The 144,179-nt window shown below is 44.3% G+C and overlaps 2 protein-coding genes across 2 annotated transcripts; one reads left to right on the top strand and one right to left on the bottom strand.

Annotated features, from left to right (window-relative positions):
- Positions 1-3,579: 3,579 nt before the first annotated feature.
- Positions 3,580-54,970, bottom strand: LOC145389889 (mediator of RNA polymerase II transcription subunit 24-like). Its single transcript, XM_080265013.1, has 18 exons — positions 54,850-54,970; positions 54,481-54,606; positions 53,840-53,941; positions 51,650-51,733; positions 49,961-50,111; positions 47,442-47,544; positions 47,056-47,230; positions 40,931-41,093; positions 31,473-31,665; positions 29,893-29,957; positions 29,587-29,636; positions 29,099-29,224; positions 22,792-22,896; positions 20,694-20,863; positions 12,268-12,445; positions 6,688-6,728; positions 5,451-5,548; positions 3,580-3,650 (listed from the first exon to the last, which is right to left on the bottom strand). Exons 1-18 carry the CDS (start codon positions 54,958-54,960, stop codon positions 3,580-3,582), a joined length of 2,112 nt encoding a protein of 703 aa, XP_080121139.1. The 5' UTR covers positions 54,961-54,970.
- Positions 54,971-98,839: 43,869 nt separating this feature from the next.
- Positions 98,840-100,111, top strand: LOC145389890 (Y-box-binding protein 2-like). The gene is made up of 2 exons (XM_080265014.1): positions 98,840-99,301; positions 99,947-100,111. Exons 1-2 carry the CDS (start codon positions 98,840-98,842, stop codon positions 100,109-100,111), a joined length of 627 nt encoding a protein of 208 aa, XP_080121140.1.
- The last annotated feature ends 44,068 nt before the right edge of the window (positions 100,112-144,179 follow it).

A 144,179-nucleotide genomic window follows, 5' to 3' on the forward strand; every position in this document is an offset into this window, starting at 1 on the left:
GTAATAAAAGAGGTACAAGGTAGGGTAGTGGATGTTGGAGTGGCCCTGGTGAGAGAGGATAGTGTTTGGAAACTCCCTGTACTGTTGTTTGCAGATGATACTGTGTTGTTGAGTGAAGATGAAGGGGAGCTGCAAGGCTTGGTGGATGAGTTTGAGAGAGTGTGTAAGAAACGGAACCTAAAGGTGAATGTAGGGAAGAGTAAAGTGATGGTCTTTGAGAGAGGTGAAGTCAGTGAATGTATAGCGAGGTTGGATGGTGAGGAATTGGAAAATGTGAGTACGTTTAAGTATTTGGGTAGTGTGATGAGTAAGGATGGAGGTTTGGAGGGTGAAGTGCTTGAAAGGGTACAGCAGGGAAGAAAGGTTGCTGGTTCCTTGAAAGCAGTGATAAGAAACAGGGAAGTGAGCATGGAAGTAAAAAAGTTACTACATGACAGTATTGTGATACCAACTCTAACGTACGGAAGTGAAGCTTGGACGTTGTTGGAAGGACACAAGTCAAGAGTGAGAGCAGTGGAAATGAGTTATTTAAGAGGAGCTTGTGGAGTCACGTGGAGAGACAGGCTGACGAATGAGGATATAAAGGAGCGTTGTGGTGTTGATGTGGATGTGATAGGAAGCGTTGTGAGGAACACACTGAGGTGGTTTGGCCATGTGGAGAGGATGGAGGGTGAAAGACTGACGAAGAGAGTGTATGTGAGCGAGGTGGAGGGTGGAAGAGGGAGGGGGAGACCGAGGATGAGATGGAGGGATGGGGTGGAGAGGTATATGAGAGAGGGGGGTGTGAGTTGGGAGCAGGGTAGTGAAATGGCGGGGGACAGGGCGACTTGGAGGCGATTTATTTGTGGCCACCCCAAACGGGATTGAGGCGTCTGGCGATAGATAGATAGATAGAATGATTTCAGTGCTAATCAGATGTACTGAGAGAGGAGATTATACTAGTTTTTCTATAACATAATGCTCAACCACGCTAGTATGCCCTTTTTTTGTCCAGAAGTTCAAATATACTAGCTCTTCCAGAATCAACAAGCATGCAAATAGAACCATATGGCAATACGAGTTGAGCGGTCCATTCAAAACACACATTCTCAAAGTCCTTATTTTAACATATTTCCGCTTGATTACTGTACCTTAATGCTTCTGCAGTGTGTAATGATGTGGTAGGACATATATAAACGCTTCTGAGATGAGTTAAACGTGAGACTGAAATGATTAGGCTACAAATGAAGAGATTTTCTTGTTCATTCATGTTTTCTCACCCTTTGTTTACGTTGTTCCATTCATAATTATACTCGTTACGGCAATGTTTACGTTGCAGACCTTTAAATTCATTCATACAAAAGTTTGTACTTCATTCAAGAAAGAAGAAATGAGAGATAAAGAAGAAAGGGGAAAGAAAGAAGAGAGGAGGAAGAAGAAATGACAAAGAAAGAAGAAACAAGAAAATAAAAGAAAGATGAAAGGAGAAAGAAAGAAATGGAAGAAATGAAGAAAATAATGAGAAAGAAAGTAGGAGAAGAAGTCATGGAAGAAAGGAGAAAAAGGAAATGGAAGAAAGAATTGGAAGAAAGGAGAAAGAACGAAGAAATGAGACAAAGAAGAGAAAAGAAAGACGAAGGGGGAAAGAAGAAAAATGAGAAAATAGAAGAAAGGAGAAAGAGGAAATGGAAGAAAGGAGAAAGAATAAAACAGAAGAAAGTAGAAAGACGAAAATAGAAAATGAAAAAAGAAAGAAAGAAGAGGAAGGAGGAAGAAGAGGAAGAGGAGAAAGAAGAAGAGGAGGAGGAGAAGGAGGCAGAGGAGGAAGGATGGGTAAGGACAAGAGAAAGAGGAAGAGGAGAAAGAATGAGGAAGAAGAGGAAGAGGTATAGGAAGAAGGGGAAGAGGAAGACGAAGGAGGGAAAGAGAAAAGGCAGATGAAGAAGAGGGAATAGAGGAAGAGGAAGAGGAAGAATGAGAAGAAGAAAAATGGGAAGAGGAAGAGGAAGAAGAGGGAAAAGAGGATGAGAAGGAACAGGAAGAACAAGAGAAGAGGAGGAGGAAAAGTGGAAAAGGATGAACTGAAAAAGGAGGAAGAGGAGAAGAAAGAAGAGGGGAAAGGGAAAGAGGAACAAGAAGAGGAAGAAGAAATGAAAGGACAAGAGGAAGAACATGATGACAAGAGCGAAGAGGAAAGGGAGGTACAGAAAGAGGAAGAGGAAAAAGGAGATATGAAAGAAAAGAAGAAGAAAATGAGGAAGAGGAAAGAGAAGAGGAACTGGAAGAAGAAGAACAGGAAGAGGAAGACTTGGAAGAGAAAGAGGAGGAAGAGAAAAATTGAAATGCTTGGGAAGAGGTGTTAGGGAGCTGCCTTAACTGACTAGAGTGTATGCCATGATTTAAAACTCTGGCTAAGCACTGAGTCAAGAGAAGAACATAACTGAGGATAACTGAAGAAGGCTGGCAGACAAAAACACAAACACATAAAGAACACAACAGTATAAGATAGGCAGAAAAATGCACATAAACACACAATATGACACTGACAGAACACAGCACATAAAGAACATGAAAGTGTAGTGACAAAAACCTGGAAGAACAAAGAACGTAACCATGAACATGCAAGTTTAACTGCAGAAGACTGGCTGAACAAAACATAAACAAAAAACATGAAAGGATAACTGCAAGAAATTGACTATTGCACGAGTGGATGGCACAACCTACATGAGGCCACATTATAAGTTGTATGGTAGGCACGAAGCTCCTTTTTGTTAGTGATTTGGCTTCCTTTTTGCTACTCAGTATTCTCCTACATCACTGTATTCATTATTAGGTGCATACAAAAGGATGCTGAGATGCAATGAGAATGAATCAAAGAGATGTGTTGAGTCTAAAAAAGCCTTAACTAAAACGTACATTTCACATGATGGACAATTTATTTTTCACTGTGGGATAAAAAATTACAAGAGACACACATAATTAAACATTCCCCACTATTCTTACACAACTGCAGTCAACTGACATTCTCACACAACTGCTCAGGCATCTAACATTCTCACAGTTGCAGTTATCTAGCTCTTAAGGGGGAATTAAAAACAGTTTAATGGGGGTTAAAAATTAAACATCCCGACATTTATTTATGCCTTGATGGCATACCTTCAGGGTAGAAAATTCACCTCTTTGATATCTTAGGTGTGTGGTGGGTGGTGACGACCATTATCCACACACTTGATGTAGTGCTGCCTACTTCTTCCTTAGCCTGTATTATTCTTTTTCTGTGCCTGCCCTCTTCTCTTCCTATTTCTCCCATCTTTCGTGTCATTTCTTATTGCTTTTCTTTCCTTTACAGGTGGTTTTACATTGAGTGACAAGCCAAATGGTTTCCTGTAAGCCAAGAAACCATTTACAATGCTGGGTGGTAACCATATAACCAAACCATACATGCTCCCTATGTGTCAGCGAGTGGGTTGGTGGAGGATTAGTGCCCCTCCCCGTAAAACAAATAACTCAAAGTCAAATGGCCATCCCTTACGGGATTGTGGCGTCTGGCAATAGATAGATAGATAGATAGATAGACAGATATCTTAGGTGTGAGGCGCTTCATCTGCCACTGTCAAGCTGCATCAGATGGCACAGGTCTTCTTGGGCAGGAGATCCAGGGGCCTGAACTTCTGTGGGTGGAAAATTCTGAGTTAATACCACATAGATTTCAGTCAATGGAACAGAGCCATTCCTACAACATAGAGAGTCATTGGCCTCTGGTTTCTGCTTCCCCCCCCCACACACACACACACAATGGAGCAATAAATGGCAAATGGAATTTAATGTGGACAAGTGTCATATAATTAAGTGTGGCAAAAGTGAGAAAAGATTAGATTGGGATTATAAGTTATGAAGGTCAACCCTACACATATCAGAAAGGGAGAAGGACCTAAGAGTGATTATCAGTAACAAACTATCTCCAGATGATCACATCAGTGAGAAGCTACATAACATGTATACACTGCTTACTAATATGAGAATAGCATTCACATATATAAATGAAGACACACTGAGAAAGATAATAACATCATTCATCAGACCAACCCTGAAATATGCATCAGTAGTCTGGAGTCCTCATCTCAAAAAACACATAGATAAGACTGGAAAAGTAAAAAGGGCAACTACAAGATGGGTACCAAGCTTAAGGGACCTAAGCTACGAAGAAAGACTAGAAAAACTGAATCTACCAACACTACAGGAGAGAAGGTAAAGACGAGATGTGATCATGCCATATAAATGCATCTCAGGCAAAGAGAAAATAGACATAAATGAATATATAACCTATGGGGAAGCATCAACAAGAGAACACTGCAAAAAACTACATGTATGTAAAAAGAGAGGTGATAAAGATGCAAGGAAATTTAGTTTCCCAAATAGGGCAATTGATCAGTGGAATGCACTACTAAATGAAATAGTGTGTGCCAAAAATATTCACAAATTTATGGATATGTATGATAAAACTGGTTTAATACACAGAACAGCATGAGCCTGACTCATTCCTGTAAAGATACAATTAGGTAAGAACACACACACATACACACACTTTAAAGAAAAACGTGCAGGCAGACTGGAAGACCCACATCCAGCTGAAAGTACCAGCATCCAGGGCAGCCACTGTGCTTGTGTTATGCAACAGACTGTGCGGCTTCTCATTACTGTTCTTTCATTCATTCATTCATTCATTCTCATCCAATTATTACTGTTCTATAGGAATAAAAACTCATTTACAATACAGTACACATTACCAAACCCAAACAGCCAATTTCCATTATATTTTTTCATGCTGTAAGTAAATAAATAAATAAAATAACACATGACTTATAATTCAGGGGTTTAAAAGATTTCCCCTTTTAGCTTATTTTCTTTTTACTCTAACTTGCCCAGTTATACATACTTCCCTCAACTCCCTCCCTCTCCTCTAAAAGGAGAATGGTGAGCTACAAGAAGATGGCATCTCTGGCCTGTAATCCACTGGGTTCACATTCAGATAAGCCTAGGGTTGTGGTTACTACTACATTACTGTTTATAACACTACTTACAGTACCTGTACTGTACTGTACCATACTGTACAACATTCTCACGCATTCACTCTTAACCCAAAATTTATTGGACCAAACAATGACATGAAATAACAAATAATCAATCACCGCTTACTTCACTCAATTAAGCACATAGAAAAGGGATACAGTAATATAATAACAGCTGACACACTATTGTTGGTTAATTTTCAGCTGACAAAGCTGGGCCACTTCCACACCTTGAATACCAAGTCAAGGGCATATGAAATTCTGTAAGCCTTCATTATGAGGTAGGAATCTCCTTGGTTGCTTGTCAAACTGACTCTCATCCAACTACATTTGGCCATCAACTGAGCTGAAAGAGGTTAGGATCTGAGCCAGGTTAAAACAAACATGCCAATATGTTGTTACCTGGTTCATAGCACTTCTGTATATTTGGTGCCATAATGATGCATGACATCTTGCCCATTAACTTGGTTGTCTGCTTCAGCCCACACACAAACCTCTGCCTGTCAAAAAAAAGGGAGTTACAATTTGGCCTAAATTAATAGCATGAATCCAACGATGTATTAATCAACTGTATTTTCATAACTACCAGATTATTTCATTTTCCTTTGGAAGACTTTCTATGGTGATGGGGTTGATGGAGGGTATTTCTAACCTCTCTACTTCAAAGTCTCTCTTATGCTGAATAAAACTGTATCATGAGAGAATAAAATAGAAAATATCACTCTAATAGGTTAGAGCTGTTTCACTTTAAAAGCTGTTTCATTATTCTGCTGCTGATGAATTAACATCTATTAGTGGTAGGTGGGGGCGCTCACCATCCACTCACTCGACGTAGTGCTGCTCTCAGGTGACTGTCCTCTCCTCTCTTCCTTTCTTCTTTCCTTCCTTCCTCTTCTTTCTTTCTTTCTTTCCTTCTTTCTTTCTTCTTCCTTCTGTCTACAGGTGACTCTCCACTGACTGACATGGCAAATGGTCTCCTGTACTTCAGGAAACCATTTACTACGCTGGGTGATAACCACATAACCAAACTATGGCACCTGGTGGTTTAGTGGGTAACTAAGGCACTCCTGCCAGATTAAGCCAATGTAGGTTTATATCCAAGGGATGGTTGGGGTTTATTGCTCATGTAATGCCACTCAGGGATGAGTGAGGCTGGTCACTTTCATCTTAAATGTCTGGACCAACTTGCCTAGCCCTGGGTTCCTACACTCCTCATGGGGCAACACAGGATTAGATAATGATGATGATGATGATGACGATATTCACTTAAAGTTACTTATGATTCATTATAAAGTTGCTCGCAAGTTAGAAATGAATGTTTTTAAGCTTTAACCACTCAGTCACAAACCAGAAATATGTCTCACTTAGGGCGGTTTCACTTGAAGCAGGTGCTGGCAGAGAACGCCTTCATGTGCCAGTAGTCCGGTACCTATATAACTCGGTGGTTCCACTGCCTGGTTTTACAAACAACCATCAATTTCCTTCCCATTCCCTAATTGAAAAATGGTGGACTGCAGAAAAATGTCAGCTTCAGCCTATAGTCCACTGGCTTCTTGTTTACATAGGCCTGGGGTCACAGTTACTACTACTACTACTACTACCTGTGCTACAACAGCAACAACAAAAATTATCAACTGACTTGATGGCACCCTTGGCAGGATCCCGTGCATACAGTTGCCTCTGGAACAGAACCACAGCTTTGAGCAATTCTGCTGCCACTTCATTAATTTCATGTCACAACATGGGTGCAGTACCTGGGGAGAGGCATCAGATTAGAGGGTTTTCCCATCAATTCACCCCGAAGGTTAATCCATCCTAAGTCATTTCATTCTTACTAACCTAACCTAACTTGACCTAACCTTCACTAACTGAACATTACTACCGGTAAATCTAAGGTAATCTAACTTAACATGCTGGTAATATAATCTTACCTAACCCAAGCTAACCTAACCTAACAACATAACATAACCATATCTAACCTAACCCAACCTAGCCATATCTATGCTAACCTAATCTACTTACATAAAAGCCATAAAAAATAGACCAAAAAAAAAAAACTGTAAAAAGTTTACTAACATGCAGTAAAAAGTTTACTGTATAACAGTGTCATCAACACCGGCCACAGGCACCCACATCCAGTCATGTGGCTATATGTGTTTTTGTCTTAATTTGGGCTTTTCATACTGTACTTTACAGGTAATATACAGTACAGTATATATCACATACCTGTATATATAGTACAATATACAGTACAGTATTCAGTGCATAAGTTATGGTAGTCGCTTAATGTCCAGATCACTTAACATCCTATTTTTCGGAACGTACTGTGGACACCGAGTGGCAAATACCTGTATAGCATATGACCACACCAACTAAGCACACTCCCTTCTACCCTATTACCAGTAACAACATACTACCTAACCAATATTCAATACATCAGTGCACCTAAACCCCACTATACGATCTTCCATTGTGCAATTGTTTGCTTATATGATCTTAATATTTCGGCATCTTTTTCGACAAATAATCACCAATTTCCCATATAAGATTGCTATGATCCCTACATCTGATATACAACTGACTGTTTTTTTTTCCACAAACGTAACTTAATCACACAGAGGGATTCAAGTGGCTCACAATTAAAAAAAACACCTACTCTCTAAAATTACGGTGATGGACGGGATCTGCCAGCATCTTCAGTTCCTGAAATATTATCCACCGGGCTCTCTCTGCATTCATGCGCGTCTCACCCTTGGAATTCTCATTGTTCTCTTCTTTCTTATCTATTTCACCATTATTTCCACTGTCTAGGTTTTTCTCAGCCTTAGATTTTTCCCCTTTCTCTCATTTCTTATCTACTTCACACTTAGTTCCACTGTCTAATATTTTCTCAACCCTCAATCTTCTTCCTTTCTCTTCTTTTTCATCTATTTCACCCTTGTTATCACTGTCTAATCTTTCCTCATCACTGGATTTTTCTCCTTTCTCTTGCTTTTCTACTTCATCATTAATTAAACTATCCATCTTCTTCCCATCACTATATTTCTCTCCTATCTCCTGTTTCCTCTCCTTTTCACCCTTCATTTCACTGTCCAGTTTATCATCGTGTTCAGTTTCCCCCACATGGCTCGTCTCCTCAGTCAGTGTCGACTCCTTCCTAACGGTCTCTTCATCCCGTTTCACCCCCTCCTTCTTTTCTTTCTCCTCCTCCTCGACAGGTAACAGGTCCGCTGGTGTTGATGAACTTGTAGGAGGTTGTGTCTTCTGTCTCTCTATGGCTCTCTTTGCTTCTGTTGAGTTGAGAAGGAAAAAACTGTAATTACATTATCATCATCGTCAACACATGGAAAATAACCCATTCTGCCCATGGTTGTCATTTCTATTTATTCTCGCTACCACCAGATGATATCCAGGTAATTTAGTTATGGGGTATGTCTATCCCCCTTTCTTAATACTGACTATGACAAAACACAAGAATAAGTTTCAAAGCAAGCCTGAGGACAGTAAATCAACCAGGGGGATGAGGGTGGGTTCATGGAATGTGGGAAGTTTGAGGGGAAGAGCAGGGGAAGTCGTTGAGGCATTCAGTAGGACGTGAGTGGATGTGGCGTGTTTGCAGGAAGTCTGGTACTGGGTGGATCAGCCAGAAAGATTGTTGGGAAGGACTGTTACTATACGTTGTTTTGGCAGGGGGGGACAGACGGATATGGGTGTGTTGGTGTGATGGTTGCGGAGAAATCTATCTATATACCTGGGCTGCTTCCCTCAAGGAAAGGGAGGTAGCCGAGACAGGACGACACACTCCCCATTTACTCATTCATTGCTGTCGGGCCCTGCTGCGGATGTCACTGATTGCGGAGAAATAGGTGGAATATATTATAAATGTTATGAGAGTAAGCAATAGGATATTGGTAGTGAAAATTCTATCCAGTAGAAAGATAGCTGCAATTATATCGGCATCTGCTCCACAGGCAGGATTGGATGAAGAAGAGAAAGACAGATTTTGGGATGATTTAATACGTGTAGTAGGTGGTATGCCGAATCAAGAGATAGTGGTTTTGGGAGGGAATTTCAATGGTCATGTAGGTGAAGCAGCACAAGGTTATGCAGGAGTACATGGGGGATGTGCGTATGGTATAAGGAATGCGGAAGGGGAAAGGATACTCAAGTTTGGGGAGGCAACAGACATGATTGTGTGCAACACATATTTTAGGAATAGAGACAGTAGGTTAATTATGTATGAGTCTGGGGGAAAAAGCAGTCAGATAGATTATTTTCTGGTTAGGTGGGCTGATAGGAGGTTAGTGAGGGATGTTAAAGTTATAGGAAGTGAGGAGTGTGTCCAGCAGCAGAAACTATTGATTTGTGATATGGTGCTTAAAGAACGAGTGATGAAAAAGAGGACTTATGTACCTATGAGGAAAATATGGAAGCTGAAAAACCAAGTACAGTAGTAAGGGATGCCTTCTACAGCAAGATGAGGAGAGTGGTGGCTGAACAGGGAGCTGTAGACAGAGGCATTAATGAACAGTACAGAGCCCTCAAGAACAATCTCTTGACAGTTACTAAGGTAACATGCGGTTGGACAAGAGGACCATCAAAATATAAAGTAACCTGGTGGTGGGATGAGGGTGTAGAAGCTGCAGTTAAGGAGAAAAGAAGGTTTTTCCTGGAATGGAAGAAGGGTGGTAGCAAGGAGGAATACTTGACTGCCAAGTGTAGGGCTAGAAGAGAGGTATACAGGGCGAAGTCAGTCACAGATACTTTACTTGATAACCTAAATCATTAGGAAAGGAAAAATATGACATTTAAGGTGGCAAATCAGATGGAGAGGGATAATCGGGATATTATAGGTGAGCAGTGTGTGAAGAATGATGAAGGAAGGGTAGTGGTGAACAGTGAGGATATTAAAGATGCATGGAGAGAGCATTATAGCCGGTTCTTGAATGGGGAGTTTGACTGGGACAGGGAAGGTTTGAGCCAGCAGATCCAGTGTTTGACCCTTGGCCTATGAATAATGCTGCTACTGTGAGTGAGGAAATAGCAGGATGATGGTGGGGAAGGCAGCAGGTGTGTCTGGGTTGACTGCCGAAATGTTGAAGCCCTTAGGAGATATAGGGGTGAGGTTAGTCACTGACCTGATAAATATGATTATTTGTGAGTGTGTTGTCCCATATGATTGGCTGGAGTATAACTGTAAATGTGTATAAAGGGAAGGGTGATGCCCTGGAAAGAGGAAATTAAAGAGGTACACTCAACCCCCTGCTATCGCGCCTAATTGGTCACAGGAAACGCGCGTGATAGCTGAACTGAACAATCAATGGGAAAATTTCTAATTGGTTTTTCGGTGGCCCATTTTTCTAACTTTTAACCACTTTATGCCTACGATTTCCTGCCAATCTCTCCTCTAACATGAAATAAAGCATTATTACATTAATAATAACAGTATAATGAATAAATAAACAACATAAAAGGCCATCAAACTTTTATAAGGATTACGGCTTGGGTGGTTTGATGGGTTCCGAGGCTTGGGAGTGGCTTAGTTGCCGCCAGATCTCTTTAGCTGTCTCCATGATTTCTTAGTGTCCACAGCTAAAGGGGGTATCACACGGTGCATCGTATCAGGAACGGCCGATGAAGATTTAAGTGGAACAAAACATGGACGCTATCACACACATTCCTCACACTGTTGCCAGAGCCCCGTCTCGGCTGTAAACACGTGATTACTTTATCAACATCACAGTTTTCTCTGCATAGGAAATATTACCTCTTTATAAGGGTTTCAAAATTATTGATATTTATTCTAAAATACAGTATTAATAAGTATTCAGTGCTAGGCTAAATTTCAATGCTGTAGTACAATATATTCTGTCGAGTCGCCTGGATTTTGGTCACACTGTTTTGCCCGTCGTATCCTCGGCAGGAATCCATTCAGATGCATTCCAAATGCCTGTGGTATCGTCAGCAATTTTACCACGTTACCGTTCCGATTAACCATCGTATCCTCGGCAAACCTCGTATGAAGGGCCGTGTGAATAAGTTTCGCTTAGCCTGTCTTCAAACTCGACGCGTGATAGCTGTCTTGGGGTGCATGATAGCATGTATGGTTGCGCATTTGATGTGAGCGCGATAGCAGATAACCGCGATAGCTGAACGCGTGATAGCAGGGGGTTGAGTGTGTGTGTGTGTGTGTGTGTGTGTGTGTGTGTGTATTCTTTCACAAAAGAACAGGGAGAAAGTGGACTTGGAGAAGCCCAAATGGAGAAATCAAGAATGAAATCGACTTCACTATACCAAATAAGAATAACACAATCACAAAAGTCACAGTTGTCAACAAAGTAAATATTGGAAGTGACCATAGAATGGTGGGTTGCACAGCAAGATTTAATTTCAAAAGTGAAAGAAAGAAGATGATTAAAGACAAAAAGATATGCCCAATAAAAGTCAGCGAAAACAAAGCAGCTTTTCAGTTGGAAATAAGGAACAGATTTCAGGCTTTCAGTAATGCTGAATGTGACACTGATGAGCTGAATGACAAACTAACAAAAGTGCTAAAAGAATCAGCGGAGGTAGTAGGAAAACCTAATACAACCAAAGCCTGTGGACGTAAACAAGCATGCTGGTTTTGTGGGCCTTAGTAGCCCACTAAACCACCAGGCACCATAATTTGGTTATACAGTTACCACCCAGCATAGTAAATGGTTTCCTGCTGTACAGGAAACCATTTGGCTTGTCACTCAGTGTACAGTCACCTATAGGCAGAAAGAGGAGGAATTTAGCAAGACAGAGGAGGAAGTGTAAAGTCACCCATAGGCAGAAGGAGGAGGATAGAATGAAGGAAATAAAGACAGAAGGGGAAGGAAGGAAGGAAGGAAGAGAGGAAAGGGCAGTCACCCGAGAGCAGCACTACATCGAGTAAGTGGATGATGAGTGCCCCCACCTATCATGTTATTAATAACAAGAAATAAATTAATTGTCAATAGCATGCAAAGTGAAATAGGGAAATGTGTCACATCATTAATCCTTTGTAATTCTCAGATCCTCCTACAATTGTTATTTGTGGAACTTTTGATAATGCCACAAATATTTAAATCTTCAAATGGAACACTTCATGAAAGCTGATGTCTGACTACAGTAAACTGTATCTGAAACTTGTAATAGCTCTTGCATGTCATGCAAAAATCAATTCAATAAGACTATCATCCCAGACCAGACCGACCTGGACATGAGAGCAGAGCCAAGTGGCAACACATATGGGGAGGCAGCAGAGGTGGTATCGGAGGCGGTCTAAGAGTTCTCGCACATGCTGCAGTGGAAGTGCTCCTTGCTGTGCTGCTGTCACTACCTCAGGCAATGCCACACCTGCCACCTGGCACACTTCACTCCATCGCATCATGCTGAAAAATGATAAACACAAATTTTTATTCAGGTACAGTATAACTCTGAAATTATTTTACACTAAGGCTGCAACTGTTCTTTCCTTCAATACCTCTGTCATCAGAAGGAGCATATGTGACAGCTTCAATTATAATCATTAATCATCTTCTTAATTCATCATTCAACAAACTCCTCTACTGTCCAACTCATCCATGAGTACACGAACCTGACACTGTGCATATCATAGCTTTCCCATCATTCACTTACTGACAATTTCTTCCTTTCATGAATACTTCCTCTTATTTATTCTCTTATAATTTTCATTCACACTGCTCATTACACACAGCCATACAAGCTTGCCCAGTTTAATTAGGCTCCCAAGTAGGCATGGAGCCCAGCTGTGAAACTTCTGCATCATTTTTTTTCTTTTTTTTCCCCCCAGATCATTCCTGGGTAGTAGGATTCCTAAGGATTCCTAGTCCATCAACCCCATTCCTTTTTAAGGCATTTTATATAACACAGAATAAGTTAATCTATTTTTTAAAATCCAATTGTCAAATATACTTACAATACACACACGTATACAAAAATTATGTTTCTTAATACAGAATCCACGTATAGGGTTGCCATAGTACACATCAGGCACGGGGCTAAGGACTGGTCTCTGCGTCATGGCCTTGACCTCGGCCTCCAAAACTTGCTCTGTCCTCCACCTCGACTTCAAGGCCACGCAAAAAGTGTAAACGCATTAAGAAATTTAAATTTTTAAGGTCAAATTCTCTCTCTCACTATATATATACTGTATATATATACCGTATATAGTAATATCGCGATATACAAAACCCCTAGATGCAATACCCCGGCTTAACCCCTAACACCCTAAACAGCCCTATGGGGGTTTGCATTACTCTGACACCCTGGCCTAAAAAGCACGATAGATCAATTGCAATACAAAACTGCATTCAAAGTTTCCCGCTTCTTACTTGATGTAACCTGCTCCAAGACCACACCAGCTACGAGTTGAGAGGGAGGGAGGAGGGCTCCAGCCCGCCAACAGAGTGGGGGGGTTAGCCCCCCCTCTGCCATCTCTCTCCCTCTACCTACCCCCTCAGTTGATGCCTTATGTGACATATCCCAATCTTTCTACCCTTCCTGCTGCCACTACAGCATAGAGGTGAGGTTTGGCTGTAGCAGTGACTCCCCTCCTGCCCCCCCCTCCACTCACCTGACTCCCCTGACATGGCTGCCAAGAGACGTATCCCTCACCACTTCTCTTTCCTACTTGAATGAGTGATGTTTCCACACTCTTCACTTCCTCCCTCTGGAAATTCCCCACCCTCCCTCCACCTTCCTTCTCTGCTACAACCCTACACTCTCGCGTGATGCATCAAATAAGGAGTCTTTTCTCAGCTTTATTACACTTTATAACCTAAAATAAGACTATGCTTTTTTATTGTAGCAATACCTAGTGTATGTATGGTAATATGTGTGTATGTTATTAGCCCAAAGTAATGTATGTTATTGGAAATTTACCATGCATTACCACATATTTCTGTGGGTTACATCTCTATGCCAAAGCTTTTTACTCCTTTAATGTTGTAATTATTTGTTTTCCTATGGTAAGTGAAACATTTTTGCACACATAAAGCCATGTTATACCTTTATGTAGTGGCAGGTGGCAGCGACCATCACCCACTCACTTGATGTAGTGCTGCCTACTTCTTCCTTACCCTTTATTATTCTTTTTCTGTGCCTGCCCTCCTCTCTTCCTATTTCTCCCATCTTTCCTGTCACTTCTTTTTGCTTTTCTTTCTTTTGCAGGTGGCTTTATATTGAGTGACATGCAAATGGTTTCCTGTATGCCAAGAAACCATTTACACCACTGGGTGGTAACCATATGACCAAACCATACGTGCTCCCTACGTGTCAACAAGCGGAATGGTGGAGGGTTAGTGCCCCTCCCCGTAAAACAAATAACTCGAAGTCAAATGGCCACCCCTTACGGGACTGTGGCGTCTGGCAATAGATAAATAGATAGATACCTTTATGTTACAGATATATAGTCATATTACAGTTTCCATAACAGGTGAATCACTGTAATGAGGTCACTTTCTGCGAGGTACCTCCTCTCGCCAGACTGGGAAGGGTAACTATTATTTTCTTTGCTGCGCTGCTGTGTGTGAACTACTCGGTCAACCTGGACGAGACTTACATCATCGGGTGTGTAAACTCTTGCTCTTGAAATATACAGTAATCCCTCCACTATCCGACGTGACAGAGCCATAGGCATGTCGAGAAAGTGGTCCCATCCAGATAGTGGGCCCCAGCCTGCTGGACTAGTACTTGAGGACTCTGACCCAGCCTAACTTTAAAAGCCACCTAAATAACTCCCTACCAGACATGCAAAGCACCTATTTAAACCTATTTCAGACCCTATTTAAACGAATAATGGACATAAAGCATGAAATAAATGAAAAGGAACCAGAGAATGAAGAATTAGAAGTGGTTATGGAAAACAGCAGTGTACAGGGTACTTATAGCATGTCTGTGGCCACCTTCTCTAAGGTTTTGGCAGTGGTGAAAATGCTCTCGAAGTACGTACAGTAATCCAGTGTTGTGCTGCACTTACAGTAATTCTTTGCACTGTGAGTTATAATTGTTTAACACTGCACATTCTGCCCTTAAATGCACCACGCCAGTTTGAACCACCAGTTTGCACTCCACAGCTGATCCTTTGCACTCTAAATTCTAAAATTTTAACACTGGACACCACTGTAAATTCCCATGTGGTCTAGTGGCGAGGTATTGCAGTTTATTCACTGTTTATTTACAAAAACGAGCATGTGTGGCATCCATTGTGATAAGCATCCACTTGTGATGACAGTTAGGCGGTAACTGGTGGTGAGGGAGGAGCAGGGTTGCAAGGTTGAAACTCAGCCACATTACCAAACTCCTCAATTTTCATTACCAAATTTAGCTTTTCATTACCAAATTCATAAAGCAAGCATTTATTCTTCACTAATTATATATAAAAGTGTTGTGGTAGGTGGGGGCGCTCACCATCCACTCACTCAACGTAGTGTTGCTCTCGGGTGTCTGCCCTGTCTTCTCCTCCATCCTTCTTTCCTTCCATCTTCTTCTATCTTTCTTTCCTTCATTCTTTCCTCGTCCTTCTGCCTACGGATGACTTTACACTCCCACTTCTGTCTTTCATTCCTTCATTCTTTCCTCTTCCTTCTGCCTGTGGGTGACTCTACACTGAGTGACAAGCCAAATGATTTCTTGTACACCGGGAAACAATTTACTTTGCTGGGTGGTAACCATATAACCAAATTTTGGCACCTGGTGGTTTAGTGGGTAATTACGGCACTCCAATCGGATTGAGCCGGTGAAGGTTTATATCCAAGGGATGATTGGGGTTTATTGCTTACGTAATGCCACTCAGGGATGAGAGGTTGGTCACTCTCATCTTAAATGTCAGGACCACCTGCCTAACCCCGGGCTCCTACGCTCCTCATGGGGCAATGTAGGAATGAATGATGGATGGATGGATGGATAGATGGAATATTAATCACTCTCCTTATAAGTAACAGCATGTTGATTATTTTCATGCTATGAAGGCTAGCAGATTAATCAGAGAGAGCAGACAATCCACCATCTCCATCCTGTGTATCCTCATACGTGTGAAAAATCCATTTGGTAATGCATTATTCTGATTCATTACCAAACAAATTCTTCAATACCAAATTGGCCCACATTTGGTAGCGAAAAATACCAAATGGCAACCCTGAGAGGGGAGGGGGGAGAGGGGAGGAAGGAAGGGGTGAAGGAGCCATGGTGCAAACAGCTGTTCAGCGCCAAGCGGCAATTTCAAATTACGGGTGGGAAAAAATTTGGATTTTGGGGGGATGTTTTTTTTTTGGTCATTTTTGGATTCCGAAGGTCCAGGCCCATAATGTCCGGTAAGTGGGGTGTCTGGAAAGTGGGCGTCCGGATAGTACAGGGATTACTGTATCCCATATGTGGCAGTTTGTATTTAGCAAAAACCACCGTACACAGCAAAATTGCCCAATTTTACCCTACAGAAGTCATCATCTAAAGATACCCATTCCCTGACTCCCAAACACTGCTCCGTTCTGTCACGGAAAGTGATCACCACTAATTAACCATATGTACACTCTAATTAAGTCTTCTTTATGCACAGTGATGTTCCGAGAGGTTGTATGTGTACTGCAATTAATGTCACATATGATCAGGTGGGGATACAAATTTTTCATGAGAACCAAAGGAGGTACTCTACAAAAATTGGGGGATTTCACCATTACAATATATCATGAGCTTCAATGATGTGATCTCCACATTTCAAGTTGTGCAGTAAAATTTGCAGACACAATAGCGGTGCAAATTAACAGTCTGTTGTACTAAACTGTATTTTTCTTTTCAACAAAAAGATGTAATACTGTGCATGAAACATAAAACAAGTTAGTAATTCACAAGTCTGCATAATAGTACAGGTCAACCTGGGTTTAACAATGTAATGCATTAAGAAAAACCCCAACGCTAAGTGGGGTATCACATATCGGGGCTGATTTAACATGTAAAGTATAGGGATGCATTTTTGAGCCTTGGGATTCCCCGCAACCAAGTCCTAAACCCACCAAAATGAGTCCAAAAATAAGGTATATAGGCAATCTAAATGGCCTAACGCTGTAAAGCAAGCTAACCTAAGTCTAAAACCTGTTAGTAACTCACTAAAACCAACAAATAAAATCTGAAAATCATAAAAAATAAAAAAATATCATATACCTATCATCACTTACGTCTTGTGAGTCCATGTCTGGTCCTGGTCGTCATCCTTGCTATCTCCCCCAAGGCTAGGGTACATGTGGTGCTCCTTAGCACTCACTCCTCCTCCTCAAAGCCTTCAAACCCCATCTCCAGGGGAGGGTCAGAGGGGAAGGAAGCCTGGCGAGGTGGGATGATGGTAGTGGGAGACTGATGCAATGGCTCTGGGGGTGGCAATGGGGTGCGATGCGAAGACTCACTAGGTGGCGATGGGATGCAATGCGATGGCAGACAAGGTGGCAAGGGAGACAGCTGCGATGACTGTTTGAGGTGGTGAGGCAAAGAGATAGATGCAGTGGCTCACATGGTGGCGAGGGAAACAGACAGTGGCCGAAGTGGTGCCAGAGATCGAGGCTAAGGCGAGGAAGATAGTGATGGAGTGGCTGAGTTCAGCAGTGGAAACTCAGGTGACGCGGAAGATGGGGATCGGCTTGAGGTGAGGTCCAGAACCAGGGCCCGTACTTATAAAACACTAAGACTGAGTCATAAGGCGAAAGTCTGTCCTAAATTCATAGGAGCAAGTCATAAGTCCTTATGTTCGACTTAAACTGAGTCATAGCTTAAGACCCCTCCCGAGTGGTTATAGCGCTTCGGACGCGGCTTACGACTCGATCATAACAGTAAAGATGGCCGCCGCACCACAACAACAACAAATTCGCCAGCGCCAACCAAGACGTTTTCGTGAAAGGAAAGATGTGCTTAACGAGCTAAGTGATGCAGAACTGGTCAAGAGATATTGTTTGGACCGTGCAGGCATAATTTTTGTGACCGATTTGGTGCGGGAGACCTTAACAAGACCAACAGCAAGAAACAAGGCTTTAACCCCCTTCAGCATGTGTATGTTTTCAAGATACAACTGTGCCAGCTTATATGTGGCATCGGGGTCCAATTTTGCTTTCTGGAACGTTTGCTTGTTACACTGTTGGAGTTCTCCATGCTTGGATGGCGGTGGTGGTGTTTGTTTACAGAGTGGTGTGGAGAGGCAACATGTCCTCGTCCACAACACAAAGTGGTAAATTAATAATTCCTCAAAAATGACATTCTTTTTTTTTTTTTTTTTTTTTTATAATGCGAGGAAGAAGGAACCAAAGGCCATGAGCCCGCAGTAACAGTTCCCTCCAAGAGAAAAACAAAATACAATAGAAAGCCAAATTCAAGAACTGATCATTTTGAGATGCCTGGAAAACACTGCGTTTGAAAGACTGGTGATCATAGGCAGCAGGAAATACAGACAGAGGGAGACAGTTCCAGAGCTGACCTGTTGCATAAATAAAAGACTGGGAGTAACGGTTAACTCTTGTATTAGAGAGTTGGACAGAAAAGGGATGAGAGTTTGCTGCCAGACGGGTGCTACGCGCCCGTCGTAGAGGTGGAGGAATGCAAGCAGACAGTTCAGAGGAGCAGTGACCATTAAAGTAGCGATAGAAAAGAGATAAAGATGCAACAGTGCGGCGAAGAGACAGAGGTTGAAGGGAGTCAGTAAGAGGAGGAGAGTTAATGAGACGAAAAGCCTTTGACTGTTTACTTTACCCTGAAAACATTTAAGAAAATATTGTAGTAATTTCTGATTTTTTGTTGCATCTTTTCTCTGTTGCTTTCTTAGATTTTTCTTCATTTTTCGAAACTCTCAAGTGCTACGCAGCGCCAACTGCTAACTCAGCAGCTTGTGACTTTGACCTAACAAAGTCTCAACTTAGTTATGATGAGGTGCTCCTTAAGTCTCACATTTATGACTTTCACCTAACTATAATGTAGTTTTTATAAGTACGGGCCCAGGGGCTGAGCACAATGTCCTCGGCGGGAGAAAGCCCTCAGTGTTCCTCTGCTGAATGATGACTGGGGAGATTCATCCGCTGGTCAAGGGCTGGAGAGATCCTCTACAGGTCACTGGCATGGTGGGGGCCTGTTTGAAGAAGGCAGTGATGGTAGTCTGCCTGGCTGCCCTCTTCGTTTCCTCCAGCATCATCCAGTATACCTTCATCCCCTCCACCAGCTGATCTGATGTGTCTTTGCTTTGTCCTGAGACAGAGTCGTGAGTATGCACAAGTGCGATGGCCTTGTCAACCTTGGCCATCATCACCTTCAGAATTTTCATACTAAGTGCTCACACTTCAGGAGTGACTTCTCCTCTGCCGCCTGGTGTCCCTGCTGAATCCCCACAATGAGGAGCTCCTCGTTGTTGAGCTTCTCCCTGTGGTTGTTCAGGACCTCCTCCATCTCCTCCTTGTCGACCTCCCCGAAGCCCACCTTGTCCGACAGCTGCACAATGTCCTACAGCACCCATTCTACCAGCGGTGCTTGCATGCCCTCGGGGAAGCCGGTGAAGGAATGTATGCACTCCAGCTATAGCTTGTGCCACACACCACTCATGGTGGGCTGGCCTGCTTCCCTCCATGCAGCTGCGATGTTTTTGATGGCGTGGCATATGTTATAACCCTTCCAGAATGACTGGACCATCGTCCTGTCATCACTGGCACACACCCTCACCAACTGCTGCAAAGTGCGGCAGCACATGCACCCTCGCCTTTGTCGTGGTGCTCTAGAATGTCTAACTTCACTTCAACCGACAGAGCTTTACGAGGGCGCTTCATGGGAACATCACCAGCTCCAACACTAGCAGGCTGCTTACCACCCCAACTAGGGTTACCACTACCACCACTAGCCCCACCACATGCAATGCCCTTACCAGACATGATCACAATCAATTAGGTCAAAATTAACAAAAAATCACACTCCACACACGGTTAGTATCACTGTCCTACTCACAGTACTCCTGGGACACAATTACGAGGCACTACGACAGCGGCTTGCATAATATTGGTGATACAACACGATGTGGGGAAGGCAAGCGTAAGAGAGATCCTCACTCCGTGACGGGCGGTGTAAGAAGAGCAATATGGGTTCATGCGGGGGTCAGCAATGGGTGCACGGCTGCGCGAGTGTTTCCGCACATCCTGGCAAGTGGGCGGGCTAAGTCTGCTGCGGAAAAGTGTGTGATTTAAACTTTGAGCCCATCGCTCCCGGACGATACAAAGCAGGACACACTGCAAAACCGGATCTCAGCCATTGTTAGGTGGGGTACGGTGGTATTTCTACCCACATCATTAAGCTTGGGTATCACTTATTGCGGGATCACATATCGGGGTTTGACTACTGCAAACACCGAAGTAAGAGACAAAAGCACAGAAAACACACACATACACACGCTTAACCATATATAAAATACATCAGATGAATTATAAACATACACAGAAAACTGTGTTTGTGATGATATAGGTTTTACCCAACTTGGATCCTCTTCTGATAGGATCAGACTTGGTTGTACCTTCACAATAACCACAGTTTTAGTATGAGTGTGCCTCCTTTGTGGACAATTCAAAGGACTGTGAAATCAGAAAACTTAAGACATATGAATCGACTAACTTGTACTTATGCTCCAAATCTGTTGTTACACTGACCTCCCTGATGAACTCTTCAACGGCACTCTGGTCAGTGCGTGTGGCCACAAGAGGTGCCTTGACTCTGCCAGGCTCTGGCATGTTCTCCTTCATCCACTGCTCCACAAAAGTTTCACACTTTTCTAAAACCGCCACCTGAAGTAGGAATGAGAAAGGAAGATCATTCTACTTGTTATTTCCATCAAGAAAAGCATAGGAAGAAAATAATCTTCTGTCTTAACAAATGTATTCCAATGTTCTTAGATTTTCTCTACAGCATGAACTTATCATTTTAAAGTGGGCTTTACTTAATTTAATATTACACATGTCAGAATGATCCCACACTGCTGAGTGAGGGAGGGAGCACAGCCTATGACAAACTCTGGCCGAGTCACCCACATAATTTATTGTAGTTTCACACTTCTCTGAAACCAGCACCTAAAGGAGGAATGAGAAAGGAAGATCATTCTACTTATTATTTCCATCAAGCAAAGCATAAGAAGAAAATAATCTTCTGCCGTAACAAATGTATTCCAATGTTCTTAGATTTTCTCTACAGCATGTACTTATTATTTTAAAGTGGGCTTCACTAAAGTTAATATTACACATATCAGAATGATCCCACACTGCTGAGTGAGGGAGGGAGCACAGCCTATGACAAACTCTGGCTGATTGACCCACATGATTTATTGTCCTAGTTTTTATGGCCATGCAGAATGCTGTCCATAACCCCACATGGCAGGTGGAGATGTCATTATGGCCAAGACTTCATTGTTTCTTATCCTATGCAATCTACAATACTCCACATACCATCCATCCATCCATCATCTAAACCTGTGCTGCCCCATGAGGATTGTAGGAGCCCGGGAAAGGTAAGTTGGGACATTTAAGATGAGAGTGACAAGCCTCACTCTTCCCTGCATGCCATTACGTGAGCAATAAACTCCAACCACCCCTTGGATATGAACTGACACAGGCTCAATCAGGCTGGAGTGCCTTAATTACCCACTACACCACCAGGTGCCATAGTCTAGATATATGGTTACCACCCAGCATAGTAAATGGTTTCCTGGTGTACGGGAAACCATTTGGCTTGTCACTCATAGACAGAAGGAAGAGGAAAGAATGACATAAGAGGAAACAACGAAGGAAGAGAGGAAAGGGTAGCCACCCAAGAGCAGCACTACATCGAGTGAGTGGATGTTGAGTGCCCCCACCTACCACCCCAATGCTCCTATTCCTGACTGTTAGTTCTTATGCCGCTAACACATTTTAATGTACTAATAATCCTATTGCAGCCTCCAAATGCAGAATTTTCTTTCAAGTATAACAAATTACAGAACTGTATTGTTATAAAAGATGCTTTTTATGCCAAAAAGGACAAATGAGACCTGGGACATTTAATAATTTTATGCTAGTTGTTACCAATTTCACTCTGCTGATGGAAACATCCCATCTCCAAAGGGTTAAAGCTTATGAACAGATACTACTGTACTACATTATCTCAACCCATTCATCACAATGGGTTTTCCTTAGCAAACTATTATAGTCTAACAGTAACATGAATTAAGTACAAATTGTGTTATTGCATGGAGAAGGTTAATTGGGATTTTTTTTACTCCTTCATGGTAAGGAATCTTTCTTAAGCTGTATAACAATGACTGGTAGTAGCAAAAAATACAAAATAAATATCATTCATTCATTCATCATCCAATCCTACATTGCCCCATGAGAAGCATATGAACCCGGGGCTAGGCAAATTGGTCCTGACATTTAAGATGGGAGTGACCGGCCTCACTCATCACTAAGTGGCATTACATGAGTAATAAACCCCAACCATCCCTTGGATATAAACCTTCGCCAGCTCAATCCGATTGGAGCACCGTAATTTCCCACTAAATCACCAGGTGCCAAAAGAAAAAATAAATTGAAAAAATAAATATCATAATAATAATAATAATAATAATAAAAATAAAGTCTTCTTAGTTAATCATCAGACTGCTGTACAAGTTATGCTTTTGTATTATCAAACAACAAAGATATATAAGACGACCTCTACAGAATAGAGAAGAGAGCTTACTTACATCAATTCCATACAGCTGGACAATGTGACACAACAGCAGGAAGGAGATGTCAAACATAAGAGCACGGTTTGCAGCCATCTTTGAAGTTTCACCAGGCTGTGGATCCTGTGCAGAAGACAGTATTCAATCCTCTATATTTCTACCCAGCTTACAGATACATACAGCAAGAAAAGCTGAGAGGCAGCATCATGATTAAAGGGGCTAATAAATGAAAATTACTGATACAAATGTATGTCTGTTACGACATTACAGAACTACAGTACAGTAAAACCTCGATACGTTGACCCTGCAGAAGGCAGAGTTTCCAGCTAGTCGAACTCTGGCTGAGGCATGACTTAGTGTTTATTCAAAAGGTTACATTTTACTTTCTTATATTCCAAGTGCTACATTTTAGTTTATTATATCCCAAGTGTTACATTTTAGTTCAACTGATTGTAAAGTGAAGTATATAAGTGCAGAACTTTACGTAATTAAGTGATTACTGCATCCCTCCACCTATGCAACCTCCTATCCTGGCCTAGCCTATAACATGTGCCGAAATGTTTATTTCTATTGCTTTAGAATGCTTCCTTAGTTTAGCGTTAATAAACAAGTAATTGTACATAACTGGTGATTACTGAGGGGGAGGGGGCTAATATAGTTTTTTACAATTATTTCCAGTTAGTCAAAAAATTTGTAAGTTGAACTACCCTAGATCCACATATAGTTCAATTTATGAAGGGTTTACTGTATTGTGAATATGTAGTGCTGCCTACTTCTTCCTTAGCCTTTATCATTCTTTTTCTGTGCCTGCCCTCCTCTCTTCCTATTTCTCCCATCTTTCCTGTCACTTCTTATTGCTTTTCTTTCCTTTACAGGTGGCTTTACATTGAGTGACAAGCCTAATGGTTTCCTGTAAGCCAAGAAACCATTTACAACGCTGGGTGGTAACCATATAACCAAACAATTACGTGCTCCCTACGTGTCATCAAGTGGGTTGGTGGAGGGTTAGTGCCCCTTCCTGTAAAACAAATAACTCAGAGTCAAATGGCCACCCCTAATGGGATTATGGCATCAGGCAATAGATAGATAGATAGATAGATAGAATTTTAGCATTCTGTGTAACACAGCATGAAGTAACATAAAACTTATCATTATCATTTAGAATCATTTTCCCACTTAAAGATGGGGTCAGATAGGAACCTGAAATGGTGAAAGAAAGTATAGTGAGTCCTTGATATACGAAAGGGATAGGGACCAAAAAAAACTTTCGTAATTCGAAATTTCATATATCGGAACGATTTTCCCCATTGAAATATACATATAAATGAGGGGATGTGTTCCAGGACCCCCTCGGGCCCCCACCTAAACTTCACTCCCCTCTGTTAAGAAGTAAGCAATACCTGTATACAACTGTAGAGAAAGAGGTGGCCATATTCTTGTACATCTCCTTTTTCTTCGTCACAGTCCCAATGGTGGAAACAGCAACGCCTAAAGCACGCCCAATCTCCGAGACTTCCTGCCCCTCCTTATGGGGTCTTATAATTTCCAATTTCCTTTCCAGAATTAGAGTACAGTGCTGCTCCCCCAATGCTGGAGATGATGCAGGGCGCTTGGGAGGCATGGCAGAACAATATGAAAAGGTGAAGGGCTGCGAAAATATCCTCTCGTACAGTAAGGCTGTGAAGAGATGAGGGACGTGGACTCAACTGAGAAGCACGCGAAAATTTGTTTACCAGAGAGGGGTTAGTTCGTTTTCTCTCGGCAAGCGAGTGCGGCGCTATGCACCGCGCCCATTTTGAATTTTCATACAGTATTCCATTAACCCCTTCATAGCTGCCGGCCCTGAACAACACTTCACTGTTTCGGTGTCAATGACGTTGAGTTAGGGCATTATAAAAAACTGTGAACAATTACGGGAAGGGAACGAAGGTCACTGGTGTGTGTACATGACCCTACTCTACCATACCATCAGTCAGGCGTTCTCTTCACTCCAGATGTATTCGCCAATGTTTAACATGCTTATGTTACATGTGTCCTAATTTTGAGTAAGTTTCTTTCTGCAAGGGAACATAATTTACCACCCTCAAAATAGAAAAGTATAGAAGACAAACTAGAGGAATATGAACTGAATTGGTAAGGTCTTTAGGCTGTATGCTTACACGAAAGATTATGGGTTTTACAATTTTAAGAGACGATATGGAACAAAAGTATTTGCTAATCAGAAAAAAATTACTTTTTCATCCCACATGTTCTCGTAGGTTAGCATTCAGTTCCACATTCTTCGTTCGGTATCACTCTTCCCAATATATTTCGGACCGACTGAGCACAGTTATTTCTGCTCCTTTGAGTTAGTGTAGATTTACTGCTCATTCTATTGTTTGTTCTTAAGTGTATGTGTGAAAGAGAGAGGACTGATACAAACAATAATGTATTCCATTATCGCTTTCATAGCTGCTGGCCCTGAACAACGCCTTACTGTACTGGTGTCAGTGACGTTGAGTTAGGGTGAGCTAAAAAAAAAAACTGCGAGCAATTATGGGAGGGGAATGAGGGTCACTGGTGTGTTTACACGACCCTACTCTACCACCTCAAGCAGTCTGGCGTTCACAGTTCACTTCGTCCCAGATGTTTTCGGTCGATGTATACATGCTGATGTAACACGCATCCTAATTTTATTAATTCTTACACGAATCATAGCAAATCACAGGATGGGTTAAGGGGAAAAAAAAAAAAAAAAAGCCAGGTGTGCCAGAGGTGTCTTTTCACATATGTAAGAAAAATAAATTGATTTTAGAACTTTGAAAAAATGGTCCCAAGGCCGACCACGGGAGCACGCAAATATCTGAACCCACAGCCATTGAGGGGGCTAAACATATGTGTTACTTTAAGCAGTAAGAGCACCTTACCAAATCAGTTCTTCCTGATAGTCGGTTGTATTTTTCAGATTATTTCTGGGTTGGTAAATACAGTAAACGTTTCTTATTAAATCTGTTTCCCCGTCATTTTTAGCTGTTCTGGTGTGACAACTCTTGTTTATTTCGTTAACATAATGGCGGAAAGGACTGTTCTTCCCTAAGTGTTTAACTAAACCTGGCCTAACCGAGCTTATCTGTACCTAATAATTTTAACCTAACCTAACCTCCAGTTGGGAAATTGGGAAACGATATCCACCTTTGAGCACGCTGAGTTTCTTCCACTGTGCTGGAAACAATTGTAGGGGAAAGTGACGATAATAACGGGGAGGAAATTTTTCAGCAAGAAAAAGTAATTTGCCAAACTGAAAGTTGTCAGAAAATTACAGAAACAAGCTGGAGGATTATGAATTGAATTGGTAAGGTCTTTCTGCTGCTTCAAGTGTACAATGAAAGACACAAGTATCTTCCCAAAGTCTGACGAATACAGCGTGGAAAAATCGAACCATTTGAAACACGCACTAGTAGAAACAGGGTTTTCATTGTATTTCACCTGGTGTAAATTTTCTTCAGACTCAACTGGGAAGATAGTTGTGTCTATCATTGTACATTTACCGGTATATAATCAATCTAACAGTAGTTGTGTTTTGTTTTCGCCAGATTAATCGTTATTTCAGACTATTCAGGCACTTCTTCACATCATATAGTCTGAATAATCGGGCTATCTCTGCATTTCCTTTCATATCGAGTATCGATTTTCGTATCATCGAGACAGATATTTTCGTACAGTGGAATTTGTCCTATATTAATCGATTTTGTACCATCGAAAATTCGTACTTCGGGTTTTTGTATTTCGAGGGCTTACTGTACAGGACTCTTCACATCCAAGGGGAGACCCCAAATTTCCTGGAATTGTAAACATAAACCTTCATTACAAAACTTACAGCAAATCCATTTTAGTTCCATTCATAGTAGTCCCCATGGGACTCTGTACACTTGTCCTGGCACTTTTCCCATTCCTGGAAACACTTCCTGTAGTTTTTTGTCACCTTGTCCAGAGACTCCTGGATTTTTTTCCTGGATGTCTTGTAAGTTGTAAAATCTTCCACCTTTTCTTTATAACTTAATTTCAGGGAACAAGAAAGAATCACAGGGAAAGAGATCCAGTGAGCATGACGGGAGGTGCAGAGCAACAATGACTGTTTGTGGCCAAAAACTGCAGAATTGACATTGCAGTGTGTGTGATGGAGTTTTGTTGTGATGCAATGCAAGAACCATTTCTGGGTGCATCACTCTCTCGATGTTTGTGCCTGATGCTCTCCCACAGATGCTTCAGCACTGTAATGTAAAAATTATGGTTCTGAGTCTGTCCACAGGGAACAAATTCTTTGTAATAACTACCTCAATGTCAAAAAACAAGACTAACAGTCTTGATGTTGGACTTGACCTGACATGCTTATTTTGGCCTTGGAGATGTTAGCGTCTTCCACCGACTGGACTGTTGCTTTGTTACAGGGTCACACCCATAAACCCAGGTCTCATCACCTGTGATAACACTTGAAAGAAATTATGGGTCATTACTCAACTGTTCTTTCAAGATCAGACACACATTCACACGATTTGTTTTTTGATCTTCCATTAGATGACGGGAGATGAATTCTGCCAAGACTTGGTGCATGCAAGGATATTGTGTCAAAATCCGTTGAAATGAACTCCAAGAAATGCCTGTGGCCTCCAGTAGTTCATCAATAGTGATCTTCCAGGCTTGCCTGTCAAATTTTCTCAATGCTTTCATCTGTCTGAGAGGTCAAAAGGTGGCCAGGACAAGGAGAGTCTTGGACTGACATGTTGCCTTTCTTAAAACATGCCTACCATTCATAAACTTGTGTTTTTTTATAGCCTACTCCTGGAAAGCTTGTTCAAGTTTGCAGATGCTACAAAGATCACGAGGAGAGTAGAAGTTGAAGAGGAATGTAAAATGCTACAGGAAAATCAGGACAGGATTTACGATTAGAGCCAGGTATGGGAAATGAAACTCAATGCAAAAAAGTGCAAAATATTGGAAATGGGTAAAAGTACTAGGAGGCCATCACTAAATTACTCGAAGAGAAAGGACCCAATCACAAAAGCAAGAGAAGAGAAGACCTGGGAGTGTTGGTCCAGGATAATCTGTCTCCCAAAAAACACATTAATAAGACTGTCAGACGGACATATGAGCTCCTAACAAACAAGAGTGGCATTTCAATACATAGATGAGGAGATTATGAAAAAACTGGTAGTGGCTATGATCTACCCAAGGCTGGAATATGAGGAAATGTTGTGGTCCCCACATATAAAGAAAGATATAAACAATATCAAGAGAATACAAAGAAGAGCAACAAAGGTGGTCACCAGTCTGGCAGATCTATCATACCAGGAAAGACTAGAAAAGCTGGGTCTGCCTTACTTAGAAGGAAGAAGAGAGAAGGGTGACAAGACTGAAGGGTTCAGGGCCATATTGGGAGTAGACACAAATGACAGGGATGATCTGTTTGTATGGGATGGGGGAGGAACACGAAGACATGGAAAGAAATTGAAAAAGGCAAGTTGCTTGAAGGGTATCAAAACATACAATTTTACATACAGATGCACTGACCTGTGGAATAGCTAGGACAAAGAGATCATCCACTCCAAAAACTTACACGAGGTTACAGCAAAGATTAACTGGTTGAGAAATGGAGATGTGACCATACGAGCATAGCTCATTTCCTGTATATCACAACTAGATAAATCTATCTATCTATCCATTGCCAGATGCTACAATCCTATAAGGGGTGGCTATTTGACTTTGAGTTATTTGTATTATAAGAAGGGGCACTAACCATCCACCAACCCACTTGTTGACATGTAGGGGGCATGTATGGTTTGGTTATATGGTTACCACCCAGCGCTGCTAATGGTTTCTTGACTTACAGGAAACCATTTGGCTTGTCACTCAATGTAAAGCCACCTGTAAAGGAAAAAAAGTAATAAGAAGTGACAGGAAAGATGGGAGAAATAGGAAAAGAGGAGAGCAGGCACAGAAAAAGAATGACAAAGGCTAAGGAAGAAGTAGGTAGTACTATATCAAGTGAGTGGATGATGATCACCACCATCTACCACTAACTACAACTAGATAAATATATACACACTCACACACACACACACACACACACACACACATACATGCACACAAGCGCACACGGATGCACGCATGCATGCACACACACACACACACACACACACACACACACACACACAAAATAAAATAAAATTACACAGGGTCGGATATCCAGCTTTGATCTGATTTCAGATCATGAAAAGAGCTCACTTACTTTTTCAAATTTTCAAGTTCAAAAGAATCTGTGCAAAGAATCTTTAAAATCTTACCATACTAGCTTCATTGATTTAACAAATTTCTGTGCAAATATGTGTAAGCTTCCTGGTGCAGCTGCAGCAGCCAACAGAAGGTCCCGACTCTTGCCACTGATGAGCAGGTTCATCACTGGTAACACTGACTCCTGAAAAAAAAAAAAAAAAAGTCACATACATATATAGATAACATATTTGAAGCACCACATTAAGATAGGAACAAACCCCTCCTCTCCCCATCCCCTCAAAAAAACAAAAAAATGGCAGTTATGGTTTGGTAATACATAATTTACTATATCTTGTGAACCAGACTAATGTGGAGCCTACTATAGTGCCTCTATTAACTGGATGGAGAGATGCAAATATGGCATCCATCCATGAACCAAACCTCCATTCTTCCCTATGCCTCGCTATAGTGAGGCACTGTCTGCCAACATGGAACACTGGTTCACCGGTAATACAAACTCGAACGACTGGACCCAGCAGCCCAATTCTTGGCATAAAGAATCACATGACCTCCAGGTCCGACACAAGCTATGTGAGGCTGATCTCCAAGGTCATCTGAGGTCACCGGTTGAAGGTCATTTGGGGTCACCGGTAAAGCCCTGGTCATACACAAGCAACTCAAGGTCCGACCGCCGTGCGAGTCACAGTCGTAACGCATTTTCTCATCGATCGTCCATTGATTCGCCGGCAAAGCCTGAACTCTTTCGGGTGCTCGTGAGCTGCTGGGACAACTCGTCGGGCCTCACGATTTTTTAACGTTTGACTTGCCAAAAATCATGTCACAGTTGCGTTGCAGTCAGGAGTGTCGTACATCGGTCGTGAAGCAGTCTTAGCTCAATCAGAAGCATTGTGATGCAGTAGTTGCGTGTCATGATGCTGTTGGGGAAAGAAAAAAAAACATTACGACTGCATGTCATGAGCAGTCTCTTGTTTTTGACAGTGAGTGGACCACAGGAGAGGTGCATGGTGATGCGCTGGGTGTCACTGGTGATCCAGGTGTGATGCCCTGCCCCACACTGGGTGTCACTGGTGGTCCAGGTGTGATGCCCTGCCCCACACTGGGTGTCATTGGTGGTCCAGGTGTGATGCCCCGCCCCATGGGTTGGTTGTGGGGAGGTTGTGGTGCATTCCCCAAACGAGTCATGCAGTTGTCTTGCGTTCGTGGGCAGTCGTGTCACAGTCGTGGCTGACAAAAATTTGTTAAATTTCAAATTTGAAAACCCGTAGCTCCGTCACCTCACGGTCGCCTCGTGATCTTGTCATGTTCTTGAGGACGTCACGCCCGGTCATCAGGCAGTCGTGAGCAGAGCAGATTCGAGGCCAGTCAGAAGGAGTGGGAGCCAACTAAGACATGACCTTGAGTCGCTAGTGTGTAACCGGGGCTTGAGAGTAAACAAGTGCACACAAATACTGTGCATTAGTCTGTGAAAGCTGAAATGGAAAGTTTCTGGACCTCTTATAACCCCCCTTCAAAACCACAAGAAGCACATGGTCTTTCTGGAGTAGAGAGAATGATTGAACCAGAACAAATAAGATTAGAGTGTTTGCCTTTTTTTTGGCCATGCAACACCGGGTACCTTTGCTGGCAAGTTATAGCTCTTTCAATGTTTTAGCTGATGATGGGTATAAGTAGGGGGTAATTTATATGGGACTGGGTGGTAAGAAGAGGTAAAAATGAGAGTTTTGGTAAGACGTCATACTACACTGAACCATTAAATAAACAAACATATTGTCTGAGTGACACAGGCTTGAGCACCACGGTCCTTGTCCAGTGTACAGTATGTCGTCTGTGTTACTCGAAGACTGAGTTTAATTGCTTGTCAACTATTATCAGCAATTCTTTCTGATAGCCAAAGCTCACACCTGCCAGCATCTGTAGTGTCCTCAGTTCATGTAGGAGCACTGCACCAATGTTGTTTGCATGCTAAGAAAAAGTCACATGTGTATCCAGTGAGTCCCAAGATTCTGCGGTCTGCTGAACTGGAGGGGTTGGCCAGAGAATGTGACTTGTGGGTAACTCTGAGACTCATACAGACTGAATACTGACAGCTTATTCTGTTGATGAAGCAGCTAGTTTGTTCTACATAAACCAATTTTTCTCGTAAATGCCAGTGAGGGAGTGATAAAATTTTTAAGTGAGTACAGTATATCTGAGTGATTTGGATAGGAGGAAGAAACATATCCTTCAGCTGAATCAAAAGAATAGCATTCAGGTGAATATGCTGGAAGACAATTACTGTATATTATACACAAATAAAGAGAGGATTCAAGATGAAGAAGAAGTGTTGCATTTAGTTTTTCGACACAAAAAAGAAAGTGGTATATACCTACTGTATACAAGTACTGTACATGGTTCAAGTTACCTTTAATGAGCAGAAGTTATGAACCTACCTGATAGCAACAATTGCTTGGTCATCCCTTTCTGGGATGAGGTTTTTACTGACATGGATCAGCTCATTGAGAAGGTATTCTAACCAATTGCAATTGATACGAGAATCCACCTGATCCATCAAAAGGGTCATCTGAGAGAGCCGCTGTACTGCTCTTGCAAGGTCTTCACACTCGCCTCCACTACCAGAGTCACCTACGGTACACCAGCAAGAATACATGCATTACTGTACTATAAGTGTGAATATCATCTTTGTAAACAGGTGAGAAGAAAAGAGATAGGACACTAATCATAATGATGTTAATAACTTATTAATGCTTGTTCCACACTAACTACTGCTGAGCACAACATACAAATCAGCATAGCACATAATTCACATGTGCATTTCTTTGTTTTGCTCTGTCTGTTTCATCCAGTTATATTTGGCAATGGGATGCAGTGCTGCAGTAACCATGGAAATTACCATCCGGGACAAATAAATGGCAGATCTTCCATTTCCAAACCCTACAAGTTTCTGCTCTTCACATCATACAAAGGTATAATGCAAAGAGCAGAAGCTCTTCACAGAGTAAACTGAGTCTCACTCTCTACTGTAATTAACCTTTGATCAAAATTTACTGCTTCAGCATTTGCAAAACTGCAATAAATTTAAACACCATGTTCAGCACTGGCTCAATAGTATACAGAAATATCACCCAGTTCAACAGTACTGTATATAATTATATATGTAACTGAGAAGTGAATGAATCTGTTATCACTATAACACTTGTAAATCATCTTGAACTACAAGCTATGACTGGTAACTCCAATCTACAACTTATAAGGCCATACTGTATATAATATGTTTAACAGGTGAAAAAACAAACCTAAGAACATCAAACAGAAGTAAAAGGTTGAATAATGACTGTATAGAAGGACAAAAAAATAAAAATAAAAAAAATGAGGGGAAGAGGTACCAGCATTAGTGAGAGAGAGAGAGACACACACACACACACACACACACACACAAATGTAATGAGCTTATTGAAAGAAGTATCAGAGGAAATCTGTAGTAAAGACATAGAGGAACACAAAAGGTTAGGGAAATACAAGAAAAGCAAGTCAAGACCCCTAAAGGTAACCTTCCAGAGGGTAAACACCGTGGAGGAGATACTAAAAAATGCAAAGAATCTTATGGAAAAAGAGGAGTTCAAAAATGTATGGATAAAAAGATGCCTAACACAAGAGGAACTGGAATTACTGAAAGAGAAAAGGGAGGAAGCAAAAACAAAAAATGAGGGAAAATCAGAAGAGGAGAAGAATACAGTTTTTTTTACAAAGTAATAGGATTGCAGGTACAAAAGTGGTACATAAACAGGAGGGAATAAAAAGGAGGAAGGTAGTAGAACCATGTCATGACAAGTATATAAACAAGATGATTAAGTTGATGTACTCAAATGTGGATGGAATTGTAACTAAATTATTAGAGATGTTGATTATGTCAGAGAAAATGAACCACATATAATATGCCTAACTGAAACAAAATTAACACCAAGGATATCAAATGACCTACTAAACTTAGAGGAATATAATATATGGAAAAGAGATAGGAACTTAAAAAAAGGAGGAGGAATTATAATATTAACTGAGAAAAAACAAAAAGTCAAAGATATAGAACTAGATATACCCTCACAAGTAGAACTGATTGCAGTAGAGATCAATACATCTGAAAGGAAAGTAATTGTAGCCATTTTGTACATGCCACCCAGATCAAACACATGGGAAAGAGACGAATATGAGGCCTGGCAGAGAGTACAATTCAGAGTTTAAGAGCATTACTCCATAAAATGGAAGAGAAATCGGAAAGAATTATATTAACTGGAGATTTTAATACAAATATAAATTGGAATACTCTAGATATAATAAGCCAAGAAAGCTGTTGGGACCAAAATCTCCTGGATCTCGTGCAAGAGTGGAGTACCCCAGGGCTCTATATTAACCAGAATAATGTTTCTGATATATGTAAATGATTTGCCAGAGGGTCTGAATAGTTACACGTGTATGTTTGCAGATGATGCTAAAACCACAAAACATTTTAAATGTACTGATAGTTGTAAAAAACTGCAAGGGGACTTGGACAAACTCCACAGATGGAGCCAGACTTGGAAAATGGATTTTCATGCCAAGAAGTGTCATGTGTCAGAAATAGGAATGAGTGAAAAAAGACCGCACTGGACATATAAAATGGGCAATGAGATAATATTAAAAGAAAAGATGAGAAAGACTTGCGAATCATTATTCAGGATGACTTGAAAAACATACAAACAGAATCACTGGAGAGCTCAAGGATTACTTACCAACATGAGAGTCGCTTTTAATTATATGGACGAGGAAATGCTGAGGGAGTTAATGGTGACCATGATAAGACCAAGACTAGAGTATGCAGCTGTGGTATGGTCACCTCATTTGAAGATGCATACTGATAAACTAGAAAGAGTTCAATGGATGGCAACGAGGATGATACCATGCTTAGAGGAACTCACCTATGAGGAGACATTGGAAAAACTGAAGTTACAAACACTGGATGGGAGAAGGGAAAGAGGTAACTTGATAATAATTAGAAATGTATGAGAAGTGGAACGAGTGGATAGAGATGATCTTTTTGTGTTGGATGATGGCGGAACAAGAGGTCATGACTTTAAGTTGAGGAAAAGTATATGTCTTAATGATCTTAAAAGGTTCAGTTTCCCGAACAGAAGCATAAGTATTTGGAATGACTTAGATGAAGAGGTGGTGCAGGCAAAAAAACAATCATGTGTTTAAAACTAGACTAGATAAATGTAGATATGGAGACAGGACAACACAAGCTTAGTTCAATTCCTGTATACCACAAGTAGGTAAATACAAACTGGTAAATACATAAACAGGTAAATACACACACACACACACACACACACACGCAGGAAGCCGACAGAGACGGAGCTTCTCCTGGATCGTGGAGAAATAATCTCTGAATCAGCGACGAAATGAAGACCAGCCTATTTGTGATTATGTTAATGAGGGCGTGAGTGGTGGTCCCATCGGACAGTAGTTAAAAAATCACGGTTTCGGTTATAAAAACAACAAGATACAGTGAAAATAGAAAGCCTCCATATGGTTGATTCATGGTGGAAAGGGACGGTGCAATGTTTACAAGTAGTGAGAGAGAGTTCCAGGGCTTCTCTGAAGAGGACATGGGAAATGGAAGTATTAAGTTGAACCAAACAAGAATAGCAGGTGTAGAGAAAACAGCGGAGACGAATGTCCAGGAGATAAAAAAGGTATGGGCAGTAATTACAGAGCTACAGGAATGGACAACAGAGCAGGAAAACGAGATCAAAAGTCTGCGAAATAAACTGGAACAAATTTGTTCACGTAGTGACGAACAAGAAAGAGAAGTTACTGAATTAAAAGTGAGCAATGAATCAGCCTCAAAAGAAATAAAACAGCTTAAGAGGGAGAATAAGAGGTTGGAAGATGAAAGAGATAGGATGAAAAGCAAACTAGATGAGTGCGAATCCAAATCAAGAATACAGGATGAACACATTAAAGAAATCAAGGAGCAACATAAGGGGTGGAAGAAAATTCTGAAAGAGGGAAATGTAAATTTGAAAGAGATTATAGAACAACAAAGCAAGGAAAAGGTGGAGAGAGAAGTGGTTAGGGTGCTGAGAAGTATGGAATCTTTAGTTAGGGATGTAGCAGATAAGAAAAAATGTGTAATAATTTCAGGAGTTAAAGAAAAACGTATGACAAAGAGATCAGAAAGAGAACTGAGAAAGGTTAACCCCTTAAGTGCGGGCATGTCGGAGGCGGTCCGTGCACCTCACGAGGGGATATTCGCGTTCTGACTGACTTTTTAAAAATATTTGCCAAAAATCAGTTATAAGTCCTAGAATATTATAATTATATATGCAAATGGCACATACCTTCAGCTTTCCCCTGGGATGTTTGTTGAGCCTTCGTCGACTACCGTAAGACTTGTGAAGACTTCTGAAGTTGGGTAACGAAGTCTCCACTCTACACTTCCCGAAACTCCATAATATGGTTACCACTGCCTGATATTATAACTACAAACACTATTCTATGAATTTCAAGTAGTTTGGAAAATATACTCCAAAAAAAAAACACTGTGAAAGCAATGTAAATTATGAGCGCATACGAGCTTTCCTCCCATGCTGGTTCCACGATGGTATTCTGAGGCGGAGCTGTCATTTATTATTTATAAACACACTCACACTTTATATTCCTAGTACTTTATTACACTTATTTATATATACAATATTTATCTATAAGTTTCTTTCAGTACCGTACTAGTAGTTTATTTTCACTCCAGGCATACACTTTCTCATGTATACTAGCTAGAGAGAGAAGCTGTCACTTTCATTTTCAATACTTTCACTTTCATTTTCATTACTCCTAGTATATATACTCTTATTCTTATATTACTACTTATTTACATTTCTATTCACATTCTCTATTTTATTTACATTATTTACATTTCTATTTTACTTACACTTTTATGCACTGTCACTTGCAGTAACTTATAAAACTATTTTCCACTGTTCAGTTATTTTTACATTCATTGCTTTCACCTGCGCTTTACACATTATTTACATTTCCACTTGCACTGTTTTACTCACCAGAAAGATCGTAGTCACTCTCTATCATTTTCATTGATAAATTAGCCAGTTCACGTTCCACACCACTCACTTAACCCTTTACCTCTTTCCACATGAGGTTTAGTAGGGGGTAGAGGTCACAGGGCCCTTTGCATGGGGCTAAAAAGGGGCGGAATTGGACAGGCGCGAATCCGACGTGCATTCACCTTGAAAGACGACAGTAAACCGAATACAGTGTGTGGTGGCCTGCCTAGGGGAAGTGCAGTGCTGCTAATCTCAGCCTGGTGACAGCTGCTAATACATATGCTATGAAATGATTGGCAGCAAATCTAGACAATACATAATAAATTAGGTAGTTCCAGGTGAATGTAAATATCACTTTGGCTTCTCCCTTCCCTCCTTATATATATTTTTATTAAGAGAATAGATTATAAGGCATATTTCAAGGGGAAATAAACAGCGAAAATTAGCGAACGAGTGCACGTGAGGTGTTGTCAGGTGATAATTAGCCAATTCCAGGTGTATGGCACTATCACTTACCTTATTTCTTTTTTGTATATATTATTTGGTATAAGAATAGGGCATAGGGCTTATTTCAATGGACAAAATCAGTGGAAAATTCCAGGGAAGACTTACTTAGCGCAGCACGGCTGGGCAGGTGAGAGGAGAGGGTAATGGAGGGGAGCTAGGGAGGGGAGTCAAGAACGGGGAGAAATGGCTAAATTGTCAACAATGGATGGGAGTAAAGATGAGATTAGGAGTGCTGACTAGTGTTGGACATTGGCAGTACTGATAAATGATACAAGCCACCACTTGAAAGTCCGGGCAAATTCAAAATAACACAGAATCACAAAAGTGAGGCCCCGCGGTATGATCCCTTGCTCCCATGCGTCACGAAAGTGACGCCCCGCGGTTAAGGGGTTAAAGAAATAATATCAATAGTCATGGAGGAAAACAACGAAGCTCAAGAAGAGACTGAAGAGGTGTTTTGGTTAGGAAAGTACAAGGAAGGAGGGACAAGGCCATTGAAGGTAAAGTATAAGTCTCAGGCAAAAGTAAACAAAATTATCAGTAGAACATGGAAATTATCAGACAAGGAAGGGTTAAAAAAATGTTTGGATAAGGAGAGATGCAAATGAGGAAGAAAGAGCTAAAATAAAGGAGTTAGTAAAGGAAGCAAAGGTAAAAAACGAGCAGAGAACGGAGGAAGAGAAGGCAGAGTTTTATTGGAGAGTCATGGATCAGAAATTAAGAAAAGGGTACTGACAGAGAGAAGGAGAAAAGAAGGTATAAAAACATAAAAAATAATGTGAAGGGGACATATATTAATGTTGATGGTTTAATATCGGCAAGACTATAAATCAACGATTTTTTGAGGGTACATGAACCTGATATTATGTGCTTTGTAGAGACCAAATTCAGAGAAGATATTGATGTTCATATGGGAAATGGTAAACACAAACTGTGGAGAAGAGACAGAAAAGAAAAAACGGAGGGAGGAGTGATGATAGTAGTGAAGAACAACATCAATGTAGATACTGTGGAAATGGGAGAAGGCAGGCCCAAAGTGATAAATATGAGATTTGAAACTGGAGAGAATAGCAAGAGAGACAGGGCAGTAGTGTATGTTCCCCCTAAGACAAGAGCATGGAATGATGACGAATACCAGGAAATGTTGTCAGATATGGCCAGTTATTTACAAAAAATAATTGAGAAAAGCAACAATATAATTGTGGTGGGTGACTTTAACTGTAAAGAGATGAACTGGGAGGAATGGGACTCAGGGGGCAGCAAAGATTCGTGGGGCACTATATTATTAAATGTAATAATGAATAATGTGATGACGCAATGGGTCAAAGAAGAGACATGGTTCCGAGGTGAGGACACACCAGCAAGGTTAGAATTACTGTTTACCAAAGAACCCAGTGTAATAGAATCACTGAAATATATCTGTCCTATAGGAAAAAGTGATCATGTGGTCACTGAGTTCCAGATGAAAATAGGGAACGTTGAGCCAAGAGACGAGCTTTATAGGCAGGGGAGATACAACTTTGGGAAAGCAAATTTTACAGGATTGAGAAAATTTTTCGAAAATGCAGATTGGAGAAAATTCAGAGAAACAAGAGAGATACAGAGGAAGTGGGATATCTTTCTAGACCTCTATAATTTGGGAGTGGAAAAATTTGTACCAAGAATAAGGAGGAAAGAAAACAGGAAAAAGGAGTGGTTTAATAGAAGGTGTATGATAGCAAAAAGAGAGAGAGATAAGGCGTGGAACAACCGGAGAAAGAGGGGTAACAACAGAACAAAGGAAGAATATAAAAGAACTAGAAATGAATATACACGAATACGTAGAGAAGAAGAAAGGAATTTTGAAAAAGGTATAATAGACAAAAGTAAGGATGAACCCAAACTGTTTTATAGATTTGTTAATGGCAAAATGAAACAAAAGGAAGGAATCACCAAACTGAAAGTAGAAGGAGAGGTCTATAAAGATGCAGCAGTGCAAGCCGAACTAATGAACAAATATTTCCAATCGGTTTTCACTAATGGAAAGAGGTCATTAAGTGTGACCTCAGGGTTAAGGGACTGAACAGGGAGGCTGCAATGGATCGTGCAGCGTGGAAAGCCGCCATTAGGTGACCAAGGCCGACACATGCAAGCATGGTGGAGCCTTTAAAAATGAAACGAAAATGAAACGAAAAGGAGTTTGTGGAAGAAGAGAGAGTGATTAGAAATGTACCGGTGATAAAAGTGTATAAATTACTGGAAATTCAAGATGTAACGAAAGCCCCAGGACCAGATGGAATTTCTAATTGGGTACTGAAGGAATGCAGAAAACAACTGACAGATAAAATTCACAGTTTAGTTGTGTGTTCTCTGGAAGAGGGGAAAGTGCCACAAGAATGGAAGAGGGCAAATGTGGTACCAATTTATAAGGGAGGAAACAGGGAAGAACCCCTGAATTATAGACTAGTGTCCCTAACCAGCATGGTCGCAGAATTGTGTGAGAGAATCCTGAAAGACAGATGGAAAAATATCTAGAAGAGATTAATATTTTGGCTGAATGTCAGTTTGGATTTAGAAGTGGAAGGTTATGAGTTTCCAACTTGTTGAGCTTTTACTCAAGAGCAATTGACGTGGTACAGGAGAGAGACATACCACTTCTACATGAATGTGCAAAGGAGTTAAGTAAACCATTATCTTTAATTTTCAAGGATACCATGGGACAAGGTAAACTACCTGATATTTGGAAGAAAGCAAACATTGTCCCCTTATTCAAGAAAGGGAACAGACAAAATCCACTCAACTACCGACCAGTATCACTAACCAGTGTTGTAAGCAAGGTATTAGAAAAGCTGATAAGAAAAGTTTGGGTAAATCATCTAGTCACTTTCATCTTAAATATCGGGACCAACTGCCTAGCCCCGGGCTCTTACGCTCCTCATAGGGCAATGTAGGATTGGATGATGGATGGATGGATGAAATCACAAGAACAACACAGTATTAAAACAGAAAGACAGTTTGGTTTCAGAAAGGGAAAATCATGTGTTACTAATCTGTTGAGCTACTATGACAGAGTAACAGAAACATTACAGAAAAGAGAAGGATGTGTGGACAGTATCTATTTACATTTCAAGAAAGCATTTGACAGTACCACATCAAAGACTTTTATAGAAACTGTACCATCAAGGAGGAATCCAAGGCAAACAGTATTGTTGGATAAAGGATTTTCTCAAAAAAAGAGAAATGAGAACAGTACTAAGGGGAAATTACTCATCATGGTGGGAAGTGACTGGTGGAGTTCCACAGGGCTCAGTGCTGGCACCAATTATGTTTTTAGTGTATATAAATGATACAGATAGCAACACTGGAAATGAAAGCTATCTAAATATGTTTGATGATGATGCAAAAATACAAAGAAGATTTACTAATGCAGACTCTTGTAAAGAGCTACAAGAAGAATTATATAAACTTCATGAATGGAGCAATACATGGCAAATGGAATTCAATGTGGACAAGTGTCATATAATCAAGTTTGGTAAAAGTGGAAAAAGACCTGATTGGGATTATACGGTAGGATGTAAAACCCTACACACACCAGAAAGAGAGAAGGACCTAGGTGTGATTATCAATAACAGACTATCTCGGCTGACCACATCAGTGAGAAGGTACGGAACGAGTATACACTGCTTGCAAATATGAGAATAGCATTCACATACATAAATGAAGACATGCTAAGATGGATAATAACATCATTCATGAGACCAACCCTGGAGTATGCATCAGTAGTCTGGAATTCTCATCTCCAAAAACACAGAGATAAGATTGAAATAGTTCAAAGGGCTGCTACAAGATGGGTACCAAGCTTTAGGGATCTAAGTTATGAAGAAAGACTATAAATACTGAATCTACCTACACTACATGAGAGAAGGAAAAGAAGAGACATGATTATGCAATGAAAACGCATATTAGGGAAGGAGAAAATAGACATAAATTATTACATAACCTATAGGGATGTATCAGCAAGAGGACACTGCAAAAAACTGCATAAAATGAGAGGTGATAAAGATGTAAGAAAATTTAGTTTCCTAAATAGGGCAATTGATCAGTGGAATGCACTACCAAATGAAATAGTGTGTGCCAAGACAATTCATAAATTTATGGATATGTACGATAAAAATGGCTTAAGACATGGGACAGTATGAGCTTGACTCATTACTGTAAAGATACAATTAGGTAAGAACAATTAGGTAAGTACACAAACACACACACACACACACGAACCAAAGCAGAGCTGATGGTAAGAGAGGGCTAACCTGGTCCGTTTAACGTAAGGTGGATAGTATTGAGGATGGAGGGGACCTTGATGAAGGTGAAGCCCACCCACTTCAGCTCCTGGTAGGGCTGATACTCTGGGCAACTCAGACCCAGAAAACTACTCCGCAATAATTCCAGGAACAATTCTTCAGTGCTCAGACCCTGAAAGTGACAAAAAAAGTATTATTACAATACTATCAGACTGGTGCTTGCAGAATACTGTCAGGTACAGCACAATAACAAATAATCAAGATCATCATCAGTGAAATTCAATTTTTCCTCCACTTATTATGAAGTGAGAAAGATTCTGAAACAGGAGAGAAAAATACAAAACCTGGAAAATCTATCAACATAGTCTATCAGTTTATCTATCCATATATCTATTGCCAGACACCTTAATCCCATAAAAGGTGGACACAGATTAATCACATCCATGTCACTGTTCTCTGCCATCATGCTGCCTTCACTCCAACTTACACCCCCTCTCATATAGGCCTACAGTACCTCTCCACTCCATCTCTCCATCTCATCCTCAGTCTCCCCCTCCTTTCCCCCCCTCCACCTCACTCACACTCTCAGAGTTAACCTCTCATTCTTCAACCTCTCCATGTGACCATCCTCTCAACGGTGCTCAGTGAAACTGGACACACATCAATGTGCTTCACACTGAAGTCAACTACCTTAAAATGGTGATGGGGCTCGAAGCATGGTCATCGACAACCTTTCTTTTGGTGGCCTAGTTGTGGCAACTGGATTAATCTTCATCAATCTTGTGAACCAAGTGCTCCCCCTTCATCACCAGGTAAGGGAGCCAGCTAATGTTGATGATGTTCCCTGCCCTAGTTGTCTTAGGACATGGATGTAGCCCCCCCCCCCCCACATGTCTGCTGTAAGTGGCCTCCTATACTGGGCAGCTAAAGAGACAAGTTGCCTAGTGTTTTAGCAATGCTTCACACTGCACCCTGTGGCAAGCAACATACTGTACATCTTTGGTTGCCTGGCCCAGCAATACAGGTGGCCTGGTGAAACCCAACCAAGTCAACCAGCTGGTCATTTTTTACTACAGTGCTCGTCAGAAGTATCGAGCGCCCTGCGTCCCTCCTACGAAACAAACCTTTCAACAATCAAAAAACATATAAATAATGCATTTTATTTACCTTTAGTGCTTCGTAGGGTATCCTTTACTCCAGGTAAACATCCTGATTCACTCTTATGTTCTTCGGAAGCACAACAAGCTTCCCCAAACCTTGACCAGAAAAACAAGCCCATACTATGAGTGAATCAGGATGTTTAACTGTGCTTTCTACATACCGTGGGTCAAGTGGGTCACTACCTTTGCGTCGGTACACACGTGCTCCTCTGTTACAGGTGACACTAAACGCTGCCTCATCAGACCACAACAAAGACAACCATTGCTCCTCACCCCAGTTAAGATATTTATTAGCAAAGGCAAGCCTACGAAGTCACTGGTTTTCTGTGAGAAGAGGCTTCTTCACAGGCCTGACTTGTGTAACCAAGTTCATGGACCCTACGAGACACTGTTCTCACAGACACCTCACCAAACACTTCCGGGTTGCTCTCCTTTATTTTCCTTGCACTCACAAGAGGATTAAACTCCACTGCATGTTTTAAAACATTAACAGACCTTGGGGAAGTTTTCCTAGGCCTACCAGACCGCAGTTTCTTTGTGGGAACTTCACCACTGTTTTCCACTCGAAACCACGTGCACCACCGACGCACTGTCGATCGAGCCACACCAACCAATTCACTAATTTCCTTTGTCTGGTGGCCTGCCTCCTTTAAAGCAATGATCTGGGATATGATTTCACTCGATAGTTCACGGGTAGATGCCATAACAAAGTGGTGAAAGCCAAAACACTGCGGGACACTCGGTAAAAAATGGCGCCAAAAGAGAGGGAGACGCAGCAGAGTTCCTCTCTCTCAGGCAGCCCGTGGGCAACTGAGACGGGAACCAACCAGCGCGTCGGAAGGCCTCAGGGTACCGTGATGTCATGCTAGCGCCGCAAACTTGTAGCTCAATTTTTACCCCCAGAAATAGGTGATTTTTTTTTGGCCATACGTATTGTGCACCCGGCGGTAGGCGCTCGATAATTTTGACGAGCACTGTAAATGTTTATATATATATATATGTGTATATGTGTATATACAGTATGTGTGTATATATATATATATATATATACAGTATATGTAGAGAGTGAGAGCAGTGCGAGTATAAGTGGTTGGGGAATGGCTGGGAGAAGAAGAGATGAGAGGAGGGAGGAAGAGATCAGTAGGGCTGAAGTAGTGGAAGCGATGAAGATTAAGTTGGGAAAGGCCCCAGGAATTGATGGAGTGTGTGGTGAAATGCTGCGGTATGGGGGTGAGATTGTTGTGGAGTGGATATGGAAGTTGTGTAGACTGGCTTGGGAAGAGGGAAGGGTTCCAGAGGACTGGAAATCAGGTATAATTGTTCCTTTATACAAAGGAAAAGGGGAGAGAGAAGTATGTGGTAACCATAGGGGTATTTGCCTTCTTAGTGTGACTGATAAAATATATGGTAGAATACTCATTGATAGGGTTAGGCATATGACAGAGGAGCTAGTTGGAGAAGAACAAGGGAGATTTACGAAGGGAAAAGGGTGTGTAGATCAGATAATTGTTCTAAGATGTTTAGTGGAGAAGTATCTAGAGAAGGGAAAGAAAGTGTATGCTGCCTTCATGGACTTGGAGAAAGCTTATGACAGAAGAGATAGGCTAGGTATGTGGAAGGTATTAAGAATATATGGAGTGGAGGGGAAATTGCTGAGTGCTGTGAAGAGTATGTACGAGGGAACTAGGGCTACGGTGTGAGTGGATGGTAAGCTGAGTGAGTTCTTTGATCTCAATGTGGGACTGAAACAGGGTTGTGTGATGTCTCCAAGGCTGTTTAATATATACATGGATGGGGTTGTAAAGGAGGTGCAAGGTAGGGCAGTGGATGTGGGGGTGGCTCTAATGAATGAGGGTGAGATTTGGAAGATTCCGGTGTTGCTGTTTGCTGATGATACTGTATTGTTGAGTGAAGATGAATGGGAGTTGCAAGGTTTGGTGAATGAATTTGGGACAGTGTGTTGGAGGAGGAATCTGAAAGTTAATGTAAACAAAAGTAAAGTTATGGTGTTTGAGAGGAATGAAGTCACAGAGTGTGCAGTGAGGTTGGATGGTGAGGATATGGAGAATGTGAGTGCATTCAAGTACTTGGGTGGTGTGATGAGTAAGGATGGAACTTTGGGGGATGAAGTGCGTGAAAGGGTACAGCAGGGAAGGAAAGTTGTTGGTACACTGAAAGCAGTGATGAGAAATAGGGAGGTGAGTACGGAAGTTAAGAAGTCACTGCGTGATAGTATTGTGATCCCTACCCTGACGTATAGAAGTAAGGCGTGGACCTTGCAAGAGGGGAACAAGTCAAGAGTGAGAGCAATGGAAATGAGTTACTTGAAAGGAGCATGTGGAGTGACGTGGAGGGACAGGTTGACGAATGAAGAAGTGAAGGAACGGTGTGGGGTGGATGTGGATGTGGTTGAGAAGATTAGGAGAAATACACTGAGGTGGTTTGGACATGTGAAGAGAATGGAGAATGAAAGACTGACTAAGAGGGTGTATGTAGGTGAGGTGGAGGGAGGGAGAGGGAGGGGTAGACCGAGGATGAGGTGGAGGGATGGAGTTGAGAGGTATATGAGGGAGGGGGGGGTGAGTTGAGGGGAGGGTAGTCAAATGGTGGGTGACAGAGTGACTTGGAGGCGTTTTGTCTGTGGCTACCCTTTGCAGGACTAGGGCGTTGGGCTATAGATAGATAGATAGATAGATAGATAGATATATATATATATATATATATATATATATATATATATATACACAGTAAAAGTCCATTAATCCAAACACAGATAATCCAAAACTCCCAATACAGTATTCTGAATTTCTGAAGAAGGCTGACAAAAACTCCCAAAAGTAAAAAAAATCAAAATTAAAACATTCCACTGGGTGCCAAATGTGCCAAAGTGCCAGGCAGTGTTGTCATGGAGGATTCATGGAAGGAAGCTTCTGTATACTTTGATAAACTGGTGCATTTCGTTGAACAAAATAATCATTACAATAGGGATGAGGTGACCAAATTCCATATCTTGTGAAATGAGTTCTACAAGAAACGTGCACAGACTGTCAGGCAGGCTAATAGCTGTGAGTAGCTGAAGTGCATGAGCAACCATTCAGGTACATCCACTGATGACTACCCAAGACCACCTACCCACACTCCAAAGAAGGCACCTCAAGGATCTCTAGAAGAAACAGGTAGTCCTAAGCTGATGCTTGAGGACGATGAGTGAAAGTGACAAACAAAGTGAAATACAGTATACTGTACTGTATGTTTAAGGAATTTTCCACGGTAATACATATTAAGTTTTTGTGCTTTTACAATACGTGCATATTATTAATAATCCTGGACTTACTCTCTCTACTTGGATTTACCTGCCTGCAACTGCTGTTTTCAACACTATACATTACAGGTGCATTAACAAACCCATAACATCTCTTAATTTACCAATTACAGTTCATGTCTTCAGTAAACATTATTAAGTACAAAATTTGTGTATTACATAATGTTAATATGTGTCATATTGTATTATCAGTGAATGAAAAGTGATCCATTAGGTAAAATTTCAGTTTAAACATGAAACTCTCTCTGGGGTCCCACCCCAAAATTAGAAAAATCTGATAATCCAAATGATTCTCGGTTCACTGCCATTCGGATTAATGGACTTTTACTGTATATGTATACATATAGATAGATAGATAGACATGTTTGGGTGGCAAAAATAAGGCCAGAATACATGTTTTCATAGTTGCGCAGGGGAGCTGGTGGAGAGGGGGGTGGAATAAAATCGTGAGCCTGAAAACTCACCGAAACTTACCGTGCGCAAAAGGGTTCAATTGAATTAGGAATAGGGTTGAAGCCAAAATTTATCCTTGTGGCACAGCAGCATTAATCAAGTGGAAATGGGAATATACATCAACTACTTAAACTGTTATCTTTCTGTTACTCAGATATGTGGAAATCAGAGGAACAAAAGATGTTAGGCCATAGCAAGGGAGTCTCGATAGCAAGGAACGGTGCCACACTCCGTCAAAAGCTTTAGAAATATCAAGGGCTACTGCAAAAGTTTCTTCAAGTTGGTCAACTGACTGATGGATCACATGAGTCAGGAAATTATGTATATCAATAGCGGATCTTTTGTGGTGAAAACCATACTGTCTATCAATAATCAAGCTGCTGGATTCAAGATGTTTACCTATGTGCTTATCAATTACAATTTCAAACACTTTACCAAGAGAAGACATGATAGCTCTTGGTCTGTAATCAGGGAGGTTAGAGGAATTTCCTTTCTTTGTAATTGGGTGGATATTGGCTTCTTTCCAAGAATCAGGGAATGAAGAGGTACGTATGCATAGTCTGAATAATTTAGCTACAGCAGGAGCAAGTTCAGGGAACAGTTTTTCAAAACAATTGGAGGAATTCCATCTGGACTTGGAGCTTTGTTAGCTGGTAAGTTGTCTAGGATGGATTTTACATATCCAAATAACATCATCCAATCAGATGTGAGAGGTGTAAGGCTGAGAGGAAAACCATGAATAGTGTAAAGAGAGTGTTGGATGCGAGAGGAACGTCTGTTGAGCATGGAAGAGTGGCTGCGCGTGATAGAAATGATTGGAGAGAAATTGTGGAAGAATAAATGACGACGCACCTGAGGGGATATTCTCCCACATTTGGTCTGATCAGCTGATCAGGTCAGGTGCGGGTACGGGGATGGACACCGACTGAACTGCGCAGTTGACCCTCGTGTGGTGTGGTACGGTGAGAATCTGTCCCTCCTCCCCTTTGGGCTAAGATGCAAATGAGTGTGTTTGTGTGGATGAGTAAACTGGGAGTGTGTCGTCCTGTCTCGGCTACCTCCCTTTCTTTGGGGGAAGCAACCTGGGTATATAGAGATATACAGAAATAACATCATCTGCAAGTAGCAAGATGATCAGTAAAACAAATCAACAGACTGAAAGGGTTAATGAACAGTAATAAAAGAAACAGTGAGCATACCTGGAGCTGCTGAAGAAGAAGTAGTTGTTGTGCAAAAGTTGAGGCATGGCGGGTGGTGTGAGAGAGGACCTCCAACATGACCAGGCTATGCATGGCGTGGCAAAGAGGCACCTTCATGCTATCAAATTTGTGCTTTTTCCCCACACTGTCTAAAGGTTGGTGATCACGTAGTTGGCTGTACACAACACCATTCATATTAATGAAAAAGAGTGTAATCATTAAAGCTCAGTTACAGCAGAATACATGTGTTGCATACATTACAAGACCAGTATTTCATACATGTTTCCTTATGCAAATTATGTAATCTTGACATATTCTTTACAACTATATATCCATGCATTAATTCAGCAGATACTTCTGTCATAAAGTAAGCAACTGCAACTTACCAGACAGTCTTAATAAGATTATCTTTGTTCTCAACAATACCACCAGCACCTGCTAGCGATGTCTCAACTTCTACCATTTTCTTAACACAGCTGCCCCAGGTACCTGAACAAAAGTATTGCATATTTTAGTTTTACTTCTGAATCATCATCATCATCACATCCTAATTTTCTGAATGATATATGGGTGGGTACGATCAAAAAAAAAAAAAAAAAAGAATGCAGAGGAATATGCTAACAATGTCCAGTTTAATGGAACATATATCTGTTTACTTGTCATTTACGTCTTCAAAACTCTCAGCTGTCTGACATCTGTTTACTTGTCATTTACGTCTTCAAAACTCTCAGCTGTCTGACATCTGTTTACTTGTCATTAATGTCTTCAAAACTCTCAGCTGTCTGACATCTGTTTACTTGTCATTAATGTCTTCAAAACTCTCAGCTGTCTGACATCTGTTTACTTGTCATTAATGTCTTCAAAACTCTCAGCTGTCTGACATCTGTTTACTTGTCATTAATGTCTTCAAAACTCTCAGCTGTCTGACATCTGTTTACTTGTCATTAATGTCTTCAAAACTCTCAGCTGTCTGACATCTGTTTACTTGTCATTTATGTCTTCAAAACTCTCAGCTGTCTGACATCTGTTTACTTGTCATTTATGTCTTCAAAACTCTCAGCTGTCTGACATCTGTTTGCTTGTCATTTATGTCTTCAAAACTCTCAGCTGTCTGACAAAATACAGTATATCAATCACAAACAGCTTCAGTCTCTCTTTGTCATAACAAGCAAACATCCAACTGGCTATCAAACTACAGAGTAACATGGCTGGAACAGTTCAGCATACAACAGTTACCTTCACCAGAGATATTCATCAATGATATAGCTTTTTCAAGGCTGTAAGAAAGGAATAAAAACTTTAAAATGTATCAACCTGAATTGCATTTATGTCAAATTTGCACTCAAGAAGCAGTGATCATTGCATATGCACTTTGTAATGATACAGGTTAGGAAGAGAAAGCAAGGTTTTGGGACCAACTGCTGCATATAAGGTGACAGGACAGATGCCCAAGAGTTGTTGCATGTTTGTAATGAGAGACCTGAATAGGAGAGCTGAAAGTATTACCATGAAGTGAAATCCAGTTACCAGCCTGGTAACCAGAGTCACCATTCATATGCAGGAAAAACACCCACAAACAGAGACAAAATCCATGCTGGGATTTTCATAATCTTGTAAATGTTATTACATATGACCAAATAATGGGGTGATGTGAAGCCTACTATGGTGCCCATAAACTGTGTGGAGATGTAAATGAGGCATCCATCCAGGAACCAAATTTCCACCCCCTTTCCTGCACCTTGCTGTAATGAGGCACTGTCCAGTGTCCACTGCAAGAGAATATTAGTTCACTGAATGGGACAACCCTGCAGAGGCAGTTTTGCTTGTGGCTGGTGGGTCTGCTCAGCCAGACAGACCAAGGTTACTCAATAACCACCACCACCACACCATTGCTTTGTTTTTCAAATTCTCCACCTGAAAAAAAAAAAAAAAAAAAAAAAAAAAAAAAAAAACTCAATTTACTACTACAATAATTGAGGCGCCTGGAGGGAAAACCAGGTAAGCACCACCCCGGCCAGAAACGGAGTTACATATACAGTAGGCTCGCACAGTGCGTCATCGCAGTGCGCGATTCACCTTGTGCACGAGTGACCAAAAATCATAACCAAAAACCCTTCAATGCGCGAGTTTACCGCATAGAACGCGAGGCAGAGGCAAGGAGTGGCTCAAAAATGCCATTTTCTGCTCAACCATACTGCATGAAACAGCCAGAGCATTTACTTCTCAAAGTGCAATTACCCATAACTGTGATATCAAGTGCAAATATAAATGCCTTAGTAGAGGGAAATGATTATATTTGACGCAAGAACTAAGTACAGAAAATCAAAGAGCTGTTCTTTTCCCACACACCTACAGGGCACAGTGACACTATGAAATGGCCAGAAAACTCTATGGGGAGCCACATGAACAGAGTGATGACTCATCCTTACGATGGTGAGCAATGAAAAGTCAAAGACTGAGTGGAAAATTCCAGTTTTCCTCAAAGGAAGTCTGGACAGTGTCACAATCACCACACCAGTCAGTGCTGCCAAAGCTGGCCTGCGAGTCCAAGATCACTGCTAGTGGCACGCGCTCGGAAACAGCCAGCCAAAACACAGAAAACCAGTCACCTTTAACTTATCCTGACTCATCGATGGGACCACCTGGAGACCTGAAGTTACAGTACTTTCATTTCAAAGGGTTGGTGAGTCTTATGTATCTTTAATTTTTTCTCTAGCTAATATAGTTTGGCAGATAACAGGGTTTGATGTAAGGGTATTTTTCCCAAAATCATGGAAATCCCCTGTTGGGAGGAGTGGGTAATGTCGGAAAACCCCTGGCGTGTAGGGGTTAAGGAAAGTTTTGACATACATAAAACAATCTTTACAGTCATGTAATATCTCCATTAGTAAACTTCCATTCTTACTTGGTTCTTTTCGGCGTCCAATTTCAAGCATACAGGTGAGGAAAGGTGAGCTGAGAATGTGGACAAGAATAGAAGCAGCCAAGCTGAGATTTGTCGAATGTTCAGGGGCTGTGCGCAGGTCCACCAGCTGTTGTATAGTCCATGCCATCACCTGTACAAAGTACAAAGCTCTCTTATATACACGCTACCATTTCCTTTCCTGAGCACACTACAGGTGTTCATATGTGATTATACAAAAGAAATTTCTGCTACATTTAGAATTTTTCATGTGAATGGCTTTAACTACTGTTCATATGCAGTACTTGGCAATGATCCTTCCCTGCACACATACTCTTTAGATAGGTGTATGTACGTGCTGTTGCCTAATAATATTCAGTGATATAAGCAAGACGAGCTGCCATACGCACCTTGCACAAGCTGATTACCAGGAAGGGAAGGAAATTCTTTTCACCCACAAAAGCATCACGTGAACACAGAAAACTATCCTGTTATGCTTGTGAAAGGCAAAGAATGTGTAAAATGATTCAACACAGTGCAACAAACCTGACCAAATCGGTAAAGATACCAAACAAAAATGAATTTTTCTTTTATTTTCATGTCTTTTTTGTTTATGCCTGTGTTTATTTATAACCATAAACAGGGAGGTTGTGTGTTTGGCAAGGGAGGAAAAAGATGATATTTTCTGTCTGTGTCGAGATAATGGGTGTAACTATGTGTGTTTAGGCATGGCCACGAGCGAAAAAATCGCACATCCACTCGTCAGAGCAGCAGGTGGCGAACTGGCAGCAACAGATGAGGTGTGAGAGTGTGAAGGTCAGTCTCATGTCCCAGATGTTCGTTCACTTCCCGAAAGTTTTTACAGTTTTCTACAAGTCGTGCTGCATTGAATGATCCAAACCAGTACAACAAACCTAAGCAAATAGGTAAAGATACCAAGACAAAATTGTATTTTTCGCATATTATCAAGTAATTTTTGTTTGTTCATTCATTCATTCATAATCGTAAACAGGTGGTTGTGTGGGATTTGCAAGAGAGGACAAAGATGATATTTTTTGCCTGGGTCGGGATAATGGGTGCAGTTCTTCTTGTTTACGAATGGCCAGGAGCAGAAAAATTGAAAATCCACTCATTACAGCACCAGGCTCTGAACTGGTCGATGAGGTATATGGGAGTGTATTGCAGGTCAGTCCGAAGACGTTCAGAATGTTCGTTCACTTCCCAAAAATGTTTGCAGTTTTTTATAGGCCGCGCTCAAACGACGCCTGCGGCCATTTATCGGCTAAACATCATTTGACGCCGGCAGCCATGAAGGAGTTAAGTTTACTGTGTGGTGGGTGGAGGAAGGTATAAAATGGGTGGGATGGGTGGTGAGGAAAAGGTAGGTTAAGGTGAGACGGTAATGGGCAGTGGGATAGGCCTAGCATGGAGAAAAGTTTTGTAGGTCTGTTGGTATGGATGTGGCAAAAATTGAATGCAAAGTTTTCTCCACGTAAAACTAAATATAAGCATATGCTACTCTCCCATACTGAACCTGATGGTTCACACATGCATAAGTAAAATACAAGAAGAACTACCAGCATAACAAGGAAGTAACTCAGAAAACTAAATTTGCTACATTATAACTAAAGGAGACAGTTAAAAGTACAGGTACCAGTACTGGATATGACACTTTACTGTACTTCCACTCACCTGTGCCAACCATTTTACACCACCAACAATGGAAGTAGCTAGCATCAGACAATCCTCAGGTTTTCCTCTGCATGACACGCTTTTCTGAAACCATTACATTACTTTACTAATTTTTTGTAAGTACTGTAACAATAATGACTAAAAATCATCACTATCGTCATCGAATCTAATAATAATAATAAGTGGTAGGTGGGGGCCCTCACCATCCACTCACTCAATGTAGTGCTGCTCTCAGGTGACTGCCCTTTCCTCTCTTCCCTCCTTTTTTTCCTTCCTTCCTCTTCTGTCTTTCTTTCCTTCATTCTATCTTCTTCCTTCCTTCTACAGGTGACTCTGTACTGAGTGACAATTCCAACGGGTTCCTGTACACCAAGAAACCATTTACTATGCTGAGTGATAACCATTCAACCCAATTACGGCACCTGGTGGTTTAGTGGGTAATTAAGGTGCTCCAATCGGATTGAGCCTGTGCAGGTTTATATCCAAGAGGTAACTGGGGTTTACTGCTCATGTAATGCCACTTAGGGATGAGTGAGGCTGGGCTCTCTCATTTTAAATGTCAAGACCAACCTGCCTAGCCCTGGGCTCCTACACTCCTCATGGGGCAGCATAGGACTGGATGATGGATGGATGGATAAGAATAATGACTAATAATAATCGTGTGACATGATCAGAAAAAATGCCACAAGGGCAGCCTGGACTTACGCACAAAAAAAACATTCCCAACGATTTTATTTGCCCCCCAAATTGGTTATATTGGTATAAACTGTATACTATCATTTTCAATGATGTTTATATTATACGATACACTACTAAAAACAGACAAAGTTGATGAGTAAAAAACCACCAGGCACCATAGTCTGATTATATGGTTACCACCCAGCATAATAAATGGTTTCCTGGTGTTCAGGAAACCATTTGCCTTGTCACTCAGTGTAAAGTCACCCACAGACAGAAGGAAGAGGAAAGAATGGACAAAAGTAGGACAGAACAGGAAATGTAAAGTCACCAGCAGGCAGGAGGAGGAGGAAAGAATGAAGGAAAGAAAGACAGAAGATGAAGGAGGGAAGAGAAGAAAAGGCAGACACCCAAAGCAGCACTACACTGAGTGAATGGATGGTAAGCACCCCTACCTTCCACAATAATAATAATAATCTATCTATCTATCTATCTATTGCCAGATGCCTCAATCCTGTTCAGGGTGGCCACAAACAAACTGCCTCCACGTCGCCCTGTCCCACGCCATTTCACTGCCCTGCTCCCAACTCACACCCCTCTCTCTCATATACCTCTCCACCTCATCCTTCCATCTCATCCTCAGCCTCCCTCTCCCCCCTCCCCCCCTCCACCTCACTCACATACACTCTCTTCATCAGGACCAAATTGCCTAGCCCAGGGCTCCTATGCTTCCAATGGGGTAACAAAAGATCGATGATGAAGATAATAATAATAACAGCAAACAACAACAATAATAATAAAAATAATAATAATTCAAACTGTATTAACAAATACAAATTTCAAATGAAATGAATGTCTGAAAGCTACATATTCCATTATGGTTATACACAATGGCTTACAGTACTGTATCCATCCATCCATCATCTAATCCTACAATGCCCCATGAGGAGCGTAGGAGCTCGGGGCTAGGCAGTTGGTCCCGACATTTAAGATGAGAGTGACCAGCCTCACTCATCCCTGAGTGGCATTACATAAGCAATCAACCCCAACCATCCCTTGGATATAAACTTTCACCGGCTCAATCCGATTGGAGCGCAATAATTACCCACTAAACCACCAGGCGCCAAAATTTGGTTATATGGTTACCACCCAGCGTAGAAAATGGTTTCCTGGTGTACAGGAAACCATTTGGTTTGTCACTCAGTGTAGAGTCACCCACAGGCTGATGGAAGTGGAAAGAATGAAGGAAAGAAAGACAGATGAGGGAATGTAAAGTCACCCGTAGGCAGAAGGATAATGAAGGAATGAAGGAAAGAAAGACAGAAGAGAATGGAAGGAAAGAAGGATGGAGAGGAAAGGGCAGACACCTGAGAGCAGCACTACATCGAGTGAGTACTGTATATCATTAAAATTCATCATTCTTCTATCAAAACATTTAGCAATAACTCAAGTACTGAGTAATTGTACAGTTCTATGCAAAACACATGAGATACACAAACACTAATGGAGTACCATCATTGACTGCAGAAGGGTGAGTAAAGCATGAATACAGTGTGGTTTGTGTAGTCCGTCATACTTGCTGATGCTCTCAATCACACCACCATACGAAACAATCTGAGAAAAAAAATATAAACTACAGTATAATATTGCAATAACAGCAATTCATTACTTTGCTAATGTGTGAATTAGATAAGAAATAATTTCACATAACCAGTAAGAAATTCAAAAGAATAATATCCATCATTTCAGAAAGAGCTTCCCATGAAATCCATAAACACTCAGTCTTGCCATTATTCTCCCACACAGTTAGTTAAATCCAAAAACCAAAAGAATAATACAGTATTGCAAGTTAAAAACTTACCATACTGGTGAAATTTCATACACATGAACAAACATAAACATGACCATAAGCAATAATCATAGCATATTTCATTCAATTATAAACTGTGATATCCCAAAACTTTTTAGGTTCAAAATTCAATCATATTACTGTACAATGAAATCTAACATAATATAGTACTGGATGGAAATGTTCATACTTTCATACAAACCATAATTGTACAAAAGCCTCTCAGTTTTATGACAGCATCATAAAATTTTAATTATGACACACCACATCACTCAACCTACCGGAGGAACGTCACTCAACCTACCTGAGAACTAAGAGAGTGTCTGAGGTAGGACAGGATAAGGGTATTTGGCAGGGGTCCCATTAGAGCCTGCTGCAGAATGTAATCAGCTAAGTGGTAGATGTCTCCACTCACACCCCAAGGCAACACCTGAAAAAACAAAACTTCTTGGAAACTATCATAAGTGTCCTCTAGTTGTATTATTCATACAAGAATGGTGTTTGGCGGCATTTCTAAAGTTCTCACAGCGCTGACACATAAGCCACACTTTTCTTCTCAATCAGTAACATTTTTCATCCTGAATTACTATAATCATGGTACCGTACTCACAGCAAGGTTTTAGTTTGCTATATAAAACTCCTAAACATAAAATAGTGACTGTTTTCTTCTCACCGTCTTTATATGTATTCCCCACTGCAGGTCTGACCATCGTTCCCGCCAAGCTCTGATAAGCAGGGAGCGAATAGTGCCCGCCTTACTGCTGGTGACTGGTTCTAGGACCATGGTGATCAATGTTCACCTCAACCCTCTACACAGCCAACAGGCTATGCACTCAGGATTAAAATCAGGCCTTCATCTCCTCTTCTGGAAAAAAAATATATATATATATGTATATATACAGTAATCCCTCCACTATCCGATGTAACAGAGCCAAAGGCATGTCCCAAAAGTGGTCCTGTCCAGATAGTGGGCCCCAGCCTCCTGGACTTGTACTTATGGACCCTAACTCAGACAAACACCTATACAACTCCCTCTGGACATGCATAGCATCTATTTAAGACCCAAATCACACCAATAAGGGACATAAAAGACTGAAATAAATGCAAAAGAACCAGAGAATGAGGTTTTAGAGGTGAGTTTATACAATATTTAACATTCTGGGTACTTACAACAAGCCTCTGGCTCCTGGACTGGTAGTTATGGACCCTAACCTAGCCTAACTCAGAAAAACACCTCCCTACTGCACATGTATAGCACCCAAGACCCTATTCACACCAAAAAGGGACATAAAAGAGTGAAATGAGGTTTTAGAGGTAAGTATGGAAAATACAGTACAATATGAAACATTCTGGGTACTTACAACAAGTCCCTGGCTCCTGGACTGGTATTTATGGACCCTAACCCAGCCTAATTTTGAAAGTCACCTAAATAACTCCCTACCGCACATGCACAGCACATATTTAAACCTATTTAAGACCCTATTCACGCCAATAATGGACATAAAGCTTGAAATAAATGAAAAGGAACCAAAGATTGAGGAATTAGAAGTGACTGTACCTCATCCAGGGTACTTACATCACGTCTGTCCTTCTCTATGGCTTTGGCAGTGGTGAAAATGCTCATGAAGCACATTCAGTAATCCAGTGTTGTGCTGCACTTACAGTAATTCTTTGCACTGTGAGTTATAACTGTTTAACAATGCACATTGTTAATTGCACCAGGCCAGTTTCAACTGCCATTTGCACTCCACAGCTAATCCTTTGCACTCTAAATTCTAATTTCTTGACACTGCACAACACTGTAAATTCCTGTGTGGTCTAGTGGTGAGGTATTGCAGTTTATTCACTGTTTATTCACCAAAAAACGTGCAATGTGGCTCCCATTACAATATGCTACATCCGCGATCGAAGTTAGGCAATAACTGTTTGGGTGTTGGTGAGGGGGAAACAGAGTTGCCAGATCGCAACGGCCACATTACCAAACTCCTCAATTTTCATTACCAAATTTAACTTTTCATTACCAAATTTGTAAAGCTAGCATTTATTCTTCACTAATTATACATACAAGTGGAAACATGTAATCACTCTTCGTATAATTAACATCCATCCATCCACTGCCAGACGCCATGTATCCCAAATGGGGTGGCCAAGGGCTTATAATTAACAGCATGTTGGTTATTTTCACGCTATGTACGTTTGCTGATTAATCAGAGAGAGCAAACAATCCACCATCTCCATCCTGTGTATCCTCATACATGTGAAAAATCCGTTTCGTAATGCATTATTCTGATTCATTACCAAACAAAATTTTCATGACCAAATTGGCCCACATTTGGTAACGAAAAATATCCAATGGCAACCCTGAGAGGGGAGGGGCGAGGAAGGAAGGGGTGAGGGTCCATTGTGTAACAGCTGTTCGGTGCTGCGCGGCAAGTTCAAATTACGGGTGAGAAAAAATTCGGATTTTGGGGTGTATTTTTTCTTTTTTTTGGCCATTTTTGGGTTCCAAAGGTCCAGGCCCACAATGTCCGGTAAGTGGGGTGTCCGGATAGTGGGCGTTTTATATATATATATATATATATATATATTTATACAGTACCCTCGCATCCAACACGCATTTGTCCAGCACGGAGAGCAAAAAATTAGTACGATTTAATACAATTTAATTACTGTAACATGGTTGCATTAGCATAACACGCACGGAGCTCCGAGAAGTGGGCGAAATCCACAGAGTTCGCCTCTAGCACAATCACCCCCGGTCCAACACGGTCATACTGGACGTTCCTGTGATGCTGACAGCCAATCAAAACTTTTGATCAAGTTGCCTCCCCCATTCGCTATCGTGTTGTGATTGGGATGTCGCCCAATCAAAAATGCTTCTGCTCTCACATGATGTTTTGTTTAAATTTCTCCCGCCATAGTGCCACTCAGTCGCATAATTCGCATTGGAAGGTGCTTTTTTTCTCTCTGCATTTTCTGCCCTTGCTACTGCATTTTACCCTGCTCACGATGCCTAGGAAGCCTTCTGAGAACCCCAAGAAGCGGAGGCACCTCCCTCAGGCCACCAAGCTAGAAATCATTGAGAGGAAGAAGAAAAGGGAGAGGAAAGTGGACATCGCAAGGCCTACGACATGAATGAAGCCAGCGTGAGAACCATAATAAAAAACCAAGACAAGATCCTGGCAGCAGTGAAGGCTTACGGAGTGTTAGGACAGGCAGAAGCAGGACCTTCCATGGATGTGGATGAGGATAGTGATTCTGAGTGTGATTTCGCAGGATTTATGAGGGAGGTTGAGGAGGAGCAGCAGCCATTACCCGCTAGTGACGCCAGCAGCCATCCTCCGTGGACCCAGTAGGACTACCTACAGCCTCGGATACCACCTTCCATTCCCAGCAAGCCCACCAACACTATCCTAAAAGGTTAGTTATCATTCATAGTACAGCACCATTTATTATAATTACAGTAGTACCAATATATGTAAAGGCACATGGTAGGTATTTAGGGTGACTTTTCCTAGGGTTGCTGAAATAATTTATTTTTCCCCATAAGCTCTGTTGTTTGTACAACACGTTTTTGGTCCAACACAGGACCTGTGCATGACAATATTACCGTGTTGGACGCAAGGGTACTGTATACATATATATATACCAGGTATATATATATATATATATATATATATATATATATATATATAGTATATATATATACCAGGTATATATATATATATATATATATATATATATATAATACCTTACAGGATGTATGCTTCAAGAACATCACAAATAAAAAAACTCACTGTATCACTGTTCTAAAATATAGTTAAAAATTCTGGTATATACAGATAAAGAGGAAGAATTTTTGCACAGTGCAGAAGGTGGTAGGTGGTGGCAACCATCATCCACTCACTTGATATAGTGCTGCCTACTTCTTCCTTAGCATTTATCATTCTTTTTCTGTGCCTGCCCTCCTCTCTTCCTATTTCTCCCATCTTTCCTGTCACTTCTTATTGCTCTTCTTTTCTTTACAGGTGGCTTTACATTGAGTGACAAGCCAAATGATTTCCTGTAAGCCAAGAAACCATTTACAATGCTGGGTGGTAACCATATAATCAAACCATACGTGCTTCCTACGTGTGAACAAGTGGGTTGGTGGAGGGTTAGTGCCCCTCCCCTTAAAACAAATAACTCAAAATCAAATGGCCACCCCTTAGGGGATTATGGCATCTGGCATCAGATAGATAGACAGACAGACATTCACAGACTTTGTAGTTTTCATACAAGACAACGTAAAATAAAATCAGGGTAAAACTGTGGCTTAGGGGCATCATCAGGAGGAGCTAAGCAATCACTCTCACTTCTTTATAGATTTCTTCTAGTATCTTTCTGAGTACTTGTTATCAGCAACAATGTCTTTCATATCAGGAAATTTTTTTTCTACAATACTGGTACCAGTACTTGACTAACCTTAACTCACTTTTCCTGTGTCCTCCATAGCATATTACAGATAAATGAATCTCTATTATCATCACAGGTTCACAAAAAAAGAAGTATCATCACACACTACCAAATCTTTACCTTGTATTTGTATCCTTTCTTTTTGTGATAGGATGCATTAGGTTAGGTTAGAATAACTAAAGTAAATTCTAAATTACCCGTCATCGCAATATCCGGCACAGCTGGTTCACCTCTACTAAAGCAATATTAGGCAAAATTAGGCAACATTCAGCACCAAAGTGGAACGTAACCGGCAGTTCTATGCAATATCCGGCACTGAGGCATCTCAACTGGCTCGTAAACGGTAGCCAACTGGCGACCGTGAACATCCTGAAATGTGCGAGCCAATGAAAAAGCCTGCTAGGCACCAGCCAGTCAGAATCTGTCAAGGGTGCAGATCACCTGACATGCCAAGAATACCGCCAAGCTCTCATTCTTGCCCGAGGATGTCGTATCGTATAGACGTGCCTGTGCTTTCTGCTCTTCCAACCATGCAGTCGCAAAACCCTTGTGCTGTGACCAACTCTGTGGCGTCTTATATTTACTGTTGTTGCAAAGCTAATGGCCTGTCAGTGCTCATGTCCTAGTGCTCTTTTGTGAATGAGGAAATACTGTAAATGAATGCAAGTGGTGTGAACCCCCAGTGCTGTTTTTCCATTCCATGTGCCACATTTGTGACCTCAAAGTGCTCACAACTGTACTCAACCCTAGCTGTGCGTGATGGCTGAGCTGTGGCTGTTGCGGTGGTGCCCTGGCTGCTGCAGGTCCTGCTGGCCTTGAGTTTGGTCATGGTCATTGTCTCCATGGTACCTCCACCATCTGCTAAGAGGCACTGTATTGTTTTCTCCAAGAAGAAGATGGAGCAAGGCTGGACCAACACATGGCTAATGGCACATTATGACGTGCACCAGACCACGTTGCTGAATATGTGGAAGAACAAGCATTCCATCAAGATTTTTTCCAAGGTGAACATAGTGCGACTGTGTGACGGCATAGAAGCAAGACGATGGCCAAGTCATGCTTTGACAAACTCGGCCAGGCCTGCCTGAAGTGGTTCTGACAACATCATGGCATTGGCATGATTGTCCCATTGGGCTAAAGGCTGCAGCCCCCAAGTTCGTTAAGCAGCTACCAGTAAGGATCACAGATTTCAAGATGTCTGAAGGCTGGCTGACTCGGTTCAAACTTCAACATGACATGTCCAACCAGATGACTTATGGTGAAGCGCTGGATGCAGACACAGAAGAAAATGATGAGTTTCACACCAAGCTTAAAAACCTGACTGATGAAGACGGGTTATGACTCTCTCTATCTATCTGTTGCCAGACGCCTCAATCCCGTTTGGGGTGGCCACAAACAAATCGCTTCCAAGTCGCCCTGTCCCCCGCCACTTCACTGCCCTGCTCCCAACTCACACCCCCCTCTCTCATATACCTCTCCATCCCATCCCTCCATCTCATCCTCGGCCTCCCCCTCCCTCTTTCCCCCTCCACCTCACTCACATACACTCTCTTCGTCAGTCTTTCACCCTCCATCCTCTCCACATGGCCAAACCACCTCAGTGTGTTCTTCATAACGCTTCCTATCACATCCACATCAACACCACAACGCTCCTTTATATCCTCATTCGTCAGCCTCTCTCTCCATGTGACTCCACAGGCTCCTCTTAAATAACTCATTTCCACTGCTCTCACTCTTGACTTGTGTCCTTCCAACAACGTCCAAGCTTCACTTCCGTATGTTAGAGTTGGTATCACAATACTGTCATGTAGTAACTTTTTCACTTCCATGCTCAATCAGGTTTATAACGTTGATGAAAATGACTGTTCTTCAGGTCTGTCCCAACTAATACCTTGGCTGAAAAGAAGTCATTACTTGGCTGTTGGGCAAACAAAAAGCACATCTCTGTTTTGTTTTGTGCCAATGCAACAGACTCCCATCGTCTGAAACCTGTTGTAGTGGGGCACACCAAACATCCACGTTGTCGCTAGGGATTAATGGACAGTCTACCAATGATTTATTTCCACTTGCTGATGACTTGGTTTACAGCCAAGATCTTCAGACTGGTTCTATAATTATGTTGTGAAGATCATCCGTTATCAAAATGACAGTCTTGGCCTTGCCCATGACCAGGTGAAGACTCTGTTGCTTCTCAACAACGCTCCTGTTCATCCTGCCAAGGTGGAGTTGGCTGGAGATGGGGGTTGTATTAGGGTATGTTCTTGCCCATTAATTCAACCTCAATCTTGCAACCCATGGATCTGGGTATTATCGTGGTAATGAAGTGGTTGTCACAGTAGAGGTTTAAGGAAGACGTGATGCTTGTGCTCAAGGACGAGAAGGAGGCAGCCCAAGGTGTAGGCAGTAGGGGGAAGGGGACTTTGGGCACCTAATGCTTGAACATGGCTGGAACAAACTCCTCAAGGGTAAAGAGATCATTGCTGACTTTACCAGCTTCATAGCTCAAGACTTCATCTGGCATATGGAAGCAGCAGGAGAACAGGTGGCTGAAGACACAATCCACAACTGGCTGGAAGTGGACAAGGGAGAGCCTGGGTACCAGACTCTGTCCAACCAGGAAATAGTGGAGTCCGGGACTGCAGGTGGCACCGACGAGGAAGAAGAGAAGGATGACGAAGTGGCAGAAATCCCAAGACTCCAACAAGGGGATGTCCTTCTCGACTACTGTAAGCATCCTACCGATGCCATGGCCATGTACCTGCAACAGGGCAGTGAGAATGTGACAAAGCTGCAGTCAAGAAGGATTCCCAGGCAGTCCTCCATCACGTCCTTTTTCCATCAGGCGATGCCTGATGCTTCATCGTCACAGCCCTCGACCTCCTTGCATCGTCCTCTTCTGCCCCAGCTGTCAACCTCCTCATACTGGCCTCTGTCACCAACTCTCTACTTCCTCACATTGGCATCGTTTACCCCAGCCAAGCACCATCACAGCCACTTCTTTTTCGCCTCTGCCAAGAACCTCGGCCATGGCATCACCATCAGCCCCATTGACAGTGATGTCAACACCTGAGGTCTTGCCTCTTTCGGATGCATCATTGGAGCTTCACCTGGCACCCTCTGCCACTCTATCTCCACTACCTTCTCCAGCACCCTTGGCAGATCTTGAGGTTGAGGTGGTGGAGCTGGAGCAATCATTGTGGGAGCCATTCACCACTAGACCACATGGGATTAAGTGCAATGTACAGTACTGTACTGCACACTGTACAACTCTACCCTCCAACACTTGGTGAGTACACACAGTAGTACACTATCGGTATGTACTGTAATACTGTACTGTGTAGTGTTTTTATATGCTTAGTTTTCATCTTTTGCAATTGGGAAAGTTTTTATGGACAGAGGGATCGAAATGGATAGAATCACAACACTGTATCTGGCTCAAAGCCAAATGTGGAGCCAAATATACAATACAGTATCTGGCATTTCAATTTATTTGGCACAGGGCCTGACTGAATTACACAGATAACTGAGAGTTCACTGTATATTAGATTAGGTTTTGATAGGTTAATATAGGACAGGACAGGTTAGGTTAGGTTAAATTGGTTTTCTGAATGGTTAATGCATCAAACAAATGTAATTTATAAAGTCTGGAGGAGATTATGGGAATACCTCTGGTGCAATGATGCTCTTTTGTCAACAACACATAGAGATACCATAGCATATTCATTTGTGTATAGTATCTGTGACAGAAACAAAAAGAGCATGGAAGGTGTGATCTGTTTAAAAATCTATTTTTGATAAACTATGAACATTGTCAGAACTACAAAACTGTACACAGAATGATAACACAAGATACTGGTATCTGTAACAAACAAATGCAGACTACTAGATAGCTGGTGATTTCCCTGAATTTCAACTTTACCAAAATCACTACTGTAGTCCTCTATAAACATTTTTTTGCATCTTAATGTTGTTTGCCTTAGAATATTTGTGTCTGTTTACATTCTCACCCTACAAAGACGATGCACTTTTCCAGCAACTCATCTCAAGAATGGGCCCCAATCCTAGAATGTCTTAATTATCATCCATCTTTAAGTCTATCTATCTATCTATTGCCAGACACCTTAATCCCATAAGGCAGGGGTTCCCAACCTTTTTAGCACTGCACCCCCCTTTGGTCAGGATTGTATTCATGATGCCCCCTCCCACCCCTCTGACACCTAAACAACGATGTTCTTATCTGTACCATATGGATGCTTAAGATGCTAGATGGCAACACTACATGTGGTGCTCGAAGTGACTGTTGTGAAGTTTTCCTATCAAAGCCTCTTATTCGTACATATCCTTGGGAATACCCTGTATGCATCTGAACGGCCTAGCCCTATGTTGAACTCTGATTACTCCATGCCCCTCCTAGCAATCACAAACGCCCCCCCCAGGTTGGGAAACGCTGCCGTAAGGGGTGGCCACAAACAAATCGCCTCCATGTCAGCCTGTCCGCTGCCATTTCACTACCCTGCTTCCAGCTCACCCCCCCCCCCTCATATACCTCTCAACTCCATCCCTCCATCTCATCCTTGGCCTACCCCTCCCTCTCCCCTTTTCCACCTCAGTCACATAAACTCTCCTTGTCTGTCTCTCATTCCCCATCCTCTCCACATGGCCAAACCACCTCAAAGTGTTTCTCTTAACACTTCCTATCACATCCACATCCACACCACAATGCTTCTTCATTTCCTCATTTGTTAGTCCGTCTCTCCATGTGACTCCACGTGCTCCTCTCAAATAACTCATTTCCACTGCTCTCACTCTTAACTTCTGTCCCACCAACAAGGTCCAAGCTTCACTTCCATATGTTAGAGCTGGTATCACAATACAGTACATCCCCCTAGTACGCGCCTATATGGGTGGCAGAGGACGTCGCGTACTAGGAATTCGCGTACTGTGAATACATAAACTCATGGGAAAAATTACATATGGGTGGGACTCCCCTTCATGGGCAACCCTTGAGATGCCTTTCAGACCTATGTATTGTACTATACAGGGAAACTATCTAAGATATATTACCTAAGATAAAGTAAACCAACAAGATTATGGCTTTACTAGGTAAATCAACAAGCATATGGCTTAACTAAACCAACAAGAATATGGCAGCTCACTTTTACCCAAGAGGACAACAGGCATGATGGAGGTGAGAAGAGGATCCGAGGCAGGATGAGGCACCTAGCGTGCATCACCTGCATCATCCACCACACCACCTTCCTCACCATTTTTGTCACCAGCACTTTCGACACTTTCACTACCTAATGCACTCACTTTGCTCATAAACCCTTCAAAGTCTATTTCTGACACCTCAGACATCGAATCAGCCGGATTTGGGCCACTCTTCACTGCCCGTCTCACTTACAAGGAGTTCAATTCACGTACTAATAAAAAATACACTTAAAAAAAAATAAAAAAATAAAATAAAAAAGGTCCTCACATACAAGGGGGGTCGCATACTGTGGGAATGTACTGTACTATCATGCAGTAATTTTTTCACTTCCATGCTCACTTCCCTGTTTCTTATCACTGCTTTCAAGGAACCAGCAACCTTTCTTCCTTGTTGTACTCTTCCAAGCACTTCACCCTCTAAACTTTCATCCTTACTCATCACACTACCCAAGTACTTAAACTCACTCTCATTTTCCATTTCCTCATCATCCAACCTCACTGTACATTCACTGACTTCATTTCTCTCGAAGACCATAACTCTACTCTTCCCTACATTCACCTTTAGATTCTGTTTCTTACACACTCTCCCAAACTCATCCACCAAGCCTTGCAGCTCCCCTTTGTCTTCATTTAACAACACAGTATCATCTGCAAACAACAGTACAGGGAGTTTCCAAACACTGCCTTCTCTCATTAGGGCTGCTCCAACATCCACTGCCTTACCTTGTATCTCTTTTACAATCCCATCCATATAAAGATTGAACAACCATGGAGACATGACACATCCCTGTTTCAATCCAACCTTCAAGTAGAAAAATTCACTCATTTCGCTGTCCACATGCACTGCAGAATTAGGACCCTCATACATACTCTTCACAGTATTCAACAACTTCCCCTCTACTCCATATATTATTAATACTTCCACAATCCTTGGCTATCCACCCTGTCATATCTATCTATCTATCCATAGCCCGACGCCCTAATCCCGCAAAGGGTGGCCACAGACAAAACGTCCCCAAGTCGTTCTGTCACCCACCATTTGACTGCCCTCCCCACGACTCACTCCCCTCTCCCTTATAAACCTCTCAACTTCATCCCTCCACCTCATCCTCAGTCTCCCCTTCCCTCTCCCTCCCTCCACTTCACCTACATACACCTTCTTAGTCTGGCTTTCATTCTCCATTCTCTCCATGTTCAAACCACCTCAGTGTATTTCTGTTAAATCTCTCAATCACATCCATATCCACCCCACAACATTCTTTCACTTCTTCATTCGTCAACCTGTCCCTTCATGTCACTCCACATGCTTCTCTCAAGTAACTCACTTCCACTGCTCTCACTCTTGACTTGTTCTCCTTTAGCAAGGTCCACGCTTCGCTTCCATACATCAGGGTAGAGATCACAATACTATCAAGCAGTGACTTCTTGACTTCCACACTCACCTCCCTATTTCTCATCACTGCTTTCAGGGAACCAACAACCTTCCTTCCCTGCTGTACCCTTTGAAGTGTTTCATCCCCAAAACTTCCATCCATACTCATTACACTACCCAAGTACTTGAATGTATTCACATTCTCCATATCCTCACCATCCAACCTCAATGTGCATTCTGTAACTTCATATCTCAAACACCATAACTCTACTCTTGTTTACATGTCCCAGATTCATTTACCAAACCTTGCAACTCCCATTCATCTTCACTTAACAATACTGTATCATCAACAAACAGCAACATCGGAATCTTACACACCTCACCCGTCATATGCTTTCTCCAAATCCATGAGAGCTGCAAACAACTTCTTTCCCTTCTCTAGAAACTTTTCCACTAAGGATCTATGAATGAATATCTGATCTACAAAACCTCTTCCCTTCCTAAAGCCTCCCTGTTCTCCTCCAACTAATTCCTCTGTTATTTCCCTAACTGTCAATAAGTATCCTACCATATACTTTTCCTATTACACTAAGAAGACAAATGTCCCTGTGATTACCACACTTCTTTTTCCCTTTATCCTTTGTACTGGGGAATAATTATACCTGACTTCCAATCCTCCGGGACTCTACCATCCTCCCAGGCCAATCTGCACATCTTCCACATCCATTCTCCTACTACCTCTCCCTTATGCTTCAGCATTTCACCACACACTCCATCAATTCCTGGGGCTATCCCCATTTTGACTTTCTTCATTGCTGCCACAATTTCCATCCTACTGATTTTTTCCTCTCTTCTCACCTCCCTCCTTCTCCCAGCCATTCCCCAGCCACTTATACTCACATTACTCTCATTCTCAATGTTCAACAATTCCTTAAAGTGTTCTCTCCATCTGCTCACTTTTTCTCCCTTCTTGGCGACCATCATCCACTCACTTGATGCAGTGCTGCCTACTTCTTCCTTAGCCTTTATCATTCTTTTTCTGTGTCTGCCCTCCTCTCTTCCTATTTCTCCCATTTTTCCTGTCACTTCTTATTGCTTTTCTTTCCATTACAGGTGGCTTTACATTGAGTGGCAAGCCAAATGGTTTCCTGTAAGCCAAGAAACCATTTACAATGCTGGGTGGTAACCATATAACCAAACCATACGTGCTCCCTATGTGTGAACAAGTGGGTTGGTGGAGGGTTAGTGCCTCTCCCTGTAAAACAAATAACTCAGAGTCAAATGGCTACCCCTTACGGAATTATGGCGTCTGGCAATAGATAGATAGATCAACTAGTAATATACCATTTTTATCTTTCACTCCCCGACTCACTTCTTTAACACCCCGTAACTCTCTTTGGTACCTCTTTCCAGAACATTTTCTTACAGTCCCTCCACTTTACACTCAAATTCCTTCCAAATTCCTCATCCACTCTTCTTACTCTCTCCTACTAATCTTTTCACCTCTCTCTTCCTCTCTACATATGATTCTCTATTTCTGTCTCTCAACTTCTTCCACATCCCTGTTTCTCATCCACTCACTGTATGCTTTCTTCTTTTGTGCTACAGCCTGTCTCACCTCTTCATTCCATCATGCTGTTCCTTGCATCCCCTTTCGTCTTCATCCCACACACCACCTCACAAGCTGCACAGATTTCTTCTGTGAATATCTTGCACACACCTTCCACATCCCTCATCTGCTCCAATCCATATTTACCCAATCACTCCTCCACCTCTCTCTTATATTCTGCCCTTTTTCCGTCCTCTTGTAACTTTCCACCTTCCTTGCATGAACTACTCCCTCCTGTACTTCCCTTCTTCTATTCCTCCATTTCATTTGGACCTTGATTCTTACCACCACCAAGCGGTGGTCAGAAAGTCCACTCCTCCAACCTCTATATGCTCCTTTCTTTAAGAAAAGAACTAAATCCAACCCTTGAACTACTGCCCACCCAGTCTAACACTGGAAGTGCACAAGACTATAGGACAGTCAGCCACTAATTCAAACATAAAATTTCATAGACAATAACCAACTGTTTGACTACAACTAGATTCACTTTAGGCCCAACAGATCTGCTGTCAACCAACTTCTCCTGACATACAACTTCAGTAATCCCTCCACTATCTGATGTAATAGAGCCAAAGGTATGTCCAGAAAGTGGGCCCCTGGCTCCTGGACTGGTACTTAAGGACCCTAACCCAGCCTAACTTTGAAAGCCACCTAAATAACTCCCTACCGGACATGCACAGCACCTATTTAAGACCCTATTCACACCAATAATGGACATAAAGCATGAAATAAATGAAAAGGAACCAAAGAATGAGGAATTAGAAGTGTCTGTACCTCAGCCAGGGTACTTACAGCACGTCTGTCCTTCTCTAAGGCTTTGGCAGTGGTGAAAATGCTCATGAAGCACACACAGTAATCCAGTGTTGTGCTGCACTTACAGTAATTTCTTGCACTGTGAGTTATAACTGTTTAACACTGCACATTGTTAATTGCACCATGCCAGTTTCAATCGCCAGTTTGCACTCCACTGTTAATCCTTTGCACTCCAATTCTAATTTCTTAACATTGCACAACACTGTAAATTCTCATGTGGTCTACTGGCGAGGTATTGTAGTTTATTCACTGTTTATTCACAAAAAATGAGCACGTGTGGCATCCACTGTAATAAACACCCACTCGCGATCGAAGTAAAGCAGTAACTGTTGGAGTGTTGGTGACAAGGAAACAGAGTTGCCAGATCGCAACGGCCACATTACCAAACTCCTCAATTTTCATTACCGGTGTAGCGTTATAATCTGTCCCCCTGTCCGCCCCCTACAGCGCATGAGCGGGGGTTGCCAGAGGCCGCCACAAATATGCCATTCGTCCTCTGATCTCTGTAGGGGTAACATGATTGGAGCCTCTCACCCTTTGTTTACAAACGGCAAATGGTCATTCCGGCTTCTCATATCATTCGTCTCAAAGCTTTCTCGGGTAGTTTCCGCCCTTAAATTAAATTAAGTTAGGCGGAAAGCAGTAAAAATTCGAATTTCTAAGGTATGAATGAGTTAGGTTGGATAAACATAGTTATAATTAATCATCTGGGGACGAGTTATCTAATCTCTTAGGCGTGAGGATTGCCTTAGCTTTGTTCTTACCCAATTGTATCTTTACAGGAATGAGTCAAGCTCGTACTGTCCCATGTATTAAACCATTTTTATCATACATATCCTTGAAATTATAAATAGTTTTGGCACACACTACCTCATTCGGTTGTGCATTCCACTGATCAATTGTCCTATTAGGGAAACTGAATTTCCTTACATTTTTATCACCTCTCTTTTTATGCTGTATTTTGCAATGTCCTCTTGCTGATGCTTCACACATATGATATATATTCATTTATGTCTATTTTCTCTTCCCCTGATATACATTTATATAGCATAATCATGTCTCCTCCTCTCCTGCAGCATTGGTAAATTCAATCTTTCCAGTCTTTCTCAGTAACGTAAATCCCTTAAGCTTGGTACCCATCTTGTAGCGGCCCGTTGTACTTTTTCAATCTTATCTGTATTTTTTGAGATGAGGATTCCAGACTACTGTGATGCATACTCCAGAGTTGGTCTGATGAATATTATCTTCCTCAGCATATCTTCATTTATATGTGTGAATGCTATTCTCATATTAGCAAGCAATGTATACATGTTTCGTACCTTCTCACTGATGTGATCATCAGGATATAGTCTGTTACTGATAATTACTCCTAGGTCCTTCACCTTTTCTGATATGTGTAGGGTTGATCTTCCTAACTTATAATACCAATCTGGTCTTTTCTTACTTTTACCAAATTTTATTACATGACACTTATCCACATTAAATTCCATTTGCCATTTATTGCTCCATTCATGAAGCTTGTTCAATTCCCATTGCAGCTCTTTGCAAGAATCTATGTTAGTAATTTTCTTTTGAATTTTTGCATCATCTGCAAACATATTTAGATAGCTTCCTCTCTGCGTTATGTATTCACTTTAATACCCACCCAACCCCTTTTAAGTGCCATAGAGTCAATAAGGGGATTGGTGCTAGCTTTTCCTTTTTTTTTTCTTCCAATTATCCAATCCAATCCCTTTAGTTTGAGAAATCTTACATCTCCCTTTAGTTTTGAGAAATCTCACATAAGAGTGTTAGGCTGGTCCAGTATAGTTCAAGTTCAGTCAATGTGAAATAAAAATTAGCCTCTAAATTTCATTTATGGAAAAGTACTTTTAACTCCAAATACTATGAAAACAGTATGCACTCCAGTAGGGTATGCTTAGTGAAGTTTCCTGTTCACACTGTTACAGCACTGCTACTGATTCAATGGATAATGATAAAGTAAAAACCCTTATCAGTTACGTTACTGAGATCACTTCAGATACTAGTTGTTATGGGAAATAAAAAAAAAAAATCCTAAGTTAGGTTATTCAGCACATTGGGTACATTAGTACACATCACTGATTGGCATATTTTAATACCAATTGTTTATTTAAATCTGCACACACGTGCAGTAACATAAACCCTGTCGTGTCCAGTAGCACAGGATATATTTATATACTGTACTATCAGTGGAAATGAATTGAATACAGTAATAAAAAAAAAAAGAAGCAAAAATTAGCACCAAGCCAATGAAAATATGGCACTGAGGTGGAAGGGGGTTGGGTGGTTATTAAAGTGAAGCTATAAGGCTGAGAGATAAGACACATGAAGTACAAGAGGAGGTGAATAATAAGCGCCAGTACCAAGCTAAAACAATGACTACATGGCAGTATAATGGAAGAGGGTTTGGTGGGTATTAGAGTGAAAATGTAAGGCAGAGAGGTAAGACAGATAAAGTACAGGAGCAGAGTGGGAAGAGGGGAAGGATGGAGATTAAAGTGCCCCTTTTGCCACAAGCAGGGATACTGAGGAAGTATTCTGTCCCCCCTCCCCAGAGGGGTACTATCAATGGAAACTAACCCAGCTCCCAGTCACAGTTATCTCACGAATCCTTTCCCCTCGGGGAGGGGGGGATAGAATACTTCCTCAGTATCCCTGCTTGTCGTAAAAGCCGACTAAAAATCCTTCCCCTTTTTCCCCTCTGCTTCTTGTACTTTATCTGTTCCACCTCTCTGCCATATATTTTCAATACACACCCAAGTTAGTGCCATATAACTTATTCATTGAATGGAATGGATTATTAAAAAAAGAAAAGAAAAGAAAAGAAAGGAAAGCGAGCACCAAGCCACTCAGTGACTATATGGCACTACAATAGGAGTTGGGTGGGTATTAAAGTGAAAATATAAGGCAGAGAGGTGGGACAGATGAAGTACAAGAAGCAGAGGGGGAAAAGAGGAAGGAGATTAAAGTGCCCCTTTTAGACGGTTTTTACAACAAGCAGGGATACTGAGGAGGTATTCTATCCCCCCCCCCTCCCCAGGGGGAAACTTAGTCATTGCAGTGGCTTGGTGCTCGCTTTCCTTTTTTTTTTTTTTTTTCATGAGTCCTTTACTCATCCCTCTTAACCACCTGTGAGGTCTACAAATACCTGTACACTAGTCAAATTTAACACAATGAGAACACAATGAGAACTACTCAGCTACAGATCAGTATCACTGACCAGTGTTGTAAGATACTAGAAAAGCTGATAAGGGAAGTTTGGGTAAAACATCTAGAACATGGTACGATAAAAGAGAGGCAGTTCGGTTTTAGGAAGGGAAAATCATGTGTTACTAATCTTCTAAGCAATTATGATAAAGTTAGAGAAACATTACAGAAAAGAGAAGGATGGGTGGACAGTATCTATTTAGATTTTAAGAAAGCATTTGACAGAGTACCGCACCAAACACTTTTATAGAAGCTGTACTATCAAGGAGGTATCCAAGGCAATCTCTACTGTTGGATGCAGGATTTTCTCAGAAAAAGGGAAATGAGAACAATATTAAGGGGAAATTACTCATCATGGAGGGAAGTGACCAGCGGAGTTCCACAGGGCTCAGTTATGTTTTTAGTATATATAAATGGCATAGATAGTAATATTGGAAATGGAAGCTATCTAAATATGTTTGCAGATGATGCAAATATTCAAAAGAAAATTACTAACATAGATTCTTGCAAAGAGCTGCAAGAGGAATTGAACAAGCTTCATGAATGGAGCAATAAATGGCAAATGGAATTTAATGTGGATAAGTGTCATGTAATAAAATTTGGTAAAAGTGAGAAAAGACCAGATTGGTATTATAAGTTAGGAAGATCAACCCTACACATATCAGAAAAGGAGAAGGACCTAGGAGTAATTATCAGTAACAGACTATATCCTGATGATCACATCAATGAGAAGGTACGAAACATGTATACATTGCTTGCTAATATGAGAATAGCATTCACACATATAAATGAAGATATGCTGAGGAAGATATTCATCAGACCAACTCTGGAGTATGCATCACAGTAGTCTGGAATCCTCATCTCAAAAAATACAGATAAGATTGAAAAAGTACAACGGGCCGCTACAAGATGGGTACCAAGCTTAAGGGATTTACGTTACTGAGAAAGACTGGAAAGATTGAATTTACCAATGCTGCAGGAGAGGAGGAGACATGATTATGCTATATAAATGTATATCAGGGGAAGAGAAAATAGACATAAATGAATATATATCATATGTGTGAAGCATCAGCAAGAGGACATTGCAAAATACAGCATAAAAAGAGAGGTGATAAAAATGTAAGGAAATTCAGTTTCCCTAATAGGACAATTGATCAGTGGAATGCACAACCGAATGAGGTAGTGTGTGCCAAAACTATTTATAATTTCAAGGATATGTATGATAAAAATGGTTTAATACATGGGACAGTACGAGCTTGACTCATTCCTGTAAAGATACAATTGGGTAAGAACAAAGCTAAGGCAATCCTCACGCCTAAGAGATTAGATAACTCGTCCCCAGATGATTAATTATAACTATGTTTATCCAACCTAACTCATTCATACCTTAGAAATTCGAATTTTTACTGCTTTCCGCCTAACTTAATTTAATTTAAGGGCGGAAACTACCCGAGAAAGCTTTGAGACGAATGATATGAGAAGCCGGAATGACCATTTGCCATTTGTAAACAAAGGGCGAGAGGCTCCAATCATGTTACCCCTACAGAGATCAGAGGACGAATGGCATATTTGTGGCGGCCTCTGGCAACCCCCGCGCATGCGCTGTAGGGGGCGGACAGGGGGACAGATTATAACGCTACACCGGTACCAAATTTAACTTTTCATTACCAAATTCGTAAAGCTAGCATTTATTCCTCACTAATTATATATACCATACAAGTGGAAATACAGTACCGGTACATGCAATCACTCTTCTTATAATTAACAGCATGTTGATTATTTTCATGTTATGTAGGCTAGTAGATTAATCAGAAAGAGCAGACAATCCACCATCTCCATCCTGTGTATCCTCATACATGTGAAAAATCCATATGGTAATGCATTATTCTAATTCATTACCAAATGAATTTTTCATTACCAAATTGGCCAACATTTGGTAATGAAAAATATCAACTGGCAATACTGACAGGAGAGGGGGGAGGGGGGAGGAAGGAAGGGGGGAAGAGGCCATGGTGTAAACAGCTGTTCGGTGCCGCGCGGCAATTTCAAATTACAGGAGAGAAACAAAATTGGATTTGGGGGGGATTTTTTTCATTTTTTGGCCATTTTTGGGTTCTGAAGGTCCAGGCCCACAATGTCTGGTAAATGTGGTGTCCGGAAAGTGGGCGTCCGGATAGTATAGGGATTACTGTATATCACACTACAGTATGATCAAGGTGAAACCATAGACCTCATTCTGTTTAACTTCCAAGAGACTTTCTACGAGGTTTATCATCAGATACTGTTGGACAACCAGCAAACCATATGAATATCTGGAAATCTTTTTGCATGGATTAAGAGCTAGTGGGAAATGGGAAACAAAATCCACCTTTATGTGGTTTCTTCCATTATGCCGGAAACAAACAACCTCAGGTACTGCTTAAGGAATGTGATGATGATAACAGGAAAAAATTTTCAGCAGGAAAAGGTCATTTACCACCCTGAAAGCAGCCACGAAAAAACTGAAACCAAGCTTGAGGAATGTGAATGTTAATTGGCAATGTCTTTCTGCTGCTTAAAGCGTACATTCACCAAAAATCCTTCATATAGAAAGGAAATCAAAATGAACATACATGAATTAGGTATGTAACAAACATGCCACGCTCTCCTACGATTCTATTTTGACCAGTTTTTCCTATAAGCCCTCAGTTCTGAAATTTAACATTAGGCTTACCAACAGAGTAACTTACGTCTGTACGCCCCACACAATGTATCTTGATTCTGATGCCACAACCAGATAAATGAGCCGGTCTTAATAAAGTAAAAACAAAAATAGTCAAAGTTTCTATAATCTCCCACCCACAACAAGTCTAACTCACTAGATGTTTACTGTTTGTGATGTGATGTTGTTGAGGTATTGCCTTTACAACGGCACCTCTAAACGATTTCCTTCTTTCTCTTTTCTCTTTCTTACATGTCTTTCTGTGGTCACACCTCCTCTTCTCTTACTACGTGTAAGCTATAATCAGTTGCCTGAATTTCTGAGCCTCTTCACTTTCCTTTCTCTTTTTTTTTTTCAGCATTTAAATATTATTAATTTCTTTTTTTCAATACCACTTGTATTAAATAGAGATTCCTAAGTATATTATTTCTTTCCTCTATATATGGCTGTTGTAATTCTACCAGTTGTGTTATTTCTTCCATATATCCTGTGCAGTCTAATAAAAAATGTAGGCCTATCGTCTTCTCTACATTACACATTGGACAATTTGTCTCAGTTCCCTTCAATCTATTTTTATTTGCTAAATTTAGTGTATTAGATCTGCATTTAAACAGAATTATGGAGGCTGGTGAATTATCATATATTTCATCTACTCCACCTATTTCTTTCTTCCATTTTTTATATACTTCTCTTAAAAATATGAAAAGAGGGAAGGCTCCGGGAGAAGATAGAATAGTAGCAGATTTACTGATGGATGCAGGAGCAAAAGTACAAAATAGGCTTGCTCATTTATTTACCCAATGTATAAAACAGAAGAAAATTCCCCTAACATGGTGTAATGCAATTGTTATTCTACTTTATAAAAAAGGCGACTCAGTAACTATAGACCCATTAGCTTGCTATCAGTCATTTACAAACTTTTCACTAAAGTCCTTACAAACAGAATAGCTACAAATTTGGAGGAAAACCAACCTCGTGAACAGGCAGGATTTCGAAGCAGGTACTCGACTACTGATCATCTGAAACTACAGAATATAATAAACCACTGTGCTTAGGTTTTGTTGATTACGAAAAGGCTTTCGACTCAGTGGAGCACATAGCAATTATAAATTCATTGCAAGAACAAGGAGTGAATGACAACATTGTAAAACTGCTCGAAAACATATATAAAGAGGGAACTGCTACAATTAAATTACATAAGGACTCAGAGAAAATTAAGACTGAGAACCAAAGTTATTTACAGCATGCCTAGAAAGTATTTTCAGAAAGCTAGACTGGGAAAACAAAGGAGTAAACATAGATGGAGAAAAGCTAAACCATTTAAGATTTGCAGATGACATTGTCCTAATCTCAGAAACAGCGGAGGCATTGCAAGAAATGTTAAATGACCTGAACAGAGAAAGTCTGGAAGTAGGGCTAAAGATGAACCGGAGTAAAACTAAAGTATTGTTTGATACACAAAAACCAAAGAGCGTCATAAGAATAAGCGATGAAATTCTTGAAGAAGTTGAGGAGTACAATTACCTGGAACAAATACTAAAATTAACGAAAGATAATGATAGCGAAATAAAAAGACGCATGAAGGGGTGAAGGAGTGAGGGGGATGGATGAAGGGAGAAATGGGTGAAGAGAAAGAGGAGGAAGACAAGGGTGAGGAAAAGTGAGTGAGAGAGGGATGAAGTGTGTGTGTGTGTGTGTGTGTGAGAGAGAGAGAGAGAGAGAGAGAGAGAGAATGTGGGTGGCGGTAAATGATGGAAAGCTTTCGGTAAACATAGAGACATTATGAAAAGTAGCTTGCCAGTTTGTATGAAACGAAAAGTATATAACGAATGTATAATTCCAGCTGTGACGTATGGTTGTGAGACTTGGAAACTGACAAAATCGTTGGAAAATAAATTAATTCGTTCTCATAGAGCAATGGAAAGGTCAATGTTGGGAATATCTTTGAGAGACAGGAAAAGATCAACTTGGATGAGACAGCAGACTAAAGCCAAAGATACTATAGAAGTTATAAAAGAACAAGGGATAATCGATGTAGCAAGAGCTAGGTTGACTGACTGGACACCAAGAGATGGTAAGCGTAGCAGAAAAGGGCCAGGCAGGAGATGGAGAGATGAGAGAGAGAAATTTGCAGGGAAAACGTAGCAAAGATTGGCTTAGTCAAGGAATTCGTGGAGATGGTTGGGGGAGGCCTTTGTTTAGCAGTGGACTTGTAATGGCTGATGATAATGATGATGATATATATATGTATATATATATATATATATATATATATATATATATATATATATATATATATATATATATATATATATATAAAATGACATAGGCTGCATAAATATTATGCAAAAGAATACTAACATGCCACGTGAAGTTGCAGGTAAGGAAGAAGTGCAATGGAGTCTCCTAACCATTTCACTCTGGTGGCATATTTTACCTTTTGGTTTTGTTAACATCAGTTGATTGTACTCAGCTGAGGAGAGACTTCTGAGATTGGAAAAGCTAAATACAATCAGCTTTTAACTCCTTCAGTTGAAGAAAAAAAAATTGAAATAGCTAAAGCAGCCTGGAAGTAGCAGGAATAAGCTATAAAAATGTGTCATTGGACTGAAGTGGCTGTGCTGATTATAGTGCAGTAATTCCTCATTTTTGTTCATTCATTTATCATTTACTCCAGTGTTGCCCCATGAGGAGCATAGGAGCCTTGGGCTAGGCAAGCTGGTCCTGAGATTTAAGATGAGATTGACCAGTCTCTCATCCCTGAGTGGCATTATGTGAGCAGTAAACCCCAACCACCCCTTGGATAAAAACCTGAACAGGCTCAGTCCGATTGGAGTGCCTTAATTGCCCACTAAACCACCAGGTTCCATAATTTGGTTATATGGTTACCACCCAGTGTAGTAAGTAGTAAATGGTTTCCTGGTGTACAGGAAACCATTTGGCTTGTCACTCAGTGTAGAGTCACCCTTAGACAGAAGATAGAGGAAAGAATGAAGGAAAGAAAGACAGAATAGGAAGGAAGGAAAAGAGGAAAGGACAGGCACCCGAGAGCAGTACTACATCGTGTGAATTCCTCATTTTCACTAGATATTATTCCAGATATCAAATAATACCCTGCATCGTCTTAACCCCTGTAATGCTGATTGTTTGTATGGTAGTTTGCCTCTTTTGAGTCTTTTTTTTTTTTTTTTTTTTTTTGTATCATCATCATCCAGACCTCCTTTCCCACCCTAGGGCAGGGTGAGGAGTAGCAATATCCAGATAGCCTAAATTTGCCCAATCCAATGGTCCACGCCTCTTTCTCTGACCAGTCTTTCTTCTATATAGGCACTTGGGTATATTCAGTAATAAATTTCCATTATTAATAAAGTAATTGACTTTGGTTGAATCTTTTAAAGGGCAGCTCAAAGCCTTTTTCTTATTGAGGACTTAGTAGAGAAAATGTCAAAGCAACTTACAGTAGCGAGAACTGTCATTACTGTACGGGTCACAATCTTCCCCAGAGTGGTCGGGGAGGGCTTGAGAGTGTGCCACCCGGTGTTCACACACTGAAGCTGTTTAAGGACCTCCAGCGAGAAATACGATGTGCCGAGAAGCAGGTCATCGCACTCAACCCTCCCAAACCAGAGCGAGAGTCAAAGCGCAGGAAAAAGAAGGTTTTAGCAGAGGATTTTATTGACTATACCAACCTGACCAGCTTCAACAATGTACTAGAGGAGAGATTGCCAGATAGAAAAGTAAAGGTACTCAAGGTTAATTCTCCGCAAGTAAGTATACTTTAATATGCTCATTTAAAGTAATTTAACATTTTTTATTTTTGTTTTAGTATTTAGTTAATTTTGCAAAAATTACTTTTTGCCTTCCTTTCAGTTCATCATAGAATTATTAAAAATAGTGCATAAAAGTGGGAGAACTACTAACAACATGCCAAGTTAAGTGAGCCATACAATCATTCATACATCATTCTGTTCTTCAAAATCTGGCTGCACCTCCCAGGCAGAACCATTTGAACATTTTTATTTTATTGTATTTTTCTTAGTATGCTTCACACAGACTTCCGTGCCAAGTTAAAAAGGGGTGTCAGACCTTTGTGCATTTATGTGCATACTTCGTATAACAGCTATTGGAAAAGATGGGATTACATTATTACTGTATTGGCTAACACATAGAATTAAGGTACATCACACACACTACAAGTTCAGCTTCCTAGACTTAGGAGTAAGATTGCATTTAAGTATTCTTATTGGAGTATTAATAAATAAAGGATTGTCTGTGATATTCTGTAGGCCGATGTAACATTACATAGTAGAGTATACAGTTGGCTACTTGGATCGTGGCAGAATGGATACCAGTATGAGATTGCCATAGAATGAGAGTAAGATTGGTTGAAAATCTTTTATCATCATTATCCGGGTAAGAAAGTATTGTTCATTAAATGTTGTCTATGAAGATTATTATTTAAACTCCTCAGTTATACAGTGTATTCTCTCATATGATCATCATCATCATAACCCTGATTTCCTTTGGGGGGGGGGGAAGAGAGAGAGAAAAAAAAATTGGGGTTCATGTGCCATACAGAAGAAAGAGAAAGCACAAAAATAGAGCCATGAACAAAATACCCAGTGAAATTGGCCAAGAAATAATTCATACACCATTCAAACCTTCAAATTCTTGGCTACAGCTCATAGACAAAAACGATCCACACTTACTGGTAATTTTTCTCTTGGATCCATTTCACAAATACATCAGTGAGAGAGAGAAGAAAAAGTAGATAAAGAAATATATGAGGTTGAAGCAACCTGCAGATGGTTATGTCATGATCATTCATTGTCTGGAAGCTTTCAGGAGAGAGCAGAATGTCAAGGATTTTTTTTTTTTTCTTCACAAATAAAATTCTCAGGCAGGAAGTGTGAAGAAAAGTTGCTCTTCCAAGAAAATATTGATCAGAGGACAGACAAAATTAAGAGTTGAAATTTGATCAGGATCCTTTCTAAATACAACTCCACGGCTTATATTCTCATTGGTGCAGGAGGTTTTCTAACACCTTTGACTGTTTTATGCAAAGAAGAGGAGCCAGAGGCTGGAAACCTGCAAAAACTTGCCCTTGTCGGGGGGGGGGGGGGAAGTTATCAAGATTCATTCCTTCATTTTGAGATGCTCAGACACATTTGGATTACTGTAATTCATAGGAAGAGGGAAATATGAATTGAGGAAGACAGTTCCATAGTTGACCTGTCGTATACATGAAGGACTGCGAGTACATGTTAACTCATGCATTAAAGAACTGGACAGAATCAGGGTGTAAGAGTGTTGCTAGTTAGGTGCTGGGTACCTGCCGTAAATGAAAAAGGGATACAAACAGTTCAGAAGTGCAGTGATCATTGAAATAGTGCTGGTAGAGGGAATGAGATGCAATCATACGGCAGTTTACAGATACCACGTGATAGAGCTGTTCTTTTGACTGCCAAGGTAGAAAAGGGGTGCAGCCCTTGTCATATGCATCACCATACATAATTTATCCATCCACTTAGATCCTGTAAGTTTCTTTGCATTCTCATTATCATCATCACTGTCATCCAGACCTCCTTTCCCACCCTAGGGCATGGTGAGGAGTAGCAACATCCAGACGGCCCAAGTTTGTCCAGTTCAATGGGCCATGCTTCCATTCACTCATCATTCAAGCCCCAGGAATCCTGTCTCTATCTGATACACCAAAAACATCCACCACGTTCTGTAGCTTCACGTAAACGTATCCGATAGAGTCAGTCCGGACACTGTCATGTTAAAAGGGGTGCCAAATCCCTGATTGTGAGCTTCTTCACACAGCATTCATCCAGACCCTAACCTCACCAACTTCCATACCTCTCATTCTCTCACACTCATCCGCCATATACCTCCACCTCCTTGGCCTACTTTGCCTCCTCCCTCCTTCAGAGTCTTTCAGATATACCTCTTTCACCACTCTGTTGTTATCCATTCTCTCCACATGACCAATTCATCTCAGTACATTCTCTTCGATTCTGGTGTCCACAGACTTCCTTACTAGTTCCGCATCTTTCATGAATCACATTATTTCGTACCCTATCCACCCTAAGTGAGTGTAGCCTATACACTGTTTATACACTGTATATGGCTAGTGAGGGAGTGATCGCCCTCTACCTACACAGATCAAAAGCCCTCGGGAGCAGGGGGGTGGTTGCTTTCTCAGGCAGAGGAACTCCTTGAGAGTGAAATGGCTGGGGAGCATGCCGGCACGTGACTGGCTACAGCATAGCTGGGTCTTTCGGGTGTGGGCAATCAGGCAAGTTAGCTGCCTACTGCGACTGCAACACAATGGCGAGGTGTTCAGGAAGTTAGCCAAAGAAACCTTGATGGACTCTGAAAGAACAATAATGGCCCCCAGTCCCGTGCAGCCCTTAAATGGGCAGGGGGTGCTAGGAATCTCACGGTTGTCTCAATTACAATCTAATTCCTTTGTTAATGCAAAAAATACAATTAAAATTGGTAACTGGAATGTGAGAACGCTAAATCATGACGGTAAAATCGATGAGTTAGTGAAGGTTTTTCAAAAATTCCGGACTTGATATTTGTGCTCTGACAGAAACTAGATTAACTGGAGTCGATAAGTTGGATTTGGAGGATGGTATACGTTTATTGATATCTGGCCGACAGGATGGAATGCATTATCAGGGAGTAGGATTGTTGCTGGGTTGTAAGGCAAATAAGGCTTTATGTGAGTGGGATCCTATAGATGAGCGATTGTTATACGCACGGTTTAAATCAAATCATGGCAACATCAGTCTGTTTGTGTGTTATGCACCTACTAATGATGCACTCGATGAAAGGAAAGACACATTTTATGAAAAGTTGCAAGAAGGAGTAGGAAGGGTACCTAGACATGATGTTTTGATCTGCGTTGGAGACTTTAATGCAGTAATGGGCTGTTCAAATGAGGGATTTGAGGCATGTATGGGTAAGATGGGAGTTGGTAGTAGGATGAGTGAAAACGGAGTGAGGTTTAGAAGCTTCTGTCTAGCAAATGACTTAGTCATCGGGGGCACACTCTTTCAGCATTGCAATATACACAAGACAACTTGGGTGTCGCCGTGTGGAAAATATAAAAATCAGATTGATCACATCGCTATCAGTAGGAGGCATAGAAGTTCTCTGCTAGATGTTCATGTTAAACGGGGAGCGGATATTGGTAGTGACCATCAACTCAGCATTGCAAAAATAAGGTTTAAACTTAAAAATCAGAAGAAGGAAAAATCTGGTGTTGGTAGATACGATATTGTTAAGCTTAGAAGGGAAGGAGAAGAAAAGGAGGAATTCAGATTAGAATGCAGAAATAGGTTTTTGGTGTTGGAAACGTTGGAAGAGGGGGAGAGAAGTGTAGATGAGATGTGGGAGGATGTGAACAAAGTTTTGCATGAGACTGCTGAATGTACGATTGGAAGGAGACATAGATTCAGGAGAAAGAAATGGATATCAGAGGAAACGTGGGATATCATTAAAAGAGAGGTGAGGCTAAATTGAGGAGTGAGATCCAATGCGTTGATGAACGAGAGATTGAATTAGCTAGAGCTGCGTACTGGAGTTTGAATTCAGAAGTAAGAAGGTTAGCTAGGAGAGATAAAAGAAGATGTGTGGATGAAAAGGTTGCAGAGACTGAAATCTTAATAAACAAAAATGATGGACAGAGTCAAAGAATAGCATGTGAATCGATTAGAGAACTGAGTGGAAATGCAGGTAAACGCAAGGAAATACCAGTTAGAGACAGGGAAGGAAATTTATTGACCGAAGATGGAGATATTAAAAATAGATGGAAAGAGCATTTTGAGACAGTTCTTAATAGACCAATACCACCAGAAGAGGATATACCGTCTGCTCAGGAAGATTTAAATATAGAAACAGGAGAGTTGAGGCTTGCAGAAGTGGAGAAAGCAGTAACACAGGTAAAGAATAATAAGGCACCAGGGGAGGATGGTTTATTTCCGGAAATGTTTAAAGTGGAGGGGGATAGATTAATAATGATCTTGACCAAGCTATTCAATAAGATATGGGTGACGGGGTTACTACCATCAGTTTGGAAGAATGGTGTAATTGTTAAAGTTCCGAAGAAGGGAGACCAGAGTGAATGTGGTAATTGGAGGGGAATCTCTTTGTCACCGATAGCTTTGAAAGTTTTCAGTAGAGTGTTGTTAAATAGGTTGGAGCCGGTGGTTGAGGGTATTCTGAGGGATGAACAGGCTGGTTTTAGAAAGGGACGTGGTTGCAATGATCAGATCTTTATAGTTAGGCATTTGATGCAGCAAGTTAATGAAATGAGAGTACCGTTAAGTCTTTGTTTTGTTGATTTTGAAAAGGCTTTTGATAGTGTTTCGAGAGAGACTATGGGGAAGATCAGGAGACATTATGGAATACCAGAGGAGTTTGTGAGGGTCATTATGAACATGCATGAGGACACATTTTGTAAAGTGATGGTTGATGGTTGTCTGAGTGATTCGTTTGAAGTCAAGTCCGGAGTAATTCAAGGTGGTGTTCTATCGCCTTTACTATTTATATTGGTCATTGATTACATTATGAAACGCGTTGGAACAGAAACCGGTGCAGGTATACTTTGGGGAGAGAACAGGAAACTTTTGGATTTAGATTATGCAGATGATATAGTTTTGATTTGTGATGGGCCAGAAGAGATGCAGAGAGTGTTGGACTGTTTGGTGAGTGAAGGTCGCAAGGTGGGTTTGGTTATTAATTGTGGAAAAACTGAAATAATCAATATGAATATGGAAAATGCGCAGGAATGTGTAATTGGAGGTATGGTTGTAAAGCAAGTTGATAGGTTTAAATATTTAGGTACTTATTTAGCCAAGGATGGTTCTTTGAACTTTGAATTCGAGGAAAGGTTAAAGAAGGCTAATCAGGCAATGGGAATGCTTAAAAATATTTGGAGTAATAACAATTTTTCTGTGCATACAAAAATCAAACTTTATAAGGTAATGGTTAGGAGTATCTTAATTTATGGACACGAGTCTTGGTACAGCACATTGACTATGGAAAATAAATTCTTGGTGTTTGAAAACAAAGCACTTAGAAGAATATTAGGAGTTAAGTGGTGGGAAAGGATACCAAATAGTAGAATTAGAGAAATAACGGGAGTGCAGCCGGTCGATGAATATGTTAGGTTCTCACGATGGAAGTGGCTAGGACATGTGTATAGGAGACAGGGAATAGTATGAGGTACACCAGGGTGGGTGGCACTTGGTAGGAGAGGTAGAGGAAGGCCAAAAGAGACGTGGGTGAGGACAATGAGACGGGAAGCTGGAGATGAGTGTTGGGGAGATCTTGAGGAGTTAACACAAGATAGGATGTGGTGGTGTGAGTTCATCGAGGCCCTATGCATCCCCGAGGGTGCTACAGGAAATGATTGAAGCTTGATTTATTTTCCATGTCTTTTCCCCACCTTTTTGTGTCCTCATCATATATTTTCCTGGTTAGTTCATCTTTTGTTATATTTTTTAACCCTTCTGTATTTAGGTTAAGATCTTTTAGTGCCTTCTCACATTCCCTCATCCACTTACTCTTGCGTTCCCTCAGCTCTTCTACAATTTCCATTAATAGTGCATTATTTCTTCTCTTTAAAATGCCTTGGAGATATTGAAGCTTTGCCCTCTTTATTTTCGTTTCCATTAGACATGCATGGAGTCTGTTTTGGAGCTGTCTGTTTTGCAGGATGGTCCCCTGGGAGACCCCGACCCACCCCCCGTCACCCCACCACGTCACCGACACCTCAAATAACCCGCCACCACCCCTACACCCACCAAATTTTCCCCCAAGCACACCCACTCCCCAACCACCTCCGATGCCAAACCACACACCAGCCCCTTGCTTATCACTGCCACCACAACTTCACACTCCACCACCTAGACAATCAACCCACCGTCCACACCTGCCGGTGCACCACGTGGACCCACCACATCACCACCTGTCACCACCCCTATGCCCACACAATCTCCCCACATGCACACTACACGCACCAACCCCGCACCCACCACCACCCCACATACTCCAACACCAGGATGTTCAACCATCCACCCATGACAAGCCACTGCACCACGTGGCCGCACCACCTCACCACCCACGCCCGTCCTCACCACCCACACAACCAGATCCGGCCGCCTATCCCGCCCACCAGCCAGGTATGCAGCCACACCCTCACCCACATCCCCAGCATCACCACAACCACCCCCAACAAACCCCACCACACCCGACACAGCCCCCATCACACTGAGAATACACCAGGCACAATGGAAATTTCCACCAATCCAATCCTCCAGGGAGAGAATTTGCACCTGCCCTAGGAACTCAAAAAAAAAAAACAGTCACCTCACCTGTCACCAACATTCAGCCAGAAGAACTCATCCACTCATAGCCACCGGAGACGAAAATACGATGCGTCACCTGGTCCTCTGTGTTGTTGAGTGAAGACGAAGGAGAGCTGCAAGGCTTGGTGGATGAGTTTGGGAGAGTGTGTAAGAAACGGAATCTAAAGGTGAATGTAGGGAAGAGTAATGGGATGGTCTTTGAGAGAGGTGAAGTCAGTGAATGTACAGCGAGGTTGGATGGTGAGGAATTGGAAAATGTGAATACGTTTAAGTACTTGGGTAGTGTGATGAGTAAGGATGGAGGTTTGGAGGGTGAAGTGCGTGAAAGGGTACAGCAGGGAAGAAAGGTTACTGGTTCCTTGAAAGCAGTGATAAGAAACAGGGAAGTGAGCATGGAAGTGAAAAAGTTACTACATGACAGTATTGTGATACCAACTCTAACGTACGGAAGTGAAGCTTGGACATTGTTGGAAGGACACAAGTCAAGAGTGAGAGCAGTAGAAATGAGTTATTTAAGAGGAGCCTGTGGAGTCACGTGGAGAGACAGGCTGACGAATGAGGATATAAATGAGCGTTGTGGTGTGGATGTGGATGTGATAGGAAGCGTTATGAGGAACACACTGAGGTGGTTTGGCCATGTGGAGAGGATGAAGGGTGAAAGACTGACGAAGAGAGTGTATGTGAGTGGGATGGATGGGGGAAGAGGGAGGGGGAGGCCGAGGATGAGATGGAGAGGTATATGAGAGAGGGGAGTGTGAGTTGGGAGCAGGGCAGTGAAATGTCCCAAAACTTCTAGGAGTACTCCTAAAATTATTACTAAATGTGGTTGTAGATGAGAGTTGCTTCTAAAAGTTCCTCCTAGGAGGACTCGTAGTAGTAATTTCGCTGCTACCATGAAGTGTTACCAACACAAAAAATCTATCTATCTATCTATTGCCAGACGCCTCAATTCCGTTTGGGGTGGCCACAAATAAATCGCCTCCAAGTCGCCCTGTCCCCCGCCATTTCACTGCCCTGCTCCCAACTCACACCCCCCTCTCTCATATACCTCTCCATCCCATCCCTCCATCTCATCCTCGGCCTCCCCCTCGCTCTTCCTCCATCCATCCCACTCACATACACACTCTTCGCCAGTCTTTCACCCTTCATCCTCTCCACATGGCCAAACCACCTCAACGTGTTCCTCATAACGCTTCCTATCACATCCACATCCACACCACAACGCTCCTTTATATCCTCATTCGTCAGCCTGTCTCTCCATGTGACATCACAGGCACAACCTCTTCCCTTCCTAAAGCCTCCCTGTTCTTCTCCAACTAATTCCTCTGTTCTTTCTCTAACTCACACATCTTATATCCGCATACACATGCAGTAATACACGCATGGGCACACATGTTGTAGTCATATGATGGGTAATCTAATAATAACGGTGATAAGATGATGATTATGATGATGATGATGAGCCAAGATGATGTGTGGAATACTGAGAGGATCTTATGGGTAGTGTAAACGCACCTAAATACTTACCTGTACTAAGATTATTTCATTCAGCTGAGATATATTCTGGCAGTCAGATGTTAATATGCATGTCATAATAAAAGAAATATATATATATTAATATCTTGAGACTCGGTGGCAGATATAATTAAAAAGGCGTATCTTACGTAGAGGTTAATGGATGATGATGCTATAAGCGATCATTTTCGACAGGTTTTACTCTAGATAATTAAAATCGTCTGACAGTAATATGAACAGAGGCAAAGAGACGTTCTCAGAGTGAAGTGGTTAATGTATAGATAATGATAATGTTTAAGTATATAACACATAAGTGAAAAGAGTATAGTTAAAAATGAAATATACAGTAAAGCAAATGTTACCGAGCATGATTGAAATGAGTCTTCTGTCTCTAACTGGAACTCTGTGAACCCTGGAAGCTCCGAATCCCATCAGTCACCCTCTAACCGAGAAAGGCGTAGTACGCAGGTGCTGTGTGTATATTAACTCAGTGATAGGATTATAGTGTGTAAACAGCTTCCCCGTCTTCTTGAGGTACAGAAGGGTAAGCGAGGATACTGTTCATTCGTTCTTTGATAGCTACGAGTTCTCTCCGCTGCGCCAAATCGTCTGTATTAATCTGAAAAAGTAAAGATACGCTGTGGTGTTGATGTGGATGCGCTGGAGGGTGTTGGGAGAGGTACCTTGAGATGGTTTGGCCATGTGGAATGAAGACTGAGAGATTACCTATAGTTCTTCCACCTTAACTTGGCCCAGGTTTTCGTCCCTTTGTAGCTTATTTCATGTAGCTCAGTGGCAGGAAAATATAATACAGTACTACGGTTCTACGTACGTTCCTACCATGATCTATCTATCTATCTATTGCCAGACGCCATAATCCCGTAATGGGTGGCCATTTGACTTTGAGTTATTTGTTTTACGGGGAGGGGCACTAACCCTCCACCAACCCACTTGTTGACACGTAGGGAGCACGTATGGTTTGGTTATATGGTTACCACCCAGCGTTGTAAATGGTTTCTTGGCTTACAGGAAACCATTTGGCTTGTCACTCAATGTAAAGCCACCTGTAAAGGAAAGAAAAGCAATAAGAAGTGACAGGAAAGATGGGAGAAATAGGAAGAGAGGAGGGGAGGCACAGAAAAAGAATGATAAAGGCTAAGGAAGAAGTAGGCAGCACTCCATCAAGTGAGTGGATGATGGTCGCCACCACCTACCACCACCTACCATGATGCTTGTTATTCATTTATTTATTTTACGCGTCGTATTCTGGTATTCGTATTGCTACAGCTCAGAACTGAAGACAGAGACAGTAATATTAGGACAAGTTAGAGTGAAAGGAGTATAAGAGAGTGTATTTGAGTTAGGTGGAGAGACGAGTAGTGGGAGACCGAGAATAATGAGATGGAGGGATGCGGTGGAGAGGTATATGAACGATGCTGGTGTGAGTTGAAGGAGAGGCAGCCTGATGATGCATGACAGGGTAACATGGAGGCGGTTTGTTTGTGGTCACCCCTCCAGAGATTAGTTTTAGATATAAGAAAGAGCACCGAAATATAAATACATCCATAGTAGCGAGTCAAATGATTTTTCTTTTCTGTTGCTCTGTAAGGTCTTCTCTCAGCTTAACATAATCCTGGAGTTTTTCCTTGAATATATATCTTTATTAATCTATGCTACGTTCAGTGTAGGGTCGGACCTTACAGTCGGAGGGAGAGTGATAGCCAGAATTAACTACCATGCTGACGAGGTGCCAGTGGGAGATGGGTGTCCGTAGGAGGGATGATGCATATGAAAGTGGAGAAATATGAGGGAGAGTGAAAGGCAGAATTAACTACCATATGCTGGCAAAGTACCGTACATCTGGGAATGGGATGGGTGTGTAGGGAGTGTGATGTTTGTGAAAGTGGAAATATTGTAAAGTATTGGTTATGTTTATGTGTCAGAGTGTGTGTATGTCATTGGTAGAAGTAATATGGTGTGAATATATGTAAGTATATATTATCTTTATTGATAGACAGTGGGTGATTCTGTACTTAGGAAATAAGAGGCTTTACGAAATGTTGATATACATATTTAGAAACCACGTTATGGAGATGGTTTGTGTAATATCCTACAGAGACACACAGCCACACCTCCATACACAGGCACACCTTCATACACAGCCACACCTCCACATACACACACGCACACACATACACACACACACACCAACCCTGGAATATGCATCAGTAGTCTGGAGTCCTCATCTCAAAAAGCATATAGACAAGATTGAAAAAGTTCAAAGGGCCGCTACGAGATGGGTACCAAGCTTAAGGGATCTAAGCTACGAAGAAAGACTAAATAAACTGAATCTACCAACACTACAGGAGAGAAGGAAAAGAGGTGACATGATAATGCTATATAAGTGCATATCAGGGAAGGAGAAAATAGACGTAAATGATTACTTAACATATGGAGAAGCATCAGCAAGAGGACACTGCAAAAAACTGCATAAGAAGAGAGGTGATAAAGACGTAAGGAAATTCAGTTTCCCAAACAGAGCAATTGATCAATGGAATGCACTACCGAATGAAATAGTGTGTGCCAAAACAATTCACAAATTTAAGGATATGTACGATAAATATGGTTTAAGACACGGGACAGTACGAGCTTGACTCATTCCTGTAAAGATACAATTAGGTAAGAACACACACACACACACACACACACACACACACACACACACACACACACACACACACACACAGCCTCTTCCCTTCAGTAGAGCTTCACCCATCTCAGGAGAAATCTCTAGACGCTGGCAGGAGTAGAGGAGACTGTTGACAACCCAGTTACCCTGAGCCAATTATAATCATCAGGTTGTACCAGTTAAATAATAATAATAATAATAATAATAATAATAATAATGATAGTAAGAAGGTGTCATGATGTTGAATAAGTAAAGAATTTTCACATAAAACCATCACTGATATTATGCACCTGTACTGATGGATGAGTAAATGGGGAGTGTGTCGTCCTGTCTCGGCTACCTCCCTTTCCTTGGGGGAAGCAGCCTAGGTATATAGATAGATAGATAGACTGATGTGTTGATTTTACCTGTGTGATATCTTAATTAGGAACTCAAAATGTGGCATGCAGGCTAATAAATCTGATCCCTGCTAGTCTTACATTAGTGACCGTCAAAAACTGAGGTCTTTAATTCTCCTTTGGTCTCATAGTTTTAAGATTAAGGACTAAATTAAGACGAAGTGTTGAAGGAGTCTGTATTATTTGTGTATTTTTTTATGCAAGGAAGAATGAACCCAAGGCCATTTTTCCTGGATACCTCTATGACAGGTTTCCCTCATTTATTTATACAGTTTTCTTATCTTTTTTTATTTTCATTACCATTTTCCTGATGTTCTCTGCGTGTTCCTCTCCGCCAAATTCCTAACAGTAAGTGCTAGCAATACAATATACTAACACTATTTAATTTTTCAGAGAGAAGGAACCAAAGGCTGAACACAAACGCAAGATAGTCAAACAAGCAAGCCAACGTCAAGACCATGCTGTACCTGGACACACAGCGTTAGAAAAATGGAGGTCGAAGGCAGGGGGAGATGCACACCAGAATTTTGGCAATGCAGGTGAGTGATTACAAGACACGTAGTATTTTTCCACATCATTTCATCAACTCCCCCACCTCTCTCTTTCTCTCTCCCACACACATACACACACACACACACACATACACACACACACACACACACACACACACACACACACATTACATTAACCCTTCCATTACAGTGAGGAGATGAAAGGAGCACTTTGAGGATTTGTTGAATGTAGAGGGTGACAACAGTGCGAGTATAAGTGGTTGGGGAATGGCTGGGAGAAGGAGAGAGGAGAGGAGGGAGGAAGAGATCAGTAGCGCGGAAGTAGTGGAAGCAATGAAGAAGATCAAGATGGGAAAGGCCCCAGGGATTGATGAAGTGTGTGGTGAAATGCTGAGGTATGGGGGTGAGATTGTTGTGGAATGGATATGCAAGTTGTGTAGATTGGCTTGGGAAGAGGGAAGGGTTCCAGAGGACTGGAAATCAGGTATAATTGTTCCTTTATACAAAGGAAAAGGGGAGAGAGAAGTATGTGGTAACCATAGGGGTATTTGCCTTCTTAGTGTGACTGGTAAAATATATGGTAGAATACTCATTGATAGGGTTAGGCATATGACTGAAGTTAACTGCAAGTTCGCCTAGATAGCAGCGAGAAAGTCTTGTGAGATGTGATTCCAAGTTTGACTACCAGGGGACTGGGGAAGAGATGTTACTGCTGCAAGTGCTGGGAGAAGACTGTCGATGATGAATCAATGTCCTCGCGCTAGTTGCCCCTTACACCCTTTATTCAGCAGCTGCCTTACGATCTTTCTCCTGCCATCACCGCTCTTCCTCGTCCGCCACTGTCGCCCGTGTTTTGCTCTTCTCTGACGGGCGCTCATGTTTGCCCGTGTCCCCACCTCTGTTGTGGGGCAAATATTTACAATCTCATCCCTGGTCTCCCCCTCCACCACATTCACATACACTCCTAGTTAGTCTCTCACTCTCCATTCTCGCCACTCAATCCCTCCATCTCATTCTTGGTCTCCCCGTCCACCTCGCTCACATACATTCGTATTTGCTGTTGTCAAAGAAAATTAAATTTGATTATAAAGTTTTATAAAACGATGAGTGATGTTTGAATCAAAATATCTACCCACGGCCTACACCCACGTCCGAAGTTGCACTGCATCCAACCACGGTGTACATCTACGTCCGCACGTTGCACTATACTATCCACCCAAGGTGTACATCCACGTCCGCATGCAGCACTATAATATCTACCAAAGGGGTACACCTACGTCCGCATGTTACACTATACTATCCACCCAAGGTGTACATCCACGTCCGCATGTTGCACTACACTACATGAATGCATTTACTTCGGTGACATCATCTGCGGCCAATCTGCAGGCGCGAAACAAAAACACCCTACTTGCCCCATACATCTCAAGTGCACAGGTCAATCAAATAGACTATAGTAATCAAGGTCAGTCACCCGTCCCTCATAACCACTAATCGTATATCCTGCAACCACCACTTAGTATTAAAGGTGTGGCGGTTTACCCAGTCCCGTCAGATGAAAACACAAGTTATACGTATAATTAGGTTAAATCCATCAATTCCATGAGATATTTCTTATTGTATCGTTCGTACCGTATCATTTATAAAGGCTCCAGTATGCTTGCATGTGTCGGCCTTGGTCACCCACGCTCTTCACGTTGCTCTATCTCTGGCAGCCTCTATGACCTCGTCCCAGGTCTTTTTCGGTGTGCCTGCCCCCGACCTTTACACTTTTCACTTTCCGCACCCAGCTGTCATCCTCCAGCCTCTCCACATGCCCAAACCATCTCAATCTACCGCTCCTCATCACAACACCAGTACACTCCAGCCCCATCCTTCCTCCCAAACCATTTCAATCTGCCTCTCTTCATCACACCACCAATACACTCCAGCCCCCATCCTTCCTCCGAAACCATCTCAAACTACCTCTCTTCATCACAGCACCAATACACTCCAGCCCCATCCTTCCTCCCAAACCATCTCAATCTACTCCTCATCACAACACCAATACACTCCAGCCCCATCCTTCCTCCCAAACCATCTCAATCTACCTCTCTTCATCACAGCACCAATACACTCCAGTCCCATCCTTCCTCCCAAACCTTTAGCGTGAGCAGGCTGGCAGGCAGTCTGGGGGCGGTATTCTGGTACGGTCATGAAGCTTACCAACACCTCTTTCTTACCGGTTTATTTCTGATTCTGCTCCGTTACTACATTCTTCTGTGATCAGGGAAAAGGGGAAAAAGAAGTGTGTGGTAATCACAGGGCATTTGTCTTAGCGTAACAAGAAAAGTATGTGGTAAGATATTGACAGAGTTAGGGATATAAGAACAGGGAGGTTTTAGGAAGGAAAGAGGTTGTGTAGATCAGATATTCTTAGGTCTTAAGTGGAAAAATTTCTAGAGAAGGGAAAGAAATTGTATACGGCCTTCGTGGATTTGAAGAAAGCATATGACAGGGTGGACAGACAACGACTCCTCTCGCATAGCTTGGCCTGGCCAGTTGTCACTATGCCCGAGTTCCGTGAGACTTCCAGCGACTCTGCTCGTGCCTGCGACCCGTTGAGGGGGGGCATCCAACAGCAGATCCGTGCCGCCAGGAGCCACTACCATCCAGGGAACCGTGAATTGGTTCAACGTGAGATCGTGTTACGGTTTCATCAAGCGCCGCGACACTGGCGCTGATGTTTTCGTACACGTTTCTGAGATCGTTGCACCAAATCCACGGCATTTCCAGCGCTCACTTGGCGAGGGAGAGACGGTGGAGTTTCGTGTTGTACAGGCTTCCATGGGTCCCGAGGCTAAGGACGTCACTGGGCCGGGTGGTGTTGCTGTGCAGGGCTCTGCCCGTGCACGGCGGCGTCACCCTGCCCAGAGACGCCAGCCAAGGGATCTTGGAAGTTCTGGCAACACACACACACTCGTTGCGATGTGTATCGCGACGGCTGAAGCTTTCAGTGGGGGTAGCAAGACGGTTCTGGCTGTTCTCCTTCCTCAAATCTTTGAGGAGAACGGCCTTCCACGCCTTGCCATTCCCCGAAGCTTCACCCGCGATCCTCGTCTCCCCCCTCGTCAGGAGCGTCAGGCCCGGCGACAGCAGCCACCACCATCTCGCACGACACCGGGAAAACGGCTGTGTTTGGATGCCCCTCTCAACCGGACGACTGGCGCCACCACCATCGAAACTACGATCACCGACCCGGAACTGTCACAGGCCATGGACATCGAGCATGGGGAGACTGTTGTGGAGGTTCACCTCCCTTCGTCAGGAGCTGAGAGGGAGCGTGTCTCGTCTCCCGTCCCTTCAGTACATCTGGACGTAGTAGAGCCCTCCTCCTTGCCTTCTCCATCTGCTCCTGACGAAGTGGAGGAGCCTCTTCCATCTTCACCACCGCCTGCCGCCATCGCTCGCTCTTCTTCTCCTCCTCCACCTAAGGAGAAGAAGAAGAAACCAAAGAAGAAAGGGGTAAAAACCAAGAGCGACCCTTCCACCGTTGCTCGCCGGATCGAGGCCCTCCTTCCACCACTCTCAGGCACTTGTGATCTCGATGCCCGCACGGATGCGGACCTAGAAGAGCTACTCTTCTGCCTCACGGATCCGATCAACGACGACGATACACTGCCTCTCGTCTACCAGACTCTGTATCAGAAGATCCGTGAGGCATACATCTCCAACTCCCACTCTCCATCTGAGGAAGCCACCATCCGTGAGGGCATCGGGTTCGACCCACCACGTGCGGGGGATATTCGTCCCAGTTGAACTGGGACACGGGCAAACAGAGAGCCCGTCACAGTTGCACATATAGTGCTCATTCAGAGATTAACGTGGTGGAGGGTAGTCCCTGACCATGTTTAGTAACACATTAAAAGGTGCCCTGGCAACAATGCCAGCAGCATCCCTAAATTCATCACCTGATCGGGCATGGGCACCATCGGTGCAAGACCTTAGCAGAGATGTAGCGGGGCAATGAAGGAGGTAATGTATGAGAGGCACATCGGACCTGGCCAAGCAATGAGGGCATGGATCAGGCTCCGTACCAGAGATCTGTTTGAAGCAGGGGAACCCAAGGCGCAATCTCCGTATTCTCACCACTAAGAAATTAGGCAGGGCCTTAGGAGGAAGGAGGGGAGAGTATGCTGTAGCAGTGGCATACCAGTCTGCAGAGCTAGAGCCCCCCGAGATGCAGAGTTGGTGTTCCTCCCGGGACAGTCTGCCTATGGTTGCCTTTAGTGCTCCAAGAATGTATGAGGGGCTGGGGCGGAGGGGGAATGTTATCTCTGGATGAGTGCAGGCAGCGCGTGCCGCGTCATCAGCTCTCCACCACGTGCTGCCCTGGTCAACTATATAGCCACCAGACTGCTCTCGTAACTGCCGATCCACGCTTGATCTTGTCCTGCCTTTGCTGCCTCGTCTCACCACTTCCTCCAGAGCAGCGATGGTAGCAACACCTGTTCTCTCCACGCCTTCTACACCCGCCTCGGCCTTCGACCCGTTGAGGGGGGCCACCACAGGCAGGGAGCAGTCACCACGAGCCGTTACCATCACGGGGACTGTGAAGTGGTACAATGTGAAGGCGGGGTACGGATTCATCCGGCGCCAGGACACCGGCGCCGATGTATTCGTGCACCGCCTGGGGATCGTTGCACCTGCTTCACCACGTCTTCAGCGCTCGTTAGGCGAGGGCGAGACGGTGGTGTTCACTCTCCACCAGACACCGAAGGGTCCTGAGGCCAAGGACGTCACCGGGCCGGGAGGTGCAGCCGTGCAGGGCTCTGCCCATGCACGGCGGCGCCCCACGGCCCGGGGGCGCCGGCCCAAGGATCGTCGATGTACTGGGGAGATTGACACCATCGTCAGCATGTGCATCGCGACGGCGAGTGCTTTCTGTGGCGGTGACAAGGATGCGTTGCTTATTCTTCTCCCCCAGATCTTTGAGGAGAATGGCCTTCCGCGCCTTGTCATCCCCCAGAGCTTCGCCCGTGGTGCACGGCCAGCCCTTCGTCAGGAGCATCGTGCCCCCAAGCTGCAGCCTTCCCAACCCCGCACAACACCGCGGAAAAGGCTGCAGCTCGATGCTCCTTTGAACCAACGGACTGCCTCTATCGCCACCACTCCTGCTCAACCCATGGAGACCTCCACCACCACCACCGACAGCCACGGGGAGCCTCCTACACCCCCGCCACAGCGTGCAGCCGACCAGCCTGACCACCAAACTACCACCACGCCACCCTGTGCTTCTCCACCGACACCCAGGAGAGCACAGAGGAAGCGCAAGGCCACCGAGACTGACACCTCCCAGGCAGCTACTTCCGGTTCGACGCCACCGACAGACGACTCACGTACTGACGCTGACCCTACAACTGACATCACCGACTTCAATGACAAGTTAAACGACTACATAGCCAATAACACTGACCAGCTTATCAACAAAGTCCAAAAGAACCTCCGGCAAAGCCGGAACATGGACCTATTTAACTCTCTCACTCAGCAGTTTCCTCTGGACCACCGTTAACTCCGACATTCCACCGACTGGGCTAATATATGGCCCGGCCTGCACTACGGGTGCAGGAAATCTAGGGAAAGGAAAGGAAAAATGCCTCGTCTTGCAGTCTTGTCACCGCTATGCTCTCGTTTTGAGAGCACCTTTTTGCTACATCCCTGACGGGCTCTATGTTTGCCCGTGTCCTCACCACGTTGTGAGGCAAATATCACAACAACAACAACAACAACTGGACAGACAAGGATTGTGGAAAGTATTAAGAATATATGGAGAAAATGGGAAGTTGCTGAAGGCCGTGAAGGGTATATATTTATGAGGGTGCTAAGGATGCGGTGCGTATGGATAGTGAACCGAGTGAATTTTTCTATTTGAATGTTGGACTGAAACAGGGATGTGTCATGTCCTCATGGTTGTTCAATCTGTATATGGATGGGGTTATAGAAGAGACACAAGGCAGAGCAGTGGATGTTGGAGCAGCCCTAATGAGAGAGAGCAGCGTTTGGAAACTCCCTGAATAGTAAGATCTCGCATCTAACGAGTAATAGGTACCAAAAACCACTCGTTACATGCGACTTCATTAGATGCCGATACATAAACATACTGGGAAAATTATAATGGGTAAAAACTGGATCTAACCCCTATTTTGACCCTATTTTCACACATTATGTAAGTTATTGTCGTTAATTTGTCATATAATCATACATAGTGACATAAAATATAAAATAAAGAAGAAATAATATGGATAACTCACCTGTGAGTGATAAATGAGGTGCTTAAGGTGGTATCCGAGGCGGGAAGGAAGGCTACTGGGCCGCTCCTTCTCACCTACGCCACCAGCACAACCACCCTCCTCCCACCTCTCGCTCTCCATTGCCTCTCGCGATGCCTCCCCGAGTTTTGTTATCTTTTTGTCTGCATTCTTTTCCTTCCCAACAAATCCAGAAAAGTCATCATGAATGTCACCATGAAGATTCCCTATGTTTTCATCGACATCACTCACAGTTTTATCCCTCATTTCCATCATCACTCACACTCTTATCCTTCATTTCGATCGAGATTTGCCACAACTTCCCCAAGCTCATGGCGTTTGTTTAAATATTCGGTGATACCGGTAACTGTTTATCTTCTTTCATTTACTTTCTTTGCATAGGTTTCACTGAGCTCCTGGTTTAGTTTCTGTAGCAAAGCTAACATCTTTCCCGTCCACGCACTAGACCAAGGTGGCGACAGATTTGAACCGCTCGCCCGGGATTTTTTTTCGTTAGACGGAAACTTCCACGTTAGATACGAATATGGGTAGAGGTCCAATGGTGTCGTTAGATGTGAACTCCTTAGATGCGAGATCACACTGTAAATTCCTCACTTGTCATAACAAGGCTGATGTGGCACTGGTATGTTGTGGCCATGCAGCCAGGCACCGCGGAGTTGGGTATCACACGTCTACCTTCCCCCTCTGACATGCGGTAACTGAACCTGGTGCCTTGTGTATGGGACAATGATGCGTCCAGGTAGACAGTTGGGCGCCACGGATCAAACCGACTTACATGTACACCCCTCTCTTGCAAGAGCGATACTGAGGGGCACCGCCGCATTTTTTTTTTTTTTTTTAGGAAGGTGGAGTAAAGAAGAGAGAACAGGGGAAGGGATAGTAAGAAAGAGGAAGGAAGAGGGAGTAGACAGTTGGTGGGCTGGCCACCGTGCTTTTGTTTTGTTTATAGTATTAGTTAGGTAACTGCTTTTATTTTGTTTATTGAGTTAATTAGGTAAGTGTTTTGTATATTGTGCTAGTTTGGTAAGTACATATAGTGGTTTTGACTGTGTATGTTTGTGTGTGAGCGTATGTGCGTGTGGATGTGAGCGTGTGTGTGTGTGTGCGTGGGTGTGCGTGCGTGTGCGTTCATATGTTGTGTATGTTTGAATTGAGCTAGCTAGCTAGCTTTTTGAGGGTTTGGTTGGGTTGTTTGGGTTTATGTCGTAATTGGGTTATGTCGTAATTAGGTGGGTTTTTGTATTGTGAGATTGAGTAGTTTGGATACAAGTCAGTGCGTGACTTATCGTTTTGGTTGAGTTTAGTAAATTGGTATAGGGTCATGGTTGTTTATTATGGTTTTTAAACTACTAGGGAACCATTTATGGAAAGAGCGATTCTCCTCATTGATGTTGTTAGTTAATGCGTTGTATGTTTCGGGGTCTATTTCCTCGATTTTACTCCAGATTTTTTTTAGCTTGGTTATGTAATCTTATGTTTAATGGTTTGGTTTTGGTTATGGCGTGTATTTGTTCCGTGTTAAGTGTGTAAGGGTACTGCTGATTAGTTGCAAATCTGAGGGCTTTGTTTTGTAAGATTTGTAGTTTTTTAAGTTGGGTATAGCTGAAGGTGTGTGTGGGAATGGGGGGATATTCTAGAATGGGGAGGATCAGTGCTTTGACAAGGTGGGATTTGACTTTTGTAGGCATGTTCTTGAATCTGAGTAAGAGGGATAATGCTCCAGTGGCTTTTTGTTTTCTATCCTGTACACTAGGAAGATAGCCTCTTGAGTTAAGTTTAAAACCAAGTATTTTTCCCTCTTCTTTGAAGTCAGTTATTTCTTCATTAATTATTAAAGGTTCTTTTTTGGTGTTGGCTAGTTGAATGACGGAAAATTTATTTATGTTAGTTTGTATTCTCCATTTAGATTCATATTCGTTTATTTTCTCGACTTCGCTTTGAGTTCTTGAATTCATGATCCTTCTAGATGGTCCAGGATAGTTAATAATTTGGGAAATATCGTCAGCGTAGCTTATGTTGATGCCATGAGTGGCTTGTGGGGAGTCACTGGTGAAGATGGAGTAGAGAGTTGGTGAAAGGACGCTCCCTTGAGGAACCCCGCTTTCCAGAGCAAAGCTAGTACCTGTATAATTATTTATTTTGATTTTAGCCTCCCTATCGTCAAGAAAATCACAGAGAATTTTTTCGGTTATAGTTGGGAGGTTGAGATTCAGTAGTTTATATTTAAGGCCTAAATGCCACACCTCGTCAAAGGCTTTTGTTACATCTCTAAGGATGATGTGGCATTGTCCTTTGTTAGATTTACTTATTGCTATATGTTCTGATGCTATTGCAATTGCTTGAGTGGTGCCCCTTAGTAGTCGGAAACCGTATTGATTCTTATTATATAGATTCTCAGATTCAAGGTGTAATCTGAGCCTTTTATTAATTATTCTCTCTAGTACCTTTCCAGGGACTTCTAAAAGAGAGATGGGTCTGTAATTCTGTACGAGATGTGGGTTCTTGTTCTTTTTTGGGATTAATTTTATGATGGCTTCTTTAAATTTGTCGGGGAAATATCCTGCAGAGATGGTTGCATTAAATATGTTTTTTAAATTTTCAATGGCTATATTGGGGAGATTGGATAGTATAGTTTTATTATATCCACTTTCTCCCGGGCAAGTCTTTTTTAAGTTCTTAATAATAGAGGTAATTTCGTCTGCCGTGATAGGAGTGGTAAATATTGTGTTTGAGTCTAATCTATCGGGGTTAGCTGAGTGGTACGGTGTTAATCTATCTACGTTGTTGGTAAGGAATTCTTTTACCGTATTGTCGTGTCTGTTGTTGTTTTGTTCTTCTTCGATCTCTTGAAAGATGGACTCCCAGTGTCGCCTATGTGTTCTTTCTTTTTCAGAGGCTGAGTGTTGTCTGTTTCCCAGATGATCTAATACGTAATGAGGGTCGGGGGTTGAAGTTCCTGAGAGGATTTTTATTTGACGCCAAAATGTGGAGGGATCATTATAAAGATTGGCGGTTGTTGTTGTGATATTTACCTCACAACATGGTGAGGACACGGGCAAACATAGAGCCCGTCAGAGAAGTGGCATAAAGTAGCTCTCAAACGAGAGCATAGTGGTGACAAAAACTGCAAGACGAAGCAGCAAGGCAGGACAAGATCAGGCGTGGCTCAGCAGTTACGAGAGCAGTCTGGTGGCGATATAGTTGACGAGGGCAGCTTTTTTGTTGTTGTTGTGATATTTGCCTCACAATAAGGTGAGGACACGGGCAAACAGAGAGCCCATCAGAGGAATGGCAAAAACAAAGCTCTCAAAAGAGAGCATAGCGGTGACAATAACTGCAAGCCGAAGCAGCAAGGCAGGACAGGATCAGGCGTGGCTCAGCAGTTAAGAGAGCAGTCTGGTGGCTATATAGTTGACCAGGGCAGCACGTGGTCCATTCCACTCTGCTTGGCCTGGCCAGTCGCCACTATGCCCGAGCCGACCGAGACACCTGCTTCACCTGCTCACGCCTTCGACCCGTTGAGGGGGGCACCCAGTAGCAGATCCGAGCCGTCAGGAGCCTCTACCATCCGGGGAACCGTGAAGTGGTACAACGTGAGAGCGTGTTACGGGTTCATCAGGCGCCAGGATACTGGCTCTGATGTATTCGTCCACGTCTCTGGGATCGCTGTACCTAATCCACGGTTTTTCCAGCGCTCTCTTGGCGATGGGGAGACAGTGGAGTTTCGTATCGTTCAGGCTGCCAAGGGTCCCGAGGCTACGGATGTCACTGGACCGGGTGGTGTTGCCGTGCAGGGCTCTGCTCATGCACGGCGCCGCCCCCCGGCCCCGAGACGCCAGCCTAGGGGTCCTGGGAGTTCTGGCGATACTAACACACTCGTTGCGATGTGTATCGCGACGGCTGAAGCCTTTAGTGGGGGTAGTAAGGCGGTTCTGGCTGTTCTCCTTCCTGAAATCTTTAAGGAGAACGGCCTTCCACGCCTTACTATTCCCCGGAGCTTCACCCGCGATCCTCGTCACCCCCCTCGTCAGGAGCGTCAGGCCCGGCGGCCGCAGCCTCCACCTCCCCGCACAACACCGCGGAAACGGCTGAGGCTGGATGCCCCTCTCAACAGGGCGACTGGCACCACCACCACCGAACCACTCCTTACCGACCCGGAACCGATACAGGCCATGGAACTAGAGCATGGAGAGACAGTCGTGGAGGTTCATCTCCCTTCGTCAGGAGCTGAGGGGGAGCGTGTCTCTTCTCCCGTCCCTTCCGTCCATCTGGATGAGGCAGAGCCGCCCTCCTTGCCTTCTCCATCTGCTCCTGACGAAGAGGAGGTGCCTCTTCCTCTTCTTCCTCCACCACCGCCTGCTGCCATTGCTCGCCCCTCTTCTCCCCCTCCACCTAAGGAGAAGAGGAAAAAATCGAAGAAGAAAGGGGGGAAGGACAAGGCTGACCCCTCCACTGTCGCACGCCGCCTCGAGGCTCTTCTACCGCCCCTTTCTGACATCCCTACACTCGACGCCCGCACGGATACGGACTTAGAAGAACTTCTATACGACCTCACGGATCCTATTAACGACCAGGACACATTGCCACATGTCTATCGGCAATTGTACAAGGATTTCCGTGAGGCGTATCTTTCCAACTCCCTTTCTCCATCTCAGGAAGCCGTGATCCGTGAGGGCGTCGAGTTTGATCCACCTAGAGCTGCATTGGTCCACTACATTGCAGTCAGACTGCTATCATAATCCTGCTGCCTTCCATCAGTCACTGCCCACTTCCATCCTCTGCAGTTGCCCCTTGCCTGTTTGCCTCGTCTTTATTCTGGCTGCCGTCTCTGCTTTACTTTACTTTCCTTTTTTCTTTTTTTCTTTTTTTTTTTGTCTGCTTTTTTATTTTGCTTTTTCCCGTGACGGGCTCTTTGTTTGCCCGTTCCCCACCATGTTGTGGGGAGAATATTACACAAACAAACAGCACGTGGTGGATCAAACCCGATGCCCTCACGGATGGCGGCTTCCTCAGATGGAGAGAAGGAGTTGGAGATGTTTGCCTCACGGATCTTCTGATACAGAGTCGTTGTTGTTGTTGTTGTTGAAATATTCGCCTCACGTAGTGAGGACACGGGCAAACAAAGAGCCCGTCGCAGAAAAGCGAAAAAAAGCTCTCCAAAGAGAGCATAGCGGTGACAGCAACATGTCGAAGCAGCAAGGCAGGACAGGATCAGGCGTGGCTGAGCAGTTAGGACAGCAGTCTGGTGGCGATGTAGTTGATGAGAGCAGCACTTGGTGGATCTATCTCGATGCCCTCACGGATGACGGCTTCCTCAGATGGAGAGAGGGAGTTGGAAATGTATGCCTCACGGATCTTCTGATACAGCTTCTGATATACGAGAGGCAGTGTATCAGAGTCGTTGATCGGATCCGTGAGGCAATCGAGTAGCTCTTCTAGGTCCGCATCCGTGCGAGCATCGAGATCACGAGTCCCTGATAGTGATGGAAGGAGGGCCTCGATCCGGCGAGCAACGGAGGAGGGGTCGCTCTTGATCTTTCCCCCTTTCTTCTTTTGCTTTTTCCTCTTCTCCTTAGGTGGAGGGGGAGAAGAAGAGAGAGCGATGGCGGCAGGCGGTGGTGAAGGTGGAAGAGGCTCCTCCACTTCGTCAGGAGCAGATGGAGAGGGCAAGGAGGAGGGTTCCACGACGTCCAGGTGTTCTAAAGGGACGGGGGACGAGACACGCTCCTCCTCAGCTCCTGACGAAGGGAGGTGGACCTCCACAACAGTCTCCCCATGCTCACAATCCATGGCCTGTAACGGTTCCGGGTCGGCGATCGAAGGTTCCAAGGTGGTGGCGCCAGTCGTCCGGTTGAGAGGGGCAGCCAAACACAGCCGTTTTCGCGGTGTCGTGCGAGGTGGTGGTGGCTGCTGTCGTCGGGCCTGACGCTCCTGACGAGGGGGGAGACGAGGATCGCGGGTGAAGCTTCGGGGAATAGCAAGGCGTGGAAGGCCGTTCTCCTCAAAGATCTGAGGAAGGAGAACAGCCAGAACCGCCTTGCTACCCCCACTAAAAGCCTCAGCCGTCGCGATACACATCGCAACGAGTGTGTTTGTGTTGCTTGCACTTCCATGACCCTTTGGCCGGCGTCTCTGGGCAGGGTGACGCCGCCGTGCATGGGCAGAGCCCTGCACAGCAACACCACCCGGCCCAGTGACGTCCTTAGCCTCGGGACCCTTGGAAGCCTGGACAACACAAAACTCCACCGTCTCTCCCTCGGCAAGTGAGCGCTGGAAATGCCGTGGATTTGGTGCAACGATCCCAGATGCGTGCACGAAAACATCAGCGCCAGTGTCCCGGCGTTTGATGAAACCGTAGCACGATCTCACGTTGAACCAATTCACGGTTCCCTGGATGGTGGTGGCTCCTGACGGCACGGATCTGCTGTTTGGTGCCCCCCTCAACGGGTCGCAGGCACGAGCAGAGTCGCTGGAGATCTCGGGCATAGTGACGACTGGCCAGGCCAATACAGAGTCTGGTAGACGAGAGGCAGTGCATCGTCGTCGTTGATCGGATCCGTGAGGCAGAAGAGTAGCTCTTCTAGGTCCGCATCCGTGCGGGCATCGAGATCACGAGTCCCTGAGAGTGGTGGAAGGAGGGCCTAGATTCGGCGAGCAACGGAGGAGGGGTCGCTCTTGGTCTTTCCCCCATTCTTCTTTTGTTTCTTCCTCTTCTCCTTAGGTGGAGGGGGAGAAGAAGAGAGAGCGATGGCGGCAGGCGGTGGTGAAGGTGGAAGAGGCTCCTCCACTTCGATTGGCGGTGTTTGCAATAGTGTTTGCCCAATGTGTGTTGTGTTCTGTTAGAAGGGATGTGTGTAGTCGAGTTTGAAGTAGTTTGTATAGTCTAAATGGATCTCGTGTCCAACCATGTGTTTGGGAGTGAGTTCCTAATGCATTGTATTGATTGATGAGGATCTGTGTATCTCTGTTGTGTTTAGGAGTAGTGATTGTTCTATGTGTTGTTGTAGGGATGTTGTTGTTGATTGCAATATTTATGTTGGAGTACCATCTTTCAAGAGATTGATCGATTTCCTCTAGTGTTCCATCACCGGGGATATGAAAGTTAGTAAATGTTGTGGTTATATCTTGTTTAGAGTCATTCCAGTTGGCCGTTAGGTCGAGGTGGAATGGGGACGGTTATTGGGGCAGTGGAGATAGTGGCGATTATGGGGATATGATCACTAGTGGTGAGAGGGCCGGGAGAGAAATGGGTGTTGTGATAAGCTGTTAGGTTGCAAAGAGCTATGTCTGGGGTGGAGGTAGAGTTGTGTAAGAGGAATGTAGGAAAGTTGGGACCAATGTGTCTTACTGTGGTGTCTTGGATGAGTCTTGGAAGTTGTCTTCCTACGACGTTTGAGTTTCTGTTGCCCAGGAGGCGGTGTTTAGCGTTAAGATCACCAATGAGGTATACAGGGATGGTTCTTCTGAATAAGTTAATAAAATCGGGGGTTGGGAGGTAAGGGCGGCTAGGGGGGAGGTATACTGTAGCAATAATGATTTTTCCAGTGTGCGTTTGTAACTCTACGGCAATCAGATACTGAGATAAAACTGTCTATGATTTTGTATTGTAAATTGTTTTTCAGTGCAATGGCTGTGCCGTCCATAGGGCGATTGAGAAAGTTTTTGCTATGTGTTTTATACCCAGGGATACGGAGTGAATTTGGTGAGGTAGTGCCGTGGCTATTTATAAGAATGATATCTGGATCTAAATTACGGTAGGTATTGCTAAGACCTAGACTTCGACCATGCCAATTAAGGACGTTATGTTGAACTATTTTCATTGTCTGTCTTTGGGGTCTGGACTGAGAGGGTTGGGAAGCCTTAGTGTGCTGATCCCCTAGGCGAAGGAGAAGTCTTTCTTCTTCGGTGTTAGCTGGCCGAATAAGATGTTGGAAGGTTTCTAGTTTTTCACAGGTGATTCTTAGTTGGTTGAGTGCTAAATCTGGATTCAGTATGTTGTTATTTTGTATGAATAAGGCTTTGTTATCTTTTATAGCTTTGGCTAGTTCTCTTTGTTTGTATTCTTTGTTTGACTTTCAAATTGAGGGGAGGACTACAATCCTCTACCTTGTCATTTTCGGTTTCGTCTTCGTCAGAGGAGCTTAGGTGTTCATCTGATTCACTGTCTGTTTGGTATTTTGGGATGTCATTACTTCCATGTGGGATGGGTTCATCTTCAGGTGTGTCAAGCGCCATAGCCTTTTCGTTTTTCTCTTCCGAGATAGGGATGGTTTGTGTGTAAAGGGATGATTCAGCAGGTTTTTTATTTGTATTGGCTGGGGGAGAAAGAAGATTTTTAGTTGTAGATGGCAGAATGGCTTGTATAATTTTTTCAGAGGGGGGGTTAGGGGGGAGTTTGACAATTGGTAGTCCATTAAGTGTGCAACTTTCCCCCAGAATTTTATTAAAGCTGCCTGGGTTTGCAAGCTCGTGCATCGTTCGTTCGTTCGTTTAAAGTTTTCTGCACCTTTAGTGCAGGCCGGGCCATCTATTAGCCCGGTTTGTGTGGGAGGAGCTTGTATAGTAACTGGGAAGATGGCATGTCACTGCGGTGCCCCTAGGGCTTAGCAGCGCACTGCGTTCTTCTGCTGATTTTTTTTTGGGGGGGGGTTATTTAGGAGGTGGGGCAGCTTGTGCCACTTCTAAGAGGGTGCGAGTTGGTATTGTGGCGATGATATTAGCGGCTGCCTTGCGGAGCGTGCATGGGGGAATAGGATGATTTTCGGATCTTAGTGTGTCGGGATTAGGGTAGGGGGGTTTGACCCGAAGGCGAGATGTGGCAGGGCAGTTTAGCAGGTAGTGAAGGAGTGGTTGAGATGTGGGGGCCTCGCAGTGGTCGCATTGTGGGAGAGGTGTTGTTGGTGGTGATTTCAGCTTTGCACGCGAATCCCAGCCGGAGGCGATGTATGTGGGTGAGGAGGCGGTTGTCTTTGGGTAGTGGCTGCATGAGTTCAGTATATTTGGTGGCCTGGGCAAACCAGGTAGCAGATGGAGATCCGAGTTTGACTTCTGCCTCATGATCGTTGCGATTGCGTCTGGCTGTTCGTTTAATGCGTGATAGGCTTGGGGGTATGTCTGTGTCAATGTGGGGGTGGGCTGATGCATGTTTGGCTGCCTTATCAGCCCTCTCATTCCCCTTTATTCCAACGTGGCTGGGGATCCAGTGGATGGTGATGGATCCCCCTGCCTCTCGGATCTGTTGGGCTGTTGCATGGATGTCAGTGGTTAGTGTGAGGTTGTCAGAGGGTGAGAATTGTTTAAGGACATGGATAGCGGCAGTGGAGTCAGAATGAATGATGATGGTCGAGGAGGGTGCGGTGTGGAGGGCATCTTTTAAAGCTGCTGCAATAGCAGCGAGTTCGGTTTGAAGCGTGGAAGCGCCATTTGTGATTCGGAAGCCATGACTGTGATCGCCACACACAAAGGCTGCCCCGGCTCGTGTGTCCGTAACAGAGCCGTCCGCGTAATAAGTGACGGCATCAGGGGGGGTGATAGAAGCAATGCGTTGCAACCCCTCTTGGCGCAGCAATTGGGTGGGGGTGTTAGCTTTGTTTGGCGAGTCTGGGGGGAGGAGGTTGTATAAGGGTGGGTTCCAAGGGGCTTGGGGGCGGTAATGAGGGGCAGGAGAGTCGGGGGCTTGCATCATAGCAGAAAGGTTTAGGGCGTGGATGGCGCGGGCAACACTGTGCATCCAGCTCCGGGAAAGGATGTCAGGGTGAAGGCCGGTTGCAGCTTTTATGCGTGAGAGGAGGGGAAGGGGGGAGGCTGTGTGGGCCAGTTTGATGGCTAGGCTTGTCACTCTTGCCTGGATGCGATGGTGGAGAGATTCTAAGTTGCATTCTAGGCGGAGGTTGCATAGCTTGGCCCACTGTGGAGAGTTGGTCATAATCCTCAGGGCTTCATTCTGAATGACCTCAAGTCTGTTCGATTGGGCAGTGTCGATGGACAGGGGCGGAGTAGTCAACAATGGACCTTATAGCTTGTATATAAAAGAGACGGAGGACTTTGAAGGACGCACCTCCCCCTTTGCCTGCTAGGGCTTTGAGCGCGGAGGTGCGTGTTCTGGTTTTCTCCCTGAGCCGTGTCACTTCACCTCTGAAGGAAAGGTGGGAGTCTATTGTTACTCCAAGGTATTTGTGGGACGTTACATATTCAATGGACGTGTTTCCGAGTCTTAGTTGGTCTGTGGGAGGCCCAATACCCAGGGGGAGAGCTTTGGTTTTGTTGATGTTAATTTTTAGCCCCAGTTCTCTGCATATAGTGGTGAGCTTAGAGAGAGCCCTTTGTGCTCGTGTAAAGAAGGGGCCTTGATGGATAATGAGGGCAAGGTCGTCAGCGTAGCAGAGTAGGCGGGTTCCTGGGCCTAGGTCAGTGCATAAGAGGCACTCCACAAGGGTGTTGAACAGAGTTGGGCTGAGGATACTGCCTTGTGGAGTGCCATTTTGATGTCGGTGTGGAGCAGACGTGTGTCCTTGGAAGCGGACAGCAGCTTCACGATCCCGGAAGAAGTCATCGAGCCAGCAAAGGAGGCGGCCCCTCACACCCTTGTGTGCCAAGGTTGCCAGGATTGCCTCAGGACATGCAAGCTCGAAGGCCTTCTCGAGGTCAATGAAGACAGCAAGTCCTTTGCTTCCTCGGAGTTCACAGAGGAAGGAGCCAAGACATTCTGTGGCCCCTTTGCCTTTGGTGTATGCAAAAGTGTAGTGGTGAGGGGGGGCAAGCACCATTGGAGGCGGTGGAGCACCATGCGCTCAGCCGTTTTGCCGAGGCAGCTGAGAAGAGAGATGGGTCTGGGGTTATTGGGGTCATTTTGTTTGGGGATTGGGTGTATCACAGCATGCTTCCACTGCAAGGGCAATCGGCCTAAGGTCCAAGAGTGGTTGAGGAGGTCCAGAAAGGCCTTCTCAGCCACTGGGCCCGCATGTGAAAGCATGCTGTAAGTGATTCCATCTAAGCCAGGAGCTGTATCTGTACTGCTTTTCTTTGCTTGGGCCAGCTCATGTGTTGTGAAAGGGCGATCAGACTCGGCTGGGGTGTTTTGGCTGATGTGGATCATTTCGGCTCTGTGTTGGTGGGAGTTCCTCCTGCCGGCGCCTGATATCATTTGGGAGTTGAGTGGGGGAGGTGCGTCTGGCGAAGGACTCTGCTAGGTTTTCTGCCCCTTTGCGGGGATTTGGATGAGTTGGGGGCCGGGCAGAGGGGGGGCTGGAGACCGCTTTCAGTTTTTTCCATATAGAGCCAAGGTTAGAATGTGCTCCTAGCGACTGACACCACTCCAGCCATTTCTGTTCTTTGATGCTGTTTTTCTCAGCGATGGAGTGCTGGATGACTGACTGGAGATATCTAAGTGCCTCGGGGGTGGGGTTGGCCCTGTAGATCTTTTTGGCCCTGTTTAGATGGTGATTAAGTTCTTTGACTCTGGGGCAGTAGTACCAGTGGTTTTTGTGGTGGCGCTTAATGGGGGTGGTGGTGGGAATTGCCGTTCCTGCTGCTGCTTGAAAGGCACTTGTGATCTGGTCAGCATGTTCCTCTAGGTCCTGTGAGGGATCGCTATTGATGAGGTCGTCTAGTGTGTTTGTGAACAGACCCCAGTCTGCGCGCTTGGTGTTCCACCGGGGGGGGGCCAGGAGGTCTGGGGAGTGGGGCGATTGGGATGGTGCAGAGGATGGCATGGTGGTCAGAGGTTAGAGTGGGGTGGATCTCCCAAGTGGAGTGACGTGCTAGCGTTGACGACACGAGGGAGAGGTCTAGCCTGCCCCTTGTAGGTGTGTTGGAGAGTCAACGTCGTTTAGGAGAGTGATGGTTGGTGTTTCCTCCAAGACTGTAGCTAGGTGGCGTCCTGTGGGGTTTGTGGGGCTTTGGGAGTTAAGGCAGAAGTGGTGGGCATTAAAATCTCCGCCAACAAAGACTTCTTCTGTAGCAGAGAGTGAGAGTAGCTCCCCCAGTCTAAGGTCGGCCGTGGGTGAGCGGTAGACATTGTATATTTTGAGGTGGCCTTGTGCTAGGGTGAGGTCCACTCCCTGAATCTCTGCCTCAGAACAGTCTGGAAGAGGGCTGATGGCGGCTGCAGGAATGTGTTTTCGGACGAGGATGGCGCAGCCTCGAGAACCACCACGCACATAGGGTAGTAGGAAGGGGGTGAAACCCCGCATATGCAGTGGGCGGTGCTTGCTTAAGAGAGTCTCCTGCAGGAGGAAGATGTCGATATTGTCTTTGTGTGCGACTTCTTCTAGCAGGGAGCGGCGTGCAGAGGCACCGAGGATGTTCCACTGCAGTATGCGGAGGGAGGTGGGAGGTGAGGTGTTGGCGGTGTTGCTGGTGTCCCCTAGGTTGTTTGGGTGGGAGTAGGAAGGGGGGACCTGGAGCGGGGTCTCCCTCTCTCCACAGAGCACTTGCGAGGTTGGTGGGGTTGGGCTTTCATTGTTTTTTTGTGCTCGGTGGGTCTGTCGGTAGACAGGGAACGGTTTCTGGCATCTCGGGGTGTGTGTTTTGTACGGTTGTGTTGTCTGTGGCATGGTTGATGTGTGGGGTCTGAGGTGGCAGGAGGTGGAGGAGGCTGTGATGAGGTTTGTTGAGGGGGAGTGGCTTGGGTTAGGTCTTCGGGGGCAGTGGTGTGGGGGTCGGGATGTTCTATCCAGTTCTGGATCGTTGAGGATATTGCAGAGCGGAGGGGGCTTGGATCTATGGGCTGATTGAGGACCTGTTCTAGCATAGACACCATTGTGTTGCATAGCATTCGGCCTAGATTTTTTAGGTGTTCTGCCTTGAAGATGAAGTGGTCTTTGGGAAGAGTGGTGTCTGGTTGTGGGGTTTGTGTGAAGGCTTCCAAGGTGGTCTGTGTGCTTGCGTCCTGCTTTGGGCGTGTGTCGGGAGGTGGTTGGCAGTGCGGCTGTGTGGGTGGGGTGCGTGGTTGGTGAGGTGGCTTTGTTGGGGGGTGGGGAATTGCCTGAGGAGTAACAGTGGGGGTTGGTAAGGGGGGAAAGTCGGTGGTCAGCTGGGGAGGGGGTGGAAGTGGCGAGAAAAAAAAAAAAAAAACACAAGGGGGATATATATATATATATATGTATCTAGCCGATAGATATATATATATATGTGGGAGGTATTTATTTACTCAGTCGTTCGTCCATTAGTTCTAAGCAGCACACACACATATATACACCCATACACACATGTATACTCAAATGAAATTAAATATACTTGAGTGTATGAATGTAAATCGGTATGTATGCTTAAGCAAGAACAACGAAGGAATCGATCAGGATAAATAAATTATCAGCTACAATCCGGCGGTTCCCTACAGTGCCGGGGGGCCTAACTCCCCGTCCTCTAGAGGACGTCGTGAGAGTACCCCGACACTGCCCCGTGAGGGACTTACCTAACCCTAGCCCTAACAGAATGCCTACCCTTGCCGCCTCCTATAACCAGGCCTCTAAGGCCCCCCTTCATGGAAATACCCTACGGTATCCCTTCAGGGTTCGGCGTCGTACTACGGCAGGGACTCTAAGTGGCAGCCGGAAAGCAGCTGATATGGTTAAAAAAAAAAAAGGAAAACACAAGGTTTCCTCAAGCTGTGTTGGCGTGAAAATCGATCTCTGAGCTGGAAGACACAGCTATGGAAGTCTTGGGTTGCGCTATCCACGTTTCACTGTGGAGCGACGATGTTAAAACCTCAGGTGATGGCGGGGGAGTGCCGGATCGCGTGCCCTCCAATCACGAAACAGATCCGACGCCCTCCAATCAGAGCGCTGAAAGGTTCTTGCCACAGGCTAGTGGAAGGTTGGAGGTCTCTGCTGGGAGATGTGGTCGGTGCGGCAGCTAGTGAGAGATTGGTGGAGGAGCGTGAGCTCGTGCATGTGAGCATTCATGATAAGAAGCATGTAGTCTGCAAACTTGTCGTTGGGAGATCCATTTTGTATAGCAGCTGCTGGGGGGTTAGGGTTTGGTTTTGTTACTTGTGCAAAGCTTAGACCTGGTCGTACTGTGGTGGGGGGGGGGTGTATTTATTGCTTTCTTTACTATTTCTTTCCTTTTAGGGCATTTCATAGCCATAGTGCGGTGGTCTCCTTCGCAGTTAATACACTTTTTGAAGTTGGAGTTGCATTTCTTCCAAGTGTGATCAAGACTGGAGTATTCAGAACAGATTTTAAAATCTTTGGGTTTAGGACATTCGTTGATGTTATGTGTGTCCATTTCATAGCACTTCATACACATTATGATATGTAGATATTTCTCAGCCTGGATCTGATTTTTGCTGATGCACAGATGGAACAATTTCAGCCCTTCTATTGCTTTTTCTGCCATCTTGATATCATCAAATTCTATTTTCATAGTGTTTCTGTTGCCAAATTTGGTTATTTTGGTGATTTTGGCCCAAGAGTTTTCTTTAATGACTTCATGTTCAATCTCCTCTTCACTGTGGCAGTAGATGATGTCATCTACTTTGGTGCATATAATGCTCCTTTTAGCTTTTAGGTCGGGAGGGAGGATTGGGGTGAAGCCATTGTCCTGTAAAGATGTTTTCAGAGGATGAGACAGGAGCTTATTAGTGTCATCTTCTGTGGCTGTAGTTGCGGTGATGAATTCTTTTGAATCATGGAGTCCTGTTATTTTTATGTTGTGAGGAGCAACTATTTCAAGCAATTTCAGTTTAACTTGATTTTCTTGGGGATTACTGTGTTTGATTTTAAGTTTACCCATTTTTCAACATGGGGAAAAAATCCTGAGAGGCCACTAACAGGCCGCCTAGTTGGTCCAATCTACCTGTGATCTGGGGCTTGTAACCTAAACTCCCCCCCTCTAAAGGGAGTGACCACTTGCAAGGTCAAAGGAGTACCCCTGATCCCTAACCCTATTAAAGAAAATACCCATTCCAGTGCTTCCTATAACCACCCCAGAACGGGGTCCCCTCGTGCCACTGGCCTCGGGGTTCGGCTTCGTACCGCACCAGAGCCTCTACTGGGCGAGCCTAACAGGACCAAAGTAAAATCTAAGAAATAAAGGTAGTCTTAAGTAGTAAAAAAGATTTTCAGCCAAGGTGAGCGAGCTGACAGACTTGCAGAATGATGGGAAAGTCGTAATCGGTAAGGTGCTGGGAAAAGCAGCAGTGAAAATCTTAGCTTGCGCTATCCACGTTTCACTATGAGCGCCGAGTCTATGCAGAGCGGGAGCGAGCGGGAGACATCTTTCCGCTGCGGCTGCCGGGAAGAGAATACTGGGCGAGCCTAAAAGGACCAAAGTCTATCTTGGGAATTCTGAGTCTGTCTCAGCTAGAGAACAGGGGTGAGGAATGATCCACGGGCTTGGATGTTCAACATCGGCGTGAATTGGTAAGGGGAGGGTTGGATTTGACACTGCAACAATACAATACAATGACGTATAGAAAAGGGGGGGAAAGGAAGGAAGGTAAAGAATGATTGTGTATATGTGTGATGAGTGTAATGCAACCAGGACGACGACAACACGTGGTGGCAGGAACTAGGCCTTAGTTTTTTCTCCCGGCCTTACTGAGAGATCATTTCCTGGTTGCATTGTGTAATGTGCATGTTTTTTTTTTTTTTTTTTTTTTTTTTTTTTTTTATAATAAATAGTAGGAGAGGAAGAATTTAGACTAAGAGAAAGAGTGTCGGGGCTTAACCCAACGTGCGTGTGTTTGGTGTTGGGGAGGGGGGGTGGGGTCTCGCACGTGCACAGTGTTGTTACTTAAGGGAGGGAGGAGTGAATAGCTACGGCTTTCTCTGCCAAGCATTGGCTTATTGGCTGCCTCTCAGGTTCATCTGATTTTTCCGGCTCCGGAGCCTGGGATAGGATGGTAGGATAGGGGTGTTAGGGTAAGGTGTTGTAGCCCTAGGGGGCTTGGGTAGGGGATTAAGGAAAGGGGAGGGGTGGAGGAAGGTGGTTATCTTGATGGGGTGGTCAAGGTCGGGGTCTGGGGTGCTGGATATGAGGATGGCGTGTGAATGCGTGGCTGCCGTGATATGATAATGGGTGTAGGGGTGGTTTAAGTTTAAAAATGAGTTGCTGGGTGTGAATTAATTAATGACAGGATTAATAATAAATAAATTAGTGGTAATTAAGTAAACAATGGGGTTGGTGGAGGTCTTGCGTCAGGGTGGAAGAGGTTGGCTAGAGGTCGTGTGGGGGGTGTGATCCGGGTGAAAAAGTCGATGAAGTCAGTGTGAACGTCGGTGAGTTTGGTGATTTGTTTTTGTTGTAGGTGGTGAAGGTAAGTGTTGATGGGTGGAATGTTGGCGCGTTCATGACAGTGTATGTTGGTGATAAAATCATCCCACCGTATGCTCAGTGCCCAACGTATGGCTTTATTTTGGACTTTCTGTAAATTTAGAATGTTGCTTTTGGCCGAAAGAGATAGGCTTAATGGTGAATACGTGAGCAGTGGTCTGATCAGTGCTTTATACAAATGAAATTTAGTTGATGGTGTTGCACTACGGAATCGGTATATTTGTGTTAATGCAGTGCCAGCCACGCCTGCCTTGCCTCGTATGTGATGATGAAATTTGAAGTTTTTATCGTATGTAAGACCAAGTACGGTGCAAGTATTCCTAATGGGAATGGGAACGCGATCGGGGTCACGCGAATTTAGAAAAAGTGGGCGGGGGTTGGCTGATTTAATACGAAAATATGTTACTGTGCATTTCAAGGGATGCGCTTGAATCCGCCACTTCTGCTCCCATCGTGCAATTCGATCCAGCTCTACGCTCGCTTTGTTCGTAATTCCGTCAATTGTCGTTGATCGTACAAGTTGAGTAATGTCGTCTGCGTATTGAATGGTGAGTGAATCGTCATGTAGTGGGGTGGGGATGTCATTTGTGTACAGTGTGTAGAGGGTGGGTGCAAGGACGGAGCCCTGAGGTACACCTGCGTGAAGCTGGAAAAAGTCTGAGTAATTATTTTTAAATTTAATACGCATTGTGCGGTTGTCTAGAAAATTGCAAAGTAGTTTTTTAATGAGTGAAGGAAAGTTGAATTGTTCGCAGATTTTGTACTTCAGGCCTGCGTGCCAAACAGAGTCAAATGCACGTTTTACGTCACGAGTAATAAGGGCTGTCTTGTATGCATTGCGGATGTTTTGGTTGATATGTAAGTAATTGGTGATGATGTTTAGGGCGTCCTGTGTGGATCGTCTAGGTCTGAAACCAAACTGTCTGGGGGAAAGAAGGTTTTCGTCTTCTAAGTATTGCCGTAATCTAATGTTGATGATTCGTTCGAAAGTTTTTCCTAACACTTCTAGTAAACTAATGGGCCTGAAGTTTAAAGGGTCTGTTGTTGTCTTGTCTTTTTTAGGGATTAGAGTAGCTGTCGCGGTCTTAAACGAGTCCGGAAAGTAGCCGGATGCCAAGGCAGCGTTGTATAAGTGTGTAAGTGCATTTATGAATGTGTCTGGGAGGTGTTTGAGTATGTGATGTCCGATGCCTGTGGCACCCGGCGCCTTCTTTGGAGTTCTAGCGAGCATAGACTTGACTTCTTCGACTAGTATGGGAGCAGTGAGGGGGTTATGTATGTCTAGATTATTTATGTGTATGTTTGCGTCTGGTGTGATATGTTCGTGGATAGTGTGAAGGTGTTGTTCTATATGTCTTATGTGACGTGTTGCGGCAGGATGAGGAGGGTTAGGGTGGTATACTTGTTGCCATGCGTTTTTAAATGTGTTTGTGATTTCCCTGGGATCTGTGATTTCTCTGTTGTTAACAATTAATTTTCTTACTGTAGGTAAGTTACAGCCCTTGAGTCGGCGAATGTGTTTCCAGAATTCCCAGGGTTTAGTTCTCCTGTGTTGTTGAGCAGTTTGTATGAGGCGTCGCCAGTGTGCATTGTGGTCGGATTCAAGGCTATTGATTACATGTGTCCGAAGGTGTGATAGGTCGAACCGTACTTGGCCTAAGTTGTTTTTGTTTAGTTCAAACCGACGACGGTAACACACTAGGAGTCGTTGTGTTCGTATGGATGGTATGAATGTGTGTATAGGTATGTGTGTGGTTGTGGGTATGGTAATGTTGGCAGTGTTAAGTATGCACGTGTGTAGATATTTACATTGTTCTTCTATGTCCGTGTGGTGTTTTCCCTCATAGTCAGTGGTGTATTCTTGTTCTGAAAGGGTTTGTGTAAAGGCATCCCAGTCTGCATGTAGGTAGTCATAGTGTGGTGTACTGGGGATCAGGATCGGGTTGGTGGAGATGGACATTATGATGGGGATGTGATCAGACCCAGACATGGGGCCGGGGGTGATGTGGTGATGAAAAATGTTAAATGATCTGTTGGTGAAGATGAGATCTGGCTTACCTGATCCCCTAGGTGTAAATGTTGTGAGAAAATCAGGTCCTAGGAAATTTAATCTTTTGTGTTGGTATATGTTGAACATTTGTCTTCCATGATTGTTGGTTGTGTTGTGTTGGAATGTCCCGTGTTGTGCATTTAGATCTGAAATGAAGAGTGTTGGTGCAGTGTTGTTGAAGAGTCTGTTTATGTCTGTGAAGGGGATGCCAGTGTTGGGTCTGGTGTATGTGGTGGAGACTATGAGGGGGCCAAGAGTAGTGTGTGTTTTAACTGCAAGGAAATGTCTGTGTGTCCATGTTGTGATGAAGTCGTGTTTAATTGTGCCTTTAATCATGATAGCAACTCCGTCGTGTGGACCCTCGTCGGTTTGAAGTGTAGTGTAGCCATAGTGTTTGATTTTTCTGGTGTTGTTGGTGCAAGTGCTGTTGAGTAATATTATGTCTGGGTCGTGTTCGTGAATGAGTTGAGTAAGTAGGTGCCTGTTTGCGTAATAGTGTCTAATGTTAAACTGGATGATTTTAAGCATGATGGTGATCGTGTTGAACTGAATCTGAATGGGCTATGTATGTGGTATTTGTGGGTGAGGCAGGGGAGAAGGATGGGGTTCTCTTTTTGGGAGTGGGGGCACTGCGTTTTCTGGAGCGTGATTGATGTGTGTGAACTGAAGGGGGAGGGAGGAGGGGGATTCGGGAGAGTCAGCCGCCTTGCGTTTGCAAGAGGCACTGCGATCTCGATCGCAGGTGAGGGGGGTGGTTGGGGTAGGTGGAGGGGGCATGGGGTTAGGTTGGTTGGGGGTTGTGCTGGTGGAGGGAGATGGGGTTGGGGGCTGGGTGGTTTGGTTAGGATGACGTGAATCAGCAGGAGGGGAGGGATGGTGAGGGGGGGAAGATGGGAGTTGTTTTGAGGATGTAGGAGTGGGATGAGGTTTAGGGTGAGTGGGTGTGGTGGGTGGGTTGGAAGTGCAGGGAGATGACGAATGAGAGGTGGAGGGGATGGGAGGGGGGGAGGTAGGAGGGACTGAGGTGTTGCCAGTTTGCTGTGAAGGGGGGGTGAAGATGTGGGGTGATTTCTTGGCTGTGTGCCATGAAGGGGGGATGACAATGGTGGACATATTGTTGGCGGCTAGAGCATCATTGATAAGGGATGCAAAGGGCACATCAGAATACAGGGCTTGGGCTAGGGCGGACATGACAACTGCGGTAACGTTGGGGGGGAAGGGTGAAATGGAAGATGGACTGGGGGGGGTGGTGTTGGTGGGTGTTGGATGAGTGGTGGGTGCTTGAGTTTGGGGCTGTGAGTTCTGAGTGGCTTGGGCATATGACATGGTGGATGAAGTTTGTTGGGGTGCTGTGTATGATTGAGGCGTGTTGATATGCTGTGCAGGCTGGCTGTTAGCCCTTACGTCCTTTAGTAGATTTTTTCTAATAGGGCAGTTTCCGGCGATTGCAATGTGTCCTTCGCCACAGTTAATACATTTAGTAGTAGTGCTAGTGCAGTTTGTATGAAAATGTCCTTGGGCAGAGCACTTTGAGCATATTTGAGTTTTTTTGCATGATCGAGTTGGATGCCCATATTGATAACATCTAAAGCATTGAGCAAGATCAAACCACTGTTCGAGTCTAAGGTTGCTGGGTGGGATGATTGTATTGAACGCTTTGACACCGTGTGAATGAAGTTTCTGTACCTCATGAGGTGAAGCACAGAGAATCTTGATGTTGTTTGAATTGTCAAAGCGAACAATGTGGGTGGCATGAATGTCGTTTTTCAGGGACAGTTCAGTCATGAGGTCATCATCGGGGTGTCTGAGAACATATTTGGTAACATTACGGGCAATTATTGTACAGGCAGCTTTTAGCTCAGGAGTTGAGATCAGCTCATATCCAGCCTGGGAGTATTTGGGCAGGTTACTGGGGGAGAGGTATGAATCAAGATGAGCCTGAGAGGCCAAGGTGATCTTAATGACTTTGTCTTTTGCACTAGAAAAAAGGTTGACAAAGGGAGTTTCCGTGATGCAAAAAAAGGTCTGACCAGGGTCTGAAGGCAGGGAGGGAGGGTACATTTAAAATTACCTGACAAAGCCATCATTTATCAAGTGGGTGGGAGGTGGAGAGTGTAGCGCATGACGTTAATAAAAGAGGGGGAAGAAACCAATCACCACACTTTTGCACAGATCCCGGGGTGCAATGGGTGTGCAGGATGAGGTGTTGGCGCCGTTACCCTGATCACTAAACTTGTTGTGAGAGCAGGGTGGTTCCAGATTGTTAGGACCGAAGTCCTAACCAATCTATCACCAGCAAGATGGGAAGGAAGTAGGAGAACAAAAGGCCGAGTCTCTCAGGTGCACGGCTATATCTCCTGGACCCCCGACTACTGTTATGGCCGTGGCCCCAACAAGGTAGTGGGGGGGTCCCGGAAGTATCTCCGAATTCACAAAAGAGCAGGGGTTAGTAATAAAAGAGAAATTAGAAGAAGACAGGAAAAGAGGTAGGAGGAATGATGGGTAAATTTTATTATGAGGTGATGAATGGGTGAAGTTATGAAATGAGGTGATAAGTGGGCGGGTAGCACATGCCGACAAAGTCGTTAGCAGCTGATAAGGCAGGGAGTCACACAGTGAGAGCTGAGCGAGCGAGCGGTCGAGACACGCGTGCTTCTGGCTGGGCGTCGTCACCAAGTGATGGAAGTTGCTGAAGGCCGTGAAGGGTATTTATGAGGGTGCTAAGGATGCGGTGCGTGTGGATAGTGAACTGAGTGAATTTTTCTATTTGAATGTTAGATTGAAACAGGGATGTGCCATGTCCTCATGGTTGTTCAATCTGTATATGGATGGGGTTATAGAAGAGATACAAGGCAGAGCAGTGGATGTTGGAGCAGCCCTAATGAGAGAGAGCAGCGTTTGGAAACTCCCTGAATAATAAGATCTCGCATCTAACGTGTAATAGGTACCAAAAACCACTCGTTACATGCGACTTCATTAGATGCCGATACATAAACATATAGGGAAAATTATAATAGGTAAAAACTGGATCTAACCCCTATTTTGACCCTATTTTCACTCATTATGTAAGTTATTGTCGTTAATTTGTCATATAATCATACATAGTGACATAAAATATAAAATAAAGAGGAAATAATATCGATAACTCACCTGTGAGTGATAAATGAGGTGCTTAAGGTGGTATCCGAGGCGGGAAGGAAGGCTACTGGGCCGCTCCTTCTCACCTACGCCACCAGCACAACCACCCTCCTCCCCTCTCGCTCTCCATTGCCTCTCGCGATGCCTCCCCGAGTTTTGTTATCTTTTTGTCTGCATTCTTTTCCTTCCCAACAAATCCAGAAAAGTCATCATGAATGTCACCATGAAGATTCCCTATGTTTTCATCGACATCACTCACAGTCTTATCCTTCATTTCCATCATCACTCACACTCTTATCCTTCATTTCCATCATCACTTACAGTCTTATCCTTCATTTCCATCATCACTCAGTCTCTTATCCTTCATTTCCATCATCACTCAGTCTTATCCTTCATTTCCATCATCACTCACACTCTTATCCTTCATTTCCATCGAGATTTGCCACAACTTCCCCAAGCTCATGGCGTTTGTTTAAATATTCGGTGATACCGGTAACTGTTTATCTTCTTTCATTCACTTTCTTGGCATAGGTTTCACTGAGCTGGTTTAGTTTCTGTAGCAAAGGATAACATCTTTCCCGCCCACGCACTAGACTAAGGTGGCGACAGATTTGAACCGCTCGCCCGGGATTTTTTTTCGTTAGACGGAAACTTCCACGTTAGATACGAATATGGGTAGAGGTCCAATGGTGTTGTTAGATGTGAACTCCTTAGATGCGAGATCACACTGTAAATTCCTCACTTATCATAACGAGGCTGATGTGGCACTGGTATGCTGTGGCCCTGCAGCCAGGCACCGCGGAGTTGGGTATCACACGTCTGCCTTCCCCCTTTGACATGCGGTAACTGAACCTGGTGCCTGGTGCATGGGACAGTGATGCGTCCAGGTAGACAGTTGGGCGCCACGGATCTAACCGACTTACATGTACACCCCTCCCCTGCAAGAGCGATACTGAGGGGCACCGCCGCATTTTTTTTTTTATAGGAAGGTGGAGGAAAGAAGAGAGAACAGGGGAAGGGATAGTAAGAAAGAGGAAGGAAGAGGGAGTAGACAGTTGGTGGGCTGGCCACCGTGCTTTTGTTTTGTTTATAGTATTAGTTAGGTAACTGCTTTTATTTTGTTTATTGAGTTAGTTAGGTAAGTGCTTTGTTTTGTATATTGTGTTAGTTTGGTAAGTATATATAGTGGTTTTGACTGTGTATGTTTGTGTGTGTGAGCGTATGTGCGTGTGGATGTGAGCGTGTGTGTGCGTGTGCGTGGGTGTGCGTGCGTGTGCGTTCATATGTTGTGTATGTTTGAATTGAGCTAGCTAGCTTTTTGAGGGTTTGTTTGGGTTGTTTGGGTTTATGTCGTAATTGGGTTATGTCGTAAATAGGTGGGGTTTTTGTATTGTGAGATTGAGTAGTTTGGATACAAGTCAGTGCGTCACTTATCGGTTTTGGTTGAGTTTAGTAAATTGGTATAGGGTCATGGTTGTTTATTATGGTTTTTAAACTACTAGGGAACCATTTATGAAAAGAGCGATTCTCCTCATTGATGTTGTAAGTTAGTGCGTTGTATGTTTCGGGGTTAATTTCCTCGATTTTACTCCAAACTTTTTTTTGGCTTGGTTATGTAATCTTATGTTTAATGGTTTGGTTTTGGTTATGGCGTGTATTTGTTCCGTGTTAAGTGTGTAAGGGTACTGCTGATTAGTTGCAAATCTGAGGGCTTTGTTTTGTAAGATTTGTAGTTTTTTAAGTTGGGTATAGCTGAAGGTGTGTGTGGGAATGGGTGGATATTCTAGTATGGGGAGGATCAGTGCTTTGACAAGGTGGGATTTGACTTTTATAGGCATGTTCTTGAATCTGAGTAAGCGGGATAATGCTCCAGTGGCTTTTTGTTTTCTATCCTGTACACTAGGAAGATAGCCTCTTGAGTTAAGTTTAAAACCAAGTATTTTTCCCTCTTCTTTGAAGTCAGTTATTTCTTCATTAATTATTAAAGGTTCTTTTTTGGTGTTGGCAAGTTGGATGACGGAAAATTTATTTATATTAGTTTGTATTCTCCATTTAGATTCATATTCATCAAGAAAATCACAGAGAATTTTTTCAGTTATAGTTGGGAGGTTTAGATTAAGTAATTTATATTTAAGTCCTAAATGCCACACCTTGTCAAAGGCTTTTGTTACGTCTCTAAGGATAATGTGGCATTGTCCTTTGTTAGATTTACTTATTGCTATATGTTCTGATGCTATTGCAATTGCTTGAGTGGTGCCCCTTAGTAGTCGAAAACCGTATTGATTCTGATTATATACATTCTCAGATTCAAGGTGTAATCTGAGCCTTTTATTAATTATTCTCTCTAGTACCTTTCCAGGGACTTCTAAAAGAGAGATGGGTCTGTAATTCTCTACGAGATGTGGTTTCTTGTTCTTTTTTTGGGATTAGTTTTATGATGGCTTCTTTAAATTTGTCGGGGAAATATCCTGCAGAGATGGTTGCATGAAATATGTTTTTTAAATTTTCAATGGCTATATTGGGGAGATTGGATAGTATAGTTTTATTATATCCACTTTCTCCCGGGCAAGTCTTTTTTAAGTTCTTAATAATAGCGGTAATTTCATCTGTTGCAATAGGAGTGGTAAATATTGTGTTTGAGTCTAATCTATCGGGGTTAGCTGAGTGGTACGGCGTTAATCTATCTACGTTGTTGGTAAGGAATTCTTTTACTAAATTGTCGTGTCTGTTGTTGTTTTGTTCTTCTTCGATCTCTTGAAAGATGGACTCCCAGTGTCGCCTATGTGTTCTTTCTTTTTCAGAGGCTGAGTGTTGTCTGTTTCCCAGATGATCTAATACGTAATGAGGGTCGGGGGTTGAAGTTCCTGAGAGGAACTTGACGCCAAAATGTGGAGGGATCATTATAAAGATTGGCGGTTGTTGTTGTGATATTTGGCTCACAACATGGTGAGGACACGGGCAAACATAGAGCCCGTCAGAGAAGTGGCATAAAGTAGCTCTCAAACGAGAGCATAGCGGTGACAAAAACTGCAAGACGAAGCAGCAAGGCAGGACAAGATCAGGCGTGGCTCAGCAGTTACGAGAGCAGTCTGGTGGCGATATAGTTGACGAGGGCAGCTTTTTTTTTTTTTTTTTTTTTTTTGTGATATTTGCCTCACAATAAGGTGAGGACACGGGCAAACAGAGAGCCCGTCAGAGGAATGGCAAAAACAAAGCTCTCAAAAGAGAGCATAGCGGTGACAATAACTGCAAGCCGAAGCAGCAAGGCAGGACAGGATCAGGCGTGGCTCAACAGTTAAGAGAGCAGTCTGGTGGCTATATAGTTGACGAGGGCAGCACGTGGTGGATCAAACCCGATGCCCTCACGGATGGCGGCTTCCTCAGATGGAGAGGAGGAGTTGGAGTTGTATGCCTCACGGATCTTCTGATACAGAGTCTGGTAGACGAGAGGCAGTTGTTGTTGTTGTTTGAATATTCGTCTCAGCAGTGCTGAGACACGGGCAAACAGTGAGCCCGTCAGTGGTGCACATGTAGCGCACAAGCTGTATTTAACGAGGAGGGGGGTAGTCCCTAATTGTTTGTAGTAAAATTTTAAAAGGTGTTCTGGCCACAATGCCAGCAGCGTCAGTATAATCGTTGGCCGATTGGGCAAAGCCAGCTGCGGGACGGGATCTGAGATGAGCTGTGGCAGGGCAGTGAAGTATGTAATGGATGAGAGGCGTATCCGACCTCTCTAAGCAATGAGCACACGGATCTGTTGCCGCATTTTTAATCTGCTTATAGCATGGGAATCCCATTCGTAATCTTCTAAGTCGCACTAAAAGATAGTTTGGCAGGCCTGGGGGAGGCACCAAAGGAGAGTATGATGTGGCTGTGACATACCAAGTCGCAGATGTGGAACCTTCAGCGACGCAAAGCTGGTGCTCCTCCCGAGACAGCCTACCTATTTTTGCAGTCAAAGTGCGACGGACATGTGATGGGCCGGGGAGAAGTGGGAACGTGATCTCTGGCAGAGAGCAGGCAGAGCGTGCAGCGACATCAGCTGTTTCGTTCCCAGTGATCCCCACATGTCCTGGGAGCCAATGAAGAGTGATAGTGGCTCCTCTCTGGACAAGGAGGGTTGCAAATGTATGGATGGCCGTTATGAGAAAGATATTGTCTTGCAGTGAGAATGAGCGCAACCTCTGCAGAGAAGAAAGGGAGTCTGTATGAACAACGATGCATTGGTAATGATGATGGTGAGCACGTCGCAACGCACCCAGAATTGCCGCGAGCTCTGCCTGAAATGCAGATACACCAGGGGAGAGGCGCCATGATTCAGCTGTCCTTCCAAGGACGAAAGCGGACCCAGCAGAGCCATCAGGGTGGACCGACCCATCTGTAAAGTAAGTGGCCGAGCCCGGGGAGTGCAGAGCAGCCACCTGACTGAGACCCTCTTGTCGCAGGATGGCAGGGATAGAGGAGCGAGGTTTTGCCTCCGTTGGAGTAAGAATGTGGAATGGAGGTGGCCTCCATGGCGGTGGGTGTTGAAACCCAGGAAATGGGGAATCAGGGCCTTGGCAGAGACAAGGCGCGACTTCCAGGTTGTGGATAAGAGCCGCTGTGGTTCGGGCCCAGTCGCGTTGGGGGAGCGGCTCAGGTGGTCGTCGTAGTAGTCGTAGGAGCAGGGCAGAGACTGGCAGTTCTGGTCGGCGCTGCACTAACTGGTGAGTGATAAGCGTCACTCGTAGTGCTATTCGGTGTGCCAGCGACGGCAAACCACTCTCCATCCGTAAGTTAGTGATCCGGGTCCAACGTGGAGCACCCAGCATGATTCGTAGAGCATCATTCTGGATGACTTCCAGTGATCTGGAGATTGGCGGTGTGAGGCCAGACAAGCAGATTGCTCCGTAGTCCACAAGAGAGCGGATCGCGTGGATGTAAAAAGTGCGGAGGACTGCATATGATGCCCCCAGACTCCGTCGTGAAAGGTATCGGAGGGCAGCCATGCGAGTTAAGGCACGCTCCCTCAGATATCGGACGTGGCTGCCAAAGGTGAGGCCCCCGTCAAACCAGACCCCCAGATACTGGTGCGAAGTGACCACGGTGAGTTGGTGGCTTCCGAGCAGCACCGGGAAGTCAGGAGGACGGAGGCCAAAGGGCAGACATTTAGTCTTCGTGAGATTTATTTTGAGCCCTAGCTCATTGCATTTTTCATGCAGGCAGGAGAGGGCAGAATAAGCCTGCGAAAAACAGTCCCTGCGTGTAAAAATGAGGGCTAGGTCGTCTGCATAGCACAGTAGTGTTATGCCAGGCCCATAGTCAATGGTTAAAAGCCCCTCCATCAAGATGTTAAACAAGAGCGGGCTTAAGACACTTCCCTGAGGGGTGCCATTGTCGTGATGAGAAAAAGGGGAGAGACGCCCCTGAAATCTAACCCCCGCTGATCGAGCAGTGAAAAAATCCTTGATCCAGGATAGTAACCTGCCTCCCACACCCCTGGCTGCAAGAGCAGCCAAGATAACAGTTGGGTTCGCTAGTTCAAACGCCCTCTCAAGGTCGAGGAAGACGGCCATTCCCTTTCCTCCCCTCAGCTCCCCAAGGAATGATGCGAGGCAGTGGGTGGTACTCCTGCCAGGGTGAAAAGCATAAATTCTTGGGTGCAGTGGTCCCAGCCGCCAAGCAAGGCGGGCCCGCACAACCCTCTCAGCCGTCTTGGCAACACAGCTGAGGAGGGAGATGGGGCGCATGGCGGCGGGATCACGAGGTTTCGGAATCGGGTGGATAACAGCCGTCTTCCACGACCTCGGAAGACGCCCCTCAGACCACGATAGGTTGAGCAGGTCAAGTAGACGTGCTCTACCATAATCTCCGGCATTTGCTAAGACAGAGTATGTGAGGCCGTCAAGCCCCGGCGCAGTGTCCTCTCTGCGCTGCAGCGCTTTATGGAGCTCCCCACTGGTCATCAGACAGTCAGCAGGGTCATGCCTATCACATGCTGCCTGAATTGCTGCAGTGCGAGAGGCGGACAGCTGTTCCTGTAGGGCTCTGACAGACTGCGGGAGATTAGACGAGGCAGAGCGGTCGGCGAAGTGCTTAGCAAGACGGCTGGCCTCAGCGACAGGGTCAGGATGAGATGGAGGACGGGGGGGACGTGGATCGGAGATGGACTTGATTCTTCTCCACATCTCACGGAGAGTGGAGTGAGAATCCAACGTCCGACACCATGCGATCCACGTCTCCTCCTTAAGGCGGCGTTTCTCTGAAGCCACATGGCGTGTCACTGCGACCAAGTACCGACGGTGCGGAGATGTACGGCACCGCCGGTACTGCCTGCGAGCCGCATTGAGTCTCCTGTTCAATTCCTTGACCCTGTCGCAGTAGATCCAGCCGTCTCGGTAGCACCTCGCCGAGCGTCGCTGCACAGGGATGGCAAGAGAGGCAGCTTGCGCAAAAATGCGTGCTACCTGATCTGCCTGACTATCGAGATCCGAGGCATGAGGGGATGTCTCGAAGGCCGTTGTGAGAGCACGAGCGAAGGCAGTCCAGTTCGCCCTGCGTAGGTCCCACCGTGGTGGTGGAGGTGGGGGTGGCGGGAGGGGAGCGAGAGGCAGGTTAACCCTGAGAGCGAAGTGGTCACTCGCAAGGTGTGGGTGGAGCGACCATGACGCCAGGCCTGACAGAGGGGTTGAGATAAAGGAGAGGTCGAGGCGACCTCCTCCAATATGGGTGGGCTCTGTCGTGTCGTTTAGGAGGGAGACACCACCCATCTCCTCCAGAAGTAAAGAAATGTGCCGTCCTGCTTCATTGGACTGAAGAGGCGATGACAGAAGGGCGTGGTGGGCATTGAAGTCGCCCCCAATGTACACGGCCCCCCTGGCAGCTTGGGAGAAAAGTTCCCCCAACTCCAGGGTGCTCCTCTGGCTTCGGTATACATTGTATACCGTCAGGGGCGACGTCGCCAGATGGAGAACCACGCCCTGAACCTCCACATCAGGTCCACAGAAAGGAGGGGACTCACAATCCGTGCACGCGATGTGGTCCCCGGACCAGAACGGCACATCCCCGTGTAACGCCACGAATATACGGGAGGAGATGGGTGGTGTATCCCGAGAGATGGAAAGTGGAATTGCCTGGGAGCAGGGTCTCCTGCAGGAGAATGACATGAGGGCGGTCCCGTGCGGCCGCCTCCTGCAAAAAGGGAGCTTGCTCCGTGCTCCCAAGCAATTCCACTGGAGGAGCCTGAGAGAGCGGTCTACTGGCCGTCCGGCGACAGTTGCGGACGGTCGTTCTCCTGCAGCAGTGGTGAGGCCTTGTCCATCACTTTGGACCCTGATGGTGGTAGGGTGTGCCCCAAACGATGTCGATGACGAGGCAGCTGTGCGGCCGAAGGCAGAGCATTGGGAGGTCGTGAGCTGACTCTTTTGGACGGGCGAGCTGACCTCTGCGATTTGGGACGGGGTCGCCCTGCCGAACGAGCTGGGCGGCGAGGGGACAGAGGAGCACCTAGGCTCGCCATCTTCCTTGCGATCGCCTGGTCCACTAGGCGATTGGCTGCTTCGGCAAGGGGCTCTGTTGGGAGAGGGATGTCGAGGGTTAAGGCCACTGTTTTGGCTAGGGTCAGCGCCAGCTCTGTGGCAAAGGTCCTGAGCTCCTCCGTTGTGAAAGAGATCACTGGAGGAGCAGGAGCGGATGGTGGACTTGGCGTGGAGGCAGGCGCTGGTGGCGGAACAGTCAGTGGCTGTCTGGTCTCTGCAGTCGGAGATGGTAGCGATACAGGCGGCTGTTGGTGGTGGACCTCGGCTGTGGTCTGGACCACAGTGAGCGCTGAGGGCAATGGAGGGAACTCTTGGTCGCTGAGAGGTGGTGGGCACTGAGTGAGAGGGTGGCGCTGTTGTCCCCAGATGAAAGTACCGGGGGGAGCTGGAGTGGCGCTGGTGGCCTGGTGTTCCTGTACAAAGGCAACCTGCCTCTCTCGACCCTGGTTCACTCGATGAACCCTCGCGGGGCAGCTGGGGTGCCAGGCGTGGTGTCGTCCGGAGCAGTTGGGGCACTTGGCTGCAACTGGTTGCTTCGCCTTGTACCGCTGGAGGCACTCGGCCGTGTCGTGGCCGCCACTGCACATGCCACAGATGACGGGGCGGTTGCAGTTGGCACGGTGGTGCCCGTAGCGCTGGCAGCGGTAGCAACGGAGAGGCTCCGGGGTGAAGGGGCGAAGGTGATACGTTCCCCAGTTCCCTAGGTCGAGTGAAGGGATCAGAGGACCCCGCAGGGTGACAACGACCTGACGAGTCTCTTCCCGGGTCCGCGTTTTCTGGCAGCGGGTCGCCTCTTCGACCTGAGGGTGGTGAAGGAGTATCTCCATGGGCATTCGCAAGGGATAGCCCATGACCACTGCCTTCGTAGACTGTTGACCAGGCGTCAGCTCTACTAGCTTTACAGGGCAGGCCTTGTCCTGCAGGGCTGTTCGTAAGAGGTCGTAGGCTCCCTCGTCCTTCGGCACCAACACCGAGCTGCCGTCTCGACCTATCAGGTTGGAGCAGCGTAGCCCTGGCAGGTGACGCTCTAGTGCAGCCACGGCGTCGTAGCTCGTCGCATGGCCGTCCTGTACCGGCACACGGAAAGCTGGAAATGCAGAGCGGGGAGGCGGACGCACAGCTACTGACACGGAGGGACGAGCAGCAGAGGGATCCCTGAGGGGAGGCCCAGTGAGTACTACCGGAAAAGGGCCATTTCCCTGGCGAGCACGCCTCGATCCCTTGCGTATCACGGGGGTGAAACCCTCATCTTCCTGCAGAGCGGGATCAGCAGAGGGGGGGAGCTGAGTCGCAGCAGGAGCCTCCGAAGTGCCCTTGGTGGAAGAGAGAGATGATGGAGCAGGTGCAACCTCCTCCATAGCCTCATGTCGGCGGGCCGCCTTGGCAGAGCGGGTATAGTCACCACGCAAGCGAGGTGCCACTCTCGTGGATGTTGGTGTAGAGGGGTTAGCACACGCGGCCTCGTGAGCTGACGAGTGGGAGCTCGAGCCTGAGCAGTGACGCTCCCTCTTCGTGCCTGTGGCAGGGCACGGGATGGAGGGCCTCGACTGAGGAAGCGGGAGGCGGGAATGCCCCTGGGGCCTAGGGATGCTGGATCCCTTCATGCTCACCGGAGCAGGCCAAAAAACTTAGTCAAAAACACACACACACACACACACACACACCTCACACACACAACCACTCAAAAAGGACAAGCAAACAAAAAACAGCAAAAGTGGCCAGGTCCCTACAGTGACGGGCAACCTATGCTCCCCGCCCTCTAAAGGGCGATGGGAGGCCCCGCCACTGCCCCTTTCGGGTCTTCCCTAGTCTAACAGAGCCGCCCTCACCGCCTCCTATAACCAGGCCCTAAAGGCCCCCCTTCATGGAAGTGCCCTAACGGCACCCCTTCAGGGTTCGGCGTCGTACTACGGTGAGGGACACTAACGGCAGGCCAAAAAAAAAAAAAAAAAAAAAAAAAACACAGTCACAAACACACACACACTCCCACTCACACCCAGGCAATCTGAGACTAAGTCTCAGAAAAAACCTGGAAAGCAAAAGAAAAGCTTCCTCAGTGCCAGAGACTAAGTCAGAACTGGCAAAAACGAGGCAAAACAGGCGAAATTCTCCACGAGTGAACGAGACAGTGTTCAGGGCTCGAGAGAAATCGGCCAGACCTCCTCACCCGACAGAGTCTGAGCTAGGAGTGGAGAGGCAGTGTATCGTCGTCGTTGATCGGATCCGTGAGGCAGAAGAGTAGCTCTTCTAGGTCCGCATCCGTGCGGGCATCGAGATCACGAGTCCCTGAGAGTGGTGGAAGGAGGGCCTCGATCCGGCGAGCAACGGAGGAGGGGTCGCTCTTGGTCTTTCCCCCTTTCTTCTTTTGTTTCTTCCTCTTCTCCTTACGTGGAGGGGGAGAAGAAGAGAGAGCGATGGCGGCAGGCGGTGGTGAAGGTGGAAGAGGCTCCTCCACTTCGATTGGCGGTGTTTGCAATAGTGTTTGCCCAATGTGTGTTGTGTTCTATTAGAAGGGATGTGTGTAGTTGAGTTTGAAGTAGTTTGTATAGTCTAAATGGATCTCGTGTCCAACCATGTGTTTGGGAGTGAGTTCTTAATGCATTGTATTGATTGATGAGGATCTGTGTGTCTCTGTTGTGTTTAGGAGTAGTGATTGTTCTATGTGTTGTTGTAGGGATGTTGTTGATTGCAATATTTATGTTGGAGTACCATCTTTCAAGAGATTGATCGATTTCCTCTAGTGTTCCATCACCGGGGATATGAAAGTTAGTAAATGTTGTGGTTATATCTTGTTTAAAGTCATTCCAGTTGGCCGTTAGGTCGAGGTGGAATGGGGACGGTTATTGGGGCAGTGGAGATAGTGGCGATTATGGGGATGTGATCACTAGTGGTGAGAGGGCCGGGAGAGAAATGGGTGTTGTGATAAGCTGTTAGGTTGCAAAGAGCTATGTCTGGGGTGGAGGTAGAGTTGTGTGAGAGGAATGTAGGAAAGTTGGGACCAATGTGTCTTACTGTGGTGTCTTGGATGAGTCTTGGAAGTTGTCTTCCTACGACGTTTGAGTTTCTGTTGCCCAGGAGGCGGTGTTTAGCGTTAAGATCACCAATGAGGTATACAGGGATGGTTCTTCTGATTAAGTTAATAAAATCGGGGGTTGGGAGGCAAGGGCGGCTAGGGGGGAGGTATACTGTAGCATTAATGATTTTTCCAGTGTGCGTTTGTAACTCTACGGCAATCAGATCTGAGATAAAATTGTCTATGATTTGTATTGTAAATTGTTTTTCAGTGCAATGGCTGTGCCGTCCATAGGGCGATTGAGAAAGTTTTTGCTATGTGTTTTTTACCCAGGGATACGGAGTGAATTTGGTGAGGTAGTGCCGTGGCTATTTATAAGAATGATATCTGGATCTAAATTACGGTAGGTATTGCTAAGACCTAGACTTCGACCATGCCAATTAAGGACGTTATGTTGAATGATTTTCATTGTCTATGTCTTTGGGGTCTGGACTGAGAGGGTTGGGAAGCCTTTGTGTGCTGATCCCCTAGGCGAAGGAGAAGTCTTTCTTCTTCGGTGTTAGCTGGCCGAATAAGATGTTGGAAGGTTTCTAGTTTTTCACAGGTGATTCTTAGTTGGTTGAGTGCTAAATCTGGATTCAGTATGTTGTTATTTTGTATGAATAAGGCTTTGTTATCTTTTATAGCTTTGGCTAGTTCTCTTTGTTTGTATTCTTTGTTTGACTTTCAAATTGAGGGGAGGACTATGACCTCTACCTTGTCATTTTCGGTTTCGTCTTCGTCAGAGGAGCTTAGGTGTTCATCTGATTCACTGTCTGTTTGGTATTTTGGGATGTCATTACTTCCATGTGGGATGGATTCATCTTCAGGTGTGTCAAGCGCCATAGCCTCTGCGTTTTTCTCTTCAGAGATAGGGATGGTTTGTGTGTAAAGGGATGACTCAGCAGGTTTTTTATTTGTATTGGCTGGGGGAGAAAGAAGATTTTTAGTTGTAGATGGCAGAATGGCTTGTATAATTTTTTCAGAGGGGGGGTTAGGGGGGAGTTTGACAATTGGTAGTCCATTAAGTGTGCAACTTTCCCCCAGAATTTTATTAAAGCTGCCTGGGTTTGCAAGCTCGTGCATGTGAGCATTCATGATAAGAAGCATGTAGTCTGCAAACTTGTCGTTGGGAGATCCATTTTGTATAGCAGCTGCTGGGGTGTTAGGGTTTGGTTTTGTTACTTGTGCAAAGCTTAGACCTGGTCGTACTGTGGCAGGGGGGGGGGTGTATTTATTGCTTTCTTTAATATTTCTTTTCTTTTAGGGCATTTCATAGCCATAGTGCGGTGGTCTCCTTCGCAGTTAATACACTTTTTGAAGTTGGAGTTGCATTTCTTCCAAGTGTGATCAAGACTGGAGCATTCAGAACAGATTTTAAAATCTTTGGGTTTAGGACATTCGTTGATGTTATGTGTGTCCATTTCATAGCACTTCATACACATTATGATATGTAGATATTTCTCAGCCTGGATCTGATTTTTGCTGATGCACAGATGGAACAATTTCAGCCCTTCTATTGCTTTTTCTGCCATCTTGATATCATCAAATTCTATTTTCATAGTGTTCCTGTTGCCAAATTTGGTTATTTTGGTGATTTTGGCCCAAGAGTTTTCTTTAATGACTTCATGTTCAATCTCCTCTTCACTGTGGCAGTAGATGATGTCATCTACTTTGGTGCATATAATGCTCCTTTTAGCTTTTAGGTCGGGAGGGAGGATTGGGGTGAAGCCATTGTCCTGTAAAGATGTTTTCAGAGGATGAGACAGGAGCTTATTAGTGTCATCTTCTGTGGCTGTAGTTGCGATGATGAATTCTCTTGAATCATGGAGTCCTGTTATTTTTATGTTGTGAGGAGCAACTATTTCAAGCAATTTCAGTTTAACTTGATTTTCTTGGGGATTACTGTGTTTGATTTTAAGTTTACCCATTTTTCAACATGGGGAAAAAATCCTGAGAGGCCACTAACAGGCCGCCAAGTTGGTCCAATCTACCTGTGATCTGGGGCTTGTAACCTAAACTCCCCCCCTCTAAAGGGAGTGACCACTTGCAAGGTCAAAGGAGTACCCCTGATCCCTAACCCTATTAAAGAAAATACCCATTCCAGTGCTTCCTATAACCACCCCAGAACGGGGTCCCCTCGTGCCACTGGCCTCGGGGTTCGGCTTCGTACCGCACCAGAGCCTCTACTGGGCGAGCCTAACAGGACCAAAGTAAAATCTAAGAAATAAAGGTAGTCTTAAGTAGTAAAAAAGATTTTCAGCCAAGGTGAGCGGGCTGACAGACTTGCAGAATGATGGGAAAGTCGTAATCGGTAAGGTGCTGGGAAAAGCAGCAGTGAAAATCTTAGCTTGCGCTATCCACGTTTCACTATGAGCGCCGAGTCTATGCAGAGCGGGAGCGAGCGGGAGACATCTTTCCGCTGCGGCTGCCGGGAAGAGAATACTGGGCGAGCCTAAAAGGACCAAAGTCTATCTTGGGAATTCTGAGTCTGTCTCAGCTAGAGAACAGGGGTGAGGAATGATCCACGGGCTTGGATGTTCAACATCGGCGTGAATTGGTAAGGGGAGGGTTGGATTTGACACTGCAGTACTGCTTTCATATTTAATTTGCCTGTGAGACAGTTGGAAAACTGTCGTATTCTGCTGGATCGCGTGCCCTCCAATCAGGAAGCAGATCCGGCGCCATCCAATCAGAGCGCAGTGAGGTGTCAGCCACTGGCTAGTGGAAGATCGGAGGCCTCTCTGGGAGATGTGCACGGTGCGAGAGCTTGAGGCAGAATGACATGACATGACATCGACATGGGCACCGCCGCACATGTTTGTTTGTTTGTTGAAGATTTCCCCTTCGTTTAAGTGGAAGGGGCCGGGCCATATGTTAGCCCAGTCAGTGATTTAAGCAGAGACAAGTAAGTGATGAAGACTGCAGGAGCAGTCTCTTGATTTTAAAAACTATATGCACATATATACACACATGTATATATATATGCATATGCACACATGCTCGCACGCACACTCGCACAGACACACACACACATACATACCCTGCATATCAGTGGATATGCACGTTAGGTGGGAGGAGGTGCAGAGCGCACCACCTGAGTCAGTGCTGAGAGTGGGGCCGTGGCTACAACGTAGGCTGTAGCATTACGTAAAGAGTTTATGGATCTGGCTGCTTCGTGAGTTCTGGGAGTGACTGGGTTAGGAAGAGGTCGTTTCCTGATGAGGGATGTGGCTGGGCATCTGAGAAGATAGTGCAGGAGGGGATAAAGTGGAGCCTCCTGGCAGTGTTCACATGCAGGTTCGGGGGTTTCGTCATCTGGAACCATTTCATCGTAGCATTTATAGCCCAGGCGAAGGCGGCGCAGACGATTGAGCATCGTAAGGTTGGATCTAGTTGTGATTGGCGGTGGTTTGTAGCGTGTGGCAAGTGAGTACCATCTAGCCGAGGGGGAACCCAGTTCAACATATAGGCGGTGGTCTTCTTTATTTAATCTGGCTGCCCTGGTCTTAATGGCATGCTTGACTTGGCGCAGGCTCGTGGAGATTACAAAATCAATGCTGGGGTTTTCTAGGTTTTGTTTTGCTATTCGATATGCCTTTTCGTTGCCTGCAATGCCTACGTGACTAGGGATCCAATTTATGGTAATCGATCCCCCAGCATTGCGGATAGCTTGGGTGGTGGTGAGAATGTTGTATATTAGGCGAATGTTGTCTTTGTGAGCGTTTTGGCGAAGGGTGTGAATGGCCGAAGCCGAGTCTGTGTGTATGATAGTGGGAGTTGTTGGACTGTGTCCAGTCGCCGAACAGACGTTGTTGTTGTTGTTGAAATATTCTCCCCACAAAGTGGTGGGGAACGGGCAAACATCAGAGCCCGTCAGGGAAAATGCAGAAAACAGCTCCAATGAAGGGGCAAAGCGCGGACGGCAGACTGGCAGACAGGGCAAGGGCGGCAGAGGAAGGGAACGAGGCGATGGTGGTGAGGCAACAGCCCGATGATCGACGAGGCGAGGGGGAGAGAGCGGTAGACTGCACGGCGCCGATGGAAGGGGCGCCGGCATGCTCAGGTGAATCCCCAAACGACTCGGCGGTGGTTGGCGGCCGGCTGCTCAATGTTTACAGAGGGCAGAGAGGGACGAGAGCATGGTAGACTAAACGGCGCCGATGGTGAGGGCGCCGAAGCTCTGATAGAAGCGTTCCGAACTCTGCCCTCAACCCCCATTCACTCGCTCCAGCTCTCCACAGCAGCAGGTGGAAGCGTAGAGGGAAGGCCCAGTCCAGGTGGACACAAGGGCACAACCCCGGTCAAGGTAGTGGCGGAGGGAGGGTGGTCGGCCATGGAAAGGGCGGACGAGCCTCAACCTCCTGGTGGGCTGACCAGGGCACTCCCGTAGGTGGAGAGGACAGACCCGTCCTTCGGCTGAAACGGCTGCTGTGAAGAGCTGGTCCCGCCGGGAATAGCGGTGAAGGTGTTGCCTCGGCGAGAGTTGGGCTGCGAGTGGCCGCACTTCACTTCACTTCGTCATAGAAAAGTGGGGGGAAAGAAGAGGGAGAGATTGGAAGAGATTAAGTGGGGAAATATGAAAGACAGTCGGAGGTATAAAGATTGGGGGCCGTCCCCATTGCTGTGGCTTAGTTTTTATTTTTTGTGTATGCTGTGTTCCTGTTGGTCCTATACAGTGGTCACTCTGTGTATGTGCAGACAAGGGTAGATATATCGATGAAGGTGAAGAGCCATAGTTTGTACCCCCGGCGCTACTAAGGGTGGTGCCTGTCTCTGTGGGATTGGTGGGTTCTGCTGTCTTGGTGAGCTGCTGCTCCCTATTTCACAGGCTCTATAGTCATGGAAAGGAGGAGTTTTAGTATTAGAGAAAATGGGGGGGGGGAAGGATAGAAATTATCTTTCCTCCCCATGGCACTCACCAGGGTGCACGAGGCATAGGCTGTGCATGGGCAATGTCTATTCCCAACCCACTCCACTTTCACGACCCCGCCATCAGATGTGACAGCTCCTTACATTTTGGTTTCAGGAGCTAGCACAACGGACGACGGAGTGCATTCACTCAGGAGTGGGCAGGGAATGAGTGTGCAGTGCAACTGTCTCCTGACAGTAGTGGTGGTCTGGTGCGGTCAGTTCAAGGTCGGCAGGTATATGGGATATACAGTAGGGTAACGTGGTCTTTCGCTTGGTTGCTGCCGTTTGTATTATTAGTTATTATATATAATGAGAGGGGTTGTCGTTAGAGGGACGTATAAATTGGGTTTGGTGGCGGTCTATTTCTGTTTAAGAGGGAGCTGGGGAACCAATTATGCATCCTCCCGTATTCTTTGTTGGTGATGTCCTCGTAATTTGGGTCTCTGGTCTCTTCTAGTTTTTGCCAGATTTTTCCTGCCCTCTTGTGCATCCGGATGTTTAGTGCAGCTATTTTGTGCATGCTGTTTAATTGTTCTGTGATATAGTTGAAGGGGTGACGGTCGTTTTCGACAAATCTCAGAGCTTTGTTTAATACTCTTTGTAGTTTTAGTTTTTGGGTGTTTGATATAGTGTCCAGTGGCACAGGAGGGTATTCTAGCAAAGGGAGAATGTAGGCTTTAACGAGGTGGCTTTTTATTTTTCTATTTAGCGTTTTAAAACGGTAGAGGGTGGACAGTGCTGCCTTCCCCTTGCATATTCGTTCCCTTACATGTTTTGTGATCCCGGCCTGAGTTATTGTGAGGCCTAACAGGCTTCCCTCATTGCTTGTGTTTAGTAGCTCACCATCCACAATGATTTCTTCCATGTATTTTTGTGCTAATGGAATTATTTTAAATTTCTGTTGATTAGTCCTGATCTTCCATCGTTTCTCATAATCACTGATTCTGGTGATTTCTCTGGCTACTTTGCTGGCCATCATGAGTTTGGACCGTCCTTGGTAAGTCACTATTTGAGTCACATCGTCAGCATACATTATGTCTAGGCAGTCTGGAGGTGGGGGGGGGTGTCTCTAGTGTAAAGAATGTATAGGGTGGGGGAGAGGACGCTCCCTTGTGCCACCCCACTGTCGAGCTGTATAACGTCGCCTAACTGGTCCTTGTGTCTAATTCTCGCGGTGCGGTCAGTCACAAAGTCGCATAAAAACTTCTCGAGGATGGTAGGGAGTTCTAGTTGTAATAGTTTGTATTTGAGTCCTTCATGCCAGACCTTGTCAAAGGCCTTGCTTACGTCTCTGAGGACGAGACAGCACTGTTCCCGTCTCGACAGGGTCTGGGCGATAGTCTCGTAAGTCAGGGCTATGGCTTTGTTTGTGTCTTTTGTGGTCTGAAGCCGTACTGTCTGGGGTTATGAAGTCTGTTTGTCTCTAGGTAAAGTCGGAGTCTTCTGTTGATGATCCTTTCAAGCAGTTTTCCTGGTACTTCGAGCAGTGAGATTGGTCTATAGTTCTCGGGTGTCGTGTCAGTCTTTCCTGGCTTAGGTATCATTACCATTACGGCTTCTTTAAGTTTGTCAGGGAAGTATCCCGCGGACAGGGAGGCGTTGAAAATGTCGATGAGTCTTTCTATCATGGAGTGTGAGCATTCCATGATAACTTGTTTGTTAATGCCTGTCAGTCCTGGGGCCGTGTTCTTCGTTTTTGTGACTATTGTCTTAAGTTCGTCTACTGTGATTCGTCTAGTGAGAAGGTTGTTCGTTAGTCTGGAGAAGTCTCCTGTGTCATGGGGGAGAATTCTGTCTCTGTTGTCATTGAGGAAGTGAAGGACCATTCGTTCGTTGTCCTCGTCAAAATCGTCATTTTCGTCGTTCTCGCCATGTACTCCGCAGGGACATCAAGGGAGTTCCCGGGGTATGCATCCCCAGGTGGCGAGAAGAAAGAGAGGTCGATCCGAGATCGGGAACGCTCGAATGACGGTCCAAGGCAGCGACAGCAGCGCCTGTTAATCCAACACTTATACGCTAAATAAGAAGCAAGGAACATGGCAATAACACCTGACAGAGCATAAACATAAATAGCTAAGGCAGCTGGCTGAGTTGGTTTAGCTAGGGGTTTGAGAAGAAGGAGTTTAGATTGGAAGTGTAACAACTCATCTAGGTACACAGGTGTGAAGGAGTCATTCTGGGGAAAAATCTCAGGGATTGCTTGTATGGCATCTAGTTCAACATGAGAGAGAGACATATTAAAATGCAATGTATGGAGACGTAGAGACAGTTTAGTATCCTTGGTGAGGGTGGCATAAGCTGGAAGTGTGAGTGTTTCACTATGAGCACTGCAACCGTCACCCAGGACCAAATGTCCTATACCTTTAACAATCTGTATTGTCTTACTTATCTCATTAACAGCACAATTAAGAGTAAATTGCATAGGCTTATTCGTAGAAAAGCACCACTTATCGTTATTCTTAACAAATACAGGAACAAAGTTTTTAATGACTCTTTTCCTACAAAGCTGAGGCGCAAAGTCCTTGTTGAGGAATGTAGCACTCTCACATGTGCTAGTACTTGACCTCAGCACTGGACTCTGCGGCTCGCACACCAGCAACTGCTGATGAGTGCGGCACTGAGTGAAATCGTCCATAAGCATATAATGTAAGCGATTTTCACTCAGTGCAATGAATTTGGCAGAGGGGACAGTCTGTACATAGACATCTGTGTCAGGGACTTTATAAGGCAAGGAAGTGATCCGGAAGACATCAAAAGTATCTGCCGGGTCACTCTGAACCGGACCATAGTAAGTAGAAGCACACTGAAGAGGGAGTCTTGCGAGGCACTACCTTAACGAGATCCCTATATAACGCAAGGTATTCGGGTCGATCAGGGAAAAGCAGTCCTGGTCTCATTAAAGAAATATTATTTAAAAGTTCCAGCAATAAGGTATTTGGCACGATGTCCACACTCAGACGAGCTTGCATCATATTCTGTAGGCCTAACTTAATCCTCACATGATCGGCAATGATATCCGACAAAGCTAACTGGAGATTAAGAAAAGCCTCAAATATGCGAGCTTCGCCTTCTAACGCTAGAGTTTTTATGGAGAAGAGCCGAATTACAGCATGTGAAATATTAGCTGCCCGCTGCAATTTAGTAATTGCAGCATGCATATGTGACATGTCTCTTATGGTCGTATTTAGTATTTGGGAGTGAACATTTAACACTCGACGCTCATTCTCGGACATCTGTTCAATTTGACCCAATCTAGTGTGAATTTCGTCCACCTGATTCTGGGTAGCAGTCCCAAATAAAGCATTAGCAATATTGCCAACAAGATCAATTGCGCCTCTAGTTCTACGACTTGACAGTGGTTTATCCGACAACAAATAATTAACAGAGTTCTTTAAGTCATCAAATCTAATTCTAAACTCATGTTGAAATGATTTCAAAGTCTCTCTTAATGAGCAAAAGAAGAAAGGGGGAAAGATCAAGAGCGACCCCTCCATCGTTGCTCGCCGGATCGAGGCCCTCCTTCCACCACTCTCAGGGACTCGTGATCTCGATGCTCGCACGGATGCGGACCTAGAAGAGCTACTTGAGTGCCTCACGGATCCGATCAACGAAGCTGATACACTACCTCTCGTATATCAGAGACTGTATCAGAAGATCCGTGAGGCATACATCTCCAACTCCCTCTCTCCATCTGAGGAAGCCGTCATCCGTGAGGGCATCGAGATCGATCCACCACGTGCTGCTCTCATCAATTACATCGCCACCAGACTGCTCTCCTAAATGCTGAGCCACGCCTGATCCTGTCCTGCCTTGCTGCTTCGACATGTAGCCGTCACTGCTTTGCTCTCTTTGGAGAGCTTGTTTTTCGCTTTTCTGCGACGGGCTCTTTGTTTGCCCGTGTCCTCACTACGTGAGGCGAATATTCAACAACAACATGACGACACAAGGGTGGATGAGTTGTCCATGGGATCTATATTCCACTGGACAGAGTCAACCAGATCCTGTGCCTCAGTAAGTGGTCGGTATAACTCATCCTGTATTAACAAGACAGGGACAACATAATGATTTCCAGTTGATATAAGTTTGGAGACTGGAGAATAGATGAGGCCTGTTGGAGCAGGTTTCTCAACGTGGGGGTCAATGTGCCTAGTCTTTCCTGATACTACGACTGCAAGCAGCATAATCTGGAACAAAAATAAAATAGCATGACTAGTAACTTATTCTTTACTTGTCTTCCTGTCAGTGTGTTCTATCGGCCTATCCATAACTAGAGGTAAATCGTCTACTGTTGTGCGTGATCTTAGGCTGTATCTAGGGGCCGACGCAGGGCTGAGGCTGCTAGCCGGGGAGAAACGATCTGGCGCCGGGCCGACCACTTTACTCGGGGACTCCCCTTCTCCACTCGCCTCGTGACTGCTCGCTCCGTTTTCTATCTCGCCTCCATCCTCGCTCTCATTTTCGCTTCTACTTTCATTATCACTTTCATTCCCACTCTGCTGAACTGGGTTGGTAGCACCCATAGAGCTTTGATTTACTGGCGTGTTGGATGATTGTGTCGCACCGCGGCTAGATACCGGAATGGCTGTAAAATCATCTGAGCCGTCCTCGCCATCACCATCATCATCATCATCATCATCTGTTTCATATACTGGGTATGCCCTACGTACATTCTTATTATCCTTAGTGGTGAGGCAAGATTCGGGGATTACTCGCACACGATCAACATGAAGGGTGGAGACAGCTCCATCCTTCACACGTCGTACTTTAATTACAACATCACTAACACGCTCCGTGACTCTGTATGGTCCTGCATAGAGAGGCTGTAACTTCTTAGCAACTCCCCGTTTAGGAATCGTGCGTACGTACACTCTGTCTCCTGCCTTGATCGGTTTTACTACAGCCTTTTTAGCCCTGTAATTCTCATTCTCGGTACTAGCCCGGTCCAAGTACAATTGACATCTTTGAAATACTTTAGTGGCCATGGCTGCTAGCATATGTTTCGCATCATCTACATTGTAATGAGGTTGAGTCTCATGTATCGTTTCATAGGGTACTTGTGGGTCTCTCAGGTACAACAGGAAATAGGGCGAGTCCCTGATCGACCTATTATACCCTGAATTATAAGCCATGCATGCCAAATGTATCATTCGGTGCCAATGGTTTGCATTACGTCGATCATCGTACGTAAGATTTGAATGACAGTTCCGTTCACTCTTTCTACTAATCCATTCGCAGAAGGGTGATACGGAGTCGTAGTGACGTGCTTCAATTTCAATATTTCCGCAATGCCGCGAAGATACCGCTTCAATGATCCCCAAACCGGATGCGCATCTTGCTGCTTCCGCAGTTCGTCAAGATTCCAGCTAACAGTGTCTGTATCGGTCACGCCCCTCGTAACAGCTATAAGTTCTATATCTTCGTCTTGCTCTCTGCGAAGACGTGACAAGGCGTCAGCCACTCGGTTCTGGTGTCCTGGCAGGTAGGATACCTCTAAGTCGTATTCGGCAACCTGTATCTGCCATCTAGCTATTCTGCCAGAAGGCTCCTTCACATTAAAGAGCCACGTGAGGGGTCGGTGATCCGTCTGCACAATCACTTTGTATCCCAAGACAAGAGGCCGATTTATCCGCAATCCGGACACAATACTTAAGGCTTCTTGCTCGATAGTGGCATAATTAAGCTCAGCTTTATTTAATGCTCTACTAAAATATGTCAACGGTCTAAGGTGTCCATCCTCATCATCCTGTTGTAATACCCCACCTATCGCAGTACCACTCGCGTCAGTTGTCAGATAGAATGGTTTATCAAAGGAGGGAAACTTGAGTACGATGTCGTCAGTAAGCTTACTTTTCAGACTTCTAAAAGCTTGATCAGCCTCATCGTTCCACTCGATTTTTTGTTTACTGTTTTTCACTTCCTTCTTTCCACGAGTCAATTTTGTGAGAGGCAGAGCAATCTTAGCATAGTCACTTATGAATCTACGGTAATAATTAACTAACCCTAAGAAAGATTGGAGTTCCTTCAGTGTCTTAGGAACAGCAATTTCCCTTATGGCTCGGACTTTATCCGGTTGGGGCCGCAAGCCTTCTGCAGAAATTATGTGTCCGAGGTAAGACACTTCATCCTTGAAAAAACTGCACTTCTCTAACTTAAGAGTAAGTTGAGCTTCCTTAAGTCTGGCAAGGACCTCATCTAGGTTCTGTACATGTGAATCAAAATCCTCACCATAGACAATTATGTCATCCAGGTAAGTATGACTGATACGCCCTGTCAGTCCTATCAGGACTTCGTTAACGATCCTTTGGAACGCAGCAGGGGCATCTTTTAAGCCAAACGGTAGACTATTATATTCCCAATGACCGTCTGGTGAGGAAAATGCGGTCAGCGGTCGTGACGCCTCATCCAGAGGGATCTGATGGTATCCTTGCCTCAAATCCAAGCTACTGAATACAGTATTTTCTCCTAACTGGGAAAGAATTTGTGCAATGTTTGGCAATGGGAAGGGGTCTGATGTTATCTGCTTATTCAAATGGCGAAAATCGAGACAAATTCTTAGTCCACCATCCTTCTTGGCCACCGGGACCAAGGGTGAACAATATGGTGATCTAGAAGGACGTATTATATTTTGCTCCCTTAGTTCATTTAGCTGTTGCCTAAGAGTTTCGTGATACTTAACCGGTACCTTATAAGGACGACGGTTTACAACCGGTCCTGTTGCACAGATGTGATGGAGGAAATAAGGTGTAATATTCAGTGGTTCATCAGGCAAGGCAAACACTTGAGGATGCTTTCGCACTAGACGTTTGAGAGCATCATTCTCCTTAGTCTCCGGTGGACATAACTCATCTACTTTTAGAAAGAGCTTAGTTAATCTCCCTTCTCCCTGTGTCACACCAGTTATTTGCCCTTGCTCATCCTCCTGATCCTCGTCCCACATTATCTCCTCAAACGGTTCTATTGTCCCCACCCTGTACCTGCCAGATATACTGACCCGGTCAGGGGTGGCGTTAGTGTAGGCAACATAAACCCTGGACTTTCCTCCCGCCTCGCCCGGGACCATCTGTACAATCCCTGGCCACAGCATAGCAGCGAAAGTACTACCAGGATTAGGTGAGAATAACCCAAAGGACCATCCTGAAATTTCAGTCTCTAACGAGATCATTCCACTTGTGAACGGATCAATCACGACTGTCTCACTCGTCATACAACGCCCAGAGATATACTCCTGGTCATCTGATAAGCCGGTTTCAACTACATGCAAGGAGGAAGCACCATCTATGCGAAGATTCTCCTCTCCCGACTGTAATTCTACCTTCTCCCCATCGATCTCTATGCACAACGGATCTGGTGTAATACATACTATTCCGAGCGAAAATAAAATCGGAACCTAGAATCACTGAAATAGTACACGGTAAGTTCCTCACCACTACTAATTCACTCTCGTAGGTGTGACCAGCCAACCCTATAGGCAGGCTAACCACTCCTACCACCCATTCTCGTTCCACCAGCGGAAGGAGCAGCAGCTCCAGCTCTTTAACTCTACGGAGTTTACATCCCACGTTTCACTTTCGTCAACTCGATTCCTCACTTCCTGCCACCAGCAGCACCACACGACTGTGACTATACACTGTTGGGCAACTGACAGTTGTATATCACAGTCAGGCGGGTTTTCCCGCCTTCCAAACACTCTCCTTTCTGTAACGTTCCCCACCCCACCGTCTCCCCCTACACACATACACACACACACACATCCAATACACCACACTCTATCTCCCCGTCCTTTGCAATCCTTTGCCCACATCGCCGTAGGATTTCCTGCAACCCCATCACTGGCGAACCGAACCCCGCGGGAAGGCCGTTTAGGGCCGCCACAAGGGGGGCCACTAGGTTGGCTGGGGAGCCAGGGGGTTGCAGGAAGGCAAAACGCTGTTAGGGTTAGGTTCCCCTCAGGGGGCAATCAGCGTAGGTGCAAGGGTCCCTCCCCACGACGTCCTTTAGAGGACGGGGGAGGTAAAAACCCGGCGCCTAGGATCGCTGATATAGGTAGGCCTGGGCACTCCCTTTCTCTCTCCCTATCACTATGAAGAAAACGACCAACCAACCCAGAACCCCTCCCCAAGGACAAGGAGGAGGAGGAGGAACCATCCCCAAAACCAAGACAACGAAGCCAAAACCAATACAATTGAAGACAGGCACAACAACCACAGGCAACATGACTAAACTAGCTGGCCTAAACAAAAGACCAAGAGACCCCAGCCCCAAGGAACACAGACCAGGAGCAAAAAAGCAAGTACCTGTGCAGCAGGACAACTCGCAGAAGAAAAACCCGCTGACTCCACCCACCGAAAATTCAAGTGAAATGGACACCACTCCACCACCGCCAGAATCTGATCTTACAGAAGCAATCTCCACTTCACCCAGTGACACCAACGACACGGCCCAAGACTGCACAGCACAAATAGATGAGCAAGAGGCAGACAACTCCAATACAGCACCAGATGAAGACGAAAACTTCACCGTCGTCACAAACAAGAAAAAGAACAACAAAAACCAGAAACGAAGCAATGACAGCAGCAATGACTCACTAACTCTGCCAGCCCCCCTTAAATCGGGAAACGACAACCCCCCTGCAGCACGACCTCCAAACATCCAACCCAGAAGAACTCCAGCTGTCTCTGTAAAGACTGCCCCACGCCCCACTACAAACCTACCACCCTTCTTGATACCAAAGCAGGAGGCCTTCGCCACAACAATGGACCTAGTCATGCAACTAGAAGAGGAACACCCCAACCTAAAATTCCACACCACAACGAGACGAGACTACAGTATGATCTTAACACCACACGACCAAGACACGTACGAGACCCTGAAGTATTGCAAAACAGTAGCAGGCTACCCTGCAATCATAAAGGAATTAAACCCCGACCTCGCAACACGCAAAGTCATACTGATGGGCTACAACCAATTCCAGCCACTAGAACCAATCCTAAAACACAGCCAGGTGGAAACAGCCACACGCTGCGAAACACGAGGGGAACCGACAAGACAAGTCGCTTTCTCAGTGCAGACCTCTTTCTCCTCCTTCCACTTGGGACAAACCCTCGAGGAAGTGGAGTGAGCATCCTGGCAGTGAAAGCAGCACTCAGTCTCGGATGTACAGTTGTCAGCAGAGTGACTTACAGCCGCACACTTGCCACACACGATGTTGGAAGCCCGACAAGCCTTTTCATGATGTCCATAGAGCTGACATTTTGAACAACGAAGGGGATTCGGGATGTACAGTCTTACATTTACAATTTCATATCCTACTTTGACATTTGTAGGTAGAAAAACTTTGCCAAAAGTGAGGACAACAGTGGCTGTCTTCATCCTTACGCCTTCCTGATAACGAGTGATGAATCTGGCATCAATTACATCCTGCTGAGCAAGTTCCTGTATGATCTCTTCCTCACTCATCACCATGAGATCCCTGCAAGTGATAACACCCTTGCAGGAATTCATGGATGTTGGGATCTTGGCTTCGATATCATGACAGTGAAACTTGGGCAGCTTTAGCAAGTCTTTAACCTGAGCTGAGTTGAATGTCTTTACTAGGAGGTCCCCATTTCCAAGTTTTTTTACTTGTTCCACCTCTCCCGCACAGTGGTCAATCACCTTCTTGACAATGAAGGGATTGAGTCTGGACAGGGGAGTGGAACCTAGTGCATGAAGCGTTACGAAGGTCGCGTTATTTACAGGTATGTCTAGCGGGGAACGAGTCTGGCGTCCGTCAGTCTGGGGCCGGTCAGTCACGGTAGGGATGTCGTCAGGACTACCTCCCCCCCTGAAGGGGGGGAAGGCAGTAGGGGCGTCCGTCATAGCTACCACTTCCCCGTGAAGGGGAAGTGGGAAGAGAGAGAAAAACGACCAAAGGGCAAAGTACCTGGGGAAGACCCACCTAGGCTGAGATTACCCTCTCAAACCACTGTCGGGAGGACGCGCCTGTGTGTGACTCACACCCCAGAGCGATCAGTGGGGGGTACACTCCAGAGGTGAGTAAGCAAAGGCAATCTCAGAAATTAGATATAGACACCTACTATATCTACTAAGGCCAGGGAGGAAAATGAGGTCTAGCTAACCTAACTTTATTGAAAAACGCCCTAGTGGCGAGTAAAAGGAAAAAGCTAACGCCGGTGAGGCAACCCTGCAGCTAGAGGAGAGCTCAGAAACACGTCTTCCTTCTCCACGACTATTCATCAAAGTCCAGGAAGCAGCAAAGACAGCAACAATATTAATACTCGAAGGAAGGCCAAAAGCAGAGTACAGGAACCAGTTTATGTCAACGTTTCGCCCACAAAGCTTCTTCAGGAACATCATTACTGGACAACACTCCACTCCTTAAACAGACCCAAGCCTGACTGGTAGTGCAGGATTGTGTACTTGTGTTCTGGTCACCATTCAGGCTTAGGTCAATTTAAATAGTGAAGCACTGTCTACTGGTGTTGTTCCTGAAGAAGTCTTGGGGCAGAATGTTGCAAGTGGGATTCTGTACTCTGCTTTTGGTCTTTCTCTATATACAGCAGCGAATACACCATAATTTTACTGTTTATCTTCCTTATGAAAGCTTACCCAGAATCCAGCTAAATGAAACGAGTATTTCCTCATCCAATTTTTATCCCATACTTCACACTCGGGACGATTTGCATCAGTATATGACCGATTCCCGCCTCAGTGTTACGAGTCCTTTGACGGAAGGTAATCGAATATTGTTTTTGCTGGGTTTTATGGGCCGGCTAAATGCCTCACACATAGTAAAGCCTCTAGTCATACAAGCCTCCGCACGCAACATACTGGTGAAGCACAAATGGTGATGGGTTTCTGTAGTGAGAATGACGCCAGATCCAATATTAACCCTCTGCAGTTCGGGACAGCTCTAGTATTACGCAAGTCTAATTGAATGTTGTTTTTGCTCAGTTACAGTATATGGACCAGGTTAATGTCTCTCACATTGGGAAGCCTTAAGTCTTACAAGGTTAGGCACGCAACACAGAAGCACAAATGGTGATGGGTGTCTGTAGTGAGAGTGATACGTAAATGTGTTATAATGATTCATCCCGTCAGTCTGCAATATGAACCGACAAGGTGATCACATATGCAAGTATGTCCGTGAGCAAAAAGCCTCCAACACCTATCTGCCAGTTGAGGCAATGGAAGGGTGCCACATGAACTAGTTTCTTGTGATAGCAATATGAAACACACAAGAGAAAGGTATCAGAAGGAACGATACTCTCATTTGACAAGAGTGAGAAATACGGAAAGTAGGACGCAAGGCTGGCAGAGAATTTTGACTCCACATGAAAATACTTAATATCAGGATTCTCTTTAAATGGCCGCCTTGGTTTGAGTTACCCTAAAAACAGATCACGAGACAAAAACGCTTTCACTGAGCGACCGTGGATCTCCAGCTGAAAGTATATTGATGGTTAAATAGTAGTGATATGTACGTTGGTCTGCTGTAACATCACATATTAGTTCTGTAGTGTGTTTTTATGAGCAAAGTGCAAACACCAGTAGATTACATGACCTCCCCCTCTTTCCTTGCGCGCGCACACCCCCCTACACACATCTACACGCAAGCTAATCAGTTTCCACATCTTAAAGTTGTACAAACCTACCTACGTGCAAGATATACAAGGAAAGTTATTACGAAAATGGTTATGGTCATCATCTTGCTCGTTCATTGGCGAGTTTCCTTAATTGGCCTCTGTGTGTGGTTTATGGCTTCTCTCTAGACTTGAAGGACTTGTATCTCAGTACTTGAAGCTTATTGATTCCTTGTTTTTTATACTGTGATAATTATAGGTCTTTCACAATAACCT

The sequence above is a fragment of the Coenobita brevimanus genome, unplaced genomic scaffold, assembly GCF_032717465.1.
Source record: "Coenobita brevimanus isolate Jiangsu-jjx unplaced genomic scaffold, ASM3271746v2 jjx.HiC_scaffold_2589, whole genome shotgun sequence".
Taxonomy (NCBI): domain Eukaryota; kingdom Metazoa; phylum Arthropoda; class Malacostraca; order Decapoda; family Coenobitidae; genus Coenobita; species Coenobita brevimanus.

Coding starts and splice junctions, on each gene's coding strand:
- LOC145389889 (XM_080265013.1), bottom strand. CDS start 54,960: ATGGTCCTAGAACCAGTCACCAGCAGTAAGGCGGGCACTATTCGCTCC. Junction 53,942..54,480: donor GACACTCTCTTAGTTCTCAG/GTAGGTTGAGTG, acceptor TTTTTTTCTCAG/ATTGTTTCGTATGGTGGTGT. Junction 5,549..6,687: donor CCTGCCAAGGGTGCCATCAA/GTCAGTTGATAA, acceptor TTTTTTTGACAG/GCAGAGGTTTGTGTGTGGGC.
- LOC145389890 (XM_080265014.1), top strand. CDS start 98,840: ATGCCCGAGCCGACCGAGACACCTGCTTCACCTGCTCACGCCTTCGAC. Junction 99,302..99,946: donor TTAGTGGGGGTAGTAAGGCG/GTTCTGGCTGTT, acceptor ATTAACGACCAG/GACACATTGCCACATGTCTA.